The sequence below is a fragment of the Juglans regia genome, chromosome 2, assembly GCF_001411555.2.
Source record: "Juglans regia cultivar Chandler chromosome 2, Walnut 2.0, whole genome shotgun sequence".
Lineage (NCBI taxonomy): Eukaryota > Viridiplantae > Streptophyta > Magnoliopsida > Fagales > Juglandaceae > Juglans > Juglans regia.
In genome coordinates, this window is record NC_049902.1 from 26,325,162 (window position 1) to 26,469,035 (window position 143,874).

A 143,874-nucleotide genomic window follows, 5' to 3' on the forward strand; every position below is an offset into this window, starting at 1 on the left:
AAGGTTATGCGGTCGAGGGATTCTCCTGCTACACCTTTCACCAAGGTTACACATTTAAGGAACTCTCTCATTACACCTCTCACCAGAGTTACGCAGTCGAGGCGCTCTCCCACCACACTCGTCTAGCCAAGATTACATGGTTGAGGGACTCTCCCGCTACACCATTCGCCAAGGTTACACGGTAGAGGACCTTTCCCGTTACACCTCTCACCAGAGTTATGCGGTCGAGACACTTTCCCGCCACACTCTTGTCGTCAAGGTTATGCAGTTAAGGGACTCTCTCGCTACACCTTTCGCCAAGGTTACACGGTCGAGAAATTCTCCCGTTACACCTCTCGTCAGAGCTACGCGGTTGAGGCACTCTCTCGCCATACTCTTCTTGCCAAGGTTACGCCGTCAAGTGACTCTCTCGCTACACCTTTCTCCAAGGTTACACGGTCAAATGACTCTCCCATTACACTTTCGCCATGGTTACACGATCGAGGAACACTCTTGTTACACCTCTCACCAAAGTTACGCAGTCGAGATACTCTCCCGCCACACTCTTTTCACCAAGGTTACACGATCGAAAGACTCTCCCGCTGCACCTTTCGCTAAGGTTACATGGTCGAGGAACTTTCCTGTATACCTCTCGCCAGAGTTACGCAGTCAAGGCACTCTCTCGCCAGACTCTTCTCGCCATGGTTACGCGATCGAAGGACTCTCCCGCTTCACCTTTCGCCAAGGTTACACATTTAAGGAACTCTCTCGTTACACCTCTCGTCAGAGTTACGTGGTCGAAGCGCTCTCCCACCACACTCTTCTAGCCAAGATTACGCAGTCGAGGGACTCTCCCATTACACCTCTCGCCAGAGTTACAGGGTTGAAACACTCTTTCACCACACTCTTCTCGCCAAAGTTATGCGATCAAGGGACTCTCATGCTACACCTTTCGCCAAGGTTACACTGTCGAGGAACTCTCCCGTTACACTTCTCTTTAGAGTTATGCGATCAAGGCATTCTCCTTCTGAGGAACTCTCCCATTACACCTCTCGCCAGAGTTACGCGATCGAGGCACTCTCCCACCACACTCTTCTTGCCAAGGTTACGCGGTCGAAGGACTCTCCCACTACACCTTTTGTCAGGATTAAAAGGTCGGGAAACTCTCTCGTTACACCTCTCACCAGAAATACGCGGTCGAGGTGCTCTCTTGCCACACTCTTCTCGCCAAGGTTATACGGTCAAGGGACTTTCCTGCTACACCTTTCTACAAGGTTACACAATCGAGGAACTCTCCTGTTACATCTCTCGCCAGAGTTACACGATCGAGGCACTCTCTCGCCACACTCTTTTCACCAAGGTTACGGTCGAGAGACTTTTCCGCTACACCTTTTGCCAAGGTTACACGATCGAAAAACTCTCTCGTTACACCTCTCGCCAGAGTTACGTGGTCGAGACACTCTCTCACCACACTCTTCTTGCCAAGGTTACATTGTTGAAGAACTCTCCCACTACACCATTTGCCAAGGTTACACAGTCGAGGAGCTCTCTTGTTACACCTTTCGCCAAAATTACATAGTCGAAGAACTCTCCCGCCCCACTCTTCTTGCCAAGGTTATGTGGTCAAGGGACTCTCCTGCTACACCTTTCGCGAAGGTTACATGGTCGAAAAACTCTCCCATTACACCCCTCGCCAAAGTTACACAGTCAAGGCATTCTCCCGCCTCATTCTTTTAGCCAAGATTACTCGAAGGAAAAACACCCAAAAAAAATAGAGAAGAGAGCCAATCACCATGGAACCAAAAGCACAGTACAACACCAAAACAACGAAACGCATTGTTAATGTCAAAACAGTTCTTCAAAACATACACATTTTTGGGTCCAACATACACACATTTTTCACTAAACGCAAAAAAGTTCAAATTTTTAGGAGCGACGAGGAGGGGGAAAGGCGTCAGGCATGGTGTCCCTCTCAAAAGAATCAAAGACATGGTAAGCAGCAGAGCTGGCTCGTATTGATTTCCAATCTAAGGTGCAAAGATCTGCCTTTGAATGATTAAGCAAGAACTCTCACAACTGTTTAATCTCGAGCTTGAACCCAAGACCCCAGGCTCTATCTTGAACGGTGTAGGCAGCATTGAGTTGAGGAAAAATACGAGCAACCTCCTCACCTTGGGAATGAGCTAACTCGCCGTTCATTTTGGTCACCCTCGATTCAGACCCAGATAGCTATTTTTATGGGACTCCAAGATTTGGTTCAGCAGTAAGTAATGGAATCATATTCTTTAAGCTCTTTCTTCTCCACTGCCAGATCATGTTCTGCCTTGGCTTTCTCGCCCTCAACTATACTTAGTCGGGTTTTTAATCCCGACGTCCTTCTTCTGAGTTCAACAGGCGAGTAGCGTAATTAGCTTTTGCTTTCTTAAATTCCTCAATCTCTTTCTCCATCTGATTGAGGCAAGCAACTAGACTATCCTGTTCAACTCCGTTGGCTTCTGCTTCACATCGGTACCGGTTGGTTTCTTCTAAGGAGCTCTCCACCTCCGATCTAAGCGAGTCAACCTGACCGTGCAAGGAAGCAACTTCATTCTCAAGTTTAAGAGAGCAGGATTCGACCCGGGATAATTCTTCAGCCATCCTTTCCTTCTCAGTTCATACATCTACAACAACACCATGAGCACTACCCATAAAAGATCTCAATGATTGGTTCTCCTCCTCCAACTGCAAGCATTCCTCAACGAATGCAACCACCAATTGGTCAACTCCCTGAGAACCCAACCAAGCCAAAAGCAGCAGGGTAAGGAAAATAAAATCTTCAAAACAAAGGAACTTACCGGTGAAAGGATGTTGTGAAGGTTGCAAACAGTGGAATGAAAAGCCTCTTCTCGGTGTGAACGTGAAGCCCGAGAAGAACCACCTAGGCGAGAAGAAGAACCACTTGGGCGAGAACCCGAAAGACACACCAGCAGCACCTTCCAGGGTAATAATGTCCTGGACAGGCATAGTTAGAGCAATGGAAGGATTAGAAGAGACTTGAGGTGGAGTACTTGTATTCGTTTGAGTAGATGTTCCTACTATCTGATCAGGGGGTACACTGCGTCATCCTCCCTAGCAAGTGATTCCCCAGAAGTGCAGGCAAAAGGGTTATCCATCGAAAAGGTTGGAGAAAGTTCACCGCCCCCTGCGGGAGAGAAACTAAAGGACCAAAAAGGTATCGACACCTAAATTCCACTGGTGGAGGATAGGTTTGGAAAGACAAAGGGCATCTCAAGGGTGATCCCGCCTTAGATAGTTGAGGCAATCAGCAAGCTAGATACAACCGCAGTAGCCCCAGCCGATAGGCCCTCAACATCTTCAACTCGCAAAGACTCCTCAAAGCCATCTAAAGAAGGTGGAAAACTGCTTGTACGAGGCACGTTTAGGAAGGCTAAGTTCAAGATCGCAATGACATTGCCCATATCCAAATGAAGGTCATTTTTTTAGGCCGCCATGTGCAGGGAAGTCTGTGGAGCTACTTTAGAAGGGACATTCGTTGACAAGGCGGATTCGGCCTCTATCACAAACTCTAGATCAACCTCAGCTTGGGCCATGAGCTTGTCAAAAGACTTGGTTCTGGGTACTTGAGGGCAACCCGAGCCCTCTCCACCACTTGCCAAAGGTGGTGGGGCCCCACCTCTTGTGGAACTGGATTAATCTAAAGGTTTACACTCAAACAAGCTTTCTTCTTTTTTTTCCCCCTGTCGCTGATGATGCCTCCTTTTTAAATCGCCCGCTGGCGACAGAGGGCCCAGAAATTCGCGACCAGGAACATGTGCCCTACTAAGCACCATAAAAAATCTATCAATGTTAGAGGAGGTTAAAATAGTATCTAAACAGGTGGAATTGTTGTTCTGGTCTACCCAAGATTGTACCAATTGGATTCGAGCCTCCTCTCAAGCAAAAAGAATGATCTCAAAATTGCGCTCGTCGGGAACCGGGGACCATGAAGCCATAATGGGAAACTCATGATTTGTGGTCTCATCAGCAAGAAATTCCCAACCGATCCCAGACACGAAGAAAATGTTCCTTTGCCAATCCTTGGCATGGAAATATTTGCACTCCAATTAAACTAGTTTGTTGTGAGACCTAAAGCTACAAAGGTTTCCTTCCAAGCGTTTGAAACTGTGCAAAGAAAGAAATTTATGAGCGATGAGGTCAGGGTAATTATCACCCATGGGCTCCAAAACGTGCTGCTAGAGAACGCAATAAGCCATCAGAATCCGCCAGTCATTGGGCACAAGTTGAGCCAGAGCAAGACCCAAGATGTCTAACATGTCACAAACATGTCGAACAAAGGGCAAATGAAGCCCCATCGTGAACATAGCCAAGTACAAAACAACAGAAATTGCCATACCTCTCACGTCGATGGCTCCGCGACGCTAGACTTGCAGACCCAGAACCACCAACTTTGGGATGTTAAAGTTGTCCCTTACGGAGTCCAATTCGCGACGAGAGACAGTAGAGGACCATCGATGGCCTAAAAAATCGAGCGAGGAGCAGCCCCCTCTCCAACAGTAGGGTTAGCCACCGCCTCTTCCAAGCGAGGGGGAGGGTTGCAAGTCGTGAAGACCCATCTCCACGAGAAGAAGACAAAGGTTTACCTTTAGAAGAAGCCATGGATTCACAAGGAAAACCGAGAGACAATGCACGGAAACAGAGTGCTCAGAAAAGGAGAGGGAATGCCTAAGAGAAGAAGTGGGAAAAAGGGATGTCTGGAAATGATAAATAATCGTACCAGTTAGGTGGGATATCGGAAAGGGCGTGAAGGTGAAGCAACGTCCTAACAGTAGGGCATGAAATGACGAAAAATCCAAACAATGAAACGACGCCATAATTACAAGTCCCATCACACTATGTGTGATAAGACTTCGCGGGGTAACTAGAAGGAGCTTAATCCTCTCTCGGGGGCCTGCTAGGCCTTATCATAGGCTTGGGCTATAGCACAGCTCGATAATCTAGTTGATCCAAGGCCTAACCCAATCCAAGCATATTCTGGCTAGCACCTGGGGAACAACCGCCCAAGAACTTCGGGATAAAAGAGCTATCGAGTCATTCAAAGATAAGCTAACCCCCAATATCCCGAAAGTTTGAATTTCAAATAACGGGTGAGATAGTTATCACGTATTAACAGGAAGCGTCGTGAGCTTTATTTATACCATTCAGGTATGACTATGAACCTATTTGAATGGATTGCGGGAGAGATCTCATTACCTTCACTGACTTAGGCATCAAAGGCATTCCCACGAACCCTCAATCCTCTTTTCTCTTTGGTTGCAGGTGGTTGTGTCTTAAAAGCTGTGAAACACGTCTTTAACACAAATTGATGTAGTTTTATGGGATCTATTAGATCTAGTTTACAATAAAAATAACTTTATAATGTGACATATCATATCAAACTACGTTTGTTTGTGAATTTACTTTTGTGTAATATTTTTGTGGCTAGAGTATTTTCATTTTATAAAATATCATATGAAACTATCATCTTTTTATAAAAATATTTTCATTTTAAAACATAATTGTAAAAAATGTGTGTTTTTATTATTACTCAAAAAGAGTTTAATAATCTTTTCTTTACTCTACTTTCTTGCCAAGCTTATGAAAAAGAAAATAATTTCTATAATTCTAGGGTATGCAAAGTTCCCGTAATCCATTTGAAAAATGAGGACAAATTTAAGATGTACATGAAAATATATATTTTTTAACGGCGAGCCTATTTTTAAAAAAAAGAGTGCACAAGATTTACAAACCTTAAACTATATCTAACAACATCCTTTTAAAAATAAATGTCAATGTTAACTTTGGATAGATGGATAGGGAGGGTTTGAATTTAAGTCTTTAAAATTCAAATATTCAATTTGGGACATAAACTAAAAGTTGGATTTGAATTTAAAATTAGATTCAAGCAAGATTTTAATCACTTAAAATTTTGAAAATCTCAAACTATATTTATAAAAAGTGACTTCAGCTTAGTCTGACAAATAAGTTTTAGATCCATCTAAAATCTATCTATACATAGAGTTTTAAAATGTGACGATTTTATTTTTTTTATCCAAACTCATGAATCTAAATGAATTTGCTATAAAAGTTCATGTATATATCTATACACACACAGGAACACATACCCAAGTAGACAATGATTAATTAGGTTAATATTTTAAATAATCACAAGTGTCTTCATCTAGTTACGAGTTGCAACCACCATGGAATGCGATACGTTGATATGGCAGCTTTTGATTACAAAGATGGCAGAATATTAGTAGAAATTATTTCTAAATGCTAGTGTATATGTAACAGGTCTTATCAATTTCACACACAAAATAGTAAACTCTCTTTGAGGGGAGTGCCTCCAAAAGGGGAAATGAGATAGAGAAGTAGAGAGGAAAAATGAAGCTTAGGGTTTTTTCATTACTTTTTCGATGCCTTCCACTTTTACGTTCTGTGTACATATACCCAGGGAAAATGAGAAGGGCCCGTGGCCTACTAATGGACTCACTTGAAGAAACGGATATAAAACAAGTAAATAAAACATCAAAGCAATTGGATAACAGCCCAGGTTACTCCCATGGTCCATTACTCTAACTTTAGCTACTGAACCTTACTTACTAACAGATCATGGGCTCTTAACAATAACCCAGCCCCTTAACTCACGACACCCACTTCAACTTTTAACTTCACTTCAGTTAAACACTCCACTTTGACTTCACCCACGTGCATTCCAGATTAGGGCTCGATCTCTTCTTCCTCAGACTTTCCAACGCCGTGTGAGTTCCCTTCAGCCATGGTGTGTTACATACCTTCCCCCATCAAAAAAACTTGCCCTCAAGGTAGGGAAAATCATCTTTGAGTGTTGAATAAATATCCCAAGTGGCGTCGGTGGCTTCTTGGCCGTGCCATTTCCCTAGCAGCTCCACCTGAGCCCTATTACCCACTTTCACCATGCGACGGCTGAGCACCTCCTCAGGCTTGGGGTGGAGAACACCATGTTCATCGATGGAAGAGAGTGATGGAATGGTCGTGATCTTTGAACCAATCTTCCTCTTGAGCTGGGATACGTGAAAGGTAGGATGAATTCTTGATGATGGCAGTAGATCAAGAGTGTAGGCCACGGCTCCAACCTTCCTTAGTATCTTGTATGGCCCAAAGTACCTCGGAGCTAGCTTGAGATTTCACGGGTGAACTACTGAAGTTTGGCAGTACGGCTGCAACCGAAGGTATTCCCACTACCCTTCTTCAAATTGTTGCTCTCTTCGTCCAAGATCTGCATATTTTTTCATCCTGTTTTAATCATGTTGTAAATTCTGTTTGAGGAGTTTGAGAATTCGGTCTCTGCTACGTAGTGTATGGTCCACTGTTTCCACATGTGAGTTTCCCGGAACATAGTCCATTACACGGGTGGGGGGTAGCCATAGATGGCCTCATAGGGTGAGACCTTAGTCGAGAGATGTTAGGTGGAATTATACCATCATTTAGCACGTGGAACCCATAGTGACCAACCCTTAGGTCGATCTCGAGTAAAACATCGTAGATAGTTTTCCACAGCCTTTTTGACTGCCTCTGACTAGCCATCCGTCTGAGGATGGTATGATGTACTCATGGACATCTGAACTCCTTGTAGGGTGAAAATTTCCTGCCAAAATTGACTTGTAAACGTAAGGTCCCTGTCTGAAACATTTGATTGGGGCAAACCATGTAGTTTAAAAATATTTTTCATGAAGGACTCAGCCATTGTCTTGGCTGTATAGGGGTGTTTTAGGGGCACAAAATGACTATACTTGGTTAAATGATTGACCACCACCCACACACTGTTGTGCCCATGAGAGTTAGGTAGGTCGTCAATAAAATCTATGGTTATGTGGGTCTATGGTTGAGAGGGTATAGGTAATGGCTGCATTAAGACATTTGGCAAAAAGTTATTGGCCTTTACCTGTTAGCACAAGTCACAGGCTCTAATAAACTGTTTGAGGTCCTTCTTCATCCCGGTCCAGTAAAATCCCTTCTCATTCTATGAATAGATTTGTCGTTGCCTTAATGACCCCCCCCCCTGACGGACTGCTACGGAACAACTCCATTAGCTTGTTTTTAAACTCCACATTGTTTGGAATGTAGAGTCTACTCTTGTACAAAAGTAAACCTTCCCTGACTGTGTAATTAGAGCCCAACCTGCCCTCCAAACAACTTTGTAACACGGCTTGTAGGTGTTCATCAGCTTTACATGCCCCTTTCAGCTCCTTAATCCATTCTACATTAGGGAAGGTGATTAGCATTAAGGTCCCTTCTTCTTGCTTCTTCTTTCTTGACAGGGCATCTGCAACCCTGTTTTCAGCCCCACGTTCGTACTCAACTATGAAATCATAGCCTAAGAGCTTGGTAATCCATCGTTGTTGCATCGGAGTGCCAATCCTTTGGTCCAGCAGATGTTTGAGACTTTGCTGGTCCATTTTGACTACCAAAGTCTTTCCTAACAAGTAAGGTCACCACTTAAGGACGGTCGACACTAGTGCAAACAATTCCTTCTCGTAAGTAGACATCAAGAGGGACCTCCCCTTTAGAGCTTGGATGAAAAATGCAATTGATTGTCCCCCTTTGCATTAAAACAGCCCCCACCGCAGTACCCGACGCATCACACTCAATTGTGAAGGGTAGAGTAAAGTCGGGTAGTGCCAACACAAGAGGTTATGTAACAGCTTCCTTAAGCTTGTAAAAAGCCAGTTTAGACTCTTTGGTCCATTGAAATCCATCCCTTTTAAGCATCCCGGTAAGAGGGGCTGCAATACCCCCATAGCCCCGTATAAATTTGCGGTAATAACCTGTTAACCCCAAGAACCCCCTCAAGGCTTTTAGGGATTTTGGCATGGGCCACTCTATCATTGCCTTTAGTTTGTCGGGATCCACTTTAACCCCCGCAGCTGAAATCAAATGGCCCAAGTAGGCCACCTCCTTACATCCAAAGTAGCACTTAGATTCTTTTGCAAACAACTGGTGTTGCTTTAGTGTCTCCAACGTGACCCGTTGGTGATTGACATCCTCCATTTCAGATTTGTTGTACACAAGAATGTTGTCAAAGAAAACAAGTATAAATTTCCTTAGAAAGGGTCGAAATACCTCATTCATGAGACTTTGGAAAGTAAAGGGGGCATTAGTGAGCCCAAAAAGCATCACTAGGAACTCATAGAATCCCTCATGAGTCCTAAAAGTAATCTTAGGCATGTCGTCGGGTTTGACCCGAATTTGGTGGTATTCAGACCTCAAATCCAGCTTGGAAAAAATCACTGACCCTTACAATTCATCCATTAGTTCCTCAACCACAGGAATAGGAAATTTGTCTTTAATGGTGACGTTGTTCAGGCCCCTGTAATCTACACACAGCGGCCACGTTCCATCCGCCTTCCTTACCAATAACACTGGGGAGGAGTAGGGGATTTGGCTTGGTTTAATTACCCCAATTTTTAATAATTCTTGAACAATCTTCTCGATCTCGTCTTTTTGGTAATAAGGGTAACAATATGGTCGTATGGAAATAGGCTTGGTCTCTGGTATTAGGTTGATAGTGTGGTCATGGGTACGGGGAGGTGGAAGGCCTTTAGGTTCAGAAAATACTTCACCAAACTGTTGTAGCAGATTTTTTATAGTGGTTGGAACTTCATTTCTAGCATGTTGTTCCGTGAGATTATCATCTTCCAACAACTGTAAAATTATCCCTTTGTTTTCCAGCTTGTTCAATTTATTCAAGGGACCCTCCTCGATCATCTTGGCTGCTGTTAGGCCCTGCAACTTAACCTCTTGACCCTCATAGGAAAATTGCATAGTAAGCTTTTCAAAGTCCCATAACACCTTCCCAAGCTCTTGAAGCCATTTAATGCCCAACACCAACACTTGTAACTCCAAGAGAAATGCATTTCCTTGGATTACAACCTTCACTCCGCTGCAACTCCCTTCACTAATAATGACTTTCCCATTAGCAACTCTCACTTTCACAGGTTCTTGATTTTTCCATAGTAGGTTGGTTCTTTTTAGTATGGCAGGGTCTAAAAAGTTATGGGTGGAGCCCGTATCAATCAATATGATAACCCATTGAGTTCCAATTCTCCCATTCACTCTCATTGTTCTCAGGTTGTGCATTCCAATTATGGCATGTAGGAACAATTCTGGTTTGGTTAGTGTGGTGCACGGGTCTAAGGTTGGGATGGGATCTTCTTTGGTTTCATAAGGTGCTTCTTCATCATACCCATTACACTCACTGTCCATTGCTATATCCTCCAACATGTACAACTTTGGATTTTGACATTTATGGCCCGATACCCATTTAGAGTCACAATGATAGCATAAACCCTTGTCCCTCCTTTCTTTCATTTGGTTGTGGTTTATTTTGTGGATGGTTAAATTTGGTTTGGGTCTGAAGTTCTCGACTGGGTAGGGATGGGGATTTTTTAAAATTTTTGGGTCTGGTGAATATGTAAGGCTCGATCTTGGGTATTTTTTTGGAGATGTTTGCTTTTTCTTCTTGGATTCTTGCTAAGCTAAAGGCTGAGATAAGTTTGGTGGGGTTAAACATTTTCACAGTTAACCAAATATCATCCCTTAACCCACTCACAAAACAACTGAGTTTGTAGGCATCAGACAGCCCACATAACCTGTTTGATAGTGTTTCAAACTTGGACTGGTAATCCTCCACAATACCCGATTGTCTTAACTTAGTTAGCTCTTCCATGGGGTCGTCATAAGTATTTGAACCAAACCTAATAAGCAAAGCCTTCGTAAAGGCGTCCCAGTTTGGGATTTGGCCACTGTCTTCCATATTTTGGAACCAAATTAATGTTTTACCTTCCATGTGAAAGGAGGCCATCCTTACTCTATTTTGCGAAATGGTGTTGTAAAACATAAAGAAATGATTTGCTTTATAAATCCAACCTGCAGGGTCATCTCCATTAAAAAGTGGGAAGTCGAGCCTCACCATTCTGGGTTGCATCTCACCCATGTGCGTGTTGTGTAGGTTCTGGTGCTGTTGCTGAAAAGGTTGCTGCTGGTGCTAAAAAGTCTGTTGCTGAAAAGGCTGTTGAAAGTTCTGCTGCTGTTGGTGCAGGTGTTGTTGCAGTTGCAGTTGCAGCGTTTCATCCCTTGGTGGAGCTCCATCGGAGGATTCAGTGTTGGGGTTGCTGCTAGGGTTTCTTTTCTGCTTTTCCACAGTGAGGATGGCCAGTTGTTGTACTATGGCCTTATTTTGTCTCTTGAGGGTCGTCATGTCACTATCTACAATAGAGAGCCTAGCATCATTAGACTTTTTCATTTCTTGATATTGAGCATCTGTAGACTTTTTCATTTCTTGGTATTAAGCCTCCGTAGCCTTTTTAAGGGCATTGAGCCCATCTTGTATTTGATTTAGTCTGATTCCTTCTGCCATTCTCTTCACAGGACAAGTCTCTGGATACTACTTGTAATAGGTCTGATCAGTTTCACACACAAAATAGTAAACTCTCTTCGAGGGAAGTGCCTCCAAAAGGGGAAATGAGATAGAGAAGTAGAGAGGAAAAAGGAAACTTAGGGTTTTTTCATTACTTTTTCGATGCCTTCCACTTTTACGTTCTGTGTACATATACCCAGGGAAAATGAAAAGAGCTGGTGGCCTACTAATGGACTCACTTGAAGAAAAGGAAATAAAACAAGTAAATAAAACAGCAAAGCAATTGGATAACAGCCCAGGTTACTCCCACGGCCCATTACTTTAACTTTAGCTACTGAACCTTACTTACTAACAGATCATTGGCTCTTAACAATAACCCAGCCCCTTAACTCACGACACCCACTTCAGCTTTTGACTTCACTTCAGTTAAACACTCCACTTTGACTTCACCCACGTGCATTCCAGATTAGGGCTCGATCTCTTCTTCCTCAGACTCTCCAACGCCGTGTGAGTTCCCTTTAGCCATGGTGTGTTACAGTATATGTTGTTAGTGTATATGTTCTGATACCATGTTAGAATTGTAATGCAATTCTTTGCATTACTCAAGTCTATTCATAAAGGCTACACAATATGGCCTATATATAAGAGGCCAAAGGCTATACAAGATGGTTCTTAAGCAACATGAGATTCTCTACTTAACTATGCATATAAACGGCTAGGTTGGATAGTGAGATGAGATGAGATGGTTTTAAATGAAAGTTGAAAATTGAATAAAATATTATTGAAATATTATTTTTTTAATGTTGTTATTGTTTTGAGATTTGAAATTTTTTAATTGTTTATTATATTTTTGTATGAGAATTTGAAAAAATTATAATGATAAGATGAGATGATCTTTGTATCCAAACGGGACGTTAAATAATTTTTCAAGCGATCCATTATGTTAGATTGTGTGCTAAATAGTTAGCATTGTTACGTGTGCTAAATCGATGGGACAATAAAAAAAGACTTATGTTAACATGACTAGTATTTGGAAAAGGAAAATTATATACACCATACTACCATCCCGCTTTCATCTCATTAAGTAAGATATATCACATTTATCACTATTAGATGATCATTTATTATATGTTTATTTATCATCTAATGGTGATGAATGTGCCACATATTATTTAATAAGATGAAAGTAGAATGAGAGTGTGGTGTATATCATTACGAAAATAAGGTTCAAGTTTAATAACCAACAACTTGGGAGATGGGATGATGGAATTATCCTCGGAAGAAACTACCAAAATAGGACATCCTTTATTGAACCTTTCCTCTTCAACAGGCTCTTTTTTGTTTGTTTTCTCATTCGGCTTGGAAAATTAAAATTTGCAGAAAAATAATCTGTATCGTATAGAACCCTAAAAGTAGTAGAATTTATTATTTTTATAAAAAGAAAAAGAAAAGAATAGGAATAAAATATTAAATCCCACAACTTTACATGCAAAGTTTTCCATTGAGTTGACAACATGTTTCAGAGCATTTAGCTGGGGATTTCTAGAATTTAAAAAGCCATCAACATTACAAACAACCAAGCCCATTTACCATCACATAAGCAAGCTGGACCATCCATTTTCTTGAATGTGTTGCTGGCCTAAAGAGGTACAAGACTCCAAGGAACATTGGATTCAGAAGATCATATTGGCAAGCAATGCATTGATCAGTAGTAGTAGGTCAGCAACTCTTGTCAAAGGAAATAATGAGAGGTATCAGACAAGACATCCATCAAATAATGGTGGGGGGCAATACCCACTCAGCATTGCCATAAGAAGCCCGACTTGAGCAAAAGGGATTTTTACAACAGCTGACTCTCTGCCAGTAACATGATGTAAAGCAATCCCCTCCTGTTCAAGAAAAATTTTTGGTACAATGGTAAAGTTCTTTCTAGCATACAAGAATCAATAGGAACCAAACTAAGGAAGGGTCTAGTCTAACCCCAACCCAACAAACTCATTTTACACAATTGAAGCTCTTGCACGCAACTAGATGGTGTGCTATGCTTTTAGAAAGTCTGCAAGAAAGTGATAGAACCGGGGTTCTGCCCATGGAATCAGGGAAAAAATAAAGGAGAAAATACCTTTCATTAATTCAGCTTTTAGTAGTTAACCATAAAGAGTTCATTAATTCCATTTCCATCCATCCAAGTTACACTTGCATTAACCACTCTATTACCGAGATAAGTGTGAAAACTGCCCTTTTGAAAACAGTTATGGGTAGTGACACAAGTCTCAAGCTGGACACACCATCCGGGTCTTGTAATGTTACAGATGGGTTAAATTACAAATGAGGAATAATATGAAACAAACAGATCCTAACGCTATCAAGGTCAAATATAATAGTTTAAACTACATTCTATGCAAAATATGAACTTCCTATTTACTAAATTTTGTTAGGTTATACTCCCCGAAAGCTGCGTAAAGCAAGGTAGCTTCATCCTAGTGGCTACCCTGCACAACTTCTGTTTGCCTAGTCTGTTGAGTGTCACTACTCAAGTGTTGGTCCTTCCTGCCAGACCTTGGATCTTCGTGCCCAGGAACCTTCCCAAGTCTCTCCTGCAAAAACAAAGTTTTGAAAAATGAGCGAGTGAGCAAATTTAAGCAAGCAGAAGCTTATTTATAACTTTTAGGGGAAGAGAAGAAAGACGAGGGAGGGGGTGGGTGGGTGGGCGTTTGATGTTAATAGTTAGGACTCCATCAGCTTTGGTCAATTGTGTTCTAAATAACGCTCCAGTGATATACAGCATCCAACCGTCCAAACAGTTATGAACTTCTGCCATACTACTTACATACCAAACCTAGAGTCAATTCATTCCTTGTGGCATGGACAGGGACTAGGTCAAGTCTGGTAAGGACATAAGCCCAACACTATAAGAAAAATGAACATTTATGACGAGTTATTTACGACAAAAATGACTATTTGTGACGAGAATAGACTTATTTTGACAGAAAATAATTAGCAAGTGAAAGAAACCCATCAAATTAAACCGTGACCCGACCATCACCTTAAGCAAGGCATTCTCCGCAAGAATCTGCTCATAATCACTCCTGATCCGGCTCACTTCTGATCTGAGATTGGCATTTTCTTCTGTCATCAATTCAGCACGCTGGGCCAGCTCATCACATTCCGCCTGACTCAAAATCATGCACATATAATAATCATGGAATTCATTGGCCAGCAAGTGATCCAGGGTAGCCAGATAGGATAAACAGATATAAGGACCGCTTCCTTACCTGCTTACGCAATCTGGATCGACGAGCAGATTCCCTGTTTGATTGCTTCCTCCTTTGTCTCTTAAGCTCTCTTTCATCCTGAATCCACAAAATGGATAAGATGCGCAGCATAACATACATACAACAGCAAGGCTTTAGAAAAAGAAAATGCTGCAATTTGGAAGAAAAATAGTTGTCGTTCCATTTAGATCCAATTAATGACCAAGGATTAAGCAATAACAAGCAATGAAGAGGAGAAACAAAGCCCACACACACACACACACACAAGAGTATCCCACCCACCCAGCCCTTAGCATGAAAAATCATCACAACATTTGAATCCCGGTTAGCAACTAACTTTTTATTTTGCCCACTAAAAGAAAAGAAGCTTTGCATGATGCAAAAGAAACTAGAACATCAAATTCGCATTATATTCAACAAACTTTCAAAATCAAAGTGCTAACCTAATATTATAACTTCACTAGAAGTTATGAACTTGTAACAATACCGAGTAGGGATGATAAACGGTCTAGTCGGACCGAACGGACCGACCATTTCGGTCCGGACCGGACCGGACCGAGACTTAGACCGGTCTGGTCCGGTCCACATTTTAGAGGACCGAAAAGTTTCGGTCCAGTCCACGGTCCAGGATTTTTCCAGACCGGACCGGACCAAATGAAAAATAAAAAAATATATATATTTTATGTATAATAATTGTACAATTAACAATATAAATTTTTAAATATATTATTAATACTTGTTAATATTCTATAAATTAACAATATTTTATATATATCTTCATCTAACCTATCACTATTAACAATATAAAATTTTAAATATGTTATTTACACTTGTTAATATTCTATGAATTAACTAATATATAATATCAATTAGTTAATTATATAGTAATTATATAAATTAATAATATAATTTTCATCTAATTTATTATCATTGACCATATCAAATATTTTTTTATTGAGTTTGTTACATAATCCACATTAATAAGTCACTTAATTTAATTTAGTATTTTAAATAAAAAATTTTTATTAATTATTTAAAAAAAAAAAGGCTGGACCGACTGAACCGGTCCGGTCCCTTTGGGTGTTCAGTCCGGTCTGGTCCGGAAAAATGATGGACCGAAAATATTCGGTCCATCGCTGGACCGGACCATTTGCAGCCCTAATACCGAGATAACTTTTTCAAAATTTAGCTTGCAACGACCCAAATGAAAAGCATGAACAAGAACCAGAAAGGAAGAAAAGGGATAAAAACTAATGGTTGTTTGCCATAACAACTTGCTGATCAGCGGGTGAAAAAGCTAAAGAGCTTCGGTGTTCACTTAACGGAAACATGGTATCCTTCAATATTATCAACACAGAAACTAGATACACACTTTTTTTGATAGGTAAGAATAAAAGAAACTAGATACACAATTAATGATTATAATACAATTTGTAACATATAAAGCAGACATCCCATGCCGTTAACATTTTCCTCTATAGAAGTCTTATTTATATTTTCTTCTCCAACATTTTCCTCCCATTATGGGATGGCATTATCAGTAGGGCTGGGTTGACTTGGGTTATGCCCAAGACTGTGGTGGACCTCCTAGCATGTTGGAATAGGCAACATCATAGCTCTCAGCTGGCAGCAACATGGAGGATGGTTCCTTTGTGCTTATTGTGGTGTATTTGGTTGGAAAGAAATGAGAGATGCTTCAACAACAAGGAGAGAACAGTGGGGCAAATCTGGAACTTTTTTGTATTTTCTTTGGTTCAATGGTTTTCTGCTATTGTACTAAAGGGAGGGAATGTTCATGAGTTTTTTATTTCTTTTCAGCTTGCTAGAGTGTAATTAGGTGTCTCTTTTGTATACTTCCTGTGTACATGGGCTTTGCCTAGTTGCATTCGATCAATAAAGTTTATTACTTTAAAAAAAAACTTTCCTTCCATTGTTTACCACTACTATAAGACAAGAGGGGAAGATGACTTGTGGGATGAATAGCTTAGGAAATCGGAATGGTCAACATGTGGGGGTAACCAAAATTGCAGAGAGGACAAACTTAGTGAAACAGAAGGAGTATCAATATTAAGAAGCGATAAAAACATAAGAGACAGGACCACTTCACTAAAAAAGCCTTAAATGACATATCTCACTGTGAAGATGATCCAAATGGAAAACTTCCCATGGTTACGTCCATAACATTCACAATCCATCACAAGCATCAATAAAACATGAAATCAAATTTGAAAGACAGAAGAAAACTGCTAACTCTTGACTTGCAGCTTGGTTAAAAATATAGATTATTTATTCCTTATTATTTATACTTTCTCTTATCCCTTTCTATACCAACTGAGGTTTTCTAGCTCATTTTTGTGTTAAATCCAACTAAAAGTTATGCCAATGATTGCACAAAAACATTGCTTTTTAAGAGTTTAAACAGGAGCTTAAGCACACATCTTGAAATTTCAAAAATGAATCTCTTGCTGCAAAATACCTATTGGCCAGCCTGAAAGCCCTTGCTAGGAAAAAAATCTAAAATTATATACATATATATATAGACACACCTACATACAGTATAAATATAGATAATATAGATAAATATATATATATATATATTGATAGGTAAACACAATATATATATGAATTATAAAGCAAAAGAGCAGAGCACCAAAAGTTCATTTAAAAAGTTTGAATCCAGATGTGACGTCAATATTCTAGACTCAGTTTAGTGTGCGAGAGAGAATTAAATAAACCAAATTTACACATTACAATAGTCAAAATTATTTCTTAAATCTTTAACCTGGTGCCAGTTTTGCCACCATTCAAAATGAAAAGTTAAAACTTAAAGATGATAAATATTTTTTTCCACAAGAAAATACATCAATATCTCAATTCAATACAACCTGAAAGTGAGAATGTTGGTAATTCCAACGCTTTAAAGAAGCCTTGCAACAGATACATTAATAATACTCCCCGAAAAGATTAAGAAAATGTTTAGGAAGTGAGATGAGATGAGAATTCTGTGAATAGTAGTGAAATAGTTGAGTTAAGATGTTTTATTGGGTTTTGGGAAATGAGAGAGAAAAAGTTGAATAAAAATATTATAAAGTTAAAATATTGTTATAATATTATTTTTTAATATTATTTTTGGTTTGAAATTTGAAAAGGTGGTATTGCTATTTGTGTTTTGTTTGGAAGTTTGGGAAAATTATAATGATTAAATGAAAAGGTTGAAAATTTGAAATTGAAAATTGTTTGTATTTGAGTGATCTTTGGGAAGGAAATTATGATAAGTCTTGAGATGAGATGAAATGAGATCATCTCACTTCCCAAAAAAGCCCTCAGTTGAATAAGAAAATCCTATAGATTATACGGAAATGACATTAAATGAAAAATAATATTGTAAGCACCACAGATATCATCAGTTCATGGTAGTTAAGTAGTCAACTCACTAAAACCATTCTTTCTTATAGCACTGCCACTGTTTTGTTTAATGCAAGTCAAACCATTATGGAAAATTCACACGACATGAAAATGCCTATCTATATTGAAATCATTACTCAACAGAACCATGGAGACCATAAGAAACAATCTCTTTAATAAACTTGTTTTGATTTTTTTTTTTTTTTTTATAAGTAACTTGTTTTGATTTATTGACAAGGAAAATAAAACTATAAAAATCAATGCACCCTATTAGAATATAAGTCAGATAATTAAATTCACCTCTTCCTGTCAACCTAAGCTTTCGAAACAATTAGTTATTTAATATGGTATTAGAACAAAGGTTTTGAGCCTAAACCTTGACTCCACATTTCACCTCACATTTCAATTAAATATTCCACGTGTTGGGTTCACTTATTAAGGGATATATTGACCCACGCTTGAGAGAGAGTGATAGAATATAATTAAAATGATTAAATCCATCCATTCTCATCATCTTAAGCTTTTGGAATAATTGGTGATTTAACACACCCAAATAAGACAATCAAGCAACTTAAATATTTTCAGCATGCAGAGACTTTTTTCCTTTTAACGAGAAAGATAATATATTCCGTTGTCACCATGTTTCATAGAAAGCACTCCCAACTTCTGGATAGGAAAATTCATATAATTCTCTTACTTTGTCCATAGAGAAGATCCATAAGTTTTTTTACTAATTGAAGATAACCATGATTTAAGCAAGCAAAGTGAAGTATCAAAAATTCATTGATTCGGATTCACCTGTAGCCAAATCTGTGGCTGAACATTGTCCCGTGATCCAGTAACAATTCCTCCTGCAACAGGAGTAGAAGGAGCCTTCCCACGCATTGCAGGTATGGCTGATGAAGTTGGAGCACCCCAATAATCCATTCCGATATTTAGATTTGTCGTGGGACCAGCAACAGATAAGGGAGCAGCACCTGCACCCGACATCGGCACCATAGCCATTGCTTGATTCATAATTGTATGAGGTGTATTTGGTCCTCCATTTTGAGGACCGTGCACGGAATTGCCATTCTGAGATGCTTCAGCTGTAAAAAGACACATGAATTCTTCATTAACACAGATCATTGCAGCTATAGAACAGCAGAAGAAAATATTATTATCGCATCTTTTTCTTTGAAAACTAGAAAATTATTGAACCTTCAAAAGAATCTTGACCACCCCCTGACTTCAGTTGTGAGTCCTACAAAAACCAAAGAAATTAAGATGTAGGACTTTTCCTATAACTGGAAAGAGAGAGAAGAGGAGCACAAAAGACGACCAACTACACAAGATTTCCCCATGTGATGATGACAGACAAACATTAATCTGGACAAATAACAACATGCCAATTTAGGTGACCATCAGTAGAATGCATCTTAAGAAGATCTCTCTAAACTAACCTCAAAGCAAGGTAGTCAAAGAAGACTTGGCTAACTTAGCATACACCTAAAAAATGCACGTTGGCATAAATAAAAAAGATCAAGAACTGAAATAATCAATTTGAAACTATAATTAATCATTATTGTTCTCATTTATGCTTTCAGTTGTGAAAAATAGTGATCAAACAATATAAGGTACTTTTACATTTTCTAAGAAAGAATTATAGTTAACCTCTCCACATAAACCTTCTATGAATTTATTTTCTATCTGTTTTACCACTCCTTTTATCAATATTCACCATTCACAGAGTGTTTCAAAGTGTCTGCACCTCATACTTTGATGCTTAGCCTCGCATAAGTGTAGCATGACACCTTAATTAATGCTTTGCCCCCTTAAAACTAAGAAGACAAACTATAGATGAAACACGAGTAGCAAAATGACTCAAAAATGAAAGTAAAATTGGTATTCCAAAGAACTAGTGAAAATAACTACTAACACAAAGCACCACAAAGCAGTTCACGCATAATACATGTGTTACCACCACCAGGATGGATAATCAGCAATCATTTCTAGCAAGGCTTTGGAGTAGGGGTGCTACCCTCCCCACCCCCTGTCCTCGCTTGGGCAGGGTGGCTATTTTTCCCCCAGCCCGGTCCATACCCACCATCCGGAATTTCCAAGTCCAAAAACAACCAACAATCCAACAAACCAAAAACCATCTAAATCGCACAGATATGTGGCTAGATCTATCAAATCTGATCAAGATCAGAATACATCTTATCTTAATACCAAATCTCAGACCCAAGGCAGCACCGTGGGTCTAAGTATCAGAGATAGAGACCCACGGCACTGCCGTGGGTGTAGGGACTAAACAAGCCACAGCCACGCCCATGGGTCGTTTCATTAGAGGTGACAGCCTTGCGTTGGAGGCGACAATCATTAAATCCAACTCAGTTAAAGCCTTTATATCAACCAATTCCACATAGATCTTTTTACACAGCTGAAGCATCAACTCAACTAGAGCAATTTTTCATCAAGATCTAGTAGTAGTTATATGAGATTACCAAAATAAGGGTAGTTATATGGTTAGATCAGAGACCCACCTAGATCTTTTGATTGTCAGAATACTAGTTTGTTTCTAAAGGCCAAAGCATTTAACACCCCATACACATAGCCAAAGAAACTCTGGCTTACAAAACAATGCCAACAACATCTCGTACATTGGACATAATAAAGCCCAAGATGACTCAAATTTAAGCATTATCGTCAAAAAGGTCAATATCTCTAGCTCAAATAAGGAAAAAGAACAAAGTGAAAAACCAATTCTTCCAGGAAAAAAGATAGAAATCAATAATGTACCAACCACCATCAAGATCTCATAAAAAGAAAATTTTTCAGCATATTAGTGGTAGCAATACAACACAATGAGCAATGTAACATCCAGGAGTGGGTATAGGAGGGTGGTGGTGAACGGAAATTGAGCATTACTTAGTACGGAAAGGTTCTTATAGTTTATAATGATTCATAGGGTTTCCAGATGTAACAGTGACTAGTCCTTTTTTAATACAAGCCTATATAGTTTTCATTTTATTTAGGTCGTTACAAATGGTATCAAAGTCCTAGCAATTAGAGATACGATACTTGAACCATGCCATGTACAACGATTGACCTCATGAGGACTTCGAAGGTTTATGCGGAGGATATTGTAATACTTGGATCAAGTATGCAGGCATGGTGAATAGGATCTCGCATTGCTTGAAAGGGAGAATTTCTTGCAGTTTATAATGTTTCCAAGGATCTCTAACTAAGACATTGATCAGTCTTTTTAGAATACAATCCCAAATATGGTTCCTTTGAGCAACTTCGATGGAGTTTAGGGCTGAGTTTCATGATTTTCTCGTCTCTTTTTCAATATCTAGTTCGGTGTTCCTCTTGTATATTTCCCTATTTACTTGGGATATGCCTCTCACATTTAATAAAAAAATATTTGAATACTTACAAGAAAATATACGTTAAAATGTAGTTTGGGCTTTACTTAAATTTACAAAGAAAGTCCATGCCATGTATTCCCTCCCATTGGGTCAATATTAAAAACCAAAACTTCACTGATGCACTAAGATAGGAGCAATATACTCATGACACAGAAAGTTACATATCAGAAAAAGAGAAATGCAATTAGCATGGTCCATAGCCCACCCAAATCAATAAAAAGTGTAGCAAGTATGCAAAATAAATGAACCAAGTGAAAAAGCACATACACTTTGAGAATTTGCATCACTTCCTTCACTCGAACCTTCACTTGCACTTTCAGCACTGCATGTCCCAAATTATTCCTCATAAGCTAAAGAACTTTGTTTTGTAACAATGTTAAATACAGCAATGACAACTAGATGTTAACATACTCAGCAATATGCACTATCAGAACAGGATCAACTTTTTCAGTAACGACAGGTCCATTAGGCAATATATAAATAAATATATATATATATATATATATGTAAAGGAAAATGAATCATCACCGCAGCTAAAGATTCTCAGGCCCTAAAACCATGAAGACTATAACATATGATCACTGAAAATATAAGAGGTATATAAGTTAACAACAATCATGAATTTTCATGAACTGTATTGGGGATGGAAGTGAAGAGAGAACCCCCAAACCCCCTTCCCTCCTATCCAAAAGTCTCAAAGAGTAAGCATTCAATAATAATTAACTTGGACCCTTAAACATTAGTCAATAGTCAAAATCATCCAACTAACACTAGGCATAGCTTGATTACTAAAAAAATTGTTTAGAACCATCCTATCAATAAGCATAGCTCATTTACCTTTTAGAATGAACCCCATTAGCAGATGCACCTGAGGTTTTAGCATGCTCATTATTCTTCCCTGTTATCATATTCAAACTGCCCAAACTTCCTTTTGATCTTTTGATGGGCAACTTTTCCTTCACCTCAGATGGTTTACCATCTGCTTCCATGTTGCCAGTTGTGTTTCCCTAAGAGTGAATTCAAAGTTACTTATCATGTACTTATACAAACAAAGGCATGCCTTTCCAATATGAAAACATAAAACACAGTAGTGTAGGAAACTCACAGTAGCCTCAAGCATGCCGTTTGGAGGAGGCATAGCAAAAGGACTAAAAGGATAAGGTCCCTGTTATTCACACACAGAACATGAGACTATAGTAAAAATTTGAGACTGCAACTAAACCATTTTGTACAAGAAAATACCGGAGGAATAGATGGGTGAGCATATATGCCACCATGGGGATACATTGCAACATATGGATGTGGAGGGGTACCATAGGGAGGCATTATATGCTGCAATAAAACATTATGTTAAACTTACTAATTCCAGCCAGAAGAACATGAACAGACTTTCTGCAATACTGCCAAGATCAAGAGAAAGTCATAGATGCAAATCATTAAAAGTGAACAAGGAATAACAATGGAGCATATAAACTTTTGAAGTGAGTTAAGCTTAGAATATTGACTTGTCAAACACCAAATGAACATTGAACTAAATGATAATTACGCTCAATAGAGCTTTAAACCTAGAATTTCCACATAGCCTAACTGGTTCATATTCACCTCTAGATTGAAACGTTTTTTGATAATGAACGATATAGGATTATTATGCAAACTTGACATGGAAAAGGCATATGATCGAATTAACTGTAACTTTTTGTTACACATGCTTGAAAGGTGACTTGGAGCGAGATGGTGCTCTTGGATCAAATTTTGTATATCTACCATACATTTCTCCATTTTGGTGAATGGTACTCCACTGGACTTTTTCGGAAGTTCGAGGGGATTGAGGCAATCCCCTATCTCCATTACTGTTTGTTTTCATAATGGAAGCTTTTAGTAAAATGATCACAGGTCTTGTGGAAGGTGAATTCCTATCTGGCTTTATAGTAAGGGATGCAAGAATTGGCACACTTGAGATGACCCACCTCTTATTTGCAAATGACACTCTTATATTCTGTGGTGTTGACCACAATCACATTCAAGCTTTGTGGGCTCTTATAGTTTGCTTTGAAGTAGCATTGGGATTGAAAGTGAATCTTTCCAAGTCAGAATTAGTTCCAATTGGAAATGTTCCACGTGTTTTGAGCTTCGCCAACATTCTGAGGTGAAAAGTCTCTACCTTGCCAATAAAGTATCTCGGTCTTCCCTTGGGTGCTTCCTTTAAGCTGCAATCTCTCTGGGATGGGGTGTTGAAAAAAATGGAGTGGAAACTAGCGAGTTGGAAGGGGATGTATTTGACCAAATGTGGTAGAGTTACGTTGATAAAAAGTATTCTATCCAACCTGGCTACTTACTTCTTTTCTGTATTTCCAATACCATGTAAGGTGGCTTACCGGTTAGAGAAGGCCCAAACCACATGGCCTATACTCCAAAAGGACTAGTCAATGATGCAATTGGAACCCCATTGGAATCTTATAAAAAGCAAGAACTTCTCATTCTCAAGCAATGTGGGATCCATTACACCACCTACCCTTATCCATATCATATGGAGTATCACAATCTACCCCCCTTAAATTCTCGACGTCCTCGTCGGGCCTGTCCATTGTAGGTGACACGGCTCAAGTCCCACATTTCTGGTTGGGATAGACTCTGATACCATTTAGAACGCCCCAATGGAAGGTCCAAACCACATGGCCTATACTCCAAAAGGACTAGTCGATGATGCAATTGGAGCCCCATTGGAACCTTATAAAGAGCAAGAACTTCTCCTTCCCAAGCAATGTGAGATCTCATACACCACCTACCCTTATCTATATCATATGTGGTATCACAAGGGGGATTTAAATGAAGAATTCAAGTTTCATTTCGTGAATTGGGCTACAGTTTGTATCCCAATACGTGAAGGGGTTTGGGAATTCAGAACTTGTTGGTTTTCAACAAGGCTTTATTGGGTAAGTGGTTGTTGAGATACAGGATGAAAGGGGAGCATTGTGGAGAGTTATCATAGATTTAAAATATGGTGGAGTGTGAGGAAGATTGTGAGTAGACCACATGGGGTGGGGCTTTGAAAACACATAAGAAGAGGCTAGACAAACTTCCATCAATACACACGTTTTGCAGTTGGGGATGTTTCCATAATTAAATTCATGAATGATCTATGGCGTGGAGGTCGAATCCTTAAGGAAGCCTACCCAACAATATACAGCATCGCACAAAGACATGAGGCTTCAGTAGCATAGCTCATGGATCTATCTAGTGGCTCTCCTCAATGGAATATCATTTTCCTTAAGAGCTGCCCAAGACTAGGAAATTGACACATTAACAGATTTCTTCAATCTTGTGTATAATTGTAAAGTGAATGGAGGAGCTAATACGATTTTGTGGTCACTTCCAAGAAGGGAAAATTTATTGTACAGTCGTACCATAAGTCCCTTATGAAACATTCTACAAGAACATTCTCATGAAAGAATATATGGAAGACTAAGGCCTCTCTAAAAGCTTCATTTTTTGGACAGCTTCACTAGGGAAGTTTCTCACCTTAGATAATCTAAGGAAATGCCGACTCATTGTGTTGGATTGGTGCCATATGTGCAAGACAAGTGGGGAGTCTGTGGATCACCTATTATTGCATTGTGATGTAGCCATGAGTTTGGGAAATGATATCTTTGCTAGAGCGGGGCATCATTGGGTGATGCCAGAATGGTTGTTGATCTTTTGGTGGTGCATATGGATGGAGAGGAACGGTCAAAGTTTTGAGGATTGTGAACGGACAATGGACAAGAGTAGAACTTTTTTCTTCATACTTTATTCCACTGGTCGATTGTAATAGACTTTAATGCCATGAATGTACATGATTTCCTTGTATCTTTAGACAATCATGCATAGGTGTTGCTCTTGTCTGTGTCCCGTGTGTTTGGATTCACCTTTTTTAATAAAATTCTTATTTACTAACAAAAAAAGATTCTTAGATTGAAACAATGAAAAAATGATAAGTTGGTTGGATGGAAAACTATACTTTTCTGAAGGGGGACGAATTACTTTGATAAAGAGAACGTTGTCTAATCTTCCTACGTATTTTCTTTCACTTTTCCCTTTGCCAGCAGGGGTTGCAAAAAGAATTGAGAAAATTTATCTCAATTTCTTATGGGGAGGTATAGAAGAGGAGAAAAAGTTTCATTTGGTTAGTTGGAACAAGGTTTGTCAACCAATTTCTTGTGGAGGATTGGGGGTGAGAAATTTGAGGATGTTTAATAAAGCACTTATTGGGAAATCGCTTTGGAAATATCATTTAGAGAGAAATGTTTTATGGAAGAATGTTGTTGCTGTAAAATATGGGAGTGGGTGGGGGGATTGGTGTTCTAATGAAGTTAGAGGAGCGTATGGGGTGAGTTTATGGAAGTTCATTAGGAAAGGTTGGGAGGAGTTTTCGAAACATATTACATTTAAGGTGGGGGAAGGGAAGAGGATTATTTTTTGGCATGATATTTGGTGTGGGGAATCAGCTCTCAAATCTGATTTTCCCTCTCTTTTTAGGATTGCAAGGGATCAAAATGCTGTTGTGGCAGATTATTTCCAACATATGAATAATAATATTCTGTGGAATGTTGACTTTATTAGAGAGGTAAATGACTGGGAAGTGAATGATGTTTCTGATTTTTGGGAAGAATTTATAATTCAAAAGTGATGCAGGGAAGAGAGGACAGTTTACTGTGGGACCATGCTGGAAAGTCCATGTTTTTTGTTATTTCTTTTTATAAGGTGATGACTTGTCATTCTGGTTGTGCTTTCCCTTGGAAAATCATTTGGAGAGTGAAGGTTCCCACTAAGGTGACGTTTTTCAGTTGGGTGGTTGCTCTAGAGAAAGTTTTGACCACGGTTAACCTTAGAAAACATGGTATGTGCATTGCTAATTGGTGTGTCATGTGCACGAAGGATGGTGAATCTGTAAATCATCTCTTTCTTCATTGTGAGGTGACAAAGTCTTTATGGTATGAGGTTTTGAGTCGGACAGGTTTATATTGGGTGATGCCAAAGGAAGTTGTAGATCTTCTTGCATGTTGGAGAGATTTTGAGGGAAAAAAATGTGTAGCTACTAGATGGAATATGATTCCTTTGTGTTTAATGTGGTGTATTTGGCTGGGAATTAATGGGAGATGTTTTGAAGACAAAGCATTCTCTTGGAAAACTTCGGAATTTTTTCTTTTCTACTTTGTGTTTGTGGGCTAGAATTTTTGTAAGGGATGATAATAATGTACTGAATCTGTTTTAGTCTTTTTCCTGCTTCTAGAGTGTAGTAGGTATTTCCTTTGTATACTTTCTGTATACTTGGCCTGTGCCTATTCTTGGTAATAAAATCTCTTAAAACTAGGCTCAAAGGTTAATATACCACCCAAATTTAATCTATGTAAAAATTATAAAAACCAGTCTCAAAGGTAATGTTACCATTAAATTATCCCATTCCATATTATAAGCAAAAGGTTCAATAATCATAATCAATGCAAAAATCCTATATTATCCAAGTAGAATGTATATACCTGGACGCCCCACATATAGGGAGGTGCTTGGGGACTTGAAGCCAAGAACCCATGTGGAGGTATAGGAGAATATGCCTGTTGAGGAAAAACATGATCACCTCATCTAAAATACAAACATGATATGAAACATAATTGCCCGAATAAAAGACTTTCACTATAGAACCTGAAATCCCGACCAGTCAGGATTAACCGCACCAGTGCCAGTAGTCGAAGACTGGTCCTGAAAAATAAAATAAAATTGATTGAAAAATGGCAATCATCTATATGAGAGTGAGACTACCCTCAAGCTTATCAATAAATAAAAGTTGGGAATTACTCGAGTACCTGCGTAGTAGTAGAATTTGTAGCAGGAGGTGTCTTTGGCTCCTTCTCTTTTGCCTGTTTATCCGTGTCGCTGCTACCCATGTTTTGGGATCACCACTTCTCCAAAATTCCTCGCACCATACTACAACAAAAGCACCACCTACATCATTAGGCACTATCTTCCTCCAGAAGTTCCCTATGAAACAAAGAAAACCACTGTAAATAAAATAATTAAAATGTTGTGTTTCAGCGCCGAGTAGCTCCCCAAGAAACTAAAAATAACAACTATGTCGTATAAATAGCCTTGACCACAATTGAACGTCAAAACAGAAAAAGAAAAAGAAAATCTAACATTCAAAATTGCACGAATTCTATCTATTCCTACGTATTCTACATGCAAATAATTACCATAACAGAAATTTAGCAATATGAACCATGTAGCAAAAAGAAAATCTCAGTTACCGGATTCAAAACTCGGACCAGCTGAAACCAAATCTGATCCAAAACGATATTGCAACACTTTGGTAGCAAGAAATCCGGAGACGAAGAAAGTGAACACGGAGATCAATTAGTTAAAAGGTTAGGCCAAGATGGTAAATGGATGGCAAGGAATTGGAGAACAAGGAATTAGGGGAGGGATCAGAAATTTAGGGTTCAATGGTCTGGGTATGCGTTTCTTTCGTTTTGTTGAAGGCGAGAGCGAGCGAGGATTCACGGCATGGATCCTGTGTGTCGCCGTACGGTGTCGCGGTGTCCCACTGTCCGTGGGGGATTTTTTCTTCTCATTTCCATTTCTGTGCTTTCTAAATCTCTTTTTCGCCCCTGACTGTCGGTCATCCTTCGGGACGTATCCTGTCGGATTTGGTCCCATTTTGGCATTTTATATAAATTTTAGAATTGAACTATATAGGTGATTTTGAGAATTTAAGAATTAATATGAATCAATTTATTATTAAAATTGAATTTTTTTATTTTTTTTATTTGGGTCAGGTCCAATCTTTTTTTTTTATTTATCTTTTATACACTATATAAATTGAAACTTTATATATATATATAAAGTAAGGTTATATTAATAACTTAAAAATAACGATATTCATATTTAAGATTAAGATTTTATAAGATTAATTTTATATTATATCAAATGTTTTATTAATTTTATTGTATAAGATTAATTGACATGATTAATAAGATTAAAGTCTCTTGTTATATTAATTAGTAATTTAATATATAATATGTATAAATAATATAATATAAAAATTAAAAAATATATATACGATTCGCCGATTTGATTCTGTTCAAATCGATTTTCAAAATATGAAAATTGATAATGAACCAGTTTCGATTCTTAAGAACGGAAACTCGGCTGGGTTGATTACAAACTAGATCAAACCCATCAATTCAGTTTAGTTGGTTCAATAAACTTTTTAGTTTTTTTTATTTATTTATTTTGGGTTATGCCCTTAGTCATCCTCTCATTTTTACATTTTTGCTCATGATGTTGATAACTTGATATCAAGGTGGATAATGTTGATATTTTTTTATGACCCTGTTTAGATAGTGAAAGTGTTTTATTTTATATTATCTCATCTCATTTCATCTTATCATTATAATTTTTTCAAATTTTTACACAAAATATAATAAACAATTCAATTTTTTAAAATCTCAAAATAATAATAATATTAAAAAATAATATTCTAACAATACTTTATTTAACTTTTAACTTTCATCACAACTCATCTCATTTCAACTTACTATCCAAACGACACCTTAAAAGCTTGTTGAAGAACTGGGATGATCTCATATCATCTCAAAACTTCTCATAATTTTCTTATACAATATCACTAAAAAACAAACACTTTTCAATTTCAAATATTCAACTTTGTCATCTAATTATTATAATTTTCTCAAACTTCTAAACAAAATACAAAAAATAATATTACTTTTTAAAGTTTTAAAATAAAAATAATATTAAAATGTATATATTCTAATAATATTTTAACTATCTAATACTTTTATTAAATTTTTTCTCCCTTATTTTCCAAAATCTAATAAAACATAATAATTCAAATAATTTCACAGCTATTTATAGAATTCTCATTTCATCTTAGTTCACAACAACATGTTTTCTTCTTCTAAATTGACATTATCTCCACCAAATTAATACTTTCTTCATCAATGATTACTATTTAAATGATAATAGAATAGTCAATTGAAATGTACATATAAATAAGTACAATTAAAAATAACAAAACTATTCTCATCCAAACTTACTAGTTCACTCATTATTAGTTCCATGGTTTGATCACAAAACTAAGTAATAATTATCCCTCTTTCTACTTTCTGATTTATAATTAGTGCAGTCCTTTAGTAACACGTCTGACACCAACATATTTAGCAACCATGCATATATTTATTAGATTTGGGCCTTGGCCCATCCCAACTTGCCACCCTTGATGTATGGAATTTTCTACTTTCCAACTGACATGTTTGGTCGGCGCACGGGAAGAAGAGTTGAAGAAGAATATACAAGTTCGTCGGGACAGTGCAGTCTAAGTAAAGAAGGAAACGGTGTCGTCTGGAAGTAGAAGAAACTATGCATTTTATCTTTAGTTAAACTTTGCGTTTTAATTAAGTTGTGCATTTTGGTGTCTACTATGTAGCTAGTATTTCCTACAGTCATTTTATCATTTCCCGCTTTCTGTTACAAGTTGTTATTTTGTAAGTGCTGGGGGACGCATGTATAAGGGAAAAGTCAGAGAATGAGTAGAGGTATCTGTGAGCTTGTAACTCAATGAAATTTCTTTGGAGGAAGGGTACCATGAATATCCATTGTATCTCAAGCACAATATGAATTTATGAGAGTTCATTTCCATTCTATCCATCTCTTGTATTATTTAGCATCTCCTTTCTTATTAGTAACCCAAAAGGTTCTTAACAATTGGTATCATTGAACCGATGATCCCATAGTTGACGATACTCATTCCAAGCAACAACAAGAGGCATTGCAGCGGGAGGTTGGTGCCCATGAGGAAGGTATTCTAGAGATGAGGGAACACTTGAATCAGATTACAGACATAGTAAGAACTTTTATGGCAAATCAAAACAATATCCCTAATAGAGAGCTTAAGGTAATGCATGATGCTGAGGGACAAGATATTCCAGAAGAGGCTGCTTCAACCGTGGTGTAAGACTGGAGTTCCCTCATTTTGAGGGTGATAATCCTATGGGTTGGGTGTTCAAGACAACTCAATATTTTGAGTTCTATCAAATATCTCCAGCTCTTCATCTATTAATGGTGTCCTACCATATGGATGGTGAGGTCTTGGTATGGTATCAAGATGACCTTGATTCAGGACAGTTTATGTCGTGGGAAACCTTCATTAAAGCCTTGCTTGTTCAATTCGAACACAGAGCTTAAGATGATCCTATGGAGTCTCTCTCTCGTCTCAAGCAAACAATCACAATATCAGCTTACAAAGCTCAATTTGAGAGCTTATCTAATCACTTGAGAGGGCTATCCAACCACTATAAACTCAGCTGCTCCTAAGCAGTTTGAAGGATGAAATATGCTTGCCCATTTGGATGTTGAATCCGATCAATTTAAGTGCAGCCTTTAGGCTCGCCAAAATTCAGGAGGAGTAGTTGCACAGTACTAAGAGAGGGCTCAAGCAAATCTCAAATAAATTGTCCTCACCTCCACCAATAGCTCTTTCACAGTAAATACCATTTGGAGAAAACAACACTAGAGGTTAGAAAAATTACCAACCAGTAAGGAAAGTTTCTTCAAGTTACACGAATGAAAAGAGAAAAAATGGCCTATCTTACCATTGCGATGAGAAATGGAATCCCTCGCATAATTGCAAAAGCCCTAAAATCTATTTTTTACAAGGTAGTGAGGATTCGGGAGAAGGCCATATAGAGGTGAAGGAACAGACATCACTGAAGAAGAGGAGACCGTGGTGTCTACACCAGCTTTAGGGGAGCCTGAAATCTCGTTGAATGCAATTTCAGGTACTCCTAGCTCTAGCACCATGAGACTCTTAGGAAGAATTGGTGATGAGAACGTAGTCATATTAATTGATTCTGATAGTATACACAATTTTTTAGACCCTTCCATTGCTCACAAAACCAAATTACACATCAATAATAACATGCATCTTTTGGTAAAAAATGCTAATGGGGAGATTATTTACAATGAAGGTCTCTGTGATGAGGTGAATATTAAGGTGCAGGGGCATCATTTTCTGACCTCGTTCTACGTACTTTTCTTGGGGTTGTGATGTTGTATTGAGAGTTAAATAGTTAGAAAGTTTAAGTCCTATGATATGGGACTTTTCATAATTGTTAATAGAATTTTTACATGGCCAAATAAGGGTTTGGTTGCAAGGGTTGGGTTTGCAGCATATCTCATTTGAGGGTCAAAACAAGGCCATTTTAAAATCCATATACAGAGAGAAGAGGTTGTTAATACAATTATTCCACGAGGAGATGAATGAAAAAACGAGCCCATAGATGCAGAAATTAGTAAGTTGTTGAGTGAGTTCAAAGGGGTGTTTGAACAACCCCAGGGGCTGCCACCCCGACATTCTCATGACCATAAAATTGTTTTAAAGAAAGGGACACAACCCATTTCCACTAGACCTTACCGCTATCCTTACTATCAGAAAATGGAGATTGAAAAGATTGTTATTGAATTGTTACAATCAGGGGTGATTTGGCCCAATTCAAATCGCTTTTCATCCCATGTTTAATTGGTGAGAAAGGCATATGGGAGTTGGCATTTATGAGTTTATTACAGGGCCTTAAACCATGAGACTACGAAGAATAAATTTTCAATACACGTCATTGACGAGTTGCTGGATGAAGTACACGGTTCTAGGGTGTTTTCTAAATTGGAATTATGCTCCGGGTACCATCAAATAGGAGTAGTGCATGAGGATATTAAGAAGATAACATTTCGTACTCACGAGGAGTATTACGAATTTCTCATTATCATTTAGACTTATTAATGCCCATTTGACATTTCAAGGGTTGATGAACCAAGTTTTTAGACCATTCTTGAGGAAGTTTATATTGGTTTTCTTCAATGACATTTTAGTCTATAATAAAACACTGCTGGAGCATTTAACTCATTTGAGAAGGGTTCTGGAGATTTTACAACAACTCAAGTTGTTTGCCAAGTTGACTAAATGTAAGTTTGGAATGAAAGAGATTGACTACTTGGGCATATTATCGCTAGTGAGGGAGACAAGGTTGACCCAACCAAGATCTTCTTTATGTTAGATTGGGCGCTACCCGTGAATACAAAGTCGCTTAGAGGTTTCTTGGGCCTTAGAGGGTACTACGTAAAACTTATACGAAATTACGAACTATAGCTGCCCCACTAACAGATTTACAAAAGAAGAATGCTTTTAAATGGAATGATAGTTGCCTTTCATGACCTTAAATTGGCAATTACACAGCCGCATGTCCTCAGGCTACGAGATTTTACACAACCCTTCATGATTGAATATGACGCAAGTAGGAGAGGAGTGGGGGCAGTTTTGATGCAATTAGGCTAGCCTATTGCTTTCATGAGAAAGCTTCTAAAAGGAAGAGCATTATAACTATCAACATATGAGAAAGAGTTGCTAGCTTTAGTAGCGACTATTCACAAATGACGTCCTTATCTTTTAGGACAATCTTTTATTATTAAAATAGATCAATAAGCCCTAACATTTCTATTGGAGTAGCTGGTTGGCACTATTGTCCAACAGAAGTGGATAACTAAATTAATGAGGTACGATTTTATTATTCAATACAAAAAAAAAAAGGGAAGGGAAACAAGGTAGTGGATGCACTCTCAAGGAAATATGAGTTGGAGGGTAAAATAGAGGGGTTGTTAGCTATGATTTCTTTTCCAAATGCAGATTGAGTTGAGGAGCTCAAGTCTACTTGTGACCTATCAGCTGAGATGAAAGATGTTGTAACCAAACTATCTTAAGGGCAAAACAATGAACGTGGCTACCAATTGCAACAAGGGTTGCTTCTTAAGAGGGGGAGGATTGTCATAGTCTTGGATTCACCCTTCAAAGAGAAAGTTCTTCATTATATACATGCTCATCAATTAGTACAACATTTTGGATATTTGAGAATATATCAAATGGCCAAACAAGATTTTTATTGGACATAGATGAAAATGGACATAAAAAAATTGGTGAGGGAATGCAAAATCTGCTAGACTATAAAATATGAAACCATACCACCTGCAGGGCTTTGAAAACCCTTACTTATTCCCAATCAAGTGGACAGATATCTCTATGAATTTCATAGAGGGCCTCAATGTCCCAAGGCTATAGTACCATTTTTATTGTGGTGGACAAATTTATGAAATTTGGGGATTTTATGGCCTAGCTTACCCCTATATAACATCTACTGTGGCACAGGTGTTCTTAAACTCAATATTCAAACTGAATGAGCCACCAAGAAGAATAGTTTTAGATAGGGACCCTATATTCGTCAGTTCATTTTGAAAAACACTTTTCTCATTATAGAGTTTATCTCTAAACTACAACTTTGCCAACCATCCAGAGTCAGAAGGCTCTAAACAAATGTTTATGAGGTTACCTGAGGTGTTATGCAGGCAACAAACCAAGGAAATGATCTCAATGGTTAGCTTCAGCTGAATTGTGGTATAACAACAGCTACCACACCTCAACTAAGTTCATTCCGTTTGAAGCTTTGTATGAGTATCCCCCACCCAAGCTTTTGTCCTATATTTCGGGAACGTCAACAAATGAATCAGTGGACCAATTTCTCTGGAGGAAGGGTATCTCGAATACCCATTATATCTCAAGCACAATATAAATTTATGAGCTCATTTCCCTTCTATGCATTCATTTTACTATTTAGCATATCCTTTTTTATTAGCAATCCAGAACGTTCTTAACAAAGACTCTTCATTTGACCAAGATGGGAAATGAGTAGGTACCAATTTCTTGCCCCAAATTTCATTTCATAGTTATTATTTTTATTTTTATATATTGTGCTAGCTTAGCTACAATGGGTGGTTTTTCTTCGAGTTCTCTTGCAATTCTCATTTATCTTTTTAATTTTATGAAATAAGTTATTTTTTAATTTCGTTTGTTTTCGTAGATGAGATGAGATAAGATCAGTTGAGATTTAAAATTTAAAATTAAATAAAATATTATTAGAATATATTTTTTTAATATTATTTTTATTTTAAAATTTTAAAAAATTAAATTATTTATTTTATTTAAGTGAAAATTTGAAAAAGTTTTATTTTTTAAATAATATGTGAAAACGCAGTTTTATTTTATATTTTCATAACCGATCTTGCACGGCCACAAAACCCAGCAAAAGCCCAGCATTTCTCGTCTCTCCGTCTCTCTGGCCTCAGGAATCAGGATGGCAGCTGAAACAGAGCAAATGCAGGACAAAGAACAAGAAGCGCTGCGCCTCAAAGCACTAGCAGAGACCAAATACAACAACTCCAAACTCAAGTCCGCCCTCAAGTACGCCAAGCGAGCCCAGCGACTCGCCCCCAACCTCGACGGCCTCTCAGAAATGGTCACCTCCTTCAAGATCCTCCGCGTCGCTGCTGCCCGATCCCCCGACACCCTCACGCCCGACTGGTATAAGATACTCCAGGTAGAACCCTTTGCTCACATCAACACCCTCAAGAAACAGTATAAGAAACTCGCCCTAGTCCTTCACCCCGACAAAAACCCTTATGCCGGGTCTGAAGAAGCCTTTAAGCTCGTCAGCGAGGCCTTTCGGTTTTTGTCGGATAGGATTCGTAGGAAAGAGTATGACATGAAGCTCAGGATTAGGATTCAGGAGGAGAACGTTGTGGGTTTGGCGGCTGCGGACACGTTCTGGACGGCATGTTCGATGTGCCGTTTGTTGCACAAGTTTGAGAGGAGGTATTTGGGGCATAATTTGGTGTGTCCCAATTGTAAGAAGAGCTTTGAGGCTGTGGAGGTTGAGACCGATGATGGTAATAAGTCTGGTGGGGAAGACGCCGAGGTTAGGGTTAGGAGTGAGAGACTGAGGAAGAGAAATGTGGGTGTGGTTGAGAGATTTGGGGATTTGGGTTCGAAGCCGAAAATGGGTAGTGGTGTAATGGGCAGTGGAATGAGAGCTGGGGAATTGGAGAGGGAACAAGATGGTGTTGATCGTGATGGTATATGGAGTTGTGGAAGGTTGAGGAGTTGGGGCTTGAAGAGGAGGATGAGAACTGTAGGGGAGGTGTTAGAGAGGTCAATGCCGAAGAGGGCAAAAACTGGGGAGGAGACGATGACATTGGCAGAAATGCAGCAGGAAGCAAGGCGGAAGGTGCAGCAAGAGAGAATGAAGGAAAAGGAGAAGGATGAAAGAGAGAAGAGGAAGGAGAAAGAGAAGGAGAGGCGAAGGGATTTGAAGAAGAGTGGGGATTTACAGATTGAGAAACGGGGAAGTTCAAAGAAGAGTGGAGATTCAGATATTGAGAGGCGTAGGAAGAAGAGCGTGGGTTTGGAAATTGAAAGACGCAGGAGTTCTAGAGGTGGGGATTTGGAGATTATGTCGGTGGAGGATTCTGATTTTTATGATTTTGACAAGGATAGAGTGGAGAGGAGTTTTAAGAAAGGACAAGTATGGGCCATCTATGATGACGATGATGGAATGCCAAGGCATTATGGTTTGATTGATGAAATTGTTTCAGTGATTCCTTTTGAGGTGAAGATGAGTTGGTTGGATCTTCAAAGTAATGGGGATGAGGGGCTGATATGTTTGGAGAAAATGGGATTTCATATTTCCTGTGGGAAATTCAAGGTTGCTTGGAAGAATTCCATTAACTCGCTGAACGTATTTTCGCATATTGTGGATTGTGAACAAGAAGCAAGAGAGGTCTATAGAATTTATCCAAGGAAGGGTTCGGTGTGGGCTCTATATAATGAGGCAGCTGTGGATGCTGAAGGAAGAAATCTCTCTGTTAAAGATAAGCGATGCTATGACATAGTTTTGTTTATGACAAGTTATAGTGAGATGTATGGTTTAAGCATGGCATATCTTGAGAAGGTTGATGGGTTCAAGACAATATTTAAGAGAAGGGAGATTGGGTGTCATGCTATTAGATTGCTTGAAAAACATGATCTCCGGTTGTTTTCACACCAGATTCCTGCCAGGAAACTTTCTAATGATGAGGCTCCAGAGATTTTGAAAGACTGTTGGGAGCTTGATCCTGCTTCTCTTCCTCCAGATTTGCTTGGCATTGGCTGGAAGAGATAATTCTGGTTAGGAAACCTGACTGCTGTGTGTATAGCTTTACATTAATTTATGCGTTTAAATGCAGCATGTTAATGTACATCAAATAACTCTTTGTGAGCTAATTATGATTGTTAGTCACTATTTCTGATTTTTTTAGAAAATGACAGTACTCCTTAAAGACAATATAATCAGTTTCTAATTACATTATCTTGTCTCCGGTATCCCAAGTACCCAAAATCATAATATTAATGTGCATCGGATGGTTTTAATGTTCTATAAATTATCGTCTTCGTTTGTGTTAATGCTCTGTAAAAATTGTTATCATTATCTTGTGGTTTTGATGCGTGCAGCAATAGTCTTCTCAGCTCTTAAGGTCTTGACAAAGAAGTCCTGAAAGCTAAAGTTGGAAGGACGTGTATGCAGCCATACTATGATAAAGTGTTCTGGAAACAGAAACTCTTAAAGCTATTCCAGTCTTCTCAGCTTCCTTATTATTTCTCTCCACCGACATGCACCATATTGACAGATTGAGATCATTTTCCATAGAGCTTCCCTTTGTTGATTATTATCAAACTGACGTTACTAGAGCACTATAGAAGATCTATCGCCCATTAAGGTATTACCCGTTCCAATCTCAGAAGCCTAAAGACAGCTTGTGGTAGCAAATTGACCATGGTTTATCCACTGTTCTTGCACATACAGAACAATTATTTTGTTTCGGTATTATTGGTCAGGTGCTGGCCATAACACATGATGACAACACATGGTGACATGGATCATTCAAAGTGGATTTCATCTGAGTCGAAAGTGTGAGTAGAAAAGATAAACTTGTATGTAATATAGTTGTAAAAGAATCGTAGGTGTCGGTACTCGACAAAAAAAACAGTAAGGGAAGTAGACAATGAATGATTGGATTGTGGAAAATATATAATGACTTGTGTTTTAATCTCACTGCATGTTGAGAATACCGCATTTCTGAGAGTTATATGCATTCTAGTTTCTGTTCTGGCTTTAGTTTGGTGTGTTGCTTGCTGGTAAGCATTATGAGAAAGTATGAAAAATTCAAGTACCTATAGCTGGTACGATGTCGTTTCCTGTTGATCTTCCCGTTCGAGATCAATTTCTAGAGCCCATAACGGTGTGAATCTTGAATCAATCTTATCTCAAAAACAGATCTTGAAACATTGTCTCCAACACTTGAGAGAAGCAAGAATCATTGAATTGCGGCTTCTGAAAGATATCCAGTAGGCTTAAAAAAGATAATAATACCAGACATTATTATGGAAAAGAAGGAAATTCAGAAACATTAGAAAAAATGCTGCTTGTATTAAATAAATCATCCAATCATATTTGGTTTGAGTAGTGATTTGAACAAATCCAAGTATACAGGTTAGACCCTTTATAAAAATGGGCACTGCTATTTTTTTTATGAAAAAATGATATTTGAAGTTTTAAGATGTACAAGTCTTGCATATCCCATTTAAAAAAATTGGATAATTTTGAGACCAGTATATTTTTTCTCAAAATGATTATTACATGGAGATAGGCTGATATCACACTTAAAAGACTGTTAGTTTGTATCTATCACCCTTTATATGGATTTATTTTTTATTTTGTTATAAAAGTTGTATTATCCATAAGTTTTACACCCTACACACCCATTTAAAGACATGTTATTTTACCTTTTATCATATTTTACTTACAAATATTTCTGAAATCATTTTCATTATGTGGATAAAGATATAAAATGATAAATTTTTAAGTGGGTGTGCAAGAATGTGAGGTTTATGTTTAGAATTTTTCTTTTTGTAAAGAGCTGCAAAAGACTTATACATCTAAGAATTTTACCTAACATTATTATTTGAAAAATGCTAGTATGCCGCTTAGTTTTGTCTCTTCATTTTGACCGCTCATATATTTATATTTTTTTTATTTAATAGTTAAAGAAGTGCTCTTAGTGTATTGATATATATTTTTTTATTTTTTAAATGTATTTAAAGATATTTAAAAAAAATATAAAAGGAAGAAGAATAAAAAAATAAAATACCGAATTTATAGGCACGACTGTCGAAGTTGGGCTGCACACAAGTATCACTCTTACTATTTTGGTTTACGTGATATATTGTTGATGATTTTTGGTTTAAATTGTTGTCCTAAAATTTTACTTAAAATATATCATTCCATCCCTTATGATTAGATGTAATTTATTTAATACAATGTAAAGTATGGTCCCTTAAGCGTGAAAAAAAGAGAGTATTTTTCCCTAAAAAAAAAAGAGAAGGCCTTCTCCATCTTAGCTCGAGCTTAGCTTGTTTGACAAGAAGTAGTTTCAGAAAAAATAAAAACTTTTTCTGAAAAAAATTCTCACATTCCATCTTTCAATCTCAAAAAAATATTTCTCATCTAATAATCATTTTTATTGATTATGTGATTTGAATGAAAAACAAAAATTAAAAACAATTTTCATATTGATTTAAATAAATTTCGGAACATTTTTGTCAATAAGATACCCCATAAAGCCAGAAGCGAGCTCTATATCAACCTCAATTCTCGCACACCAAAGACCAAACTACTCTTTCAATTTTCTTCTTTGCTACATACTTGTAAGCGCACCCAATTTCCCCGCGATTTCGTGTGGGCGGAGTTTGAGAAGTCTCAGATCCGGTATCGTTCTTGCCGATGGGTTACGAAGACGATCCGTATGTGTCTCTCTCTCTCTCTATTTGCGAGGGATTTAGGGTTTCTGATGATTCTTTCCTATGAAATTTGGGTTTTGTTTGTTTTTTCAGGTACCGCGACGAGGATGGAGAGCCGTTGATGGACTACGATGATGTACAGTCGGATAGGGAGCTGTCTCCGGAGCCTCGACGGGACCTATTGGATGACGAAGACATCGAGGACGAATGGCAGCGCGGTGGGGGGAGGAGAGAGCGGTCGGAGACGCCGGTATACGACGCGGACCCCTCGTCATTGAACGCGAAACCCCGGAAGCGGCTGATTAAGAAGAGCGACAGCACCACGGCGAAGGAGATCGTGGTTCCTAGCCTGGTCGATGAGGACGAGGACGTTGAGGATTTTGAGAGGAATCGGAAGAGGAGGAAGGAGGGTGGTGGGAGTAGTGGGAAGAAGGAGAGGAGGCATAAGGAGGAGAAGAGAGGGTTTTCTTCGGGGAAGGGTGAGTCCAATAAGTTCTCCAAGAGAGGGTTTTCTTCCGGGAAGGATCGCGATGGTGAGGTCAAGGAGATGTGGGACACCATTGCCGGTGGCGACTCTGAGGTATAATAAATCTCTGGTGTCCAGATCTTTTCAAATTGATGGCCTTCCTTTTACATTTTTAGTTTTTCTGCAACTCTTATGTCCTTGAGCAAGAGAATCTGATTCCTGCTGAATTTAATGTGGGTAATGAGCGTGGGTAATATTTTTATATAAAAAAGGAAAGAAATTAGTGAAGTTTGGGTCGAGTTTTCTGTGTCTGATTAGTTGTGATTCACTAACCGCATGAAAAAAATATAAAGAATAGCGAGTTGATTCTATATTAGTTGATTCTATACATAAGTATCACAACTTATATTTGTGATTCTATATGACTTATTAGTTGTGATTCTTATATGACTTTTCTATATGTGGCGTGGCCTGAGATATGCTTAACTAGTTGATTCTATATGACTTATTTATGCTCTTGGTTCCTACTACATTTTTTTAATTGTTTCTATCTCTTGAATGGATTAGGATGATCAAGAAGGTTTCAGGACTGTGGATGATGATAACTTCATAGATGACACTGGTGTAGATCCTGCTGACGGGTATGGAAGTGGCAATGAGCCTCGTTCTCCTACTGATGCTCCTCAGGTCAGTGTTCTCTCTCTCTCTCTCTCTCTCTCTCTCTCTCTCTCTCTCTCTCTCTCTCTCTCTCTCCCTCTCCCTCTCTCTCTCTCTCTCTATATATATATATATATATATATCATAAAAGTAGTGATGGCGTATGGTGTTGTTTTTGTGCCTGGATATTTTTTTGATGCATTTACTGGTACATCATTTGGATGTTTCTAGGCTGAGGAGGGTGAAGATGATGAAATTAATGAGCTCTTCAAGATGGGGAAGAAAAGAAAGAAGAATGACAGAAGCCCGGCGGACATAGCGTTGCTTGTTGAGAATGTCATGGCCGAGCTTGAGGTTACAGCAGAAGAGGATGCAGACCTTAATAGACAGGGGAAGCCTGCTGTTAATAAACTAAAAAAACTACCTCTTCTGACCGAGGTCCTTTCAAAGTAAGCTCTCTGTCATTAGTTTCTTTGTGATTTCTTTCTTTTCTTAGCATTTGTAATCCTGATATTTTAGATAATTATATTCCATGTCAACTACTATTGGTGCAGGAAGCAGCTTCAACAAGAATTCTTAGATCACGGGGTGCTAAATCTATTGAAGAATTGGCTTGAACCTCTTCCCGACGGAAGCTTGCCAAACATAAATATCCGCGCTGCAATTTTGAAGATTTTGACTGATGTATGCCAGATTTTCATGCAATTTATTCTATGATTTGTATTCATGGTTGTAGTCAGAATATACGTGGCACTTGATGTGTTGTTTCTGTTATGCAGTTTCCCATCGATTTAGAGCAGTATGATAGAAGAGAACAACTGAAGAAGAGTGGTCTTGGAAAGGTTAGGAACCAGCTTGTTAGATAATTTTTGCAGCTTGGATATAGGAGGAACGGCTTTGACTGATGTACTCTATTATTGGGCAGGTCATTATGTTTCTATCAAAATCTGACGAGGAAACCACATCCAATAGAAAACTTGCAAAGGATTTGGTTGATAAATGGGTAATGTAAAATTCTAACATGACATGGTGACGTCAAAGTTTTGATAAATATATGAGATGCTCATCCTGCTTTTTATATTACTCATTTGACAGAGAGTGGTATTAAAAGTGGCAGTTCTCATCAATAAAATCCTTACTTACAGAGAAAAAAAAAGTGATGGTGGATATACTTCTCTCTGTTCAAGAATCATGCCATGGTCATACAAAACACTTCAATGATGATTGAAATTTGATTTGAAATGTTCAAACTATTTATTTTCGGTTGTGATATACTTCTCAATGATCACACAATTGGTTGTTTACAAGGGTTCCTATTTCAAAATTTGATTCCCAAGTCTTTGGTCAGTGATTGATTTTTTAGTTGTGACTTGTACAGAAATTTCCTTTTTTTGTTGCCATTTTCTTTTCTTTTATAATCCTGAAGTTCTCATACATGGGTTCCTATTTTATTTAGTGGCATTGAAATTTTATTTTCCACTCTAAATTCGAGTGCAGAGTCGACCAATATTTAATAAGAGTACAAGATTTGAGGAGATGAGAAATGTCGATGATGAGAGAGTTCCCTACCGAAGGCCACCTCTGAAGAAGTACTTATTGTGACTTGTTCTGCATGTTTCTCCAACTTGTATCTGCCATATGCACAATGTTCTTTGTGTAATTTGTTTTCCATTTTTATTAGGCCGGTTAATAAAGCTGCTGGAATTGAATCTAGAGATGGTGATCTTGACTTGGATGAATTCTCACGGTAAGATGTGATGAGATTCTTTTTTTTTTTATAGGTGAAATAACATGTGGTGACTGTCATTTTTTCATGCTGGTTCCTTTATTTTGTGTGATTCATATTTCCAACACTGTCATATTGGATGCTAAGATTTTAGTTTTTACTACAATCCAGGGAACGCAAGTCTGGCCAATCGTCTTCCAGACAGCATGCTTCAAGACCGGAAGCAACACCCTTAGATTTTGTGGTGCGTCCACAATCTAAGATTGATCCAGATGAAGTTAGAGCACGTGCAAAACAAATTGTACAAGATCAGCGTCGTCTGAAGGTTGGTTTTCTTCTGCTGAAAAGTTAAATATTTTAACTAAGAAAACATTTTTGGGCATGCCTGTATGTTTCAATGGAATGGTGAATATATATGTTTTTCTCTAATTGGTGAGATAGTCCGCTTCAATTTTGGACACAAACGAGTTGGTTTTCTTTGTTTTATTAGATCTGGAAGAGGCAATGCTTTAGCATCCGGGTGTGTTTAGTTATTACTTTTTTCTGCTGAATGACCTATTTCAAGTCTCAATGGTCTACCAATAATGATGAATTTTGGAGAGAGTGAAAATTCATTTTCGGGACAAGCCTCAGTTTTACCTGAACTCCACCTCTACTCTTGTTTTCCTTTTATTGGTTTTGGCCGTTATAGAGTAGAACCTAACTCAACATTACTGCCCAACCTGAACATTTCCTGGGTAGTGACATCTCTTCATAGGTAATCAGATTTGAAAGTCGTATTATAAAAGATCGTCTGATGGCCCAATGCATACCATAATCACGACACTTTATCCTCCAAGTGGGCATAAAATGTTACGGTGTCCTTACATAAGGGTTAAATTGTTAGAAACTTAGAAAGTTCAAGCCTTCCCTGGCATGGTTACCCCAGATGACAGTCTGCTTTATGTGTCTGTGCTGGTGGTGTTGTGTTTGTGCAGTCTATAGCGAATTGTGTTTTTACTGTAATTCTAAACCTGCAAGTACTTGTTAATGGCAGATGAATAAGAAGTTGCAGCAGTTGAAGGCTCCAAAAAAGAAGCAGCTCCAAGCCACTAAGCTTAGTGTGGAGGGTCGTGGCATGCTCAAATATCTGTAATGTTGCAAGTCACTTAATTGTTTGACAAGAAGGGTGCATTATGTGGCCAAATATCATCATGATATACTGCTGGCTCATGCTGCTGAAATATCAATGTGAAAGGAAGTTTTAGTAGCAAGAACTTCTTCAAATGCTGAAGGTCGCACTTTTTTCTTCATCCCCTTATGGCATGAGGTGCAGTCCGGCATACTGGTGCTGAGTGTAGCTTCATTAATAATGGTTTTAAGGAAGTGACATGACTTCCTTTCTGAGCCAAGCTGTAATATTTAGCTTCAACATGTATGCAAAATATTTATACACATATGACATATTCATCATCAAGAAACTGAATTGTTATCATTTTTCAAGAAGACTGGTGATTGATGCGCCATTTGGCTTCAAATGAATGGGACATTTTCTTGTGAATACTGAGAGCAGTTACAATGCAGAATCAACTTCTACCCTTCCCAGTAGACCTTTGAGAGTATTGATATTGGTTTCATCAAATTATCTCTAAAATTTGATAAAAAATACATATTTTCTATAAATTTAAAATCTCGTTAGCCATAATCTCACATTTGATTAATCATTAGATTAGTTAAAATAATAATATAATATTAATTTTTTAATAATAATATTTTTAATTTATTTTTTTTCATATTTTATAATTACATTAATTATATATTAATTAATAATTTAAGTTGATACTTAAATTATTATTTTTCAATTTAAATATATTGTGATTTGAAATTAAGAAATAATAATTTAAATAAATAAAATAATAGTTATAGAGTGTGAATATTTAGTCTTCAAATTTGGAGATAAATTTAAATGTACTATACTTTAAAATTGAAAATTTTAATATATGCTAAATTTAATATAGTGATTTTAAATATAAATTTATCAAATTTAAAAAATGACACTTATTTAATAAGTACAATACCAATGCTAAGATGAAGGAAGGAAAACTAATCATCAGGCAAATGTTGCTGTTAAATACGATGAGAGGACAGATGTATGAATATACTGCCACTTTCTTTTCCATTTGTCTTTTCCAACCTAAAAGGGGTTGAAAAGAGCGACTCGTCATCGCCAGCTGTTGGGATTGGGGAAAACGTAATCAACTTCCAGATCCCAACTTTTACCATTGCAGCTGCTCGGGCGTCAATTGTTTTTCTTTTTCTTTTTTATTTATTTATTTATTTATTTTATTTTCTTAAAAAAACCAACTTTTATATTAGGATAGGAGAATTTGCCAAGGTTAGGTGGCCTGCTCGATGGAATGGATTTGCAAGTTTTTATAACTTTTTTCTATAATTTTAAAAATTCTTTGAATGCGAAATTATTGGGGAATTAAAAAAACACGCTTTAAGAAAAAAGAAAAAAGAAAAAAGAAAATGAAAAGACCCGTGTTAAAATGACTAAGCTCTTTTTTGCGGTGAAGCTACCCGGACCCAAGCTTTGGAATCTTTTGACACCAAAAATATATCATACATGGGATTTGGATTTCCGTTTTGAATCCATCCCCGGCCTCCACCTCTCTCTCTCTCTCTCTCATCGACGAGACCCACAATTCTTGGAGAAATCCAGTCCAGGTTCGTTCGCTTCCGATCTCTGAATTTTATGGCTGAAAAGTAAACGGAGAAAGATGTTTAAAACTACCCATTAATTCTGTTTCATTTCTCCAAAAAAATTGCAGCTCCCTGGACTAACCAACGTCTTGGGCGTTCTCACATTATCATAATTAACGACGCCGCCATTCATGTCGACCTCCAAAGGCAGTCTCAGACATCTTATTAGGTCCGTTACGAACGCCAGGCACTTGAAGAATTTTGATCAGAGGCGATGCTTTCGTACCATCGCGGCTTTCGATACACCATTGCCGCTGGTCCCTAATTCCGTCAATGGACTCAGTGGTCTCAGATTTTCTCTCAGGAGTTTGTTTCATAATAGTCACACTGTCCAAACGAGGCGGTTTCTGGGTTGTGGAGACGGTGAAGAGGGCGGTTTTCTTTCGAAAGTTTACGAGGAGAAGCGCGTCTTGGGGTAATTTTGTTCAAAACCTTCCATTGGGAATCACATTTTGACGACCTCTATTGTTTGTGTGACTGTTTTCCCATTTTATTGGCATGTATAAGTTGCTGTTAAAAATTGTAGCTTCTTGGTATAGGTATATGATAGCTGCCATGGATTTTTACTATTGATCTATTCCTTTCTCTCTGTTTTTTTGCCCCAAGTAACTTTCTCGTTTGTTGGAATATATACACACAAATACAAATATACTAGGGTACATATCAACTCTTGATATCAAGCCACATTTGTGATATTTCTTGGAGATTACACATTACCTATTTCAAGTTTAGGTCAATTTCGAGTTGTCAACCTGCGGTTTTGAGAGTTCTACTTTACCCACCTGAACTCTAATTGCGTTTTCCTTTAGTTCATACGTTCAATAGATTTCCATTAGAGTGAGATTGATATTGTGCTTCTTGCTCCCCATTGCAAGGCTCGTGATTTACAATTGCGCTCTTAATGATATGGGACTGAAATGTGTTTAATATAATGATTTCAGTCTGGATGAAGTGCAATTCTTAAACCGTAGGTTAAACGACTTGAACTGTAGCACCCAAGTCTTACATTGTGAAAAGGACTAATTCACATTGCGTGGCTAAAAGTTATAAATATAGTCATAAGTATTAAGCCTGGCATTGACCACTTATTAGGGGAAACTGGGCTTTATTAGTGATTATAGGGAAACTTCAAATTGACTAAACCTTTTGCGGTTAGTGACTAGCACTTTTCCCGAACCATTTCATGAACTTAAACATTTGTTTATTTTTGCTTCTGAAGCTATTTAAGTTGCATTCAAAGTAACTCATGTGTGGCATTTGAAACTTCTCGATGAGATTAAAATTAGTCAGATACCAGCCAATGAGCTGATATTTATCCTTTCAATTCATCCTTGTGAAAGGATAAATGTATCTATTGAATATTGATGTCTCATGGTTGCATTATGAACCATTTTGATTTCTAATCACAAAGACTCGAGCTGACAGAATTTTTGTTCATTAGGTATTCTCCAGAGCAATTGTTTGATGTAGTTGCAGCCGTTGACTTTTATCATGGTTTTGTCCCCTGGTGTCAGCGATCTGAGATAATTAAACAATATCCCAATGGGTCTTTTGATGCTGAGCTAGAGATTGGTTTCAAATTTCTTGTTGAGAGTTACATTTCCCATGTAGAATTGAGCAGGCCTAAGTTCATAAAGGTGACCAAATTTATTTCAATTATTGGGTGGTTGTTTTACTTAATAGTATTTTCTCCGTTCTTATAATGTAAAATTAATCATATACAGCTAATTATTATAGCTTTTGTATGATCTGAGAGCTTCTAAGAAAGAACATTAGATATATTGACTTTTCTTCTATTGCATAATGTGCATGAACAGGATTGGGCAACCCATGTGGGGGATTAAAAATTAGTTTAAATGAATATGAACTTGACTTGTGGAGATTTGAATCAAATATGGGTGTCATGTTGGTTATCGAATTTAAAATGAAAGTCTATTTTAATGTTGCTTTGTTGTTGTCTGCCCTGTCTGTGAGGCTTTAGTGGTTTATTGGAGCGTTAACTATAATTAGTCCTCTACATTTCATTTTACATTAGTTCTCTATGCTTGATTTTCTTGTGGTTCCTTTGATGAAGTTATTATATATTCTATCTTGTGTTCAGACAACTGCAAAGGATAGCGCCTTGTTTGACCACCTGATAACCATATGGGAGTTCAATCCTGGACCAGCTCCAGGAACTTGCGACCTTCATTTTTTGGTGGATTTTAAGTTCCAGTCACCATTTTACCGGCAGGTGATGATCCTTTAGCTCATGAATAATTTCCATGTGATTGCCACCTCCATATGATTTTTTTAATAAAAGGGACGGTACCCCATGAGTTTTATTAAAATCCCTCACTTATGGCAGAGGAATACCAAGGTAACAATTAACACCTTGGGGGTTGTAAGAAACCCGAAACCAAGGAATGAAAAAGCAATTTATAGAAAGCAGACTTATTCCTATGCAAAACCTGAATATTTACAATGAAGATGAGGAATTCCAGCTCTATCAAATACTAATGCTACTCTAACTTCACATGGTAGGTCATTACGACTATCAAAGATTCAAACCATTCCTTGAGCACCTAGTTTTGCCAAACCACCGGCCGCTTGATTCACTTCCCGGTAAACATGACAGAAACTGATTGAGAAACTACCTTTCAGCTCAACTATTTGCTCCCATATATCATGCAGGTACTGGGGGCAGCTACCATGCCCAAGCAACCAATTTATTGGTACTTTGGAATCTGATTCCACCTCAATATCCAACAGGTTCCTTTGGGCTCATAGCTTCAAACCATCCCATAATTCGTTCAGTGTTGGTGCCCTCACCATAGTGAAGGGCGGACGCCATCAACAGTTGTGCCCTTTCATTCCTCACCACCCCTCCTCCTCTACTCTGTACTGGGTTCCCCAACCAGCACCCATCCAAATTTAATTAAACTCTCCCACCTCCATATGATCATTCATCAAACTTCCCAGTTGTCACTGCTCTCATTTTATGAACACCTTGTCACAGCTGACTGCTAATTAGCATCATTACCAACTCCACCACCACCTTGACACATGACCATGACTTGTGTGATCACCTTGGGTTCTGTAATATCTATCATTAGCTGAGGTGAATTCATTAATTCTTTTTGTAATGATCATTAGCCTTGGTTTTGAATTCATTAATATTCTTTTTGCCAATCTTCTGTATCTCTTGGATGGAAATTTTAACAACTGATTATTCCTTACTTTAAAGCCTTCATACTGAGGCATTTCTTTGTTCTAATTTTCTAATTCTGTTAGTCTGCATTTTGCCATTTTTCTTTTTTCTCTTTCAATAAGTTTTAATTTACTCTAATAGTTGTCAAATAGAAATGCATGTGACAACTTAATTGAGTCGTCTCATCTATTGGTGTGGCACACTGCCAATGTGTCCAACATACTTTGCATGTAGGTGTTCTTTGAAATTGTTGTCTGTTATGAACTCATTAAGTAGAACTCACCTTTGAAAACCGGTTTACAAGGAAATGGTGCCTAGGGGCTTATAAACCACCAACCAATCCCATACTTAGTTGATGTGGGATCGTAACCACCACCACGCTTTGCAGCCGACATCCACGGCGGTCCCGGCGCTCACACGGGCTGGCTGTGCACTAGGTCTTTCCTAGTCCCAGACGAACACTGCCATGCCGGCATCACCCCCCGTGCCACATGATTACAACCATGCCAACATGGACTGCATATGTGGGGTGGCTCTGATACCATTTGTTATGAACCCACTAGATAGAACTTACCCTTGAAAACCGGCTTACAAGGAAAGGATGCCCAGGAGCTTATAAGCCACCAACCAATCTCATACTTAGTCGATGTGTGATTGTAACAATGTCATTGCGAGATAGGGATAGATAGAGAGAGAGAGAGAGAGAGAGAGAGAGAGAGAGAGAGAACGGGTCTAGCAAGACTGCAACGATAGTCTGGTTGAGCTTTGAATTTGATATGTTCTGACATCTTATGGCAGTATATGATCATTATATCAATGTCCTAAGATATTGCAGCTTCGGTGATTACTATATGTCGTGATTATAGTTTTATTTTGCGCTTGTCTACGTGCCTGTCGTTTGTGGCTATTCTGGATTAATCCCTTTTTTAGGAGTCCATTAATTTAGGTTTCATAATGGTTATATGCATTTTCTGTGAACATTCCAGGCATGAGGTTTGGATATTTGAGATTGGAATTTTATATTGTGATGTAGAGTACTTATAAGAAAAAATGTTGTGATGTAGTGTAGCCATAAGCATTCTAACTGTGGCAATGACTATGATTTTCAGGTGGCATCCATGTTCTTCAAAGAGGTGGCCAGTCAACTGGTGCGATCATTCAGCCAGCGCTGCAGTTTGGTATATGGACCAGGGGTCCAAATCCTTGAAAATTCATATGGTCAAAGCACATGACAAATGAATATATAGAGGCTAGCAGCATATAATAGAGAATAGAATTACTGTTATACCAGCCACTGGGTGTTTATTTATTTATTATTTTTGTCTGCTGCCCGGTGGTTCCATTGATCTTTTAATTATTCATTCAATCAAAGCCTTGAATCCCAAGAAGGGATTGTTGTGCATGTTATAAAAAATTATGTATCATTCAACTACTTTCAGTATTTGTTTTTTTTTTTTTTTTTGATATTGTTACAAATGCTTATACGAAGGCTCACTAGTACAGTAGTATCTAACTACAAATAAATAAATAAAAAATTACGTGGTATCTTGTCACGATGTGGCAGCACCTGAATGTGTGATAAAATATCGATAGTCACGCCAGATTACTCTCAAGTCATGAAATATCAAGTGATTCGAAATCGTTACTGTTGAGTATTGATACACTTAATAATCTTTTTATTTAATTATTTTACAATTTTGAACTAAAAGGTGGGTAATTAGTAGAATTTTAAATCTAAATATTTTTTAATGTATTTAATAATCGGTAATATGTAGAAAGGTGACAGGAGGGTGGCAGACTCCTTTGCCTCACTCAATCCTTCAAATTCGAATTGGGCTGTGCTCGTTTTGTACATCCATCCCTTTCTCATGGAAAAAAGAAAATGTAATTCTACTCTTAGTCTGGTTTATTTCTCAACACCACGCATTAGTGATGTAGCAAATCCGATTTTCTAAAAACGGTATAATGACCACCCCCTCTCTCTCTCTCCCTTTCCTGTTGAATCCATCTCCCCCCCCCCCCCCTTTCTCCTCCGCGAATCCCTCTCCCCCTTCCAAAATTAGAGTTCAATCTTCCAAAATCGGAGGTAATTAATTTGTTTTTGGGCTTCTGCATATGGATTACTTTCTCCAAAAGGTGTAAACTTTGAAGGTAACTCCAAAAGATCAACTCTATCCCTAAAAGCGGAAAACAACAAACTCTAAAGCATAAAATCCCAATCCACCCCATACGATCCATCCACGCCGTGAAACAATCCGCAAAGAGAATGACGTGCCTCGAGAGAGATAGAGACTCTTAGACCCTGTGTGTAGATCCGAAGACGAGAGCGACGACGGAGCAGAGTAAAGCCCACCCCAAGGACAGGGAGGTGGGGCTAGGCGCCGGGGCTTCAACTGTTTGGGCTTGAGCGGTACCGACCAATGAGAGAATAACGGCCATGAGAGTCATCAACAACAAAGCCTTGGAGATAGCTGCCATTGGTGAGAATACCAAGTCCAATGAAGAAGGGTTTGTTGTAGTTCATGAAAACGATGTTCTTTAGGTGCTGATATGGTGCGAAATTCACATCTTGCTGCTTTGTTTTTAATGGGAATAAAAATTTCTTTAAAGGATGAACTATTATGCGAAATCATGCGCAACAATGAAAGGAAATTGTTGTTTTTGATTTTTAACTATTGCTTGTTTTTGGCATCTTAAGTCATGCAAGAAAAAGGTCATATGTTATTTGGTTGGGCTTCGGCAGGGAGAGGGAGAGCACAGAAGGAAGCGTAGAGGGAGAACGTGGAAGGAGAAATTCGAATGGAAGATTGGGGAAGAATGTGGAAAATGTGGGAAGTAGTCTAACGAATTGTTAAAAAAAAAAAAAAAAAAAGGCTAGCTCAGCTGGTGTGTGGTGTTGGAGAATTTAATGGCCTAAGAGTAGAATTACTCAAAAAGAAAACTCAAACCTCCAGTCGGCCTATTACACACCACACACCTACTGCTCACCAACCCGGTTCATCGGCACGTCACGGTTTGCCTTTCTTCCTCACTCCCTTCTCTGTGCAACCCCTTCAGATGAAGACCTCACTCTCCCTTCTCTGCTCTGCGCAGCCCCTCCCAGACGAAGACTACCATCGAAGCCCTCAATCCTCACTCACCTAGATGAACACCGAACCCCACCCAATAAAAAAATATGTAACAAGAGATTAAACTTACAGGATGGACTCTTGCTTACAGATACAGAAACTGAATAGGAAGATTCTAAATATGGACTCTTCCTCATATCATAATAGGAAGATTCTAAATAGTATACTCTCATTTTACTTTTATATTGTCCATCAATCTTTAAATTTTTCTTTAAAAATAATACATAAATAGATTGAAAGCGATAAAAGTGTAGTATGTAGTAGGGGTGAAAACCGACCATATTGACGCGGTTTTTGACAAAAACCGCCACCGACCGATGGAGGGGATTTTCATGGGAGAATCAACTAGACCGGCCGATGGGGAGGAAAAATACCGGCCGTATCAATTTTGGTGGTTCTCAGTCCCCCTAGCGGTGAGGTTCGTATGAAAGAGTAGAGAGATAAAGTATTGCAGTCTGAGAGAGGAGAGAGAAAATGAGAGAAATTGAAGAAGAATATGGGAGGAGAAGAAGACGAGCTCAAATCGAAAGGACGCCATTTGGTTTAAATAAAATGACTTCATTTGGTTTAAGACCAAACGGTGTTGTTTCACTTATATTTTTTTTGTATACGTTAGGTTTAAAATGGCGTCGTTTCACTTAACCTTAAGTAGAACGGCGTCGTTTTAACTACGATATATATATAAATAACTATTTAATAGGCCAGTTCGGCGGTTTGAACCAGGTTCAAACCAAAACCAAACCAGATGACGTTAGTTTTAAGGAATTTCTACTATCGGCCGACTGTTTCTCTGCCGATTTTGATCGATTCTATGCCCTGGAGATCGGACTGCATCGATGTCGGCCGGTTTCATTGGTTGTTTTATAGCCCTAGTATGTAGTATTACCCATTATAATTATTAGATTATGGTTAGGGGTGTAAACTCAAACCGGAAAATCGGACCGGACCGGACCGGTTTTGAACCGGTCTGGTCCGGAACCGGTTTTGAACCGGTCCGGTCCGGAACCGGTTTTCAAAATGTAAAAACCGGCCAGTTCCGATCCGGTTCCGGAATTTTTTGGATAGGACCGGACCGGTTGATTAAAAAAAATAAAAAATAATATTTTTATATATAAGTTTTATACAAAATATTTTATATATATTAAATATTAATATATATAAGTTTTATATATAATGTATAATTATAAATTTTTATGTGAAATTTTATATATAACATATATATTCATGTATGAAATAATTTCTTATTATAATTTATAAATTATTACATAAAATGTTAATACTAAATCACTAAAAGTTTATAACTAATACTAATATATAACTTATAACTATACCAATAGTCTAATATTAATACTATTATATAGTCTAATATATTAATAAAAGTATAAAACAGTTTTTTTTTTAAATCAATTTTTTTTTATAAACAAATTTTTAATGACAAATTGTGAAATTTACATTTTAAAAAAATCGGAAAACCGAATCGGACCGGACCGGAAACCGGTAAAACCGGAAGTACCGGTTTAGGAGGGTAACCGGTGCGTAATCGGTTTTGAAAAATACAAAACCAGTACATACCGGTTCGGTCCTAGATTTTATCCAAAATCGGACCGAACCGGACCGGTTACACCCCTAATTATGGTACAAGTTTCTTTTAGGAAAAATGATGGTACCCGTAAATTTTATAACACTCATTTGTGGTGGAGGAATACACTTATTTTACAATGACGATCACCTCTATTTTTTTTAAACAATGAAATTTATTGATAATATCCATCAAAGAAGATCAAGAATACAAGATGGGAGTCCTCCATCTATATAGAGTCCTCCTTTAACTCTAGTGCACTCTTGGCTAAACAATGAGCCACATTATTAACTTCCCTTTTAGCATATTTAACATCCCATCTCTCAAAGAATATAAGATAGTTTTTACATCAGATATGATCATCCCTGCACAATTCCAAGTTGAATCATGCTATGTGATACTGTTAATCACTTGAAGAGAGTCCCCTTGCAACACGATTCTTCTCAAACCCAATTCCCTGCCAAAGATAGTCGCTTATAAAGCTCCATAGGATTCAGCCAGCAATGGATCATAGGAAAAACCTTGTTGCAATCTCTTAATGGCTATTACTTTCCCTTCTCCATCTCGTACTATAATACCAATGCCAACTTTGCCAAGAGATTTACTTAATGATGCATCCCAATTAATTTTAAAGAACCCCCAACAGGAGGCTTCCATCTTTTTATCTCATTTTCCCCACCTTCTCTTGGTTTAACTATCATGGCTTTTACTTCCTTGAAATCCTGCAGTAAGTTTTTTGCTTGCTGCAACACCTGGTTTGGATGAGAGAATTTATCCTTAAATACAAAGATGTTTCTTCTCTGCCACCATTTTCTTGCAATTAACATTACCTCTTCCATCTGCTTCTCATCAAAAGATTCATCCATAGCTATAAAAAAATCTTTAAAACAACCTGTTGAGAGATTACTTTTTTGTATCTTATTAGAACATCAACTCCATACATCTTTAGCTGCTATACCCTCCCACAGAACATGGATGGTATTTTCCTCATTTGCCAAACATATTAAACAATTTGGTGACTTCACTTCTTTTCTTCTGAACAGGTTTGAATTTGTAGGTAATGCCTTTAAGCGAGCTCTCTAGAGAAAGACTTTTTCAGCATTTGGTATGTTTAATCTCCAAACTCTGTACCACACATCTTCCTTGCTACCTAAGTGTGAAGATTGTCCTTTTGCTCTATCTAATATCTCAATTTGTAGACAATATGCACTGATATGCACTTCTAATAGCAAATTGTCCACTTGTTGTGCATCTCCATATAAGCTTATTTGCACTATTTGATAGACTAATAGGGAACTTTTTTATATTAGTAACTTCATCATTGGAAAAAATCCCATCAATTAGATCAACATTCCACTACTTTGTATCTGGGTCAGTTAGAGCTTCAATTGTATCACCTTCATTGAGTATCTATGCAACATTTTGAACTTTGTATGTTGTAGGTCGAGGTAGGGTTGTACACCGATGGGTTCGGCATAGTTTTGGTGCAAAACACCACCGACGTCTGCCATGAGTATATTGAACTGGTCGAAACCGTGGGTTTGGGGAGAGAAAACCGATCATATTGGTCTCGATGTGCATCGGTGCAGTCTTTGGTTTACCATCAGTGTCTTCTATGAAGGAGGAGGAACTGAGGAAGAACGAAGAAGCGTCGTGTCGTCTTCTGCCATGGAAGAAAAAGAAAGTTGCAGAGAGGAAGAAGGCGACGCGAGGAAGAAGAAGAGGGGCAGCGGGTGGGGGTTATTAATTCATTTGTTCTATTATATTTTATTTTTTTAACTTTCAGGCCCTAAAACGATGCAGTTTCACTCATTTAAGTTAACAGCACCATTTTATATACATATATTCAAAAAAATAATATAAATAGATTAGATTGGACGGTTCAGCGGTTTCCCAGGGGTTCAAACCGGCACTGAACTGCCAATATCGGTTTTCCCTCAATTCCTCTAGCCCGCCGATAGGTTCTTTGTCGGTTCCAACCGGTTCCATGCTCCAGCGATCAGTCTAATCGGTTCACAACTGGTTCCGACAGTTTCTGTACACCCCTAGGTCGAGCTATCCACTTGTCCTTCCATATTTGAATATTTTGCCCATTGTCAATCCTCCACATAGATCCTTCTTCCACTAGATGCCTAGCTGCCAAAATACTCCTCCTACCATAAGATGGTCTGGATCCCACTTTAGCTTGGATAAACGAAGTACTTGGATAATATTTTAGTTTATGTACTCTTGTTGCAAGTGAGTCAGGCCTTTGAATTAACCTCCACCCTTGCTTGGCTAGCATTGCCAAGTTGAAACTCTCCAAATCTCCAAATTCTAGTCCTCTAACATTTTTTGCCTTCCCCATTTGTGTGATACCCAATATGATAGAAATAAGGGTAAGTGGTGTATGGGGATCCCACATTGCTTGGGAATGAGAAGTTATTGCTCTTTATAAGGTTCCAATGGGGTTCCAATTGTATCATTGACAAATCCTTTTGAAGTATAGGCCATGTGGTTTAGGTATTCCATTTGGACGTTACAAATGATATCAGATACAAGTTTATAAGTGACGGGTAGTAATTTCTTCTACCCATCCGGGTATGGGTTGTTATATTTGGTATCAGAGCTAGGTTTGAGATTCTGCAGACTATAAACATATGAGATTTAGATATCTGTGGCTTTTAAGAAGTAACTTTAGATTTAAGCTGAAGATCTTGAAATTGACATAAGTTTGACCGAAAGCCAGGTTTGAGATTCTGCATACTATAATAAGGAGTTTGATGGAATTTGAGGTTTTCGACTCGATTGGCTTATTTTGTAGGCTGTAGGACATGACTTGGATATGATTTTAGGTAATATGAGCTAACTCTCCGGACCTCAGGGATCGGGGCGTTTCAATTTGACTCCATGAAATCCAATGGATTCTATTTTCATTTTGTTGTTGACCCCACCAATAATGACACATGATCTTATTTTATTTCCTTGAGAACGACTTTGGGAGGCTTGAATACACCCATGCAATAGGTAGGCAAGGCTTGAACCACTGATTTTAGCAAAATTTCTTTACCTGCTTGTGACAAGAACTTAGTCTTCCAGTTACTTATTTTGCTCTTCACTCTCTCCAGTATACTTCTAAAAGCTTGAGCTCGAGATCTTCTAATGATATCTGGCAGCCCTAAGTACTTTTCATAGGATGAAGATTTAACTCCAGCAATGCTCGAAATTATTTCCTTTGAATCTTCACTAGTATTGGTGCTGAAGTGGATATATATTTTGTCTTTGTTCATTCTTTGTCTTGAAACTCTTTCATATGTGCCAAGTTTTGCAATCAAATGTTTCTACTCTATTGAATTAGCCTTGCAAAATAACAAACTGTCATTTACAAAGAATAAATGATTAATGTAATTTTGGCCTCTAGCTATTGGAATACCAAAGATTAGTCCAACAGCTTCAACTCTATTAAGTTATGAGTAACCTATTTAAAGCTCTAGAACAAATAATGAATAATGAATAGGTAGGGTGAAAGGGGATCACTCTACCTCATTCCTCTTGTTGGCTTAAAGGAACACTGAGGAGAGCCATTAATAAGTAAGGAATAGGATATTGGTTTTATGCATTTCATTATAAGATCAATCCATCTTCCATTGAATCCCATTTGAAAGATCATAGCTTCCAGAAATTCTTATTCAACCCTATCATATGCCTTGCTCATATCTAACTTCATTGCCATATAACTTGATTTTCCAGTTTTCCTACTGGTCATAGAATGCATAGTCTTATAAGCAACCACTACATTGTCCATGATTAACCTTCCATGTATAAATGCACTATGTGTGGGAGATATAATAGTAGGTGAAATTTTCTTCAACCTATTAGTCAACACCTTAAATATAATCTTGTAAATAACATTACACAAATTGATTGGCCTGAAATCTGATATCTTTTTGGGATGCTTTACCTTTGGGATTAATGTAATATATGTTACATTTATGTGACTAAGATCATTGTTAGAATTGAGAAATTTGAGTACAGCTGCACACACATCCCTTCCAACAGTTGCCCAATGGTGTTGATAAAATACTGCAGGGAACCCATTTGGTTCAACTGAACTCAAAGGGTTCATCTGGAATATAACATCTTTCACTTCCAGATCAGTGAATTCCACTATAAGCTGTCAGTTCATTTCCTCAATTCTCTAGTTGCAAAGAGCTAATAAAGTTTTCAATGTTTTTTGGGCTAGTAGAGGTAAATAACTTTTTTTATAAAAATTATTAAAAAGAGCACTAGCCTTTGCTGGAGAAGTGGCTACAAATCCATTCTCTCATTTGGAGATTGTATGTACAAACTTTTTATTAAATGAAAAAAAATATAATTTTAAGAGAAATAGTTTAATAATTTTAAAAAATTTTAAAGATAAAATTATCTAGACTTGTATTACAGTCCCCATTTAAAAACTTTAGCTAACATTTGCTTTACTATCCGAACCGCGCGATCTTTTGGGACGATGTAACCTAAACGACGCGTTTGTAAGAGAAATAACAGAAGCAAATTTCATTTCGAATTCGTCTTTCCCCCGCCCGAGTCATTTGCCCTCTTCTCCCCTCCCTCAAATCTCCTCTTCCGACGGCGTCTGTGGTTTCCTTCACCGGAAAACTCGTCTCTATCTCTCACTCACAAACGCATTGAAACAGTGACGGGCTAACTGACGCGTGGGTCTCAGGCACAGCTTTGGAACTTGGTATTACACTGTAAGTTGGTTGCCCGTGTGCCTGCCTCTCTGTGTGCAAGTTTCTTTTTGATCTATCTCTGTGTGCCAGTTTCTTTTTGATCTATATCTGTGTGCCTGCCTCTCTGTGTTCAAGTTGGTTGCGCGTGGGTCTCTGTATGCAAGTTGCCTGCCTCTCTGTAAGTTGGTTATATTTTTGTTTTTGTTCATAATCTGTTTGACGGAAGTACTGCACCAAAACACAGCTTGTGATTATTTGCATATTTTAACCGTTGTCTAAGCCACAGTGAGTATTGTCTAAGCCATTCATATTACCTGTAGACAATATCTTTCTCTGGCCACCAGAGATGCCTCTTCTCATGGCATTCCAATACTTAATAGAATGTGATGTTTACAGTCTTCACCAATATAGTTGTCCATCCTTTACTGAATGTTGCACATGTCATCAGCTACACTAGAGGAGTGTGTATATATATAAATATTATCCTAATAGCTTGGTGGTTATATTTAAGCTTCTTTTCTATTTGTGTAAATTACATTTGAACTTAATATAATACTGGATTCCATTATGCAGGCAAATAGAGAAGTATACTTGCGTAATTGCATCTATTAAAGCCCATATAAAGCTGGTAAGTTCATTTATGATAATGGCTTTTCCTTACTTCATTTATGCATTTTCTCTATATGTGTGGTCTTTTGAATTCTGTGAGTTACAAAATAAGATAAGAAATGTAGTAGGAAATATTTGATTCATAGCCATTAAGATAAAATGTGAAGCAAGGGCAGTTGTGTTCTTCCAGGAACAAGTAGTAGTTTTTTTCCTTTTTCTGGTATATAAGAATAATCATTCTATTTAATTGCATCTAGGTTTGTGAAGGGATCCGGGAGCTACTTCAACTTCCCACAGATAGGTCTTTACAAGGCCCTGTTTTTTAAAATTTCACTTGAATGTATACCTTGGTTACTCTTATTACATGAACTCATCTTGTGAAGAAAAAACAAAAAGCAAGGAAGTGAAAACAGATATTATTTGTCAATGCGACATATTGCTTCTGTAGTTAACCTCTTCATCTCAAGAGCATATTTGCATTTACACAAGGAAGGGAGAACCATTTTACAAGGGCCTTGTTTCAACACATATAATGAAATGGACGAGATGGGTTTCGAATGGCCTAAAATTTTAGGAATTTTATATTGGTCAGAATTTTATGTTGCCTGAAGTGATTTTATTGAATAATTGTGAGTTGACTAAAACTAAATTCTCAGTTTAAATAGCCTGATGGGCAAAGGGGATGATGGAAGGCCACCGAGGCCTACTACATCGATGTCATTGATCCAGGTATGATACACATTACTGATTTGTATGTCTTGGTGTATGATATTTCCATTTAAATAATCTATTGTTTATTTGTATATTATAGGGATATTACGGTCCCGTAAATCCATACTACCCACCATTTATGATGCCTCCAAATACATATCCAAATCCATATCTGTACCATTGGGGTAACCAGGTAGATTGAATTTAAAAAAAAAAAAAAATCTATGTGCATTTGCAATGAACTAACACATCTATATTGTAGCATCCATCGATGCCACCTCTTGGACCAACTCTACCTTACCATTCGTTGAATAATCCTGAGGAGTTCAGAAAATTTCAAGAGACTAGCCAGGTAGATAGAATTTTTTTTTCTAAATTTTTCTGTGCCTGAACACTGAACTAACACATCTATATAATTGCAGCATCCGTTGATGCTACCTCTTGGACCGACTCTACCCTACCCTTCGTCAATGCCACCTCTTGGACCAACTTTGCCCTACCCTCCATCGAGTAATCCGGAAGAGTTAAAAAGATCTCAAGAGATTAGCCAGGTAAATGGAATTTTTTTAATTTTTTTTTCTACGTGCATTAGAAATACTTTTAACACTGTGCTTGATTACAGCATCTGTCGATGCCACTTGTTGGACCAACTCTACCCTACCCTCCATCAAGTAATCCGGAGGAGTTAAGAAGATTTCAGGAGACTAGCCAGGTAGATAATTTTTTTTTAAAAAAAAAAAAAAGTTCTGTTTTAACTAACACATTTATATAATTGCAGCATCTGTCGGTGCCACCTCTTAGACCAACTCTACCCCACCCTTCGTTGAGTAATCCAGAGAAGTTAAAAAGGTTTCAAGAGACTAGCCAGGTAGATGGTATTTGTTTTGAAATCTTTTTTCTATCTGCATTAGAAATACTCTTAACATTGTGCCTAATTGCAGCATCCATTGATGCCACCTCTTGGACCAACTGTACCCTATTCTTCATCGAGTAATCCGGAAGAGGTCAAAAGACTTCAAGAGACTAACCAGGTAGATGGATTTTTTTTAAAAAAACTTCTCTGTGCATTAGCAATGAACTAACACATCTATATAATTGCAGCATTCGTCGGTGCCACCTCTTGGACCAACTTTGCCTTACCATTCGTCGAGTAATTCGGAAACGTTCAGAGGTTCTGAAGAGACCACACAAAGTGTAAGTGATTCGTCCACCATGCCTAATAGTGCAGAAAGTGAGACGGATGTTGAAGGTACATCACATGCAACTGATCAAAGCTGTCATATTAATAGCGGTATTACACTTTAAACCCAATGATTGCCATACTCAATTTATATGATATAAATACTAATTTCGTTCATTTTGTAGAGGATAAAGAAACATCCAGCATACTTAAAGAGTCAGAGGGGACTAATGATGTATCTGATGAGGATGAACGAGTTGAAATACCAAAATCTGGTATGAATTTTGCCACTGAGAAAGTGCTTATGCCTTATTACAAACGATATGCCAAGCAAACAGATAAAGGAGGTGGCGAAATATTTAGTGACTACGTTGATTGTCAGAACTTTATAGACAAAGTCGGACACTTAAGGCTTGGTAAAGGAGGTGGCAAATCACTCTGTGACTACTTTCATAGAATGAGGGAGATGGATGATGGTTTTGTTTCTATTATGGATATGAATGACGAGTTCAGAGTAAAAAATGTGTTCTGGGCTGACGCACGCAGTCGAGTGGCATATGAGTATTTTGGAGATGTTATTACTCTCGATACGACGTACCTAACAAATAGGTATGGTATGCCTTTTGTTCTCTTTGTGGGTGTAAACCATCATGGCCAATCTATACTGTTAGGGACTGGCTTGATTTCAAGTGAAGACACAAGTACGTTTGTCTGGTTGTTCCGAGCATGGTTAACGTGCATGAATGGTCGGGCTCCCAAAGCCATAATAACAAATTATGACCGAGCAATAAAGAGTGCTATTTCTACTGTATTTCCAGATACTCGTCACAGATATTGTCTTTGGCACATCATGCAAAAGCTTACAGAAAAATTGGGATCCCACACCCAATTCAATGTTGGGTTGAAAACTTCTATTGAGAGTGCTTTATATGATTCACAAACTTGTGGGGAATTTGAGGATAAGTGGAGGCAACTACTTAATATGTACAATCTTGGTTCTAATGCATGGCTGCAAGGGTTGTATAACGAGAAGACTTTTTGGGTACCGGTTTACTTGAAAAATGTATTTTGGGCTGGTATGAGCATTTCAAAACGGTCTGAAAGCATGAATGCTTTTTTCGACGGGTTTGTGCATTCTGGTACAACATTGAAGGAACTTGTTGATCAATTTGACAATGCTCTAAGGAATAAGGTGAAGGTCGAGGCAACGTCTGATTTCAATTCCTTCAACCAAACAATTCCATGCATATCCCCGTTTGGCATTGAGAAACAGTTTCAAATGATGTATACTAATGCAAAGTTTAAGGAGGTCCAAGAAGAGGTGTTGGGGTTGATTTTATGTAACTGCACACTCGTTAGCACTAAAGGTTGTGTTTCCACATTTGATGTTTTGGATCAAATTTCCATTGATGATGACCATGTTAAAAATGTGCATTATTCAGTTTACTACAACGAAGAGGAATGCGAATTTAAATGCATGTGTGCGTTGTTTGAGATGAGGGGAGTTTTCTGTAGGCATGCATTTGCTGTATGTCGTATGAAGAAAATTAATGTGCTGCCGGAAAAATATATTTTGGATCGATGGAGAAAGGATTTAAAGAGGAGATACACATTGGTCAAAAGTAGTTATGATGACTTGCGAGACAATGCAGATGCACAAAGGTATGAGGTTGTGGTGAAAAGATGTTTGAAATTAGCAATGCGTGTATCCCAAAGTGATGAGCATTGCAATGCTTTTTTACGCCTGTTAGATGAATTTGAGCATAAATTTGAAGGCTTAACATTTGAGTCAAGACCCTACCCAACCAATGTTAAAGAAAAAGCAGTCATGGAGAAAGGTAGAAAGATATCAAGCCCCCACGTTCAGGAGAAAAGGAGAACTCCAATGAAAAGGAAGGTTCCGGTTGTAGAAATGGTCGCAACCAAGAGAGAAAAAACAGGTAATAACTTTTTTATTTGCAATTTGTATATATACTAACTGCATGCGTATTCATTTCCAATAATGTCTCTTTTTTTCCTGGAATATAGACTTGCAAGAAAATCTTCGTTGATGAATCTCATTCAAGTGAGCTTCTGCTATCTCAACTTGTGTTAGTGTTGATGGTTTTGTTGTTGGAATCCAACATAGTATTGTCACACAACCAACATTATCGGACAATGAGGAGGTGTGAGGTTGTCATTTACTATTAGTTTCTTCTTTGTTTAATTGTTTTCAAGAAATTATTAATAACTTTCTGATTAATTAATAAATTTAGAAATTGTTGATCTGCTTGTGTTTCAGAAATGTGACTAAATTGCATGTGTGTAATACTGTTGACATTCCAAGCTCAAAGGTGTCATTTCATGGAGAAGCTGAGGCCATTTTAGAATCTGTGTTGTTTTCATCAAATTGTTATTGTGGAGTAGTTGGTAGCAATGTAATTTGCAATTAGTAGCTTCTTGTGCTTTGTAATTTGTTATAGTTGTAGTTGTAATTCTTGTTTAACTTTGCCACTGTATTTTGATACACTTTAGTAGCAGGGTTTTATGTTCTAGCCTATGTTTGCCACCGTATGCCAAACATGATATTCGTGTGATTAGCTTTTGATTTTGATGCTTGATAGGTGTTGGCTGTTGTAATGGTTTGTGTGATTAATCAGGGTCCAGAATGTCATAAATTAGCGTCCAAACACCAAAGAGCATGCTGGAAGCAAACATACCAAAATGACGTTACATCTTGTAGTACTCCTATTTTATTTGTCTTCGGGCATAATATGTAACCTAGCTGTTCTGTGTCAGGAAACTGGATTCCCCCAGCCTACTCTATTATAAAGTGATTACCCTTGGATCATGACAGATCGTGATCATATTGGAAATTTGTTATTTAGCTGCATTTGTTAAGCAGTCCTGAAATTATTCGCCATATTGTGATAACTTTCTTCTATTTGAAAATAGGGCTGCAAATGAACTGAGTTGAGTCAAGTTTGAATAAGGATATGCGAGTTCGATTAGCATGTTTATTCGTTTGAATTCAGCTTGAACTCGAATTTTCTTGTTTGAACTTGGGTTCATTAACCATTAATGGTGTTCGAATTCGTTTCCAATTCGACTAGAAGTAAACAAATGACTCAAGCTCGAACTCGATTTTTTTTTTTTTGTAAAAACGTTGTTTGCATTCAAAGCTCACCTCAATTTATTTTATTTCATTATTACAATTTTTCTAAATTATTACACAAAATATAATAAACAATTCAACTTTTTCAAATTCTAAAATAATTTTCTCAAATTTTTATATAAAATATAATAAATAATTCAATTTTTATTTTATTATTCACAAACTATCTCAATTCATCTTTGAATTTAAACCATTCTTATCTTTTAATTAATAAAAAATTTTTAAATTTTATAAAAAAAACTAACCGTTTAACTATTCAACCAAATAGTTTGATTAAAAAATTATTATGGTACAACTTTTTATAAAATAAATTAACTTATAGTTATAATTAAAAAATAATAATATATAAGATAAATGTAATAAATTAAACTATTTAATATATATAATATATAATATATAATATAATAAATCAAAAGTTCTAGTTGTATGATATATTATTATACTATTATCTTAAACACACTTGAGAAACATAATAAATATATTAAATAATGTAAACTATAAATAAATTAATAGTATATAAAATATAACTAGCATGTAATAAATATATTACATACATATATAACATATGGTATGAGGTCTAAAATGAGCTCAAATGAGTCAACTCGAGTTTATATAAATTTGTTCACGAGTCTAAATTGAATCGAGTCGAATTTATATGAATTTTATTCGTTTAATATTCAAACTTATATTAATATTTACAAATATCTCATTTATTGAATAAGTCGAGTTCAAATCGAGTATATATTAGCTCAACCTGCTATATTCATTTCTAGCCCTACCTATAAATGTTTTGATTTAAAATAAAAGCCACATTGGACGGTGTGGTGTAAGACTTCGAAATAGATTTTTTCTTAAAACAATAAGCCTTGATCCTGGGTCACTGTAGCATAGCTCCCACATTGATAGGTGTGTCTAGGGTGTGTTAATTCTGTATCGCTTGGACACTCTTTTAACAATAATAATTTTTGCTTTTTCAAATATCAATAGGTACCCAATCTCCTTAATTACTTTTTGAGTAAAGATATAGTTTTAAGATGTATAAATTTCATGCACTTATTTTAAAAAAATTTAGAGTTTATTCTTAAAAAAATAATAATGAACTTGCAAACCATAAAATTGCAAATATCATTTATCCTAATTTTTTTTTTTGGAAAGTTAATCATATACAACTTTGTTTGGATGTTGAGATGAGATAGGATGAGCATTATGTAAATATTAATAAAATATTTTGTGAATAGTTGTAAAATGCTTTATTTAAGATGTTTTATAAAATTTTGAGAAAGAATAGAAAAAAAGTTAAATAAAAATATATAAACTTAAAATATTATTAGAATATAATTTTTTAATATAATTTTAATTTAGGATTTGAAAAAATTGAATTTTTTGTGTGATTTATTTGAAAGTTTGAGAAAGTTATAATGATTAAATGAAAAAGTTAAAAATTAAAAAATATTTATATTTAAGCGGTGATTAAATGTTAAGATAAAATAAAATGAGATGAATTAAAATGATCTCAACATCCAAAGATGCCGAAAGTCTGCGTATTTTTTTTTTTTATACATGGAGAAGGGGATTCGATACTTAATTCTCTTAATGAAAAATCTAAGTATTGCCAATTAATCAAAAGATATTGGTGGAAGTCGACAGTAGTATTCCATCTCTATCCGTCTCCCTCTAAGAGCACTCTCATTGGATTAGCTAAATTAAAGTACATTTTTTATGAATGCAAGATAAATTTAGCATTTAGCTATTACATTCACATAAGTTTCTACATTGGAATAGTCATTTTTTCATTATATGACAATAAAATAATATAAGATGAATTTAACTTTGACTATTCACATCAAATCTCCAAATTAGATTATCCATTTATTCATTATATAGTAATGAGTAATTAATAATTTTGAAAATTTTTTAATTTTTTTAATTATGAATTTATTTTATTTTATCATATTTTACTATTCATAATATTATATATTAATTAGTAATTGTATTCTAATTATATTTTTTCAATTGTCATTTAAAATGGAGAGAGAAATAATTAATATTAAAAGGAGAGAGAAAGAAATAATATAAAAGGGATTTGATGAATGAATAGTGTGTTCCAAATTTAAAAATTAGTTTAGATTTTACTGTAGCTATATTCCAAATATTTAGAATATAGCTAATTCAATGTGAGGGATTTTATGACCTAATAGCTAAATTCTCATTGGATTAACTAGCTTTTAGCTAATCCAATGAGAATGCTCTAAGGTCCAGAAATATCACAGACTTCAACACGCTCTTGCTATTTTCTGGAGTTACGTACGTATATTGACGGCAGTGCAAATCAAGTTTCCTAATCTGGTTATTCCCGGTCTCAATTTTCAAGCTTAAAGTCCCAAACGAATACAGACGAAAACTTGCCCTATTGATCCGCAAACTCGGTCTGAGATTTTATTAATTTTTCTAGAAATTAAATATTGGTCAAGAAATATTTATATATGAGAAACAATAGAAAAGAAACGAATCGCGCAGATAACTTGTATTTTAAACATTGTTTATATATGTATATGAAGAAAAAAACATGGGAAAGATAGTTAGATGAATTCTAAATAGCCCCCAATTAATTACTATTTTTTTTTATAGTTATAATTTTTTATAAAAAAGATAGTTATAATTTTTGCCAAGAGCTTGATGGCCTAAATTTTAATGACATATAGCTCTGTTCTCCAAATTAAGTGCAATACGCGGTTAGAATTTTATACTATAGAAAGTGAGTCTCAACGATCTGATGATATATCAAAACAATCGACAACATCCGTTTAAAAATCCTATCTTCGTGCTTGGAATCACTCTATATATATACGAACCAAACATTTCTAGCTAATAAAAAATAGAGAAACACGTTGTCTACTAATAACATTATATATCCTAAACTATTTGAGACGGATGGATATAAATATAATTGCATGTAAAAGAATCTTAATGAATGACAAAATTAATACTAGCTACTTGCTAGCTGCTCATACAACAATTTTGATTTATTCATCATTAAATATCTCTATTACAAAGACTAGGCGAAAGGAAAATTATTCATAATAGAGGAATGCTACCGATCATCCCACGTCATATATTTTATATATTTTAAAATTATTTTATTATTATTATTTTTATTTTATTCTTGTTAATTAATTGAGTTATTTTATATATCATCTATATACCACATAATTATTATAGGAAAAATGAAAAAAATAAAAAATAAAATAAATGTGATATGTGATGTATGAGGATGATAAATATAATTATTTATAATAATATTCTTACTCGTCGTGATCAAACACTAGTTAGTACGTACTTGATCATCATGATCTCTTGGAAACCCTGACCTTCAAGCCAAGTTTCATATGCGGCATGACAGAAAGTAATTGAGAAATAGGATGTCCTTGAACCACTTGAATACGATAATTCCAAAGAATTGCAGGAACAATAGTCTTCATCTGAAAGAAAGCTAGGTCTTGACCCAAGCAGCTCCTAGGTCCTGAATTGAACGCAATGAATTTGTAAGATGGTATGTGCACGATTCCTTCTTTCTCAGAAATCCATCTCTCGGGTTTGAACTCCAAGCAATCATCTTCCCATATCCCTTCCATACTTCCCATTGAATAAAGTGACACCATTATCTTCGTGTTCGCATTAACGCGGTAGCCACTTGGAAGAACGTCTGGTTCAACGGAAAATTGTGATTGAAAGGTACTGATGGGTATAGCCGAAGAGCCTCGCAGATGGTTGCATGTAGATAAACTAGCTAGTTTGCTTTGCTCTTCTATGCTGAAAAGCCTCCACTTTCCATCATCTTTGGCTTGCAAATGTTCTTTGATCTCTTCTCGTATATTTTCTTCTGCTGAAGGGTGTGCGGCAATAAGCCAGAAAAGCCACATGAGACCTGCATTTACAGTGTCTTTCCCAGTTGCAATGAAATTGAATGAAATGTCTCTTAGATATCTGTCAGATCTTCTATAATCATCCATCTGTGCTACTCCTCCTTTCGCTTCTTCTTCTTCTTCTTCTTCTTCTTCTTCTTCTTGTTTTTCCATGCAAGCTGTTAGTAAATCAAAGTCTTCGTCCTTCCCATCTTCAACTTGCTCCATCTGGGATGTTTTGTGTCTAGAAAAATCTCCTTTCTTTGATGAAATGCGCTGGTATAAGAAAGGATCCAAGATCTCCATGGCACTTCTCAGCTTATTCTCTTCTCCTAGGTTAAACAATTTCTGCAACTTCCAAATGCTTTCTGGCACAATATGCCAGTAAAATATGGCCTCCTCTACTTCGCCAAATTCCTTTCTGTAATCAACTTTCGGTAATTCAATGGTAAGGCACTTTAGAACAAAATGTTAGACTTAAATAAAATTCTCTAATGCGGAATAACACTTTAGAAACGAGAATTAAAGGGTTTAATGCCAAGAAATCTTACCTCCAGCCATTGATGCAATTCACTGAAAAAGTTTCGGTTTTCACTGTGTTTGGCTCTTCCAAACTCTTCTCTACTCTATTTAGATGGTGTATTACCGAAGGGAATTGAGTGAGTGAGTTTGGGGACCAAACACATGTATTTATAGCCGAAATTCCCATCAAATTTCGGGTTTTACGTGTCCCACGTGATCCTATTTTCATGGGATCAATTTAAACTGATGGAGGAGTGTTGGACCACTTAAAGGACTCTTAAGATGATAGACTCCCACTCATGAACGTCTTCATGAGCAAGAATCGGTCAAAAAATAATTTAAATGTGTGAGAATCGGTCAACATTCTCCCACTTGGTCCACACTCCTGATCTTAAACCCATCAATAATCTTCATTTAAGTAATAAATACATGAATCATGGCGATAGGTCCTCTAATGACGAGTATTATCTTCCATGTATTACTATGTATTCATTCTTTATAATTTATGTGGGAACAATTTCTTAATGAATAAACCCTATGTTTATTCTTGGTCCAATACAGATAAATTTTCTCAAAAATAAATTAAGGTGCACATTAATATGAGAAAAGATCATCAAAATGATTAAGAATTTCATAAAAATAACATTGTTCATACAATGAAAAACTACATAATGGAACCAAGTCCCATATTCACTATATGATCCTTGAATTTCAACGGTGGCATGCCCTTAGTCAAAGGATCAGCGATCATTAGTTCAGTGCTTACGTGCTCAATGACCACTTTATTTTCTTTAACACGTTCCCTTATGGCTAAATATTTAATGTCGATGTGTTTACTCCGACTCCCACTTTTGTTATTCTTAGCCATAAAAACAGCAGCTGAATTGTCGCAATACATTCTCAATGGCCTAGAGATTGAATCCATAATTCTAAGCCCAGAAATGAAACTCTTAAGCCATACACCATGTGAAGTGGCCTCAAAACAAGAGACGAACTCTTTCTTTAACACGTTCCCTTATGGCTAAATATTTAATGTCGATGTGTTTACTCCGACTCCCACTTTTGTTATTCTTAGCCATAAAAACAGCAGCTGAATTGTCGCAATACATTCTCAATGGCCTAGAGATTGAATCCATAATTCTAAGCCCAGAAATGAAACTCTTAAGCCATACACCATGTGAAGTGGCCTCAAAACAAGAGACGAACTCGGCTTCCATAGTAGAAGTGGCAGTCAAAGTCTGCTTGGCACTCCTCCATGATATAGCTCCACCGGCCATCAAAAATATGTATCCTGATGTTGATTTGCGTGAATCAACACAGCCAGCAAAGTCAGAATCTGAGTAGCCAATTACTTCCAGATTGTCCGTTCGTCTATACATAAGCATGTATTCTTTGGTCCCTTGAAGGTACCTCATTACTTTCTTTGCAGCTCTCCAGTGGTCTAAACCTGGATTACTCTGATATCGTCCTAACATTCCCACAGCAAATGCAATGTCAGGTCTTGTACAGACCTGAGCATACATTAGGCTTCCGACAGCAGAAGCATATGGAATGTTCTTCATTTGTTCTCTTTCAAGGTCGTTCTTTGGGCATTGATTCAAATTGAACCTATCACCCTTCACAATGGGAGCTACACTTGGTGAACAATCCTTCATCCGATATCTCTCCAAAAATTTATTAATATAGGTTTCCTGAGACAGACCCAAGATGCCTCGAAATCTGTCTCTATGGATCTTAATGCCAATGACATAAGATGCCTCACCCATATCCTTCATATCAAAATTTTTAGAGAGGAATTGTTTCACTTCATGCAGCAAACCCTTATCATTGGTTGCTAGCAAAATGTCATCCACATATAAAACAAGAAAACATATTTTACTCCCACTGACCTTCTGGTATATACATTGATCCATAACGTTTTCTACAAAACCGAATGAAGAAATTACATTATGGAATTTCAAATACCATTGGCGAGATGCTTGTTTTAAACCGTATATGGATTTCTTAAGCTTGCAAACCAATTGCTCACCATCACTAGAGGGGAATCCTTCAGGCTGTTTCATGTAAACCTCCTCCTCTAGATCTCCATTGAGAAATGCTGTTTTCACATCCATTTGTTGCAATTCAAAATCAAAATGGGCTACTAATGCCAAAATAACACGCAATGAATCTTTCTTAGATACGGGAGAGAAAGTCTCCGTGTAATCGATTCCTTCTTTCTGAGTGAATCCCTTAGCAACGAGTCTTGCCTTGTATCTCTCAATGTTGCCTAATGAGTCTCTTTTGGTTTTAAAGACCCATTTACATCCAATGGCTTTTACACCATTAGGCAACTCAACAAGATCCCAGACTTCGTTACTCTTCATGGAATTCATCTCTTCCTTCATGGCATTGTACCATAATTCTGATTCTTTGCAACTCATGGCTTGTGAAAATAACTCGGGATCATTTTCGGCTCCAATGTTATAGTCAGATTCTTGCAGATACACAACATAATCACTAGGAATTGCTGATCTTCTTGCTCTAACAGATCTTCTTAATGTTGCACCATCATCTTCCTGAGAAGTAGTATGTGGTTCAACTGGTTGTTCAAAAGTTGTTGGCAACTCTTGAACTACCTGATCTACTAGAGTGTCGTTAGCAACTTGTGGAACTTCAATGATTGGTAGTTCAACACCAGTTGGTACTTGAGGGGTGTTGTAAACAATAACCAATCTATCACTTGAAGTGGAAGGTTGAGATTCTGAATGATCATTCTCAGGAACTATGTTCCTGGTTTGATCGCTCCCACTGATCAAGTCATTCTCAAGAAACTTTGCATTTCTTGATTCCACAATCCTAGTACTGTGAGATGGACAATAAAATCTATAACCTTTAGACCTTTCAGCATATCCAATGAAATACCCACTAATGGTCCTTGGGTCTAGTTTCTTCTCTTGTGGATTATAAATTCTCACCTCAGACGGGCATCCCCAAACGCGCATATGTCGCAAACTCGGTTTCCAACCTTTCCATAATTCAAATGGCGTTTTAGAAACAGCCTTGGTTGGAACTCGGTTTAATATATACACTGCCGTCTTAAGTGTTTCAACCCACAATGATTTAGGAAGATTGGAGCTGCTAAGCATACTCCGCACCATGTCCAATAATGTTCGGTTTCTTCTTTCTGCTACACCATTCTGGTCCGGTGAACCAGGCATGGTGTATTGGGCAACAATCCCATGCTCTTGAAGAAACTTTGCAAATGGCCCAGGTGCTTGTCCATTCTCAGTGTATCTACCATAATATTCTCCACCTCTATCTGATCTCACGATCTTAATTTGTTTACCGCATTGTTTCTCTACTTCAGCCTTAAAGATTTTAAAGGCATCTAATGCTTCGTTCTTGTTATGAAGCATGTAGAGATACATATATCGTGAGTAATCATCTATAAAAGAGATGAAGTATTTCTGACCATATGAGTCCATGTCTGGACTACATATATCAGTATGTATGATCTCTAATATGTCTGAACTCCTATTGGCACCTTTCTTTGACTTGTTGGTCTGCTTTCCCTTTATGCAGTCCACACAAGTCTCAAAATCAGAAAAATCTAGAGTATTAAGTACCCCTTCATTTACTAATCTTTTAATCCTATCTATGGAGATATGGCCTAATCTCCGGTGCCATAATTTAGAGGAATCCTCATTAATAACACATCTTTTAGTGCCAGTGTGAACATGCATTGAATCATAAGTGGTGTTGTTTTGTAAATTAATGCAGTAAAGACCATCAGACAAAGTACCATTCCCAACACAATCAGATTTATAAAATAAACTGAATGATGAATTTGAAAAATTAAAGGAATATTCAAAAGGTACTAGTCTTGAAACTGAAATCAAGTTTCTAGAAAAACTTGGAACATAAAAGGTCTTCTCCAACTTTAAAACAAAACCACTAGATAAAATTAAATAGCAAGTTCCAACAGCTTCCACATGCGAGCCCATCTTGTTTCCTGATAAGATGCTTCGCTCACTTCCCACTGGCTTCCTTAGGTTTTGCAAACCCTGCAAGAATTCGAAATGTGGATTGTTGATCCAGAATCAATCCACCATGTGTTAATATTGACATTAACCATATTAGATTCATAACAAACAAGTGAGGTCGAATTACCTTTGTCTGCAAGCCATTTCTGGAATTTGGCGCATTCCTTCTTCATGTGTCCCTTCTTTTTACAGAAGAAACACTTGGAATCTTTCTTAATACCACCTTGCGGAGGTATTTTGCCTTTTCCCTTCAGTTTGGCTTGATTTTTGCCCTTTCCATGCGTTGCCAGCATTGCACTTTCACCCTGTTCCATCATCAGTCTCCCTTCCTCTTGAACACACATGGTCATGAGTTCATTAATTGACCATTTATCCTTATGTGTGTTGTAAGAGATTTTGAAGGGTCCATATTGATGCGGGAGTGTGTTCAGGATGTAGTGCACTAGGAAGGACTCCGACATTTCAACCTCGAGTTTCTTCAATTGAGCCACATTGTCCCTCATTTGCATGATGTGCTCACGCACACCTTTCACACTGGTGAGTCTTAGGGATGAGAACTTCATAATTAGGGTGCTTGCTAGAGCCTTGTCTGAAGTGACAAATTGTTCATCAATGGCTTTTAGCAAGTCTCGGACCTTTTCATGCTGATCGACAGAACCACGAATACCAGCTGATATTCTAGTCTTAATGAACATCATGCTTAGGCGATTAGATCGCTCCCATCGCTCATAAAGTGCGATGTCTGCTGCATTACTGGTATCAGTTACAGCTGGTGGTTTGTCTTTCCTAATAGCATAATCTATATCCATCCACCCTAAATGAAGAAGAATTCTCTCCTTCCAGACCTTATAGTTATCTCCCTTAAGTTCAGGGATATCATAACGAATATCAGAGAAATTTGTAGGTTGTGAAACTGCATATAGATTACATGTTTATGTTAAAATTGAGGCCTAAATAAATATTCATGTTTTACCAATGTAAATCATGCCTAAAAATTGAATCTAAGGACATAAAATTGCCTGTGGGCTAAATTTTAATACCAGTAGATCCAATTAATCTATATGATAGAATTTTATCAATATTATTACTTAATTCATAATTCTAAAAGGTATATTATGAATTTCATGTGTATTCTATCTTAGACTTTTATGATAAAACTATCAAATTATTTACTTCATTCATAATTCCTGTGGGTAATTTATGAATAACTTGATATTTTATCCTAATTAATAATATAAATATAATAAAAATTCCTGTGGGATAAAATTTATTATATTTATGTATAATTAATTACAATTAATGTCTAATATTCCTTATGTGATCCTAATCAATCATTATAATTTTACTTAATTAAAGATGCTGTGGCTATTCTCTAATTAACATAAAACTATATGGATCACTAGACATTTAAATTGCATAAGACTAGCTTAATATTATGAATTACATAATTTTAACTAATACTCACATGTTATAACTATGCACAAAAGATTCATAATATAAGCATAAATATTGCACAATCTAGATTATAATATTATGCATAACATTTAATCACATGCTCTAAATTATATACTCATCAAAAATTGCATGTAAAAAGCAAAAATTAATCAATTTATGCAAACTAAATATGAGCATAATAAACAAATATCCTCAATGCATATAATTAAAAATAAAAATAAAAAATTATAAGCACAATGGGCATAAACCCAAAAACCCACTATTCAACCCATTTAAAAATGGGAAAAAAAAAAATTTACTTTTTTTTTTTTTTTTGCACCAAGTAAACGACATGTCGTTTTTCTAGAATGAAAAAACGACGTGTCGTTTTGCCCATTTCTTAAAACACAGACAGCCTCTAAACGACATGTCGTTTTACTGAAACTCAAAACGACATGTCGTTTACCTTCAGGCTTGATAAACGACTACCGAATAAAACGACATGTCGTTTTCATCAATTGAAAAACGACGTGTCGTTTTTGTCATTACACTTGAACGGCCTCCGAAGTAAAACGACATGTCGTTTTCATTAAATTGAAAACGACGTGTCGTTTAGCGGTATACGGGAGTAGAGAACCTAATGCTAAACGACATGTCGTTTTCATCAAAGTTGAAAACGACCTGTCGTTTAGCAGAACCGAATGAAACATAAGCTGCCAAAACGACATGTCGTTTTCAACAAGCCTGAAAACGACATGTCGTTCGCGTCGTCTTCTACCTCCAGACGCAGCGCGATTTTCGCGTTTTACAGTGTTTTTTCACGTCAAAAATGATGTTTTTAATCACAGAAAGCTTAGAAAAAATATTTCTATATGATTTCTAAACTTCTTTCAAATTAAAAACGTCCAAAATCAAAACCCAAAAAAAATTTTCAATTCACGGCCAAAAAACAGAGGAACTCGGGTTTTTGTATTTAAACATCAAGACAGAGGATTTTAATGCTCTGATACCAACTGTTAGACTTAAATAAAATTCTCTAATGCGGAATAACACTTTAGAAACGAGAATTAAAGGGTTTAATGCCAAGAAATCTTACCTCCAGCCATTGATGCAATTCACTGAAAAAGTTTCGGTTTTCACTGTGTTTGGCTCTTCCAAACTCTTCTCTACTCTATTTAGATGGTGTATTACCGAAGGGAATTGAGTGAGTGAGTTTGGGGACCAAACACATGTATTTATAGCCGAAATTCCCATCAAATTTCGGGTTTTACGTGTCCCACGTGATCCTATTTTCATGGGATCAATTTAAACTGATGGAGGAGTGTTGGACCACTTAAAGGACTCTTAAGATGATAGACTCCCACTCATGAACGTCTTCATGAGCAAGAATCGGTCAAAAAATAATTTAAATGTGTGAGAATCGGTCAACACAAAACCCATCACCGAATGGCAGATATTATCGAAGGTGAACCACTGAAAAATATCTTGCAAGTCTACCGCAGTTTCTTGTCTCGACACATGCTCAAGAACAGGGAACATGTCTTGCGATACCTTTTGCCGCATAGATCTCTCTTGAAACAGCTGGAACTTCCTATGTTTAATAATCGAGTGAATCAACTTTCTGTAGAATTTCCACTACTCCGAGTCAGAATTGAGAACCACATCTCCAAAAGGCTCAAAAAGCTTCTTGAACTCAGATCCTTTAGTGTAGTTGGTGAAGTTTTGTGCCGTTATATAGCACACGTTCATTAGATCACAAGTGATCAAAAAGTCCATGTTAGCAAACCATGGCCTTTTGAACTCAAAAGTCCCACCATTTTGTTTCAAAACCTGATTGCATATTAATAGATATCCGATAACTTAAAGAAGCCCAGGCAGTATACCAATAAGAGGCCAGTTCGTGATTGGAGTAATTGTTCTCTTCCAACTCCAGATCAGACAAAGAGGAAGAAAACAAAGAAACGCCACAAATATCTGAACAAGAGCGTCGACATCAATAAGCATGGTGCCCATTATTAGAATATTGGCTGGAGCTGTATCGATCTTATAAGCTTTTGATGAATATTCGTAGGTGAAATATAAAGCAGGCTAGGTACGTCACCTGGGTTTCATAAAGTATGCACTCGGGATGATGTTTTTGGTTTCCGAACTTCCTATTTTTATAGTGCATTTGTCCTGGCCTGGCCCCATGGGTTTTCATATCATAGCATCGGGATTATGGCCGGCATCGCGTGTTGTTTAACCATTTTGGGTTGATTACTACGACAGGCACAGCTTTTATCTTGAGGAATAGTGGTGTAGGATGTAGGGGTCAGTCACTATTTAATTTTCGTATCTATAATTTTTTTTTTGGGCGATAGGAATATTTTTTTTTTTTTTTAGAATATAGAATAGTAATAGTAAATAACAGCTGAGGATTACGCGGCCACTCTTTACGTACAAGGGCAAACAAACAATTCAACATTCAAACCAATTAATGATCATCGATTGAAGAGTTTTCCACATTACGTCATTCAGTAATCATATGTATTATATAATTAATTACTTCGACTTATCTCAATTTATTCTTTTATATCGTTATAATTTTTTTAAGGGTGTTGCTGCTCATTTTGGTGACTTTGTACTTTCAAACTTACCACTAGTACAAATTATATTTTTTATTTATTTATTTTTTAAACATTGTTTAAATATTTTTTAAAAAATAAAAAATACACTACTTCATTAATAGTCAGTTCTTTAACCATTAAGAAAAAATAAAATAAAATACCTAAACAATACTTTGAAAGGTTAAACTCGAGACCAAGTATCATTTTCTATGAACATAGGTTGAAAAAAACCCTACCCCTTTTCTCTAAAGTTCCCAAAACTCCAGATCCATTGAAAGGGGGTGGGAGCTCCGACTCCTCCCCCCCTCCCTCTTCCTTTTCTTCTCTGTCCATTTTATTTCTGTGTAGTATTTTTTTGTTTTGTTTTTGTGTTTCTTAGGCCGAATAAGGGAAGATCGCCGTTCAAGTCTTTCTAGCCATCACATTTCTACACATGCCCCGCCAGCATGACGCCCAGCCGCCGATCTTCAAGACCTCCAAATCCAGCGTCCATCGGAGTGGAGCGTAGCCCGCACGCTTGGGACAAAGTTCCGGATATCGTTGGTGTGTGGCCTTCACGCGCCACCGAGGAGCCCTGTTAGACCCCCACGTCGAGTTGCCTCTAGGGAAGCAGCACATGCCCTAGTCATGATGGGGGAAGACACCTTGGCTAGGCCTCAACCATGCCTTGGCTCGTGGGAGACCACTCACGGGGCGCCCAGCATGCGGGCTAGCGAGGTTAGTGGGCAACTGCCCAAGAGCGCAGCCATGCGCGTGGCACAGCACGCACGCGCAAGTCAGCCCGCGCGTACAGCCATGCGTGCGGCACAGCACGCACTCGCAACTCAGCCCGCGCTTGCAGCCATGCACGTGGCACAGCCCATGCGCCTGGCATAGGGCGCAGTAGCGCGCCGCGCGCCCACGCACATTCCAGTGCGCAGGCTCGTGCGCACGCTAATTGGCCGCAAGGCCCTGCTCGCGCCCAAGTGCAGCAAGGCCGTGCGCACATCCTTGTGCTGCATGGCCAGACCAGCCAGCGCGCGCGCATGCACAGACCACCAGCATGCCGCACGCCAGCACCTGCCCAAGCCCACCATCCTGCCTCACGTCAGCGAGGTTAGTGGCATGCCCCCAGGCATGCCATCCAGTGCACGACTCCAGTCCGTGCCTTGCGGAGCAGGCCAGTGGCATGCCCACCAGGCATGCCATCCAGCGCATGGCTCCAGCCCATGCCTTGCAGCCAACGCCTAGGCCACCAGCCTAGGCCATGCCACGCACCACCATGGCTAACCTTCAGCAAGCCATGCCGCACCACTTGACCATGGACCAGCCCGAGACTACCATCCACCACCTTAGCCCATCATGGGCCATGCATGCCACGGCTAGACTTGGTCCATGACCACTATCATATTGTTTTCTTTATTTATTTTATTTTATTTATTTATTTTATTGAAGGGACCTATTGGAGGTTTCCAAATTATTTTTCTTATAACTAGAACCTTATGCAATTGCTTTAGGATCTTTTGGCAAAACTCTTAGTGAGAGAATACTTGTTTGAGAGATCATTTTTTGGTGCTTATGCACTTGGGCAATTTGGGTGCAATTCGTGAATCCCAAATTGATTTATCAATATATGAGGTTTATTCATTTCTTGTGCAATTCGTGAATCAAGATTTGATAATGTTTGTTGTTCATTTGTTTATTCAAGTGCAATAGTGTTCTACACTTTGTTCTTGAAAGCTCATCATTGTTCTTGAGGTTCTTCACCATTGTTGTTCTTCCAATCCTTTTGGCCCTAGATTTCGACCAACATAAGTGTTAGTCAACTTTCCATAAGTTGATTGACTCTCTCTTGTTGCCCTAGCCGAACATCATCTTTTGTCAAGCCAAGTCCAATTCGGCAAACACTTGCCATATTGAGACTTGCCTAGCCGCCCACTCTTCTTACCAAAATTAGTGTTCCTACATTTTGGGAACCCTAATTGACCACACTCTTACCATAGTCGGCCATATACACTTACCATTTGAGTTCCAAGAAATTAGGAAACTTTCTTAATTTCACTCAACTACCCAATTCGGCTAACCCTAGCCGCCCAACACATCATCCACATTCCAAACCCTAGCCGCCCATCTTACTTTCCCAAACCCTAAACACTAGTTCCAAGTGGCGCCAACCCTAGCTCCACACTAGTGTCGTGCGGCCCTACCATCTTCCTAGCCATACACTTCCTTGACCAAATCCCATCATCCCAACACTTATACTAGCCTAAACACTTAACCTCACTATCTCCTATTGGCCCTTTTGACCATCATTGAATGTGGACCAAGCAAGAGAGGAACAATGACTCGGTCACTTCAAGACTTCCATTGGATTGGCGAACCAAGTGTATGGGGACTAGATCGAGGTCCTTAACAAGCCCTCTCCTGATGCCACGCTCGGTTTCTGTGGAACCTCTGACTTCGGAACTTCCAAGTCTGATCGTCGGCTTTCCTCCCAGCGTGAACAGTTTCTGCACGAGCCAATGCCGACCCATTGTACACTGTTCATCCGTTTTTATTTTTTCTGTTTCTTTCTTGTTTCCGTTTAAGTGTTTTGTAGTTGTTTTGTTTCTGTTTTTGGTGTTGTTTTTGTTGACCCGAGTGAGGTTTGGGCCTTTGGATTGGACGTAATCCGGGGCAAGAGTCTTTCGAGAGTGGTGGGCGATGCTATGACCGGTGATTGTACGGCCGGGCTGTTGTGGTTCGTACGTAAGCTGGGTGCTCGTTCCACCACGGCTCGAGATGATGATACTTGCGGTGGGCGTGACGTCTGGGGTCTCACCAGTGCTTGTGGTCTTGTAGTTGTTAATGTGTTTATTTGTAGTTGTTTGTTAGTTTAGTTTTTAATAAAATAGGAATAGGCTATTGGATTTGATGTCCATAGCAGTGTCCCGTATTCTTCTTCCCTGGGAGGATAGAGAGGTCCTTTAAGTTCTATTTCACAGAGCGCTTTCTCTGTTATGAGAGAATTTGGTTAGAAGTTAAGACAATATCCGCCACAAAGAAATTTATATGTGGGGAAGCTCCAGAGCTGATGCGTAAGTTGGCTTATAGACTGGATTTTATATGTATTGGATTTTCTTGTATTGATAAGTCACATTTGTAACTTAAGTTTATTAATGAAATGAGTATGTTTCATTCAAAAAAAAAAAAGTATCATTTTCTATATATATATATATATACACATACATGAGAATTAATTTGTATAAATCTTAAAGAATCTAAATTGAAGTCTCCCTTTTAAAAAAATGGGAAAATATAAAATTTACTTTAAAAAATTATTGGTGGCTCTTGCACCATCCTATATCTAATTGTAAGGAAGTGGCTAGAGCGCCACCCTTCACGCTATTTACATGAAAATAGAAATTTAAATTTTAAACTTTTTATAAATAAAATCTTGTCAACGATAGGGAAAGTGTGATTTACACACCAACTACATGTATAGTTACAGTTCCTTGTTAGGTAGGGAAAACATAATTCAATTCCTGGGGGATCAAGCTAGCTAGCTAGCTAGTTAGGCGCTGGGCAATTTCTCATGTGATCCGCATAACCTTTTTCTTTTATAAAATATCTGCCGGAATGCTGCGATCAAAGTTATACCCGGATAAGGAAAAAAAAAAAAAAAAAACAGCAAAACACTAGGATTATTAATCTGAATTTCGATCTAGAAATCCGAGTATAACCAAACAAAAATCTAAATTTTAAATTTGAGCCAAAACTCGGATGAATTCAAATTTTTTAAAATCAAGATTCCGGATTTTGGGTTTTGGGAGGGGCAATCATTTTTATTTATTTATTTTTTAATTTGGGGGGGTGAAGTTGAATCTAAGACCTCCATTTTGAAGGTTTGAATGTTATGCCATGAGGCCATATACCTTTGGCATACTATCATTTTCATTTTTGACTGACTTTTCATGTACATAAAGAAGGTGTAAAATAGTACCATAGGTAGGCCTGTGCAAAAGAACATCATGACCCGACACGCCCGATAAGTCCGATGCGACCCGTCCGTTAAATTCGGATTCAACTAAACAGCGGGTTGCTATTTATCGGGCGAAACAGCAACCCGTCCGCTTCATCCACTTCATCTTTGTTTCAAACCTTACCCCCATTCATCTCTCTCTCCCACAACCCAGAAGAGTTTTGTATGGGAACTTACCAGCTATGACCAAAACCAACAATAAAACCAGAACCAAACAAAACTAATTAAGCAGCACGTACCCTTCTTGAAGGATACAATTCAAACACCGTACGGATTTATAAAGTATACAAGTCTTTAGAGTTTTGATTAGGGCATTTTATATCGAACAAAATTATATATAACATAATAACATTTTAGAAGCCTCAGTTTTGGATTTACAGAAATGTTTGTTTATCTAGTTTTTAGGATTGGTGCCTCAAGGACATATTTTAGACAGAGAAGAGTTCTGTTGGTTGTAAGTTTGTTTGTAAACATACTACTTTTTTTATTGGTAAATAAAATATTGTTGATGAGGCAAAAACCCATGTATATTAACAAGAGCATCTCCTGAGTGTGCTAGTTTAGTAATTTGTAAACACACTACTTACTATTGGACAACAGTTAAAGAAAAGTCAAATGCAATTACCACGTGACAATGCTTTCACAGCAGCAATATGCTTGGTTTTGCAATAGGTGAATTTGCAAATAGATATATTTCTATTCCATAAATGATATCTAGATGGTGATGCCATAACCCACTTTGAAAGTGTAAAGATTTATTCAAGAGTTCTTTTATATAGAACTCAAATAAAGAAATATGATAGCAAATATTCACGAACAGAACCAAACAAGATCCAACAAAATACAGAACCCCCTTTACAGAACCAAAAACATCAAGAAATAGAGTAATAATGAGAACAATAATCAAAGAAATAAAGAATAAAAGAAATAAAGAATCAACACAACTGCTTTACGTGGTTCGACCATAATGGTCTACATCCACGGCAGGAATGACCTCAAAGCTTTATTGATGATCAATGTCCTTCACAGAGAAGCCTCAGAATCACATGTATATACAAAGCCCTCACTCTCTCTCAAAAAATCACAGTGATTTTCCTCTCCAAGTGAAAACTCTAACAAACCCTAGATCCCCCCCCTCTCTGTTCTCCAAGAAACATATCGAAGCCTCTCAAAACAACAGAATGCCCAAAATGAGAATGAGTTAGGGTTTACAACACGGTAGCTATAAATATATAGGATAAAACAGATGTCTACAGGTGTATTGATCCAGTGGCATCAAATCCATACTACGACAGCTTCAAGCACAGGCATCTCACGTGAAAGCAGCTTCAGCCTTATTAACTTCAAGGGTCCTGATTTTGCCATTTGTCTCTCATCCATTCATTCATGTAAGTGAAACATATAAGACAAAAAATAAAAGGCAACAGATAAATATATTGACACGTTATTATAAATCTCCACCTTGGCAAAACATTTAGTTGCCAAGTGTTCACCAACCCTCATCATTGGCTAATTCCTGTATTGTCCCCCTAATGGGGACAGAGTCTAGACTTCCATACCAACCAAGTTCAGACAATGTCTGAACTTAAAACAAGGGAGAGATTTAGTCATCATACCTAAGGGGTTATCCTTAGTTGAGACCTTCTCCACACATACGATTTTTGATTCTATAACATCCCTAACAAAATGAAGCCTTATATCAATATGTTTGGACCTTTCATGGAAAACTTGATTTTTAGCGGTGTAATGTACTTTGGTTATCACAGTGTACTGTGATATTGCCATTGTAAATGTTTAACTCACTTGCAATACCTTTTAACCATATGGCCTCTTTTACAGCTTCAGTCAATACAATATATTCAGCCTTTGTGGTAGACAAAGCTACAATAGATTGTAAGTGTGATTTCCAGCTGATAGCTCCCCAAAAACCAATAAACACATACCTAGTTAAGGACTTCCTTGTGTCTACATTTCCTGCGAAATCAGAGTCTACAAAACCAGTTAGCTCATACCCCTTTTCAACATTATTTTTAAAATTGAGACCTAAATTAGTAGAGCTTGCCTGGTACCTTAGTACCCATTTAATGGCCTGCCACTGGGTTTTTCCTAGATTTCCCATAAATGTACTAAGAACACTCACAACATATGTTAAATCAGGTCTAGAACAAACCATTGCATGCATTATACTTCCCACCATGCTAGTAAAGGGAATTTATTGCATAAAACTAATATCAGGTTCTGTTTTAAGAGCCATATCTAAAGACAATTTAAAATGCTGACCTAAAGGGGTGTTGACAGGTTTTACATGTTCCATACCAAATCTCTTAGGAATTTTAGAAATGTAATTTTTCTGAGATAAGTGTAGCACTCTTGCATTCCTACCCCTTTCAATTTCCATTCCTAAAATTTTCTTAGCAGGACCCAGCTCCTTAATTTCAAACTCTGATTTTAACATGCATTTAACTTGTTCAATTAAATCAGTGTCTTTACAAGCAACCAACATGTCATCAACATACAAAAGGCGATAAACATAAATTCCTTTTTCTTTCTTGTAATAGACACAACTATCATAGCAACTCCTTTTAAAATTGTTACTAATCATGTGTGTATCAAACCTTTTATACCACTACCTAGGTGATTGTTTAAGACCATATAAAGATTTTTTAAAAAGACACACTTGATTATTTTTTATTTCATTTGTAAAACCTTCAGGAGGTTGCATGTAAATTTCTTCCTCAAGTTCTCCATGCAAAAAAGTAGTTTTAACATCCAATTGTTTTAGATGCAGATTTTCAAAAGCTGTGTAAACTAGCAGTAGTCTAATTGAGCTGTGTTTAACCACAGGAGAAAAGATTTCATTAAAGTCAATTCCTTCTCTTTGTGTAAAGCCTTTGGCTACTATCCTAGCCTTATACCCGATCCCTTCTATCCCTGGTATACTTTTCTTTTTCTTATAGATCCATTTTGATCCAACTAGTTTTATTCCTTGAGGTTTAGTCACTAGAACCCAAGTTTTATTCTTATTAAGAGATTCCATCTCCTCATGCATGGCTAAAATCCATTTAGAGGAGTCTTTGCTAATCATAGCCTCTTTATAGGACCTAGGTTCTTGATTAACAACCTCATCAGCTACAGTTATAGCAAACATGGTAAGTCTAGCTTGACCATACCTTATAGGTGGTTTAATAACTCTCTTTTGCCTATCTCTAACCAGGTTATAGGAGCTAACTCCATCTTGATCCATGTTCCTTGAGGTTTCTCCCTCAGAGTTACTACCTTCTCCAACTTCAGGTTCAGGTTGGGTGTTAACCTGCTCCACCTCAACCTACAACCCCTTTAAGGTGTTGTCAACTTCTAGGTTTGGTATATCTCCCCGTACCCGAGCAATTTGTGACTCATTAAAGGTCACATCATTGCTTATAATGCACCTGTACCTATCAAGTCCATCTACCCAAAGTTTGTACCCCTTAACCCCTTCAAGATACACTATAAAAATGAACTAAAATGCCCTAGGTTCCAGTTTATCAGTTTTTGAATGTGCATAAGCAACACACCCAAAAACTCTTAGATGGTCATATGAGGGGTTTCTAGACCATAATTCTTGAGGGGTTTTAAACCCTATTGCAGATGAGGGACACTTATTTATGAGGTGTACACCAGTAGTGGCAACTTCTGCCCAAAAGGTTTTGGGCAGTCTAGAATTGGACAACATGCACCTTACCCTTTCTAAGATGGTCCTATTTATTCTTTTAGCTAACTCATTCTGTTGAGGGGTTTCCCTCACTGTCTTATGCCTAAGGATTCCCTCTTTTCTACAGTACATGTTGAACTCATTAGACAAGAACTCTAAACCATTGTCAGTTCTTAGAACCTTGAGTTTTCTACCTACTTGGTTCTCCACTAAAGACTTCCACTCCTTGAATTTTTCAAAAGTGTCGCTTTTATTTTTTAAGATATAAATCCAGACATTTCTAGAGTAATCATCTACAAGAGATAGGAAGTAACTCCCTCTATTATGAGAACTTACTCTTGCTGGTCCCCAAAGGTCAGAATGGACATAGTCTAAAGTTTGTTTGGTGTTATGAGTTAAAACTAACCCTCTTGGCCTTTCCATAAATGCAATCTTCACAGAAGGGTAAATTGCTTAAGTTCTGGTCACTCAGCAGCCCCTGTTTTTGCAACTCTAAAAGCCCCCTCTGACTTACATGTCTAAGTCTCCTATGCCATAGCACGGATTGGTTCTCTACAGTGTTCTGTGTAGGGGATGCTTTCCCAACCACAGTTTTTCCAAGTAGTGTGTACAAACCATTTTTAATTACCCATTTCATAATAACTAGAGAATCTTTTGTAACCCTAAGAACCCCTGCCTCAGACTTGAAGGTATATATTGATAAATCAAGAATGCCAAGAGAAATTTCTCTTTAACTCAGGTATAAATCTGACTTCCCTTAAAACACTTTTAGTACCCTCATGCATTTTCAGTCTAACTGACCCTATACCCATGATTTTGTAGGACTTATTATTTTCTAGAATTACATGTCCCCCATTTGACTCAGAGAATGTTTCAAACCATTCTTTGATTGGACACATGAAAAGAACAACCAAAATACATTATCCATTCTGTTTTTGAGTCTACTTCACTCACAGTGAGAACCTCAGCACTCTCATATCCCTCTAACACCACAGAGGCATCCCCTGCCTCTTTAGGTTTGTTCTCAAAATTGTTTTTCCTTTCAGAGCAATCTTTCTTCAAATGCTCTTCCTTGTGACAATGAAAACATTTAAAATGTTTTCCTTTTGATTTAGACATAAATTTCTTAACATCATTTTTGCCCCTCTTCTCTCTCTTTTATGTTCTGCCCCTAACAGACAAGCCTTCCCCATGATTTTGTTTAGACTCCCCTCTATTTTGTAGTTCCCTAGTGTGAAGTATAGATTGTACTTCATCTAATGTAAGTGAGTCTCTACCAAACATTATAGTCTCTTTTAGGCTTTGGTATGATGAGTCCAAGGAAACCATCAAGAGGATGGCTTGATCCTCATCCTCCACCTTAATGTCTATGTTTACTAAATCTAAAATGATTTTGTTAAACTCATCAAGGTGCTGTTCTATTGGGGTTCCAGGAATCATTTTAAAGCTGTACAATTTGGTTTTTTTTTTTTTTTTTATGAAGTCTATTGGCTAAAGATTTGGTCATGTGAAGATTCTCTAGCTTCAGCCATATACCCGCAGCAGTGTCCTCACTGGCCACCTCTCTCAAGACTTTATCTCCAAGAGAGAGGATTAGGACACTGTGAGCTTTCTGAAGAATGTCCTTCTAGACAGTCTCCTTGTCTTCCTCTTTTAAAGAAGATCCCTTTTTTTTTTCACCAAGGAGGGCATCTTGCAGTCCATGTTGGACTAGCAATGCCCTCATCTCAATCCTCCATAGCCCAAAATCATTTTCACCCTTGAATTTTTCAATATCAAATCTCATGGCCCCCATCGACCTAGGCTCTAGATACCACTTGTAAAGATTTATTTGAGTTATGTATAAAAGAACTCTTGAATAAATCTTTACAGAAAGTTACTCCAGGTCATGTAAAATGTAGCCAATAACAACTTGAAGAAAATTTCCGCAGCATTGAGTTCTGGTACATTCAAAATCCACAAACATGTGGAATTGTTGGGACTTGGCGATAAGGGGACAAAACCAAAACTTTTCAGAAGGCAAACTAATGTAAATTTTAGGAAAATAAGGGAAGAGTTTAAATTCTAGGTACTTGTCTAGAGAATCCATTAACTAGCTAGGCACTTGTCATTAACCATTTTATTTTGCTGGTATTTGTATTGTTGGGTTCTAGGCACTTAATGATTTAATCTTAGATAATGCATGCTCATGCCGAATTATTATATTTTCTCATGTTTTTATATGATAATTGTATGTCAGTTCATATCATGGATTGCTTCAGAAGTGACACTTCTACAAATTTAAGAGATGATGAGGTTACTACTCCTTTAGCTTCAAACATTAACTTGTCTAGTAGTAGTAACACCATACTCCCTCCCAAAAAGAAGGCAAGTAAGGACCCCTCAGTGGTGTGGGAACACTTACAAAAATAGATGGATGTTCTTTAAGTGACCCAAAAGTGGGGTATAATTACTGCCACAAGAGTTACGCTTGTCACCCCAAAAAACATGGTACATCATGTATGCTGCATCATGTTGGTGTTTATAGGAAAAATCCGAATAGAATTAGACCCATGGATCAACAAAAGACACATAAATTTGATCCAGAAGATGTATGAATGGCAATTGCAGAGATGATAATTTGAGATAAGTTTACGTTTAGGGTGGTGGAAGCATAAAAATTTAGGAATGTATGTAAATCACTAGAACCAAGATTCCAAGTGTCAACTCGAACTACTACAACGAGAGATTGTATTAAACTATTTAAAAAAGAGAAGGAGAAGTTGAGGAAAATATTTATGGTAGTTGGGCAGGTTAATTTAACTACTGACACTTGGACGTCCAATCTGAACTTCAATTATGTGTCTTACTGCACACTTTATTGACTATGAATGGAAATTATACAAAAAAATGATAAGTTTTTGTTTGATTCCTAATCACAAAGGGGACACTATTGGAAAGCATGTAGAGTTATGTCTACTGGATTGGAGAATTGACAAGATTTATACTTTTACAGTTGACATTGCTTTCTCAAACAATGTTGCCATCAATTACTTAAAAAAGTTTGTGGGAGGTCATTTGTTGGAGGGAAAGTATATTGACATAAGGTGTTGCACCCATATTATGAACCTTATTGTGAATGATGAGCTAAAAGATTGTGATGATTCAATCACAAGGGTGCACAATGCGGTTAAGTATGTTAGATCATCTCTTGCAAGAATGGAAAAATTCTAAAAAGTGTATAGAAAATGAGAAAATTAGCTGTTTAAAATTGGTATGCCTTGATGTTCCCACCAGGTAGAACTTCACTTATCTCATGCTAGAAGTTACAGAAACATTTCAAAAGCCATTGTTACGATTGGAGAATGATGATGGTTATTTTTCTCGCTATTGTCGTAGTGTGAGCTTGAGCCCCCAAGCTTTAGTGATTGGGTGAGAGTTAAAATAATGGTTAAATTCTTGAAGATTTTTTATGATGCTACTATGAGACTTTCTGGCTCTTTGTATGTCACATCTAATGCATATTTTCAAGAGTTTTGTGGCTTCCAATTGCATTTATAAAAAATGCGTTAAAGTAATGATCCAGTGTTGAGAGGTATGGCTACGAGCATAAAGAGTAAGTATGACAAATATTGAGGAGCAATTGAAAAGACTAAATTGATGATATTCATTGTTGTAGTTCTTGATCCAAGATGCAAATTTATTCTTTTACATTTTTGGTTCAAAAAAATATATGGTGGTAATTTAGTTGAAGAAATGATTGCAAAAGTGAAACAATTGATTATTGGCATGCACGGGGATTATAGTATTATGTATGGGAGTTCAAGTGGAGTTTCAAACTCTGAGCCTCATTCCTTAATTGATCCTAGTATGATTAATTCTGTTTCTCAGCAAAATTTTTGGGTTGAGTATGAGCAAGAAATTATTGAATGTAATTTGAGGAAAAAATCAGAGATTGATCAATACTTGGAACATGGTTCTGAGGCCCGAGTTTCAAATTTTGATATTTTGGATTGGTGGAAGATCAATGAAATAAAGTATCATATTTTGGCGAGAGTTGCATGAGGTGTGATGACCATTCCTGTTTCTACTATTTCTTTTGAGTCAGCCTTCGGTGCAGGGGGTTGTGTGCTTGACTCATTTTGTTGTTCATTATCTCCAAGAACAGTTGAGACATTTGTTTGTATTCAGAATTGGTTAAAAGATTCAATACCTATTGATCTTTGGGCCTCCTTGGACAATGTTGAAAGTTTTGAGGCAGAATTCGGTAATCAAAATATTTCTTACTTGCATATTTATTAAACCTTTTCATAATATTTATTTTTATATCATTTAATAATATTTCTTTAAGAGTTTGATCCCAAATTAAACTTTATTTATGTTGATGAGAAGTGACTCAAGGCTTATGGTCTACTCATTCTATATTTGTTGTTAAAGATTCCTATTTAAGGACTGTTTGTTGACATTGAAAAGCCATGTAGGGTTCCTTTGATGGGTCCTAATATTTCTAACAATAATAAATGAATTTCTTATGTTATGGAGGTTTATTGTTCAATCATTTGGGACTCATTTGTGTTAAATTATGAAGTTTTGTGAGGTTGAGTCTGTCACTTTTTTGGGTTGTACTCCTTTATTGTACTCCAGTTATCTCATGCTAAACTAATGGGAGAATGAAAATTTTACGGTTTAATACCCAAAGTGCTCATCAAAGTTATGCATATCAAATAAAGATGTAGATAAACTATGAACTTTGAGTGTCTGGAAGAGATTTGGTTTTCAGTTTTCTTTTTCTCTCTATTTTAGATTGAATTGCGTTTTCCTTTTAACAAGTTTATTTTATTTTTATTTTTTGGTTATTTGCATATATATCCTAGTCGATTCATTAGCCAGGCTATCCCGTTTTTAGGGATTGATAGTAGATCATGTACAACTAGGATAAAGATGTAACTCCAACCATTGTTTGGATAATAACGATTTTATCCCCAACATTCTCGAGCCACCAGTCATTTCCATTGGTCTTAAAAAAAAAAAAAAACAACAACAACAACCGGTAATTTTTACCTAGTTTATAATTTTTTGGATAAACTTGTGGACCAAGTCGGGTTGGGCCGAAAGTTTGTTGGCGGGCCAATTGTGTAGGCCTAACCATAGGGATGAGAATAGGGCACTGAAAGTCTATGAGTCCTTGGATCACAAGGGAGAGGGACGAACAAGACAAGGGTAAGGAGGTGTGAGAGGAGTTGGTGGTCCCGTCAATAATGCGATCCCAGGCCGCTCTGTTGCCACGTGGCTTCATTTCCACTGTCTCTAATATAAATTTCTGCTCATAAAACATATATGAGTAGGTATAGCAGCTAGCAGGTATAGCATTGCTAAAGTGTGTAGCTATGTATTAATATGTCCTTCTCCGAACTCTAATCGGAGTCTGACTGTTTGTTTCTCTACGTTTCTTACAGATCAAGTTGTACATCGGCTTATGACGTTTGTTTTGTGTAGATAGGATGTTGTGGAGACAAATTAAAATGCCTTTGAAACGCTAGTACTACCATATATATCAAAAGATTAGAAACTTTACATGCGGCAAAAGAATGAAGAATCTGATACTAATAAAAGTTTTAAGCAACATGACTCAATTAGCCAAAATCCTAATTGCAAAGAAGATAATTAATATTAGAGAATATGCAAAGAAGAGTATCATCAATCATGTGGTGGGTCATTGTTTCAGTCTTTGGTCGTATCGAGCACAATGTAATGTAACTACATAAATATAACTACATAAATATGATCACCAAAGCCCAAGTCCAAACCTGTAAAAAAAAAATACTGAAAAGATAAAAAAAAAACCTTAAATACAATAGTTTAAAAACTAAATAACATGTATGATGTAGCCATAAGTTATAATAGTCTCATTTATAATTGAATATCAACATTGACTTAGCCTTGAAATATAACTACATAAATATTAAACCCGAATTTTACTGAAATCTCAATGGTCCATTGGTCATGCCTGAATTGAAGATAGAAAGTTGCAATCAATAAATGAAAAAAATTGATAATAAAAAATTGAACACGGTAAAAGTAGAATTTGATTATTACCAAGAAATGGGGTTCTCTCAACTCCATCCCAACTCTCAAGAGGCGTTCGTCTTAGACTCTCAGTCGGCAATTATGTTAGGGTTCATAATTATATCTATAAAATCATAAAAAGTAGAAGTTAGAAACATTAAAAACAATTTAATAATCATTTAAAAGCATATAAACTTACCCGATTCAAGCCTATAGCTCTCGGCATCAATGCCAACAGCATCTAGTCCAATGAGCATTTCACTTATCCAATTCTATGTGCAAACGAAGGCCTCCACGATTGACGGTGACAATGAACTCCGATAAGCATCCAACACGTGACCTCCAGTGCTAAATGCCTACTTTGAGGCAACCGTAGTGATAGGAATGACTAGTACATCTCGAGCTACAAGGGAAATGATTGGATACTTGGTGGAATTAACCTTCCACCAAGTTAATAACTGAAATACATCACTAGGTGCCTCGACAGCTTCCACAAAATATCGTTCAACCTCAGATGTACACTGTATAATATTCCTTGTTGACATGAGTTGATAATATTGCTGCATAATACGATGGCCTTTAACCCCTACAGATGAGTCAGTATCACTTGAGGAAGCTGTCGACCCCGTCGGCCTCGAGCTACCAGCTGCGGATGAAGGCTAACAACTATTGTTGTAGTTATTATATAGGTCATCAATATCACTTTTTAGCATTCTAATAAACTCTACAACCTTCACTGCCCTGAGGACGGAATTTACCTAAAATTCTAAAACGACCAACTTATATCGGGGGTCAAGGATCACAGTCACAAATAGTAATCTATTTATCTTCTCAATATTCTCCAAATATTTATCATATTTGGTCTTCATCCTCGTAGCCATAGCAGATAACAATCCACCAAATCAGTACAACTATTTCCCAAGTGGAAGTGAAGCTCCTAGAGCTCGCTGAAGAATGAGTTTGCAGTCGTATATTTGGATCCAGATAGCCGCATGGTTATGTCATAAAAAATTCTTAAAAATTCAACAAAGTACCTCACATTGGTCTAATCATGTGCGTTCGGTGCACCAAGCCCCTCTCCTGTTGGCTCCAACAAAGTTTACCTCAGGCCCCCATCCTCGACCTCCATTGGCTCGAATGCTTTTTGGTACTTCTGTACCACATCCAACATCATGTATGTAGAGTTCCATTGAGTCGGAATGTCCAAGCACAACATAATAGAATGTTCAATCTTAAGATCTTCTATTATTGCCTTAAACTTGGCAAGCTTTTGAGGGGAATCCCTCACATATCGTAAATTGCTACAGACTCGGGCAATAGAATCATCAACCTCTTTTAACCCCTCAACAACTATGAGGTTGATGATATGAGCACAACATCGAACGTGAATAAACTTGTGGGCCCAAATGACATCATCTCTCACCATCGTATTCTGCTTAAACTAATCAATTGTTGTTTCACTGGCATTGGCATTGTCAACTGTAATACACAGCATTTTTCGAATTCTCCAATCCTTTAAACAATCATCCATCTTCACCCCAATGGATGCACCTTTATGATCCACAATGTCTTTAAAGCCAATAATTTTTTTATGAAAAATCCACTCACTGTCAATATAGTGTGCTATGATACACATGTAGCAGACGTTCTGTATGGACGTCCATGTGTCAGTCGTAAATGACACTCTCTGGCTAGTGGTAATAAACATCTTCCTCATCTTCGCCTTGTCTTTCGCATGCATTTTCATACAATATTGCATCATCGTATACCGTGATGAAATGAGAAGTCGTGGCTCAACAAAGTTTAGAAACTTTCGAAAGCCTTTTTTCTTGACTGTGGTAAAGGGCATCTCATTAGTAATTATCATCTTTGCAAGCATGTCCCTCAACATCTTCTCATTGTATTGAGGGATGACCAGTTTCTTAGTCTGTGTACCATTAGTGGCTGTAAAAGTTTGGTAACTGAGGTTGGTCTGATCAGTGGCCACCAATCCCTTCGCTATCTTATATTATTGGCAACTATTTAGAAGTGCTATTAACACACTGGTGCCTTACTTCTTCGAATGACATCCACAAAGTTGCCCACAATAATGACATCTTGCTACCGGGTTCGCAATATCATTAGGAATTTTGATGAAATGCTCCTATGTCCATGACCTATTTTTAGAAGGCCGTGGTGGTTGATCTTGCTCCATGGGCATCTTCTCCTCCTCGTTGTACATATCCTCATCCTCTATATCAACTGGGAGTGGGAGTCGACTACTCACACAAGATGTAGCTGCTCTAGATGTAACTGCTCTAGATGTAGCTACCCTAGAAGTGGCTCTTGGGGTGGAAGTACCCATTGGCGTAGGAGTTGTAGCATTGGCATCCGCCACATCCCTTTGTGGACGATCATCTCGACTGGATCTAGGATCCATATCACAATCAAAGAAGCTGAAAAAATAAATTAGAAGCAAAACATTAGTTTAAAAAATAACTAGGCTATATTAAACATTTAAATTAACACAAACGTATATGTGGTCTTCCAATATAGATTTCACTGGAAAATTTATAAAAGAGTAATGCATAGCCCTAGTGCAATAAAAAGAATGCGTTGCATGCTCTCAAAAGTCATAATCAAGTAAATTATTTTGCCAAAATGTTTGGTTTCGGGGGTCAACTACAGGAATTAAGAAATAAAGTCTTTATTTCTTAATTCTTATTCATGTAAATTTACTTGAAAGACAATATATAAGAATTTCTTTAGATAGCAGATTAGAGAAATAATGATATTGAAAGCTCTTATTACCTCTAAACCCAACTAGGACTTTACTTTATACGTAGGGTTTAAGCTAAATGGCTCTTCGGCTGGAAGGATGGGTGGATTCTACCACTATGTGGCTACATACAAGAGTTTGTTTCAAGAATTATCTGGTCATTATCGATGTGCATTTTTTCTTTGACATAATAACAGGGCAATACTATAGTCATTTGTGTTTTTCTCTTCCTTCTCTTACTTGAAATGTAACAACGGTTGTTTATGTATCAGCGTGCAATTCCACATATCCTTGAAAAATATGGGGGGGATTTCTATTCAAAAACTATTGACACCCTTAGGGTTGCTGCATACACATGTTATGATAGAATTAAGGAAATTTCTTGCATTATTTGCCCAAACAAACCAGAGGGATCCATGTTTGTGATGGTAAGGACATCAAATGTCAGGCATATTTGTGGTACAAACTGTGCTCTATCTTCTTTCATGGCTAGTTCTTGTTGGCGCTACCATCTCTCTATTTTCACTCGCTTCAATTGGTGACTAAACTAGTCCTATAATGCAACTGCAAGTTGACTAACACGAAAAAGGTTGCAAGTACTAGCTATTGATGTTATTTCTTACTTATATATAAAAAAGTACTAGCTATTGATGTAAAGAGCCAAGAAAAAGTCCATGCCCTATCTAGAGTCCTTCTGAATAATTTTATAAAGTTGAGTTCCACATAGTAAGGAACTAAAATGGGATTTGACACTCAATGCTTTTTCGTCATAGATCTCTTCCCACCCAATGTTGAACTTATTGGGTAATCATGGTCTCCCCCACTTTAATTTCTAATGTCCTTGTTGAGGCCACCTTGCATTAAGTACACAGTGCCACATGGTTTACTAATGTAGGACCATTACCACTTGTAACAATTTAAGGAAACATCCAAGCCACTTCTAGGTTATAATTTGAGCTCCTTGGAATCATAAGGAAGTCTCTTATGTGATCCTTAAATGCAGATAGCTCATTTCTTGATTCAAATAGCCCATTTACAAATTTACACATTGATTTTTGAAGGAGTAACATCTCTTACACATTTTATCAAACACATTGCATGCATAGAACACAACTTACAAACACATCATACATTTCATCAAACACATTTCCTCACGACAAATTTACAAAACCAATTCACAAGAATCACAAAAAAATACCAATTCACAAGAGACATGTACATAAAATTAAATTGCTTGATTTAATTTTAGGGCTCGAAACCCCTCACTCTCACCGTAGGCTGAAGCTGAACGGAGGCTGAAACTCGGACTAAAGTCACACGGAGGAGCAAAGAGGAAAGGCGGCAACAGAGACGTGAGACGTGAGACGCTTCGCTGGTTCAGACGTGAGATGCGAAAGAGAAGGGAGAAGGGAGAAGGAAGAAGGGAAGGGGGGTCCTGCGTTTTGGACCCCTCATGTGATGAAACAATGGGGAATGACATCGTTTATTTTTTTTTAAGAAAAACCCAGATGTAAAACTACGAAGGAAGAAGGGAAGGGGGTTCCTGTGTTTTGGACCCCCCGTGTGATGAAACAATGTGGAATGGCGTCGTGATGAATGGTTGGGCTCCCAAAGCCATAATAACAAATCAAGATCGGACAGTGAAGATTGCTATGTCTATTGTATTTCCAAATACTCTCCACAGATATTGTCTCTAGTGTGATGGGGGAAAAATCATTAACTTGGGCCCAGAATGGTAGGGAGTGTTCATTGCGGGAGTTGGGCTGACAATGAGGCCCAGCTTGGTCACATAAGCCCGGCCAAGAAAAGTAAAAGCCCAGATTGGAACTTGGACAAACAGATCGGGTCGGGGCAGGAGATCTAGAGTAAGACTAGGGAAAGAGGAAAGAAGATTGTGACATGCATCACCAGACGGAGGGGACGTAGAGCAAAGGCCACGTCACATTTAATGTGGCCCAGAGTAGAGGCCACGTCGCATTTATTGTGGCCCAGAATAGAGACCACGTCTCATTTAATGCAGCCCAGAATAGAGGCCACGTTGTACTAAATGCATCCCAAGGTGCAAGGTGTGCAGCATTGAATGTAGCCCAGGACCAGAGTAATGAACAGAGAAGGCCCGGGGCCATTGCTACTAGTGAGAGAGCAACGTGAAAGCTGCTCGGTAATGAAATACAAAGGGCGAATCGCCCCACACTATCCAAAGCACCACCATGGAGAAACCCAGCACGGTAACTATAAATAAGGGTCAACCCAACGACAAGTAAGGATATATAGCAAAAATACTATCATCCTGGTTTTGGCTTCCCTCCTTAATTTTTCCCCTCTAGATACTGACTTAAGCATCAGAGGATTGACGGACCTCGAGGTCCCCTTTCTCCGTTTTGATTGTGCAGGATCGCGCTTGGATACAAGGGGTGTGGAGTTGCCCAGCCTGCGAAACACGACATCAACAGTGGCGCCGTCTGTGGGATCTTGGTTGTCTCATAACTAGCGTGTCTTTTATATTTGGGCAAAAACCTGCTCCCAGCATTCACAACGTGAAAGAATGCAGTCCGAAGCGGTCGAAGCAAGGTTTAACCAGCAAAACGAGGCGATACAGAAGCTCATGGCTGATATGGAGACTCTTCGGCAGGAGAACATTGCGTTACGAGGAAATGTCGAAAAGACAGAAGTAGATTAGCAGAGCCATCATTCAAGGGACCACCCCCAACCTAACCCAGTCACCGCAGAGGAAGAACAATGTAAAATAAACCTACAAATCCAAATGGAAGTGGCAAAGTAGATAGGTCAATCCACCACGGTAGATCAGCTGCTCACTAATGTTGAACTACCATATATCAACGAGATCCTGGTGGTGCCAATACCACCAAGGTTTAAGGTTCCTCAGATGGAAGCGTATGACGGGACCAAGGACCCGTTGGAGCATTTAGAGACCTTCAAAGCCCACATGATTCTCTACGATTTCCCCGGCTAGATAGCGTGCAAGGCATTCCATCTCACCTTAAAGGGGGCAACACGAATGTGGTTTGTTTCCTTGAAACTCGGAATTGTAGATAGCTTCAATGAACTAGCACGTCAGTTTTTAACATAGTTTATGGCCTGTCGGACGAGGAGGAGGCCGATCGCCTATCTGCTAACTATTAAGCAGAGGGATGATGAGTGCCTTAAGTCATACCTCTCTCGCTTTAACAGGGAACGAATGACAACAGACGACCAAGATGAAAAGATCACATTGGCGGCATTATTAGGGGGAGTCTGGCCTCTCTATCCGTTCATGGCGAGAATCGCTCGCAAGACGTCGTCAACTTTGAGGGAGTTTATGGACTGGGCAAATGGTTACATAAATGGGGAAGACACACTACAAGCACTGACAGCGCCTAGGAAGTTGGATCTGGAAAGAGCAGACAAGAAAGCTACAGAGCGGCATTGAGAGCTTGAACGAGGGGCCCGCCAGAGCTCACAAAGTCAAAGGCAAGGGGAAGCATGGCCCACGCTTGCACTCTAGCTTGGCGATAGAAGTGGGAGAAGACCTGAGTCGACAAGAGGAATGAGGACAGGGCCCGGTCTAACCCAAATACTGTTCCTTTCACAGGAGCAGTGGGCACAACACTCAAGACTGTTATACTAAATGGGGAAGATCTGATGATCTGGGGACCCGAACTGAATGACGCGGTGATAAAAGAAGTGATTCACAACCAGGATACTGCCCTTACTCCTGGAGAAATCGAGATCGGAGCCCCGTGCAAAGAAGTCGAGACCGAAGTCCCATTCGGGAAAGACGAGATCCAAACCGAAAGAGCTGCAGCCAAGTCAGTGGGAGCCAGGACCATGCCCGGAGGACTAATGTAAGTCCCGAAAGGAGAAAAACTACGAACCCCTTGAAAGGGGGCCAGCATCGGGGAAATTCAAGAAGGAAAGAATCCCCCATAGGGGAGATCAACACCATAGCTAGGGGGCATGCAGGGGGAGTGACTTCCTTAGCTCAGAAGGCCCATGGGAGGAAGGCTAGGTACGGAGAAGTGTTCTCCACCCAACGGCCACACAACAGAGACCCTTCTAAGGAACATTTGATAACGTTCGGTGAAGAGGATGGGGAGGGGTTATTTCGACCTCATGACGACGTGTTGGTAGTGATAACATAGATAGCCAACTACTAGGAGGATATTGATCGACAATGGCAGTTCTGCAGACGTTCTCTTTTGGGAAGCTTTCAGCAGAATGAGAATTTCTCTCGACCGGTTAAGACCTGTGCCAACTCCCCTAAAGGCTTCACAAGGGATACCATCCAGCTAGCTGGTGCGATCGCTCTGTCCGTACTAGTAGGAACGGATCCCAAGACCACATCTCTCATAGTAGACTTCCTAGTGGTCAAGGCCCCTTCCTCGTACAACGTGATACTTGGAAGACCGTCATTGAACCAAATGAAGGCTGTCACCTCCACGTACCACTTAAAAGTGAAATTCCCAACCGCGTGTGGGGTAGGAGAGATGTGAGGTGAGCAGGAGACTGCGAGGGACTGCTACACCAGGGAGATGAAGTCAAAGGCGGTAACCATACAGACTCTAGAATCGAGTCCCGAGCAGGCTGTCGAATCAGCGCCACCCGCTCGGACAGATAAAGAGCCGGAAGAGGGAAACAAAGAGAAACGAATACAGACGAGACTCAAAGAGGTGGCCTAGCCGCCATCTTCGGTGGTGACCAAGCTGGACTGCGAAGTGAGGGATGGAGAGGCGTTAAGACAAGCAGAGCCTGACGAACCCTTAGTCTTGGTGCCGATGGATTCTGGAGACCCGGAGCGGACTGTATGAATGGGATCCAGAATGCCCGAAGAATTGAGCCAGTCCATGAAACAACTGCTCCTGAAGCATCGCGATGTCTTTGCTTGGTGCAATGAGGAAATGCTAGGTATCGAAGGGTCAGTGATAGAGCACCAGCTGAGCGTAAATCTAGATGCAAAGAGGGTCAAGCAGAAGCGACGCAGTTTCAATGCGGAGAAATACGCGGCTATAGTTGAGGAAGTGGAACACCTCCTCGCTGTGGGTTTCATTCGAGAAGTTTACTATCCCGAATGGCTCTCTAATGTTGTACTGGTCAAGAAGGCAAGTGGGAAGTGGAGGATGTGTGTTGATTTCACCAATTTGAATAAAGCATGTCCGAAGGACAGTTTTCCTCTCCCAAGGATTGACTTGATAGTAGATTCGAAGGTCAGGCACTCGTTACTTAGCTTTATGGATGCATACTCTGGTTACAATCAGATATGAATGAGCCTTGGCGACGAATAGAAAACAACATTCATCACCGAAAGAGGAATTTATTGCTATACGGCAATGCCATTCGGCCTAAAAAATGCGGGAGCAACATACCCACGCCTGGTCAACCGAATGTTCAAGAACCAGATCAGGAGGAATATGGAGGTCTATGTAGACGATCTGTTGGTTAAGAGCAAGAGGGCCGAACAACATCTCGACGATCTCTGCAAGACCTTTACGGTGCTGAGAAAGTACAAAATGAAACTCAACCCGCATAAATGCGCCTTTGGGGTGGAATCAGGTAAGTTCCTGGGCTTCATGGTTTCGGACCGTGGAATCGAGGCCAATCCAGAAAAGATCAAGGCTTCCATGGATATGCCTCCACCGAGGAACATCAATGAAGTTTAGAAGCTAACGGGGAGGGTAGCTGCCTTGGGCAGTTTCATCGCCAGATCAACCGATCGGTGCCTTTCTTTCTTCAATGTCCTTCGAAAGGCGCGGGAATGGGACAGAGACTGCAGTAGAGCCTTTGACGAACTGAAGGGGTACCTGGCTCATCCACTGCTGCTCTGCCAAACCACCCTAGGAGAAAGCTTGACTGTGTATCTGGCAGTGTCACCCAATGTTGTGTCCTCTGTGTTAACCCGAACAGAGGCAAGGGGTTCAATGCCCAGTTTACTACATTAGCATAGCTTTTTGAGGTGCAGAAGCCAGGTATCCTCGAACAGAAATGCTGGCTTTTGTGTTAGTAATCACCGCCAGGCGGTTGAGGCCCTACTTTCAAGCTCACCCAATGAAGGTCCAAACTGATGTCCCCCTGAGGAAGATATTGCAGAAACCCAATATCTCAGGCCAAATGACTAGCTGGGCGATTGAGCTAAGTGAGTTCGAAATTGAATTCCTCTCCCGGACGTCAATAAAAGGACAGGTACTAGCAGACTTTGTAGCCGAATTCTTGAATTTCCCTGAAGAAGTGATCGTTACACCCCAGGGCAAGTCGTGGCAGGTCTATGTCAACGGTTCGTCTTGCCGAACGGGTGGTAGGGCGGGAGTGCACATAGTGACAGACTTGGGTGAGAGATTCGATTACGCACTCAAACTCGGATTCAAGGTCACCAACAACGAAGCAGAATATGAGGCGCTCTTGTCGGGACTAACGATTGCCAGGTCCCTTGGCGCCACAGAAGTTGAAGTTAAAGCCGACTAGCAGATAATGGTGGGGCAGGTGACCGGACAGTTCCTCATGAAGAGAGAAAATCCAAAAAGATATCTTCAACAAGTTGGAGAGGAGCGGGATCACTTCCAGTATTCTGCCATCCATCATATCCCTAGAGGAGATAACCAGGAAGTGGATGGGCTAGTTAAGGCAGCTTCAGGGCAAGAAGAGGTCCCACTTCCAGACTATGTGGTCACCTGGACTATTGATGGTGGGAATTAGGGTGTTAGCTATCGAGGTCCAACAGCCCCCGGAATGGGTTGCAGATATTTTGAATTTTCTTCAAGAGGGAATTCTGCCAAATGATCGGGTGGAAGCCCAAAAGGTTAGAAACTGGGCAGCCAGATTCACGCTGGTAGAGGGAATTCTGTATAAAAGAGGCTACGTCGAGCCTCTGTTAAGGTGCATCTCCTCTGAGTAGGCTTAGTACGTGTTGGCTGAAATCCATGAAGGGGTGTGTGGCAATCACGAGAGCAGAAGGGCATTGGCGTTGCGAATGGCTTGGGCGGGATACTACTAGCCTAATGCCCACAAGGACATCGACGAGTTTGCCCGAAAATGCCTTAAATGCCAGGAAAACTCCCCCATACCCCATTGTCCTCCCGCAAAACTTACTTCTGTCACAGCCCCGTGGCCTTTCGTCCAATGGGGGTTGGATCTTATCGATCCCCTCCCAGCGGGCAAAGGAGGGGTGAAATTTTTCATAGTAGCAGTAGATTACTTTACCAAGTGGGTAGAGGCGAAAGCCTTAGCCACAATCACAGCTCGAGCAATAACAAATTTGCTTTTGAACTCCATAATCTGTCATTTCGGTATTCCCCAAAGTTTCATCTCCGACAATGGGCAACAATTTGATTGTTCGCACTATCGAGAATGGTGCTCGGAGCTCAAGATCAAGGTCAAGTACTCCTATTCAGGACACCCGCAAGCCAACGGTCAGGTAGAAGCAACCAACAAGATGCTGCTCAACATCTTAAAGAAGAAACTAGGACCACAGAAAGGGGAATGGCCTGATGAACTCCCGAGCACTTTGTGGGCCTATCAGACATCAGAGAGAACCACAACTGGAGAAACAAATTTCTCTCTAGTCTATGGAATGAAAGCTGTGATACCAGCAGAAGTCGCCATACCCACGTACAGGGTGCAACAATATGACCCGGATCGGAATAGCGAGCGGCTGAGGGAGAGTCTAGATTTCCTTGAAGAAAGAAGGGAGGATGTTGTACGCTGAGCGGCAGCCAACAAACGAAGAGTTGAGTCGTATTATAACAAAGGAGTCCGACCTTGTAACTTCAAAGTAGGTGATATGGTCTTAAAGCAGTAGGGAGTCACAACCCAAGATGGGGGCAAACTGGGTCCTAAGTGGGAAGGATCGTACCTGGTAACGGAGACTGGAAGACCTGGCTCATACCGGCTGAAGGACCATGAAGGGAACGAGCTACTACACCAGTGGAATGCGGAGCACTTAAGGAAGTATTTTGTATAAAAATGATCTGAGCCAAGCTCAAACGAATGTAAAACTATTACTAGTTAAAGGTTTAATGAACTAATTTCTAAATGTTGTGTTACTATGTCCCTTCGAAACAGCCCAAGTCACTTAAGCCCGATCTAGAGACCGGTCACGAAATATAAAGCACAGGAACTGAGCCATGAGCTCTGACCTACTAATAGCTATTCTCAACGCAGTCTAAGTGACTTGCCGAGCTTCATGTAAAGAAAAAGGAGGAAACGCATTGGTAAGGGAGTATGGCCCTCTGGCTCTGCCAACCTATAAGTGCCAACCCACGAAGTATAAAGCACAAGAACCGAGCCTTGAGCTTTGACCTGCTAACATCTATTCTCAACGCAGTCTAAGTGACTTGCTGAGCTAAAGGAGGAAACACATTGGTGAGGGAGCAAGGCCCTCGGGCTCTGCCAACCTATAAGTGCCAACCCACGAAGTATAAAGCACAGGAACCGAGCCATGAGCTTTGACCTGCTAACAGCTATTCTCAACGCAGTCTAAGTGACTTGCTGAGCTTCATGCAAAGGAAAAGGAGGAAACACGTTGGTGAGGAGCAGGGCCCTCAGGCTCTACCAACCTATAAGTGCCAACCCACGAAGTATAAAGCACAGGAACCGAGCCATGAGCTCTGACCTGCTAACAGCTATGTTCAATGCAGTCTAAAGGACTTGCCGAGCTTCGTGCAAAGGAAAAAAAGGAAACGCGTTGGTAAGGGAGTAGGGCCCTTGGGCTTTGCCAGCCTATAAGTGCCAACCCACGAAGTATAAAAGCACAGAAACCGAGCCATGAGCTTTGACCTGCTAACAGCTATTCTCAATGCAGTCTAAGTGACTTGCCGAGTTTCGTGCAAAGGAAAAAAAAGAAATGCGTTGGTGAGGGAAGCATCGGGATCGAGCCATGAGCTCCGACCTTTTGACAACAATCACCAAGGAAAAAGCTAAAGCGAGACAAGATATAGAAAGCCCACAGAGAAGAAAGTAGACAAAGTCCTTTATAAATATATATATCCCGGACAGAGTTACAAGTGGAGCTACAAGGGAATTCTTACATCATAAAAAAATGGGAAGAGGAGACGAAAAGGGGCCCAACTACAAAGCTATTACAAAAATAAATACAGCAACACTAAGAAGATGGACGCCCAGTAGATTCGGCAAAGTACGTCCCCTCTTCTACAGGCGAAGAGCCGGGTGGCACCCAACTAAGAGTCTCCTGGTGGCAAACTGGGATTCAAGGTTGAACTGGGAGGAGGTAGCAGCGTGGGTAACAGAAGATCGATGGGCAGGCAACAACTAAGGTGTAGCCCTCACCCCCCCCCCCTGATGTTTGTTCCCGCCCTCCTCAGCCACGACTGTTATGCCACCGCTTGGACCGAACATAATCCAGAACCTGTGGGATGCAAGTTCTAGTTCAAATGCTCAAGGAGATCGACCCCCGTAAGCAAGAGGGCTAGAACAAGTGAGGCGTCATAAGCAAAAGGGCAAGAACAAGAGATGTGTGGAGTCTGCCGTGTTCCCAACAACTGAACCCCTACTGGCAGCATGTTGAACACCAGAATCGAACGCGTCCACAAAGCCAATAAAGGAAAGAGAAAGCAGAGCCGATTATATCTTGGCAGAAGAGGAAGGCCCCCCCCCCCCCTTTTTAATAGCTGCAAATGACTCAAGGTACACCCAGGGCCCTATGGCACCTAAGAGCCCCTTGGCTCCCACGTGTCCTCAGGGACTCCAAGGCTTGGGAAATCTTAGCCGACATGAAAACGATATAAAGAGGGTGACTGATGAAGAAGTTAAGTACGAAACTTGAGTCACGAATGTGATAAAGGCACATGGTGCGGTTGACTGAAGCTGGATGACACTTGAGCCAAATAGGGAAGAAAGAAGTGTCGGTGAAGAGCAACCCCAGAAGAGTCACGAGGTCGACAGTAGGTTTAGCCGCCCACGTGAGTAAAGATTATGGCGTGCGGCTCGATGGACACTAGAACGAAGGTGGTAGCTACACAACAGAGTCACAGGCGGGGTTCAAAATTAAAGGACCACCGAAAGCGAAGTAGTGTCACCCGTCTGAACCCGCACGGGAACCCCATGGAAAGTTAAGTCGAAATGAGAAAATGCTCACTAAGCAAGTCACTACACCATGGTACCCCTGTGGTGCGCCGCTCAGCGAAAGGCAGGCCAGAATAAAAAATCTCTAGAGCGCCTTACTTTACACTCAGTAGGCAGAGCCCCGTTGAGGACCTCTGCTAAGGAACGCGGCACGGTAATTGCCCTGCGGGGTACTTACCCTAGCAGGGGAACCTGGCGCACTCTCCAGTCTGGTAAAACGTAACAACAAGGGACTACAGGGTATGCTAAAAAAACTAAAGGGAGAGTGCGGGACAAAATACGAGAATCGAAGCTATTATTCTAGGAAAGTTTATACATTGGTGTTTACAAAAAGAGCGTGCAACAAAAAAATATATATATAAATACAACAACAAGATGACTAAGGAGGAGGACTATTGAAAGCCAGAGGCATCTCCTTCACGCCCCAAGTCAGCATCTTCTCATAAGTTTTCACATTCGGCGTGACTTCCCGAAGGTTCAGAGTGCGGAGGTTGGTTTCGGGGTTCTGAAGGAGCAGTCCTCGGAGGCGCTCAAGGCCATCCTGATACCCATTGATCCGGGCCTGATTGCCTCCTAAGCTGCAATTCTAGCTAGGCCGTGCGGTCTTGGACAAAATTCAGAGAGGCCTCCATGCGGGAGACAAAGGCGCGGGCTAAAGCCTTGGCCACATCCACAGATTTGAGCAGTCCCATGTAACGGTGGAACATGCGAACCCAAATTTCAGTGGCCTGCTTCTTTTCAGCCTCCAGCATCCCAAGTGTCCCTTCGCTTTGACTAAGCGCCACTTGAGTGAACTCTAGCTCATACTTTAGCTCAGCCACACGCCTCTGCTCATCCTCCAACGCGTTAGCAACATCGATGTTCCTCTCCAAAGCCACCCGAGCGGACTCCAACTCGCTCCCCAGCCTTTGGATCTCTACACGGGCCCTCTCCCCCTTGGCCGAGAGAAGGCCGAATTGGGTACGAAGAACCTCCAGTTCCTTCTGCGTAGACTCCAAGTCAGCAACCGTGGAGGTCAGTCTGACTTGGAGTCTGTCCGTTTTGATGCCCTTCAGCTGGAGTTCCTTGCGCTTGAGATCAAGCTCCAGACTCATGAACTTCATCAGCTTGGCCATATCCTTGTTCAGCTTCCTCTGCTCGCGGATCTTCTCAAGATGGAACTCGTTGCTCTCCCGCAGGGACTCGTTCTCCACCTCCAGGTACTGCTTCTCACTTAGCATCTTCTCTCCACGAAGGTTCAACAGTTTGTTCAACGCCCTCTGGGTCTTGTGGTCGTCTTCCAGAGCCTTTTGCTCTCAGGAGACCAAGTTGGCAAACTCCTCAGTGGCCTGAGGGTTTAACATCAATCTATCTTGTAAAAAAAAAAAAAAAAGAAGAAGGAAAGAAACAGAAGGAGAAGAAAAGCGGCCGTACGGAAGAACACTCACATGGGCAAAACGTGGCTGGAATTTCTGGTGGTATGATTCAAAAAATGTTGTTCGGGCCTTGACATGGCCGGACCCAGAACCTAGTGATGCCCCTGGCTCAGAAGAAGAAGGGGGCTCGACGGGCACCAGAGGCAGAATGACCTCTTGGTGTGCTGGCGATGGAGTTGTTTCCCCCTCGCTCAGAAAGGAAACCTCTATGTGAGGATCTTACGAGGGGACCGAGCTCTCATCATGAGCCTCGCCCGTGCAGAGGGGGCTGCCGCTTTGGGAGGGATCATCCTCCACCTCCAACTGGTCGACGTCTTGTTGCAAAGCGGAGGGCACAACTTCTGGCACTTGCGAGGGAGTGGTGTGAGAGCTGGGAGAGTCTCCGACTCTGACCGAGCTCTCACCAAGCACCTCTCCCGTGCAGAGGGGGCTGCCGCTCGAGGAGGGATCATCCTTCACCTCCACCTGGTCGACGTCTTGTTGCGGAGCGCAGGGCACAACTTTTGGAATCTGTGACTCCTGGGTGAAACAAACAACCTAGCGTGAGGAAAGGAAACAAAGGGAAACAAGCAGAACAAACGTTCGATGAACATCAATAGAAACAAAGAAGGAAGAGCCAGTACCTGTGTGAACTCTTCCGAAGGAGAGTTTGTTCTGAAGCCATCGAGGGGCTTGGCTCGGCAAGCGGGGCCGGTACCTATTATAGACACTGGGGCCCCGGATCGGCTGGGAGCCGCAATTCCCCGAATAGCTTGGTCCTTCAACCTCCAATCTGGGAATAGTCCCATCAGGGTCTTGCTCCATAACTTCAGGGAATTCGGGCTCCCTGGTAGGCAAAACGCCTTCTTCAGAGAGAAGGACGGTTGAGATGGGGATCGGGAAGCCTCCAAAATGGGCCGAGTCAATGTGCACGGGAGCAGGGGCAGGAGAATAAGGCAGACCACCCTCGAAGGATGCATCGAACTCGACAAGCATCTCCCCAAAGGAGGTTGTTTACTTGCGCAGGAGTTCCTTCTCTTCGAGGAGAGCCTCCTCGAAGGAGGCAAAGGCGCCCGACACCTGCACTAACCCACAAGGTTCGGGGCCCTCAAAAGCAGAAGCAAAGATAGAGGCAACAGCTGCTTCGGCATCCTCTTCTTCTGTAGGACCTGTTTGGAAAAAGCAAATGTGATTATTCGTAGCTCAAACAAAAAAATTAATATATATATGTTTGAAAATTTACAATGACCTACCTCCGGAAGGGCTGACATCCTGGACGGGTCAATTGGCACTCTCCACAATTCTGACTGAGTCGCCTTTGTGAGCAGCCCGACCAAACTCTCCCCTGGATGCCACTCGCCGAGAGCTTCTCCCCTTTCGCCAGGCAACTTCGAGTTTAGAAGGAAGGGGTAGAACAACGGGGGGTTCTTCGACAGGAATGGGCTGTGGGGGAGTGGACGCCTTCGGATTAGTGTGTTGCCGTTTGGGGCATTCCCCTTCGGGAGAGGAAGGAGTGGGACGTTTCCCCCTGGTCGAGGAAAGTGGACCTGACAGGAAGTCCCGGCCCAATACGTGGTTGCGAGGCGGGAGGACAAGGTAACGACGGATGTAGTTGTTGTTCAGAAGCACATCCGTCTTAGACAGGTCGGGATGGGCCAAAACCTAGGACATGATGGAAGTAACCCGGAGTTCCTCCCTCTCCGATAAAGTGATGGCCAGCGATTTGGTGGTTGGGACCTTGCCCCACACTGACCGAACAAGGAATTCACCATATTCCCTCTCCCCCTCGGGACACTCCCAACCAGTGCCCCTTACAAAGAACAACCGCCAGTGCCACTCCTTTACTGAAGAATAACGCCTCTCCAAGGACGTAAAACTCCTCTCGGCGGTATAAGACTGGAAACTGCAGCAGTTCTCGTCAAGTCGATTAATTCGGTACACGCTCAGAAATTCGCGAGCGGTTAGGTTAGGGTAATCTTCCAAACCGGACAAAACGAGTCGAAAGGCCACACAACTGGCCAAGAGTAAACACCAGGCATTGTGATTAAGTTGTGTAGGGGCAAGTTTCAGATAGTCCAGGACATTGCCGATAGGGCTACAGAACGAAAAACGAAGCCCGATTGAGAACATGTGGGGGTAGAGCGCCACTATAGGCACCAGACCTTGGCGGTCCACCATGGTGATGCGAGATGATGGAACCCCGACCGAGGTCTAGGTCATGGATGAAACCCATCGATGCCCTGCGAAGTAGTTGAAGCGAGATTCGTCGACAGCCTGCTTAGTCATGGCAAAAGGTGAAGAAGAGAAATCGAAAGGGTGGTCGGGAATATACGACGAAGGTATCAAAGAAGGAGAAAGGTAAGAGACGAAGCATAAGTATAAAAGAGGGGTGGTGTAATAAAACAACCTTCGAATTAAAGTGACGTCATAGAATTCAGAGAGGTGCCTCGATAACAGGAAGATGGCACGGCATTATTACAGCACGTGCGCGAGAAACGAACTGACGCTAGGTTAAAAGAAATGAATTTTTTGAATTTCCAGCTCACAAGTGTGCTTAAAATTCATGGGGTACTGTGATGGAGGAAAAAATCATTAACTTGGGCCCAGGATGGCAGAGAGTGTTCATTGCGAGAGTTGGGTCGACAGTGGGGCCCAGTCCGGTAACATAAGCCCGGGCAAGGAAAGTAAAAGTCCAGATTGGAACTTGGACGAACAGATCGGCTCGGGGCAGGAGATCTAGAGGAAGACAAGGGAAAAATGAAAGAAGACTGTGACATGCATCACCAGACGAAGGGGACGCGGAGCAGAGGCCATGTCGCATTTAATGCGGCCTAGAACAGAGATCATGTCGCATTTAATGCGGCCCAGAACAGAGGCCACGTCGCATTAAATGCATCCCAGGGTGCAGGATGTGCGGCATTAAATGCAGCCCAGGACCAGAGTAATGAGCAGAGAAGGCCCGGGGACATCGCTGCTCGGTGAGAGAACAACGTGAAAGCTGCTCGGTAATGAAATACAAAGGGTGAATCACCCCACACTACCCAAAGCACCACCATGGGGAAATACAGCACGGTAACTATAAATAAGGGTTAACCCAACGACAAATAAGGATATATAGAAAAAATACTATAATCCTGGTTCTGACTTCCCTCCTTAATTTTTCCCTCTAGATATTGACTTAAGCATCGGAAGATTAACGAACCTCGAGGTTCCCTCTCTCCGTTTTGACCGTGCAGTATTGCTCTTGGATACCGGGGGTGTGGAGTTGCCTAGCCCGCGAAACACGACATCAACATTTGGCACATCATGCAAAAGCTTAAAGAAAAATTGGGATCCCACACCCAATTCAACACTGGGTTGAAGACTTCTATTGAGAGTGCTCTACATGATTCACAAACTTGTGAGGAATTTGACGACAAGTGGAGGCAACTACTTAATATGTACAATCTTGGTTCTAATGCATGGCTACAAGGGTTGTACAACGAGAAGACTGTTTGGGTACCAATTTACTTGGAAAATGTATTTTGGGCTGGTATGAGCATTACAAAACGGTCTGAAAGCATGAATGCTTTTTTCGACGGGTTTGTGCATTTTGGTACAACATTGAAGGAACTTGTTGATCAATTTTCTAAGGAATAAGGTGAAGGTTGAGGCAACGACTGATTTCAATTCCTTCAAGAAAACAATTCCATGCATATCCCCGTTTGGCATTGAGAAACAGTTTCAAATGATGTATACAAATGCAAAATCTAAGGAGGTCCAAGAAGAGGTGTTTGGGTTGATTCTATGTAATTGCATACTTGTCAGCACTAAAGGTTGTGTTTCCACATTTGCTGTTTTGGATATAATTTCCATTGTAACGACCATTTAAAAAATGTGCATTATTTAGTTGACTACAACGAAGAGGAATGCAAATTTAAATGCATGTGTGTGTTGTTTGAGATGAGGGTAATTTTCTGTAGGCACGCATTTGTTTTTTGTCGTATGAAGAAAATTAATGTGGTGCCGGAAAAATACATTTTGGATCGATGGAGTAATGATTTAAAGAGGAGATACACACTGGTCAAAAGTATCTATGAGGTTGTGGTGAAAATATGTTTAAAATTAGCAACACGTGTGTCCCAAAGTGATGAGCATTACAATGCTTTTTTACACCAGTTAGATGAATTTGAGAATTAATTTGAAGGCTGAACATTTGAGTCAAGACCCTATTCAACCAATGTTAAAGAAAAAGTGGTCGTGGAGAAAGGTAAAAAGATATCAAGCCCCATATTGTCCGTGGGAAAGAGACAACCACAACGAAAAGGAAGCTTCTGGTTGTAGAAAAGATCGCAACCAAGAGAGAAAAAACAGGTCGTAGTAATTTTTTTTATTTGCAATTGTATATATACTGAACTCATTTCTAATAAATGTCTTTTCTTTTTTCTTTTTTTTACTGGAATTAGACTAGCAGAAAAATCTTCGTTGTTGAATCCCATTCAAGTGAGCTTCTGCTATCTCAACTTGTGTTAGTGTTGATGGTTTTGTTGTTGGAGTCCAACATAGTATTGTCACACAACCAACATTATCGGACAATGAGGAGGTGTGAGGTTGTCATTTACCATTAATTTCTTTGTTTAATTGTTGTCAAGAAATTATTAATAAAATTTTCTGATTAATTAGTAAATTTAGAAATTGTTGATCTGCTTTGGTTTCAGAAATGACTAAAATGCACGTGTAATACTGTCGACATTCCAAGCTCAAAGGTGTTATTTCATGGAGCAGTTGAGGCCATTTTAGAATCCGAGTTGTTTTCATCAAATTGTTATTGTGGCGTAGTTGGTAGCAATGTAATTCTTGTTTAACTTTGCCACTATATTTTGATACTCTTTAGTGGCATGCAGGGTTTTATGTTGTAGCCTGTGTTTGCTGTATGCCAAAACATGATATTTGTGTGATTAGATTTTGATTTTGATGCTTGATAGTTGATATTCGTGGAAAAATTTGAATCTTATCTTTTTTATTAATAATTTAAAAAAAAAAAATTTATAAAAAATTCTAACGGTTTAACTATTCACATACATATATAATATATAGTATGAGCTCAAATGAGTCAAGTGTATATGAATTTTGTTCAGAGTTTAAATTGAGTCGAGCCAAATTTATATGAGTTTTGTTTATTTAATATTTGAACTTATATTAATGTTTAAGATTATCTCATTTATTGAATGAGTCGAATTCAAATTGAGTATATAAAAGCTGAGCTCGAGCTACTATGTTTATTTGTAGCCCTATCTAAAAATGTTTTGATTTAAAAATCAAAAACTAAAAATAAAATAAAAGCAACGTTGGACGGATTTTTCGTTGAGCCAATAAGCCTTGATCGTGGGTCACTCTAGCATAGCTCCCACATTGATAGGTGTGTCTACGATGCGTTAACTTGCATCGCTTGGAGACTCATTTAACAATAATCGTTTTTGCCTTTTCAAATATCAATAGGTACCCATTCTCCTTAATTACTTTTTGGGTGTAGATATGTTTTAAGATATAAAAATTTCGTGTAGTTATTTTAAAAAAAAGTTAAAGTTTATTATAAAAAGAGTAATTTATTTAGGTGGTCTTTAGATTTATCCACTTTTTATAAAGAAAATGTATGAAACTTACACACTATAAGACTGCTAATATCATTTCTTTTAATTATTTTTTTAGCAAGTCAATCATTTAAAATTTTATTTAGATGTTAAGATAGGATAGAATGATGAATATCATGTGAATATTAATAAAATATTTTGTGAATAATAGTAAGATATTTGAGATAAGATGTTTTATGAAATTTTGAGAAAGAAGAAAAACAAATTGAATAAAAATATATAAAGTTAAAATACTATTAGAATATAATTTTTATTTTAGAATTTAAAAAAATTGAATTATTTTTATGTTTTATTTAGAAATTTAAGAAAGTTATAATGATTAGATGAAAAATTTAAAATTTTAAAAATTTGAAAATAGAAAATATTTATATTTAAGTAATATTTAAATATTAAAATAAAATAAAATAAATTGAATTGGAATGATGTAAACATCCAAACATGAGGGAAGTGATCTTTGCGTATTTTTTAGACAAGTCATGATGTCACCACATAGAGACGTATGTTGTGTGTAGCAGCCGCTTGTGCATCCCACTTTCGGTTCCCGCTTGACATGGATTGTCAATTTTGCTTCTTTTTTTTATTCTAAATAGCCCCCAATTAATTACTAATTTTTTTTATATAGTTATAATTTTAAATAGTCCGGTTCTCCAAATGAAGTGTGATACGAGAGAAAGTCACGCGTCTCTACGATATATAAAAAAATCGACAACATTCGTTTAAAAAATCTACTTTCGTGGAATCACTCTATATATATACGACCCAAACATTTTTAATATAAAAATAGAGAAACACGTTGTCTACTTACAACATTAATATATATCCTAAACTATTTGTGACGGATGGATATAAATATAATTGCATGAAAACAATTTTGATTTATTCATAATTAATCTCTATCACAAAGACTTGGAGAAGGGAAAATTATTCATAATAAATGGATGCTACCATTTTCTCATGTCACACATTTTATACATTTTAAAATTATTTTTTATTTTATTCTTGTTAAACTAATTGAATTATTCTACTTATCATCTATACATCACATAATTATTATGAAAAAAAAAATTAAAATAAATATGATATGTGATGTATGAGGATGATAAACAAAATTATTTATAATAATATTCCTCTCATGGTCCAACACTAGTACGTACGTACGTACTTAATCATCATGATCTCTTGGAAACCCTGACCTTCAAGCCATGTTTCATATGAAGCGTGACAGAGAGACATGGAGAAATAGGATGTCCTTCAACCACTTGAATACGGTAATTACAAAGAATTGCAGGAACAATAGTCTTCATCTGAAAGAAAGTTAGGTCTTGACCCAAGCAGCTCCTAGGTCCTGTATTGAATGCAATGAACTTGTAAGATGGTATGCGCACTATTCCTCCTCTCTCAGAAATCCATCTCTCGGGTTTGAACTCCAAGCAATCTTCTCCCCATATTCCTTCCATACTTCTCATTGAATAAAGTGACACCAATATCTTCGTGTTCGCATTAACGCGGTGGCCGCTCGGAAGAACGTCTGGTTCAACAGAAAATCTGTTATTGAAAGGTATTGATGGATATAGCCGAAGAGCCTCGCAGATGGCTGCATGGAGATAAACTAGTTTGCTTTGCTCTTCTATGCTGAAATGCCTCCACTTTCCATCATCTTTGGCCTGCAAATTTTCTTCGATCTCTTCTAGTATCTTTTCTTCTACTGAAGGGTGTGTGGCAATAAGCCAGAAAAGCCACGTGAGACCTGCGTTTATAGTGTCTTTCCCAGCTGCTATGAAATTGAATGCAATGTCTCTCAAATATCTGTCAGATCTTCTATAATCATCCGTCTGTGCTACTTCTTCTTTCGCTTCTTGTTCTTGTTCTGTCATGCAAGCTGTTAGTATATCAAAGTCCTCGTCCTTCCCATCCTCAACTTGCTCCATTTGGGATGTTATGCGTCTCAGAAATTCTCCTTTCTTTAATGAAATGCACTGGTACAAGAAAGGATCCAAGATCTCCATGGCTTTTCTCAGCTTATTCTCTTCTCCTATGTTAAGCCATTTCTGCAACTTCCAAATGCTTCCCGGCAAAATATGCCGGTAAAATATGGCCTCTTCTACTTCGTCAAATGCCATTCTGTAATCATCTTTTGGTAATTCAATGGTAAGGCTCTTTGGATCAAAACCCATTACCAAAAGACAGATATTATCGAAAGTGAGCCGTTGAAAAACATCTTGCAAGTCTACCACAGTTCCTTGTCTCGACACATGTTCAAGAACAGGGATCAGGCCTTGCGATACCTTTTGACGTATAGATCTCTCTTGAAACAATTGGAACTTCCCGTGTTTAAAAATCGAGTGAATCAACTTTTTGTAAGATTTCCATGACTCCGAGTTAGAGTTAAGAACCCCATCTCCAAAAGGCTCAGCAACCTTCTTGAACTCAGGTCCTTTAGTGTAGTTGGTGAAGTTTTGTGTCAATATATAGCGCACGTTCATGGGATCACAAGTGACCAAAAAGTCCATGTTGGCTAACCATGGCCCTTTGAACTCAAAAGTCCCACCATTTTGTTTCAGAATCTGGGTTGTATATTCATGGATATCCGATAACTTAGAAAGAAGCTCAGGCAGCATTCCAACAAGAGGCCAGTTCGTGACCAGAGTAATTGTTCTCTTCCAACTCCAAATCAGGCAAAGAGGGAGAAAACAAAGATACGCCACAAGTATCTGAACAAGAATGTCGACATCAATTAGCATGGCGCCCATGATTAGAATATTGGCCGGAGCTGTATCGATCTTATAAGCTTTTGATGAATGTTATGTAGGTGAAATATAAAGCAGGCTAGGTACGTCACCTGGGTTTCGTAAATTTTGAACTTGGGGATGATGTTTTTGGTTTCCGAACTACCTCTTTTTATAGTGCATGTGTCCTGGCCTGTGCGCCGGTTTTCATATCATAGCATCGGGTGTATGACCGGCATCGCGTGTTGTTTAACCTTTTTCGGTTGATTACTACGACAGGCGCAGCTTTATCTCGAGGAATTGTGGTGGTGTAGGGGTATAGGGGTCCGTCACTATTTAATTTCCATATCTATAATTTTCTTTTATACGAGGTATCGAGGTAGTAATCTCCTTTTTTGTTTTTTTTTTTTTTTAAGTAGGATATAGAATAGTGAATAATAACAGGCCATTATTTAAGTAGGATATGTGATACTCTTCAATCGATGATCATTAATTGGTTTGAATCTTGAATTGTTTGTTTGCCCTTACTTGTACGTAAATAATGGCCTGCGTATTCCTATGCTATTATTCACTATTCTATATCTTATTTAAAAAAAAAAAAAAGTTTACTACATCGATACCCCCGTATAATAAAAAATTATAGATATGAAAATTAAATAGTGACGGACCCTACACCCCTACACCACCACTATTCCTCAAGATAAAGGCTTAGTTTATTTTGGAAAAACGTCTCATCTCATCTCATTTCATCTAATCATTACAATTTTCTTAATTTCTAATACAAAATAAAATAAACAATTCAACTTTTTCAAATTTCAAAATAAAAATAATATTAAAAAATATACTCTAACAACTGAAAAAAGATTATATATTGGGCTATCGAAACTCATTTCAATTTATCTTAATTTATCTTATTTTTTTATTATATATTTTTTTAATTTCTATATAAAATATAATAAACAAAATATTAAAAATAATATTTTAATAATATTTTATTTAACTAATCTAAAATCATTTCAATTCATTTTTAGATCCAAACAGTCAAATTTTGAATACTTCCATTATGTTTTTAATATACAGTAATGTTATAGTGATAGTCTTTTGGTGTCTAGCTTGGTTTGGTTTTACAAATTTAATGATATAAAAATTGAAAGTTAAATAAAATATTATTAAAATATAATTTTTTAATATAATTTTTATTTTAAAATTTTAAAAAATTGAATTTTTTATTATATTATTAGATAAGATGTCTACCAAACCATTTCTTTCAAAGGGATAAATACTATTTATAATCCGACACCACATATTTTATATATTTAAAAAAAAAATTATTTATTTATTATTTTATTTTATTTTTATTAAAATAATTAAATTATTTTACTTATTATTCATATACCATATATTTGTTATAAGAAAAAAAAAGTTAAAAAATATGTGATGTCTGGTTTGTGAAATGTTAAGTAGAATTATTTTTTTTTTCAAGGTGTTGCTGCTCATTTTGGTGACTTTGTCCTTTCAAACTAACCACTAGTACTACAAATTGTATTTTTTATTTACTTATTTTTCAAACGTTGTTTAAACATCTTTAAATATTTTTTAAAAATAAAAAATACATCGCTTTGTTAATAGTCACTTCTTTAGAATTTAACCATTAAAAATAAATAAATAAAATAAAATACCTAACTAATACTTTGAAAGGACAAACTCATGTGACCAAGTTTCATTATATATATATATATATATATATATATATATACATATACACATACATACATGAGAATTAATTTGTATAAATATTAAAGCATCTAAATTGCAGTCTCCTTTATAAAAAATGGGAAAATATAAAATTTACTTAAAAAATTATTGGTGGCTCTTGCACCACCCTATATCGGCCTCGTTTATTTTTTGAGATGAGTTAAGATAAAAGTTGAATAAAATATTATTATAATATATATTTTTTAATATTATTTTTATTTTAAGATTTGAAAAAAATTAAATTAAAATTTGAAAAAGTTGAATGGTCTATTATATTTTATGTAAAAATTTAAAAAAATTATAATAATTAAATAAAATAAAATGAGATAAATTGATATAAATTGTGAAAAGAAATTAGGCCTGGATGTTAATTGTAAAGCAAGTGGCTAGAGCGCCACCCTTCACGCTATTTACATGAAAATAGAAATTTAAATTTTAAGTTTATAAATAAAATCTGTCGGCGATAGTGAAAGTGTGATTTACACACCAACTACATGTATAGTTACAGTTCCTTGTTAGGTAGGGAAAATATAATTCAATTCCTGGGGGATCAAGCTAGCTAGATAGCCGCTGTGTAATTTCTCATGTGATCCCCAGAACCTTTTTCTTTTATAAGATATCTGCCGGAATGCTGCGATCAAAGTTATACCCGGATAAGGAAAATAAAAACAACAAAACACTAGGATTGCGGTCTAGAAATTTAGATATATCCAGACCAAAATCTAAATTTTAAAGTCGAGCCAGAATCTGGATCGAGTTAAACCGAGTCAGATTCGAATTAAAACCTGAATGAATTCGAATTTTTTAAAATTAGGATTCTGAATTTCGGATTTTGGGAGGAACAATCAATTTTATTTATTTATTTTTTAATTTGGAGATGAAGTCATCCCAATACCTCTATTTTAAAAGTTTGGTTGTTATGCCATGAGATCATATGCCTTTGGCATACACTCATTTTCATTTTTGAGTGACTTTTCATGTATAGAAAGAATCTGTAAAATAGTACCACAAGTAGGCCTATGCAAAGGAACGTCATGACCCGACTCGCCCAATAAATCCGATGTGACCCGTCAGTTAAATTTGGATTCAACAAAACATTGTTTATCACGCGAAACAGTAGCCTATCCGCTTCTTCCACTTCATCTTTGTTTCAAGAGCACTACGTAACCTCCCAACCTCCGTATATTATATATTTATAAAATTTTTTAAATTTTAAAATTTTTTTTTTGGGTTTATTTTTTTAAAATTAATTTAATTCTTCTATTTATTATTCATATATTAAATATTTGATAAAAGAAAAAAATAATAAAAATTAAAAAAAATATAATACGTAGAAATTGTGCAAATAATAAAAAGTTATGTAGATTTTTTCTTCTTTCAAACCCTACCACCATTCATCTCTCTCTCCTACAGTCCGCCCGCTTCATCTCCGTTGCAACGCTTCATCTCCCCTTGATCGCTCCTGCAATAAAGTAGAAACCAATTCTCTCTCTCTATCTCTCTCCTCGATCGCACCCCCAAGAAACTAGTGTCGACTTCTCCAACTTGTCTAGGTCTGTATTCCCATATTGTTTTTTGCTACCTCTCTCTTCTGGGTCTGTGCTCTCTAAGACTAGCTTAGAGATTTGTGTTGTTATTCTTGCTTCGAGCGATTCGAGCGAGCTCAAATTTGGGTTTGTGCCGTGTATGATCAGCCCCACCGATTCGAGCGAGCTCTCCAATTCCTTCCCGGTGACTTGTTCTCTCTCTTAGAGTTTTTATTCTTGCTTAAGTTGTTGGAAAGATTAACTATAAGAAACTTCCTAGGGTTCCAATTTGTTTGACCACAAGGCTTGTCTCAAGTTTTGTTGGGCTGCTAAGAAAATATTAGGAAAACAAAACTCGGAAGAGTTTTGTGTGGGAACTTCGTAGCTATGACCAAACCCAACAATAAAAATAGAACCAGACGAAACTAATTAAGCAGCACGTACCCTTCTTGAAGGATACAATTCAAACACCGTACGTATTTATAAAGTATACAAATCTTTAGAGTTTTGATTAGGGCATTTTATATCGAACAAAATTATATAGAACATAATAACATTTTAGAAGCCTCACTTTTGGATTTATAGAAATGTTTATATATCTAGTTTTTAGGATTGGTGCCTCAAAGACATTTTAGACAGAGAAGAGTTCTGTTGATTGTAAGCTTGTATGTAAACATACTACTTTTTTATTGGTAAATAAAATATTGTAGATCAGGCAAAAGCCCATGTATATTAACAAGAGCATCTCCTGAGTGGGAACACTCCTACAAATTTAAGAGACAATGAGATTACTTTTCCTTTAGCTTCAAACATTAACTTGTCTAATAGTAGTAACACCATCCTCCCTCCCAAAAGGAAGGCAAGTAAGAATCACTCAGCGGTGTGGGAACACTTCACAAAAATAGATGGATGTTTATTAAGTGACACAAAAGTAGAGTGTAATTACTGCCACAAGACTTACGCTTGTCAACCCAAAAAACATAGTACATCAAGTATGCTGCATCATGTTGGTGTTTGTAGGAAAAATCCTAATAGAATTAGACCCATGGATCAACAAACTACACATATATTTGATCCAAAAGATGTATGAATGGAAATTGCAAAGATGATAATTTGTGATGAGGTTACGTTTAGAGTGGTGGAAGCCCGATGATTTAGGAATGTATGTAAATCACTAGAACCAAGATTCCAAGTGTCATCTCGAACCACTACAGCTAGAGATTGTATTAAACTATTTTAAAAAGAGAAGGAGAAATTGAAGAAAGTATTTAAGGCAGTTGGGCAGGTTAGTTTAACTACTGACACTTGGACGTCCAATCAGAACTTCAATTATATGTGTCTTATTGCACACTTTATTGATTGGAGTTCTTCTAGGTACAGACGATTTGGTGGACGAATTCGCGTACGAAGCTAATGTGGCCTGCTGTTGTCAGTGCTTTTTTATTTAAGAAAAAAAATGCAAAGAGATGAGAAGAAGAACGCCATCGGCTTCCCAGATCCATTTTCTTCTCCCCTTCGTCTCCCCTCCCCCAAAACCCATCTTTCTTTTGTTTTCTTTAATTTCTTTTTTTCCATTCTCTTTTCATGCCTTGAATAAAATAGACAACACTCATGATCCACTGCTCCCCTATAAGAAACCATAGTATATATACATAATTTTCTGAAATAAAACTCTCCCTCTCTCAATTCATTATCCTCAGATTATTCTTGCTTTAAGAAGCAAAATCCTAGAACTAGAAGCAGGAAGCTTGAGTACAAGATCGCAGAAGCAAAGAAATACAACATCATCCCAATTTCCTAGAAAAAAGAAGAAGCTATTGTTGCTCTAAGATCCAAGAAAAACCAAACAAAAACCCAAAAGAGATCCATGGATTCAATCCCAGAATTAATGGAGAGTTCCAACTCTGACAACACTAGCATCAATGATTCTATTACCATCAATAACAGCTTAACTGCCACAAGCTCTTCTTCAACAGCTTCTGCTCCTAGTAGGCACTACAAAACCAGGAGCGCCAGGATTGGAACACCTTCGGCCAATACCTGAAGAACTACCGTCATCCACTTTCCCTCCCAAGATGCAGCGATGCCCATGTTCTTGAATTCCTCCGATAGAGCATAAATTAATTGGCAGTACTTGTTTTTTCCCAAAATCAACTAGTTTTGGGTTGATTTATGATTGTATTGAGAATGAAAAAAAAATATGAACCCAAGTACAGACTCATCAGGAATGGACTTGAGAATCCTTGAGGCGAAGTCAAGGCTTTAGATGCTGCAAGGCGGAAAGAGGAAATGAGTTTTCACTTTGTGGGTCCCATGCCTGACTGGTGCACAATGGGTGCACAGAGTCGCTTGCGTTTAGAATTATTCTATTGACTGTGAATAGAAATTATACAAAAAAAAAAAATTATAAATTTTTGTTTGATTCCTAATCACAAAGGGGACACTATTGGAAAGCATGTAAAGTCATGTCTACAGGATTGGGGAATTCACAAGATTTTTACTATTTTAGTTGACAATGCTTCCTCAAACAATGTTGCCATCGATTCCTTACAAAAATTTGTGGGAGGTCATTTGTTGGAGGGGAAGTATATTTACATAAGGTGTTGCGTCTATATTATGAACCTTATTATGAATGATGGGCTAAAAGATTGTGATGATTCAATCATAAAGGTGCGCAATGCGGTTAAGTATGTTAGATCATCTCCTGCAAGAATGGAAAAATTAAAAAAAGAAAAGTGTATAAAGAAGGAGAAAATCATCTGTTCAAAATTGTTGTGCCTTGATGTCCCATAAGATGGAACTCCACTTATCTCATGCTAGAAGTTTTAAAAACATTTCAAAATTCATTTTTGCGATTGGAGAATGATGATGGTTATTTTTCTCACTATTGTCATAGCTTGAGCCCCCCAAGCTCTAGTGATTGGGTGAGACTTAAAATAATGGTTAAGTTTTTAAAGATTTTTATGATGCTACTGTGAGACTTTCTAGCTCTTTGTATGTCACATCTAATGCATATTGCTAAGAGCTTTGTGGCATCCAATCACATTCATAAAAAATGAGTCAAAGTAATGATCTAGTGTTGAGAGGTATGGCTTCGAGCATGAAGAATAAGTATGAAAAATATTGAGGATTAATTGAAAAGACTAACTTGATGATATTCATTTTTGTAGTTCTTGATCCAAGATGCAAATTTAGTTTTTTGCATCTTTGGTTCAAAAAAATATATGGTGCTAATTTAGTTGAAGAAATGATTTCAAAAGTGAAATAATTGATGATTGACATGACGTGGAGTATAGTAATATGTATGGGAGTTCAAGTGAAGTTTCATACTTTGAGCCTCCTTTCTCAGTTGATCCTAATACGATTGATTCTGATTCTCAGCAAAGTTTTTGGGTTGAGTATGAGCAAGAAATTATTGAATGTGATTTGAGGAACAAATCAGAGACTGATCAATACTTGGGATATGGTTGTGAGGCCCGAGTTTCAAATTTTGATATTTTGGATTGGTGGAAGATCAATGAAATAAAGTATCATATTTTGGCAAGAGTTGCACGAGATGTGGTGGTCATTCCTGTTTCTACTGTTTCTTCTGAGTCAGCCTTCAGTGCAAGGGGTCGTGTGATTGACTCATTTCATTGTTCATTATCTCCGAGAACAGTTGAGACACTCATTTGTACTCAGAATTGGTTAAAAGATCCAATACCTATTGATCTTCATGCCTCCTTGGACAATATTAAAAGTTTTGAGACAGAATCGGGTAATGAACATATTTCTTACTTCCATATTTATTAAAATTTTTCATAATAATTATTTTTATATCATTTAATAATCTTTTTCTTTCAGAATTTGATTCAAAATCGAACTTTATTTATGTTGATGAGGAGTGACTCAAGGCTTATGGTCTGTACATTCTATACTTGTTGTTAAAGATACTTGTTTGAAGATTGTTTGTTGACACTGAAAAGCCATGTGGGGTTCCTTTGATGAGTCCTAATATTTCTAACAATAATGAATGAATTTCTTATGTTATGGAGGTTTATTGTCCAATCATTTGGGACCCATTTGTGTTAAATTATGATGTTTTGTGAGGCTGAGTCTATCACTTTTCTAGGTTGTACTCCTTTATTGTACTCCACTTATCTCAAGCTAAACTAATGGGAGAATGAAAATTTTAAGGTCTATTTCCCAAAGTGCTCATCAAAGTTATGCATATCAAATAAAGATGCAGATAAGATTATGAACTTTGAGTGTCTGGAAGAGATATGGTTTTTAGTTTTCTTTTTCTCTCTATTTTAGATTGAATTGCATTTTCCTTTTAACAAGTTTTTTTCTTTTTCTTTTTTTGGTTATTGTGGGATAATGGAGGCTATTTGCATATATATCCTAGTCGATTCATTAACCAGGCTACCCCGTTTTTAGGGATTGATATTAGATCATGTATAGCTAGGATAAAGATTTAACCCTAACCATTGTTAGGATAATAAAGATTTTATCCCCAACATTCTTGAACCACCAGTAATTTCCATTGGACTTAAAAACAAAACAAAAACAACAACAACCAATACTTTTTACCTGGTTTAGATTTTTTTTTGGATCAGCCTGCTGGCCAAGTCGGGTCGGGCCAAAATTTTATTGGGCAGGCCAATGTGCAGGCCTAGCCACAGGTACAAGAATAGGGCACTCAAAGTCTATGAGTCCTTGGATCACTAGATCACTAGGGAGAGGGACAGACAAGACAAGGGTCAGGAGGTGTGAGAGGAGTAGGAGGTCCCATCAATAGCGAGATCCCAGGCCGCTCTCTTATCACGTGGCTTCATTTCCATCATCTCTTATATAAATTTATGCTCATAAAGCATATATGAGTAGGTATAGCAGATAGCAGGTATAGCGTTGCTAAAGTGTGTAGCTACGTCTCAATCTGCCCTTCTGATTTGGACCATTTAGAAAATCGCCCATCTGTCTTGTCTACATCTCAGTTCAAAACTATAGACATTTGTTTTCTCTGTAATAAAGAAAATAAAAAATAAAAAGTAAATAATAAAAAAACTAGGTATCGGGTTGTAAACTCGGGTTCTAGGTTTAAAATCCAGTACTCTGATTGGGCGTATCTGGGTTCCGGATTGGGCCAAGAAAAACCCCAGCCCAGATGAACAATCCTACAAAACACTTATTATCAAGATTTGGCCTTTTAGAATTTATATTTGAATAAATGTAGATCAACGAAAAGAGAGTGATATATAGTTATAGAATAACACGATTTCAATCAGTTTAGTTAATATTTAATACTATTTCAAAAACTCATAACTATAGTGGATGAGTTAATATTGGTCTGGCCCAAACTAGAGGCCCAAGCCCCATGAAGGATAGCTACTCAAAAGAGTCGTATAACTTAACACAGACCCTAGCCGCCCTGTTATTAGGGAGGGATAAACATCACATTATCAATATGGATAACGTGGTGATTAGATAATTTCAATAGATGAGGTATAAACCTTCTAATGGCTCATCATTGTGCAAAGTTAATCAGTTTTTGGTACTCATTCAATATTCTCCATGCCTATATATATATGGGCAACATGTAACCTTTGAATGATCTGATTGAACACTCTTGAATTAGTATCTCTCACTTATTGCTGATTTAAGCATCGGAGGTGTCACATGCAAACTTTTGAATACTGTTTCAGTGGTCATTTCAGTTAAGGCATTGGAATGAAATATTTCGGTACTAATACCGATTTGGGATAGTCTATATATAATAAATTAATTATATATATAAATTATATTTCAAAATAACATCAATACAAGTCTTAAAAAGTTAAAACACATATTTATAAAACTCAATATATAATACTTCTAAGTTCTCAATCCATCTATTTTAAAAAATACTTGCTCGTCTTCACCATGAAAAGGAAAATAGGGATCTGATTTTCATTATTCGAGAAAATATGATTAAAAAAATTTAGAAAATAGTATTCAAATGTAAGAATTAGAGTGAAAATTATGAAAAACTCAAAATTTTTACATTAATTATAAAAAAAAAAAGGCCGATACACCGAAAACCGGCCGGTATTGATCGAATTGCACCTGTACGGCCGGTATCTGGCCCTGTATGAAATACACACATTTCCTGTACTGGTCACTACCCCGGTACACTAAATACTGGCCGTATCGGCAGGTACGGTATGAAATTTAAAACTTTGGTCACAGGCACACCGTGACACGCCTTTGTAGTGGTGTCGTCTGTGGGATTCTGTAATCTTTGATTTCAGTTTCTCATTGGAATTCAACGTGTTTCCCTCATCCTGACCGTGACACCTTCTCAAGCAACTTGTGAACCGGAAGCGACGCCTACAGACATAGAAACACGATTAGCAGTAACTGAAGAAAAGCTTAAGATGGCGTTAGACACCATGGAAAACCTAAGGAAAGAGAACGAGAAACTCAAGCACTGCAACATTGAGCTCGGTGATGCTACCATGCTCAGCCATAGTGAACAGGGAGAACGAGAAGCACATAGCAATGGGGGAGTGAACACGGAGGATATGGGAAAGAAGAAGTTGCATGAGGAGCTACGTAGTCTTGCTGGCAAGTAAGAGAAGATGGCAAAGAAGATGGGAGGACCTTCCTTGATGGAACAACTAATGAGCCGCACGGATTTGCCTTATAGTGACTCACTAAAAAATGAGTAGCACAAAGGCTATCCCAAGTGCATGAGAGTGTCGCGTAATAATTAGGAATAAATTCTTAGATCGTCTCTTCAGGTAAAGTGCTTAAAAATCAAACTCGTGTAAAATGGTGAAAATATTTACAATGAGAAAATAAAAATAAAAGTGATGATATGTACAATAAATGAAGAAATGCAATGAAAAAAAAAATTTACTGGTCGTGAACTAGATTCATGTTTGTTGGATTTATGAGTAAAGTGATGAAAAGTAAGAAATTTAGAATGCAAGACAATAAATTAAAACTGCTGGAATTAATAAACTGAAACTTAAAGGAGCAAGAAAAATAAATGACATTAATTTAAATTGCAGAAATTAAAGGTGCAAGAAAATTAAATGACATAAATTTAAATTGCAGAAATTAAAAGTGCGGGAAAAATAAATGACAGTAATTTAAATGCTGGAATTAAAACTGGGAGAATAATAAATGATAGTAATTTAAATGAGCTGAAATTAAAATGAAAGCTTAGAGATTGGAATAATTTATCATAACTTCAAACTGAAATAAAATAAAATTAAAATTAAAAATGGAGGCTACAGGGGAAGGAGGAAAGCTCAACAATAACAGTTGGTCCGGTAGGCTCTCAATTGTGTTATGGTACTCCCTCACTTCACCTAAGTACTACAAGAATGCGGGTATTTCCCACGGATGATTTTTGTGGCAAAAATCAGACATTTTGTGAGAAAAGCTCTATTCCCACAAAATTTTGTTGTGAAAAGCTCGTGGGATAAAACTCGTAGGAAAAAGTGTTATATCCCATGAAAGGTTTAAGTCGTGGCCAATAAATACATTTTCCCACGAGACATCTCGAGGCAAAATCCGAGTGGCTCGCCGCAATTAGCAAGTTTGACTTAATCGATTTTCGTGAAAAATGTTCAATTTCCATGCGTTCTTTTTGTGGGTATTAGTATTACCCACGTGATCATGTGGTGGGGAAAACACTTTCTCCCACCAGCTTGGTTCATCCATAGACGTATGACCAAACTTGTCCCCACCGAGGCTTCCGTAGGAAATACCATATTTTCCATGATTACATCCCGTAGGTAATAGTTTTTTATAGAGCTGAAATAGTTTTTTCCCACAAACTAGTTGATTCGTCGATAATAATTTATTACCATGAATTTATCCTGTAGGATATAATTTGTTCCATTTCCTACCTATTTATCTTTTTACCCCAGACACTTTTGTGGGTACGATAGTTAATGTCCATGAATAAATGTTGTAGGAAATCATTTTGATGGTTAAGTTTAGCTACTATTTTTTACCAACAAACAGTAGCTTGTGGGAAAAAAGTGTTTTTTTTTTAACTATTATCGTGCGTAAATAATAGCCTAGATTTGTGACATTTCTCACAAATTGTTAGCCAATCAATACTTTTTCTATATTCTTATATCAATGCATTCAAGCTTTGCATTTTCACTAAAGACCACCTATATATACACGATAAAATCAATTTTGCAAATAATATTCTAGACAACAATAATCTATGCAAACACTCAAATTATGTGATCACTTAAGTATCAAATTCAATCTGTTATGTAACATACTGCAATAAACACTCATTGGACTATAACATAATTATATATCAATATGTTATAACAAATTCCAATCAGGACTATTGTTCAATTAAGGCCATGGAAATACATGATTAATGTTTGTTGAGTGGGAATGACAAGAAGGTCATCAATATGCATATATGATACTACAACTTGACTCCAAATTAAACACAACTTTATTGAATTTGTGATGTACTTCAGCAACTTTTGATCTGCCCAGATGACCACCAAATATCCTCTTCATCCACACATGAGAGGGCTGATAGAGACTTGAAAATAAAGCACAAAGATGTTAGCCCATGAAAGCAAGGTGTGCCTCAGCAATAATAGGCTTCCATACTGTTATTGTTGCTTAAAATGTATGTATCCACATATTTCTTGGCATAAATCTCCAAATTATACTACTGGTCATTTACAGCCACAGACAAACTCACGATGAGGGGGTCAAGATCCTCCAGCAAACTTAAAATCAAATAACAAGTATATGACTGAAAGGTTTTAAAGCAATATTTAATATTGTGTCAACCAAATCTGCATGGTGTTGAAGAAAAATTGTCTTTTAGGCCCTGAAAAGTGTTGGCAAGCTCAAGCCCTATATAAAATAATGGGGAATAGCTTTGTACAGTTGATTCCACTACCAAAAAATATGGCTTAATATCAATATTCTCAATTGTAACTTTTTAGACCATGTGTTTAAACAAAGATAGTATACTATCAAGTCAAAGTTCCCATAAGTCCAACCATCACTCTAGTATTTTTTAACTCATAAATAAGCATGGACCACAATTTGCACCTTAACAGATCCTTTAGATTTGATGCAAAACCAATCCTTAGCAAACACTTGGTTGTTTACACTTTATATATAATATGTGGCATCGGAGTTTAATGCTAGCTATGCCAGTTATATAACCAACATCAATCTGTTTTATTAATTTGCAAAAGGTGTTGGTATAAATCAGTCATTACCAACTTATTTATATTATAAACAAACTATTTTTAAAATCACCTAGATGCATTACAGCCCAACTATATAATATGAACCGCAACTAGGGAAATTTTAGCTCAAAGTAATATTGGGAATACCGGTAACTTACTCCTATCCAATTACTTCTGTTGGTGGTTGTCAATTCTCTCCATCTGGTACCACATAGTGTAGTTCCATCAAGCTGCTTTTCTCCTTGCTGGAACCCTTGCCGAAAACAGCTACCTACATGCATCTTGGTGTATCTCTACAACAAAAAAATCTATAAGTTTGACCCAGCTGGACTCAGGTAAAAACTTAAATCAACTTTCACAAATCAGGTGAGAAATTGTATAGGAGAATATAACTCACATCATCACAAACACCATTACTTGCACTATACCAGCACCAAACTATTGCAAAAGACTTCCATGGTGATACCAAGTTATATATTCCCAACAAAATATATGATATACAACCACCTACCACTTTTCCCTCAATATAACACCCCTACACTTCCCACAGGGAACATCAAAATTTATTTACATTTGACACACTGTCATGTGCACAGGGGGAATTCAAAACACAATAGCCCCATTCCAAAAAACTTTCCTAGTCTAGAGATGCCTAAGCATCTTCATGAGTCTCTTCTTGAGACTCCCTACTTGACTCCAACTGTGATGTTATCATGTTCAATCGTTTGTCATGCGTAGAAAATTGTTCTTTCAGAGCAACCATATCAGCCAAAAGTGACTCTAGTTTAGTCTTATAAATGTCTGCAAAAGTCTTGTTTCTTTCTTTATCCTCCGCCAATCGCACAAATGCCTTATTTTTTTGCAGCAAAGGAAAGGGCTCAGGAATCATAGAGTGCCCCATCCCTTGTGCATATCCAAATTTGAACCCTAAGACCTCTTTGAAAACAGATGCAACAGTAGCATCAACATCCTCCTCAGACTCTATCTCATTCAACTTCTCTACCATAAGATTATGAATATCATCAAGAAGAATTGAACATTTTTTGTTAGTCACACATAGTCCATTAAAAATTGGGCTGAAACTAAAATAGATAATTTTTTTTTTTACAAACTCACATAATTGTGTTCACTTGCTGCATTTATGAATTTTCCCTTCTGCCTAGACCAGTGTGTTTCTTTATAAAAAGCAATCATATTCAATGCCTCCTCACTCTTCACAGAAAATGTATGTAAAATGTAACTATCAAACTCCACTTTGATTAAAGCACTTATATTATACTGCACACTACATATCTTACATTCTCTTCCATAATTCTAACAAATGATTTTCCCCCACCGGTATGTTTCACTTTTTGTCTTTTCCTATTAGTAATATTTCTTTGAGACTGCTCCTGAAACATTGTGAAACAAGATAAATAAAGTCATGCACCAACACTTTTGAAATCGAACACTTATACAACAAATAATGCTTGGATATGGGCTATTATAACAGTAAAAAAATCTGGTTCAGAAAATCTGGATAGCAGCTTCGAAGCATAGTCTAACACACCAACCAAATCATAACTTCCAAAGATTAAAGCAAAGATAAGTGGTAATTAGTATTATGATTACATAATACACAACTGTGTCTCTTACTTTAGGTCCCAAGATGACAACTCCTTTTGTTTTATCTTTAGACTCCAGTGAAATGGTCATGTAAACTTACATATTAATCATTTTGGGTATACTTGAATAATCCAAGTCAAACTACAAAACACTCCAAGTACCTTGTGGGGCCTTATGCCTTGTTGCTTATTAGCTTCTTCGAACATTTGGGAACAAATAAACCATGAAAACATAACCATGTCTTGGTTCTTATGTACTATGAGACAATATTAAATCAACTTACATATTTAAACAACATGGAGTTGATATTTTTTATTAAATCAATATGCTCTTGTACATGGTTGTTCCATGCCATTAATAGAACATCAGAGTTATCATCAAAGACAAATCAATTAAATAAAAGCTCTCACCATGGCATGACCATAATAATTTCAAAATCAATACTAGTCACAAATACCTTGAATGGGCTAGCTTTCACATAACCATTCCCTTTCTCTACCAGGGACATCCCATCGGATAGTGCCTCCTCATGTGATGCATATTTAAGGTAGTGCTTGTGCAATTTGTAGTGGTATGCATTGTATTTATCAGCGAGAGCCGTTACCACAGCTTGACGGTGGTTTTCTTTCGTCCAATCCAACACAAAATCTATCTATAAAACCAAAATCTGAATCACATATGGTTTGCCACAATAAAAAATAAAATTCTGTAGTGAATAAAGTTCAACATATGGGTATATTTTATAAACCCCTAATCTAACACGATTGATGAGCTCGTGCTTCTCCTTGTCGTCTATAGTGCTCCAACTTGCATGCCACATTTCTACATGTACTTTCACTACCCAGCTGACTCGACTACTGAAGACAGCGGCATTATCGAATGATGGACCCATGTGCCTATCCTTTATAACTAAAGGAATCTTACCCAACTTACGTAACTTTTCAAATGTTGTACCATTCACAGTCCCTCGACCTCCTTTTTTTATGGGTGTAACTATAATAAGAAATTAGTAATTGAGTTATGGATATGCACAAGAAGAATATTATCCCCTAAAAAATAAATTGACAAGCTAAAAACAATATGACATCATGTATTTAACTACCACACCTGTGATTATATCCCCCTGATTTTCGTCATTTTGTACATCGTTCGACTCTTGTTGGCCCACTTCAGGTACTGCTTGAGGTGACTCATCAGCTTAGGGATCCTCAGCCTCATCTATTAGGCACCTTGTCAGAGGTAGTGCAGTTGGAGCTTCATCAATAGGGCTTGATACTATCAGTAGACGCCGGGGTCGAAGTCGATGTCGGGGATAGAGTAGTCCCCTTCGTCCTCGAGTTATAGATGTCATCATTGTTGTAATATCATAAACTTCTCAAGTTAATAATCAAACAAAACAAGCACATATTGATCTATGTATTACAAATAAAACATAGTATGCCTTACACAACAACTTATTGATCTATGTAATGAAACGGCAAGAGGAATACGATATGATACTTCCTCAGGTTAGAGTTTTAAGATGAATATGATTTAACACTTTAATATGCAATGTACAAATATTAAGGTAACCAGGGAATACAAGAACATATATTTGAATAAATCAGAATCCAAACAAAAGTATTACAAAATCTGGTCTGATCAAAGTTAATGATATAATAAAATAAAACCCTTGCACTGTGAGTAAAGTCAACTGGTGAACACTATTATGAAAGTGAGATAGCTGAAAGATTTATTTCAAACAAGATACAAATTATAGTTTTGACGTTGAACATCACATGAGCCTTATTCAAGCTAAAGCAAACAAACAAGCTAAAAATATCTGGGCTACTACTGTCTCCAACAACAACAATATTCCAAATATTTCACTGACTGTCAAACCCACAACAACAGTCCCTGAGATCTTTTACCCAATGGTAAACATTCACATGTTTTCACACTTGTCACATTCCTCACGAAAGTATTGATTTTTATAAGGTTAAAACACACATTAATACCATGGATTAAAGGCTCTGAAATATGCAAGGAAATAAGATGAGGTTGAGTAAAAAAAAATCTACCTTTTCCTTCATTCGAAACTGCCTCTGCTCACACTGGATGAAGAACAAATTAGATGATCCACTTCAACTCCAGAAAGGGATGGGTTGTGCATACACTCCCCTGTGGTACTCTTAACACTTTTAGCAACCCTATGGAGTATCTAAAGAACCCTCAGCCGATTGTTTCTTTAGCCTACTTACCCTTTGTGCAGGACATCACAAGTAAGTTGAGATAACCATGAGCTATTGATGTAATCACTGTACCATCAGAGATCCCACCACTTCACAACTCCCCATTCTTAAAATCTCACATTTTACTTCTTTGGGGACTTGTACGTGTGACTTGTGGATTCATATGGAGATGTTTCTAAGATTGTTTGGAGATATTTGGTTCTAGTGGTTCATGGACTTATAATTGCACTGAATTTCTTATGAAGCTTTTTTTTTTTGTTCTAAAACCTTATGCTCATGGAGTTTTTTGGACATATCTTTAAGTTATAAATGCACATAAATTGTTATTCTTATATTTTAAACTTTTTCTGGTTCATGTTGTACCATATAATATTTGCACTTAATAAAAGCATGTTGCTTTATATACATACATATATATATATATTTATATAATAGATTGCATGTGAATAGATTTGGTCTTTATAATTGTGGGAGTTTTTCATTTGCATGTACAAGCTGAAGAGGACCCATTTGGACTATTGCTTATGATATTGCCAGCGCATATCATCATTGTTTGGGCATGATAACAAAGCAAAAGAGGAATAATACTAGTAGATTCAACACTGTAACCAAGAGCTACTGATGTAATCACTGTACCATCAGAGATCCCGCCAGTTCACATTTCCCTATTCTTAAAATCTTGCCTTTTACTTCTGTGGAGACTTGTACGTGAGACTTGTGGATTCATGTGGAGATGTTTCTAAGATTGTTTGGAGAGATTTGATTCTGGTGGTTCATGGATTTATAATTGCACCAAATTTTTTTTGAAACTTTTTCTGTTCTAAAACCTTATGGTCATGGAGTTTTTTGGACATATCTTTAAGTTATAAATGCATGGACAAAAAATGTTTCTCTACGGCTTGGATGAGAAGCGTAAAAATGGGCTGTGCTATCATTGCGATGAAAAATGGAACCCCAAACATAATTGCAAAAACCCTAAGGTATACCTTCTATAAGGAGTTAAGGAGTTGGAGGTAACAGAGGAAGGTGAAGAGGAAATTGCTATGGTTGTTGAATTACCTATTGAAGGGGACTTAAAATAGAAAGGGATTGTGGTTGAACCAGAGATTTACTTAAATGCAATTACGAGAACCGCTAGTTCTAAGACTATGTGACTCATGGGGTGGATGGGGAGCACACAAGAGGTTCTTTTGGTCGACTCTGGGTCAACGCACAGTTTTGTGGACTTCTCTATTGCTCAAATAGCCAAGCTGGTAAAAAACTTGCTGTCAAAGTTGCTAACGGGCAAATGGTACAAGGCCTAGGCTTCTGCAGCAACGCCAAACTCAAGGTGCAAGGTATATCATTTCACCTCTTTTTATATTTTACCCCTTGGTGGTTGCGATGTAGTTCTCGGGGTGGATTGGTTGGAGAGACACTTGGGCCTATTGTTTAGGATTTCCATGAACTGTCTATGAAGTTTGTGTATTTTAGGAAGAAGTGAAGCTGGTTGGACTGAAGTTAGAAGGCCTAACCATGGAAAAGGGGGGGAAAGGCCATACTTACATCCATGCAAAGGGGAAAAGGGTTGTTTTTGCAGCTGGTTACTAAAACTAGTGTGGGGAAGGCCTCGGGAGAAGGAGAGAAAGTGCAAAATCTGATTCATAGTTTGCACATGTATTTGACATTCCGAAAGTACTACCACCCTCAAGGCCCCAAGACCATAGAATACCCCCTTAAGGAAGGAACCCAACCCATTACCGCTAGACCTTATTGTTACCCCCACTTCCAAAAGTCTGAAATTGAAAAGATGGTGATTGAGTTACTAGAATCTGGTGTAATAAGGCCAGCACAAGTCCGTTCTCGTCACCAGTGCTTTTAGTCCGCAAGGCGGATGGAAGTTGGCGTATATGCGTCGATTATTGAGCACTTAACCAAGAAACCATAAATGATAAGTTTCCTATACCCGTTATTAATGAACTCTTGGATGAGTTGCACGGGTCGGTGGTTTTTTCGAAACTGGATTTGAGATCCGGTTACCACCTAATCTGGGTGGTACCTAGAGATGTGGCAAAAACAGCATTTAGAACTCACGAGAGACACTATGAGTTCCTCATGATGCCCTTTGGTTTGACTAATGCCCCATCAAACTTTCAAGGGCTGGTGAATGAGATGTTTCGACCTTATTTGCGAAAGTTTGTTTTAGTTTTTTTGATGACATCCTAGTGTACAGCAGCTGCTGGATAGACCATTTAATGCACTTACGTGTGGTGCTGGAAGTACTACAAAGAAACCAATTGTACGCTAAATTTTTAAAGTGTCAATTTGGGGCCAATGAAGTAGACTATTGGGGGCACATACTTAGTGAAAAAAGGGTGATGGCTGACCCATAGAAGGTGGTTGCTATGCTGAACTGGCCTGTACCAGTGAATGTCAAATCCTTAAGAGGATTCTTGGGGTTGACGGGGTACTACCGGAAATTTATAAATGGGTATGGAACGATTGTTGCACCATTAATGGATTTGCTTAAAAACCATGCTTTTGTATGGGGTGAGGCTGCTTTCAAAGCCTTTAAGGAGCTTAAATTGGCTGTGACACAACCATCGGTACTTAGGTTGCCAGGTTTCAACCAACCCTTCACGATTAAGGGCGATGCAAGTGGAAGAGGGATGTGGGCAATTTTAATGCAGGCTGGGCAACCACTTGTTTATATGAGCAAGGTTTTGAAAAGTAAGAAACTCCTCCTCTCAACATATGAGAAGGAGCTCGTCGCATTAGTGACGGCGGTAAGAAAATGGAGACCCTATCTCTTAGGCTAGTCGTTTGTAATTAAAATGGACCAGTAGGCTTTGAAATTTTTGTTGGACTGTGTGGGAATCGTGACTCAGCAAAAATGGGTAATCAAATTAATGGGTTATGATTTTGTTATTACTTATAAAAAATGAAAAGAAAATGTGGTGGCGGATGGATTTTCGAGGAAGGAGGAAGAGTGTGAAGTGGAGGGTGGATCCTTAGCAATGATAACATTTACAACACCCGAATGGCTAAAGGAACTTAAGGCAAGCTACGAGGAGTCAGTTGAGCTTAAGGAGGTCCTTAGACAACTCAAGGAGGGCACTGTTCTGGATAAAAAGTATCAAGTACAGCAAGGCTTGTTATTAAAGAAGGGCAGCATTGTCATTGCAGCGGACTCATCTTTTAAGGGGAAGGTTTTGCTGTACATACATGATAATCCTATGGGGGGTCACTCGGGTTAGTTGAAAACTTATCAAAGGGCAAAGCGGGATTTTAACTAGAAGGGCATGAAGAAAGACATAAAAAAAGTGGTGAGGGAGTGTGTGACATGTCAAGCAGTGAAGTATGAAACATCACCACCAACAAGGTTGTTGCAACCCTTACCCATACCCCAAGAAGCCTGAACCAACATTTCTAGGGACTTCATAGAGGGACTGCCCATGTCCACTGGGTTTAATGTGATCCTAGTTGTTGTTGATAGGCTCACAAAGTTTGGGCATTCCATACCTTTGTCACACCCCTATATAGTAGCTGGGGTGGCAAGCTTGTTTTTGAATCATGTGTTCAAATTACACAGCTTACCCTGCACTATTGTGACAGATTGGGACCTAGTATTTGTGAGCTCCTTTTGGCAGTCTTTCTTCTCATTACAGGGATCAACACTCAACCTCAGCTCCGCCTATCACTCCCAATCCGATGGGCAAACGGAGGCCCTAAACAAATGCCTAGAGGGCTACCTACGGGTGCTATGAAGGAACTAAACCTCAAAAGTGGTCACAATGGCCACCCTTTGCAGAATGGTGGTACAACACCTCCTACCACACAGCCACGAAATTGACACCTTTCCAAGCTTTCTATGGCTACCCACCACCTTTACTGCTACCTTACATACCAAGAACTTCGACAAACCAGGAAGTAGACCAAACATTACAAAATTGAGACAACATTATTAAGATATTGAAGGAAAACTTAGAAGGGTCCAGATATAGAATGAAAACAAAATCTGATAAACACAGAACAAAGAGAGTATTCAAAGAGGGAGACTGGTTATACCTGAGACTGCAGCCATTCAGACAAAAGTCTGTTGCACAATGCCGAAATATGAAGCTTGCTCCTCCGTATTTTGGGACATTTCAAGTGAAGAAAATTGGGCAGGTTGCTTATCGTCTCAAGCTACCACCCTCTTTTAGGATCCACCCCACATTCCATGTGTCTTGTCTCAAGACGAAGGTAGGAAGCTTGGGTCTGCCATTAGCCACCTTGCCACCCATAGATTCCTAGGGAGAAGTCATCCCTGAGCCGGAATCAGTGATGGATCGCAGCATGAAAAGAGAGGGAAACCGTGCAATCACAGAGATTTTAATGAAATGGAGGGGATTGGGGTCTGAAGAAAATTCATGGTAGAAGTTGTGGAAACTTCAACAGCTTTACCCACACCTTGTGGGGAAGGTGCTGTGAAGAAATGAGAGATTGTTAGGGTGCCGCGTGAAGAAAGGGGAAACTAGGGTTGATTCGAAGACAGGAAGTGCGGAAGTGAAGTGCAAGTGTTTGAAGTAATCTGAAGTGAAGTGAAATGGAGATGGAATGGCGCTGTTTGAAGCAAACTCGAGCAGCAGGAATAAAACATTGGACGCAGCGTTTTGGCATATATAAGCCAAAATGGTGCGTCTCGTTTAATTAGGGTTCTATGTTAAGTTGTTAAAACAAACCGTTTTGGCATGTATAAAGCCAAAACGGTGCAATTGAATTAGTAGGTCTTTTGTTGTTTTTAATACTTTTATTTCAATTTAAGAGTTTTTGTCTTCAGTTGTAAACGCTGCGTTTTGGCTATACATGCCAAAATGGTGCGTTCTGCCTTTCATTGGGGTTGGGTGACTTTAGCTTAATTTGGAGAGTTTGTTGGGGAATTAGTATTTAGGGTGAGGGAGAGGGCAGTGCAGGGCATTCTGGAATCTTGTCAGTATACTCCATAGCAGTGAGTTGTAGCAGGAGTAAGGAACACCTTGAATGGTTCCAACGTAGACCTTCTATCCATGAATGAATGAATTCTCCACATTGATTGTCTCTGCTCCATTTCATGCATCCGTTGTGCAATCTGTTCCTTGGTGCATCGCAGCAGCCATTCTGTTCTACCCATTCCTTTTACGTTACCGTAAGTCACAGTGGACATTACAAAGGTCCTAACAGGGTGGCTTGACTCAGTGCATGCATACTCCGAAAATTTGCTCTGTTTTATGGAAGAAAAACAGAGGAGGAGGAGTTGGCCGTGGTGGTGCGCAGGAGGTGGCGCTGCTGATGGCTTACTGGTCGTGGCGATGGAGTGGTGTTCCTGGCTTCGTGTGGATGCAGTGCATGGAGGTGGTTGGTGCAGAGGAGTCTTCACGTGGAGGCAGTGTGGGTGATGGCCGTGGTGCTGCCGCTGGACGTGGAGGAGGCAAGGTGGAGGTGCAGCGTGTGGGTTAAGTTGCAGCAGGTGGAGGGTGGTTTCGCATGAAGGAGGCGCTTGGCTGGGCACGGCGCTGTGGAGGACTATGCTGCAACGTGGTGTGTGCGTGGACTGCTCTCGGTGTTGCTGTGGAGGTGCAGCGCTTAGTGAAGGCTGAGCAGAGGTTGTTAGACTTAAATAAAATTCTCTAATGCGGAATAACACTTTAGAAACGAGAATTAAAGGGTTTAATGTCAAGAAATCTTACCTCCAGCCATTGATGCAATTCACTGAAAAAGTTTTGATTTTCACTGTGTTTGGCTCTTCCAAACTCTTCTCTACTCTATTTAGATGGTGTATTACCGAAGGGAATTGAGTGAGTGAGTTTGGGGACCAAACACATGTATTTATAGCCGAAATTCCCATTAAATTTCGGGTTTACGTGTCCCACGTGATCCTATTTTCATGGGATCAATTTAAACTGATGGAGGAGTGTTGGACCACTTAAAGGACTCTTAAGGTGATAGACTCCCACTCATGAACGTCTTCATGAGCAAGAATCGGTCAATATAGTTTAAATAAGTGAGAATCGGTCAACATTCTCCCACTTGGTCCACACTCCTGATCTTAAACCCATCAATAATCTTCATTTAAGTAATAAATACATGAATCATGGCGATAGGTCCTCTAATGACGAGTATTATCTTCCATGTATTACTATGTATTCATTCTTTATAATTTATGTGGGAACAATTTCTTAATGAATAAACCCTATGTTTATTCTTGGTCCAATACAGATAAATTTTCTCAAAAATAAATTAAGGTGCACATTAATATGAGAAAAGATCATCAAAATGATTAAGAATTTCATTAAAAAAATAACATTGTTCATACAATGAAAAACTACATAATGGAACCAAGTCCCATATTCACTATATGATCCTTGAATTTCAACGGTGGCATGCCCTTAGTCAAAGGATCAGCGATCATTAGTTCAGTGCTTACGTGCTCAATGACCACTTTATTTTCTTTAACACGTTCCCTTATGGCTAAATATTTAATGTCGATGTGTTTACTCCGACTCCCACTTTTGTTATTCTTAGCCATAAAAACAGCAGCTGAATTGTCGCAATACATTCTCAATGGCCTAGAAATTGAATCCATAATTCTAAGCCCAGAAATGAAACTCTTAAGTCATACACCATGTGAAGTGGCCTCAAAACAAGAGACGAACTCGGCTTCCATAGTAGAAGTGGCAGTCAAAGTCTGCTTGGCACTCCTCCATGATATAGCTCCACCGGCCATCAAAAATATGTATCCTGATGTTGATTTGCGTGAATCAACACAGCCAGCAAAGTCAGAATCTGAGTAGCCAATTACTTCCAGATTGTCCGTTCGTCTATACATAAGCATGTATTCTTTGGTCCCTTGAAGGTAACTCATTACTTTCTTTGCAGCTCTCCAGTGGTCTAAACCTGGATTACTCTGATATCGTCCTAACATTCCCACAGCAAATGCAATGTCAGGTCTTGTACAGACCTGAGCATACATTAGGCTTCCGACAGCAGAAGCATATGGAATGTTCTTCATTTGTTCTCTTTCAAGGTCGTTCTTTGGGCATTGATTCAAATTGAACCTATCACCCTTCACAATGAGAGCTACACTTGGTGAACAATTCTTCATCCGATATCTCTCTAAAAATTTATTAATATAGGTTTCCTGAGACAGACTCAAGATGCCTCGAAATCTGTCTCTATGGATCTTAATGCCAATGACATAAGATGACTCACCCATATCCTTCATATCAAAATTTTTAGAGAGGAATTGTTTCACTTCATGCAGCAAACCCTTATCATTGGTTGCTAGCAAAATGTCATCCACATATAAAACAAGAAAACATATTTTACTCCCACTGACCTTCTGGTATATACATTGATCCATAACGTTTTCTACAAAACCGAATGAAGAAATTACATTATGGAATTTCAAATACCATTGGCGAGATGCTTGTTTTAAACCGTATATGGATTTCTTGAGCTTGCAAACCAATTGCTCACCATCACTAGAGGGGAATCCTTCAGGCTGTTTCATGTAAACCTCCTCCTCTAGATCTCCATTGAGAAATGCTGTTTTCACATCCATTTGTTGCAATTCAAAGTCAAAATGGGCTACTAATGCCAAAATAACACGCAAGGAATCTTTCTTAGATACGGGAGAGAAAGTCTCCGTGTAATCGATTCCTTCTTTCTGAGTGAATCCCTTAGCAACGAGTCTTGCCTTATATCTCTCAATGTTGCCTAATGAGTCTCTTTTGGTTTTAAAGACCCATTTACATCCAATGGCTTTTACACCATTAGGCAACTCAACAAGATCCCAGACTTCGTTACTCTTCATGGAATTCAACTCTTCCTTCATGGCATTGTACCATAATTCTGATTCTTTGCAACTCATGGCTTGTGAAAATAACTCGGGATCATTTTCGGCTCCAATGTTATAGTCAGATTCTTGCAGATACACAACATAATCACTAGGAATTGCTGATTTTCTTGCTCTAACAGATCTTCTTAATGTTGCACCATCATCTTCCTGAGAAGTAGTATGTGGTTCAACTGGTTGTTCAAAAGTTGTTGGCAACTCTTGAACTACCTGATCTACTAGAGTGTCGTCAGCAACTTGTGGAACATCAATGATTGGTAGTTCAACACCAGTTGGTACTTGAGGGGTGTTGTAAACAATAACCAATCTATCACTTGAAGTGGAAGGTTGAGATTCTGAATGATCATTCTCAGAAACTATGTTCCTGGTTTGATCGCTCCCACTGATCAAGTCATTCTCAAGAAACTTTGCATTTCTTGATTCCACAATCCTAGTACTGTGAGATGGACAATAAAATCTATAACCTTTAGACCTTTCAGCATATCCAATGAAATACCCACTAATGGTCCTTGGGTCTAGTTTCTTCTCTTGTGGATTATAAATTCTCACCTCAGACGGGCATCCCCAAACGCGCATATGTCGCAAACTCGGTTTCCAACCTTTCCATAATTCAAATGGCGTTTTAGAAACAGCCTTGGTTGGAACTCGGTTTAATATATACACTGCCGTCTTAAGTGTTTCAACCCACAATGATTTAGGAAGATTGGAGCTGCTAAGCATACTCCGCACCATGTCCAATAATGTTCGGTTTCTTCTTTCTGCTACACCATTCTGGTCCGGTGAACCAGGCATGATGTATTGGGCAACAATCCCATGCTCTTGAAGAAACTTTGCAAATAGCCCAAGTGCTTGTCCATTCTCAGTGTATCTACCATAATATTCTCCACCTCTATCTGATCTCACGATCTTAATTTGTTTACCGCATTGTTTCTCTACTTCAGCCTTAAAGATTTTAAAGGCATCTAATGCTTCGTTCTTGTTATGAAGCATGTAGAGATACATATATCGTGAGTAATCATCTATAAAAGAGATGAAGTATTTCTGACCATATGAGTCCATGTTTGGACTACATATATCAGTATGTATGATCTCTAATATGTCTGAACTCCTATTGGCACCTTTCTTTGACTTGTTGGTCTGCTTTCCCTTTATGCAGTCCACACAAGTCTCAAAATCAGTAAAATCCAGAGTATTAAGTACCCCTTCATTTACTAATCTTTTAATCCTATCTATGGAGATATGGCCTAATCTCCGGTGCCATAATTTAGAGGAATCCTCATTAATAACACATCTTTTAGTGCCAGTGTGAACATGCATTGAATCATAAGTGGTATTGTTTTGTAAATTAATGCAGTAAAGACCATCAGACAAAGTACCATTCCCAACACAATCAGATTTATAAAATAAACTGAATGATGAATTTGAAAAATTAAAGGAATATTCAAAAGGTACTAGTCTTGAAACTGAAATCAAGTTTCTAGAAAAACTTGGAACATAAAAGGTCTTTTCCAACTTTAAAACAAAACCACTAGATAAAATTAAATAGCAAGTTCCAACAGCTTCCACATGCGAGCCCATCTTGTTTCCTGATAAGATGCTTCGCTCACTTCCCACTGGCTTCCTTAGGTTTTGCAAACCCTGCAAGGAATTCGAAATGTGGATTGTTGATCCAGAATCAATCCACCATGTGTTAATATTGACATTAACCATATTAGATTCATAACAAACAAGTGAGGTCGAATTACCTTTGTCTGCAAGCCATTTCTGGAATTTGGCGCATTCCTTCTTCATGTGTCCCTTCTTTTTACAGAAGAAACACTTGGAATCTTTCTTAATACCACCTTGGGGAGGTATTTTGCCTTTTCCCTTCAGTTTGGCTTGATATTTGCCCTTTCCATGCGTTGCCAGCATTGCACTTTCACCCTGTTCCATCATCAGTCTCCCTTCCTCTTGAACACACATGGTCATGAGTTCATTAATTGACCATTTATCCTTATGTGTGTTGTAAGAGATTTTGAAGGGTCCATATTGATGCGGGAGTGTGTTCAGGATGTAGTGCACTAGGAAGGACTCCGACATTTCAACCTCGAGTTTCTTCAATTGAGCCACATTGTCCCTCATTTGCATGATGTGCTCACGCACACCTTTCACACTGGTGAGTCTTAGGGATGAGAACTTCATAATTAGGGTGCTTGCTAGAGCCTTGTCTGAAGTGACAAATTGTTTATCAATGGCTTTTAGCAAGTCTCGGACCTTTTCATGCTGATCGACAGAACCACGAATGCCAGTTGATATTCTAGTCTTAATGAACATCATGCTTAGGCGATTAGATCGCTCCCATCGCTCATAAAGTGCGATGTCTGCTGCATTACTGGTATCAGTTACAGCTGGTGGTTCGTCTTTCCTAATAGCATAATCTATGTCCATCCACCCTAAATGTAGAAGAATTCTCTCCTTCCAGACCTTATAGTTATCTCCCTTAAGTTCAGGGATATCATAACGAATATCAGAGAAATTTGTAGGTTGTGAAACTGCATATAGATTACATGTTTATGTTAAAATTGATACCTAAATAAATATTCATGTTTTACCAATGTAAATCATGCCTAAAAATTGAATCTAATGACATAAAATTGCCTGTGGGCTAAATTTTTAATACCAGTAGATCCAATTAATCTTTATGATAGAATTTTATCAATATTATTACTTAATTCATAATTCTAAAGGGTATATTATGAATTTCATGTGTATTCTATCTTAGACTTTTATGATAAAACTATCAAATTATTTACTTCATTCATAATTCCTGTGGGTAATTTATGAATAACTTGATATTTTATCCTAATTAATAATATAAATATAATAAAAATTCCTGTGGGATAAAATTTATTATATTTATGTATAATTAATTACAATTAATGTCTAATATTCCTTATGTGATCCTAATCAATCATTATAATTTTACTTAATTAAAGATGCTGTGGCTATTCTCTAATTAACATAAAACTATATGGATCACTAGACATTTAAATTGCATAAGACTAGCTTAATATTATGAATTACATAATTTTAACTAATACTCACATGTTATAACTATGCACAAAAGATTCATAATATAAGCATAAATATTGCACAATCTAGATTATAATATTATGCATAACATTTAATCTCATGCTCTAAACTATATACTCATAAAAAATTGCATGTAAAAAGCAAAAATTAATCAATTTATGCAAACTAAATATGAGCATAATAAACAAATATCCTCAATGCATATAATTAAAAATAAAAATAAAAAATTATAAGCACAATGGGCATAAACCCAAAAACCCACTATTCAACCCATTTAAAAATGGGAAATTTTTTTTTTTTTTTTTGCACCAAGTAAACGACATGTCGTTTTTCTAGAATGAAAAAACGACGTGTCGTTTTGCCCATTTCTTAAAACACAGACAGCCTCTAAACGACATGTCGTTTTACTGAAACTCAAAACGACATGTCGTTTACCTTCAGGCTTGATAAACGACTACCGAATAAAACGACATGTCGTTTTCATCAATTGAAAAACGACGTGTCGTTTTTGTCATTACACTTGAACGGCCTCCGAAGTAAAACGACATGTCGTTTTCATTAAATTGAAAACGACGTGTCGTTTAGCGGTATACGGGAGTAGAGAACCTAATGCTAAACGACATGTCGTTTTCATCAAAGTTGAAAACGACCTGTCGTTTAGCAGAACCGAATGAAACATAAGCTGCTGAAAACGACATGTCGTTTTCAACAAGCCTGAAAACGACATGTCGTTCGCGTCGTCTTCAACCTCCAGACGCAGCGCGATTTTCGCGTTTTACAGTGTTTTTTCACGTCAAAAAACAAGTTTTTAATCCCAGAAAGCTTAGAAAAAATATTTCTTTATGATTTCTAAACTTCTTTCAAATTAAAAACGTCCAAAAATCAAAACCCAAAAAAAATTTTCAATTCACGGCCAAAAACAGAGGAACTCGGGTTTTTGAATTTAAACATCAAGACAGAGGATTTTAATGCTCTGATACCAACTGTTAGACTTAAATAAAATTATCTAATGCGGAATAACACTTTATAAACGAGAATTAAAGGGTTTAATACCAAGAAATCTTACCTCCAGCCATTGATGCAATTCACTGAAAAAGTTTCGGTTTTCACTGTGTTTGGCTCTTCCAAACTCTTCTCTACTCTATTTAGATGGTGTATTACCGAAGGGAATTGAGTGAGTGAGTTTGGGGACCAAACACATGTATTTATAGCCGAAATTCCCATCAAATTTTGGGTTTACGTGTCCCACGTGATCCTATTTTCATGGGATCAATTTAAACTGATGGAGGAGTGTTGGACCACTTAAAGGACTCTTAAGGTGATAGACTCCCACTCATGAACGTCTTCATGAGCAAGAATCGGTCAATATAGTTTAAATATGTGAGAATCGGTCAACAGAGGTGGCTTTGGCCGTGCGTGGGTGCTGCTGCTTGGTGAAGGAGCAGTGCAGCGTTGGGCAGTAGATTGGGGGCTCACGGTTGTGCATGGTTGTTTTGAGTGGCAGCTGACTCACGGTGGCAGATGGTGGTGCTTGCATGGAGGCTTGACAAAAATTAAAAACAAAAATAAATAAATAAGTAAAAACAAAAATAAAACTAGAGAAAGAAAATAAATAAATAATTAAAGAAACAAAAATAAAACTAGACAAAGAGAATAAATAAATAATCAAAGAAAAAAAAAATAAAACTAGACAAAAATGAAGAATAAAATATTAAAAGTGTGTTGTGCATGTGAAGAAACATTACACAATTAAATCACAAGTATTAAAATCAAGCATAAATTATGCTATGAATCAATTTAAATCACAATTTGGATTTATGCCTCTTAACCTTTTTTTTAATCTAAAACCAATAATAAAATAATGAAATAAATAAAAATATGTTGATTCTAAATGTGTAAAATATGCAATAATGCAGCTCAATCAATAGCGCGGAAGTAATGGCCGTGCTGCTCCATTGAGGTTTAAAGTGCCACAGATACAGATGTATGATGGGTCTAAGGACCCAGCAGATCACTTTGAGAACTTCAAGGCGCATATCACATTCTATGGTTTCCAGGAGAAATCGCTTGCCAATCTTATCCCCTAACTCTGAGGGGAATGGCGAGATGATGGTTTGGAACACTCAGGTTGTGATCGATCAATAGCTTTGAAGAAATAGTCAGAAAATTCTTAACACAATTTATGCCAAGTAGGATGCATAGGCGCCCAACGATGTACCTCCTTACCTTCAAACAGAAGAAAGAGGAGAGCTTAAAGACATACCTCTCCCGCTTTAATAAAGAAAGGTTGACGATATATGTCCAAGACAAGAAGATTACTCTAGTCGTCCTGTTAGGCAAGATCTGGCCACACAGCCCATTCATGGTTGAGAAGACCCCCTTTATCTTGAGAGAATTCATGAATAAGGCAGATGACTTCGATAATGCCAAAGATAAATTACAGGCTCTTGTAGAGAATTCATGAATTGAGCACCATTAGAGAACTTGGGACAGTTCTTTGACTTGTGCTTTATAACACCATAGTAAAAGCAAACTATTGGAAGCCTCCGGCCCTTTACCAATGGCCTAGTAATGTCCATTTCTACTCTTACCCGAAGGTACTTACCCCGTCCACAACCCTTACCATCAACATCCATCATAATCACCTTGCTTAATATCCATCCAATTTGTTCACCCACATCTTTTGTCATCACTTCTAATGACAAATCATGACATTGAACCCAGGATAATTCAATGTGGAAATCAATTTCTTTTGGAGGGGTACTGCCATCAAAATCTTGAAGACAGATTAGAAACTTATCAAAACTCCAAGGCCTGCCCATTTTCACTCTCTCTTTATCTCCATCCAATTGGAATTCAAGAAGATAAAGATTATCTCTGATTTCTTTGAACTTGATCCAACTATTTGGTTTCCACACTTTTGACATAGTCGATCGAGAAGCTTCCCTATTAACAAGTTTTTTATCAACCACGTAAGCCATTAAACATTTCCTCGACCTTGTGCCTCAGCCAGTACTTCCTCAGACAGTAATAACTTTGTACTCTCTTTCTCAATGAGAAAGAATCATTCCCACAGCCTACTCAATTCATCTCACTCTTTAAAGAAAGAGATGACCCATATGAAAAAATTTATTATAATTCGATGACCATCTCTCTGGATGGTTTTTTGTTTTATTTTGATTATAGTTTCTGTTTTTATATTTATTTCTAGTTTTTGTTTCCAAATTTTATAAATCGCTATACCAGAATGCTTATCCAATTTTTTTTAGATACCCGAATATGGATCCTGGGTGAACAATGCTAGAAAGTGGTATATGTATGGAAAGAATTAAGAAGTAAACAGATCATGCAAATATCATTTTTCAAAAATAAATATTATTACTTACAAACCGACCTGAACTGTTTTTTGATCCGTTCTACAAACCGATCCGAACCGCGCGATCTTTTGGGACGGTATGTAACCTAAACGATGCGTTTTTAAGAGAAATAAAAGAAGCAAATTTCATTTCGAATTAATCTTTCGCCCGCCCGAGTCATTTGCCCTCTTCTCTCCTCCCCCAAGGGCCAAATCTCCTCTTCCGACTTCGTCTGTGGTTTCCTTCACCGGAAAACTCGTCTCTATCTCTCACTCACAAACGCATTGAAACAGTGACGGGCTAACTGACGCGTGGGTCTCAGGCACATCTTTGGAACTTGGTATTACACTGTAAGTTGGTTGCCCGTGTGCCTGCCTATCTGTGTGCAAGTTTCTTTTTTGATCTATCTCTGTGTGCCAGTTTCTTTTTTATCTATATCTGTGTGCCTGCCTCTCTGTGTGCAAGTTGGTTGCGCGTGGGTCTCTGTATGCAAGTTTCCTGCCTCTCTGTAAGTTGGTTATATTTTTGTTTTTGTCCATAATCTGTTCGACGGAAGTACTGCACCAAACACAGCTTGAGATTATTTGCATATTTAAACCGTTGTGAAGGGATCCGGGAGCTTCTTCAACTTCCCACAGATAGGTCTTTACAAGGCCCTGTTTTTTCAAATTTCACTTGAATGTATACCTTGGTTACTCTTAATACATGAACTCATCTTGTGAAGGAAAAACAGAAAGCAAGGGAGTGAAAACAGATATTATTTGTCAATGCGACATATTGCTTCTGTAGTTAACCTCTTTTCCTCCAAAATCTCAAGAGCATATTTGCATTAACACAGGGAAGTACCATTTTACAAGGGCCTTGTTTCAACACATATAATGAAATGGACGAGATGGGTTTTGAATGGCCTGAAATTTTATGAATTTTATATTGGTCAGAGTTTTATGTTGCCTGAAGTGATTTTATTGAATAATTGTGAGTTGACTAAAACTAAATTCTCAGTTTAAATAGCCTGATGGGCAAAGGGGATGATGGAAAGCCACCCAGGCCTACTACATCGACGTCATTCATCCAGGTGTGATACACATTAGTCATTTGTAAGTCTTGGTGTATGATATTTACATTTAAATAATCTATTGTTTATTTGTGTATTATAGGGATATTACGGTCCCGTAAATCCATACTACCCGCCATTTATGATGCCTCCAAATATATATTCAAATCCATATCCGTAACCTTGGGGTAGCCAGGTAGATGGAATTTAAAAAAAAAAAAAAAATTCTATGTGCATTTGCAATGAACTAACACATCTATATTGTAGCATTTAT

The 143,874-nt window shown here is 38.0% G+C and overlaps 9 protein-coding genes and 1 pseudogene across 22 annotated transcripts in view; 6 read left to right on the forward strand and 4 right to left on the reverse strand.

The window, feature by feature from the left end:
- Positions 1-13,523: 13,523 nt before the first annotated feature.
- On the reverse strand, positions 13,524-28,173 carry LOC109002129 (bZIP transcription factor 16-like). Of its 3 annotated transcripts, none has more exons than XM_018979748.2 (13): positions 27,791-28,173; positions 27,350-27,524; positions 27,189-27,245; positions 27,026-27,100; positions 22,752-22,841; positions 22,615-22,674; positions 22,347-22,516; positions 21,777-21,831; positions 19,297-19,339; positions 18,895-19,184; positions 14,692-14,769; positions 14,463-14,588; positions 13,524-14,013 (listed from the first exon to the last, which is right to left on the reverse strand). In XM_018979748.2, the coding sequence occupies exons 2-13, from the start codon at positions 27,428-27,430 to the stop codon at positions 13,897-13,899; spliced, it is 1,242 nt and encodes a 413-aa protein (XP_018835293.2). In that variant the 5' UTR covers positions 27,431-27,524; positions 27,791-28,173; the 3' UTR covers positions 13,524-13,896. The 3 variants fall into 3 exon arrangements, with proteins under 3 accessions (XP_018835293.2, XP_018835295.2, XP_018835294.2); XM_018979750.2 differs by having other exon boundaries at positions 13,597-14,013; positions 27,350-27,470; positions 27,791-28,161; XM_018979749.2 differs by having other exon boundaries at positions 13,597-14,013; positions 27,350-27,544; positions 27,791-28,161.
- Positions 28,174-34,672: 6,499 nt separating this feature from the next.
- LOC109002128 lies at positions 34,673-37,591 on the forward strand. 2 transcript variants are annotated; one of them, XR_001997974.2, is made up of 3 exons: positions 34,673-36,603; positions 36,928-37,193; positions 37,312-37,591. XR_001997974.2 is itself a non-coding variant. In XM_018979747.2 (2 exons), exon 1 carries the CDS (start codon positions 34,736-34,738, stop codon positions 36,596-36,598), a length of 1,863 nt encoding a protein of 620 aa, XP_018835292.1. In that variant the 5' UTR covers positions 34,673-34,735; the 3' UTR covers positions 36,599-36,603; positions 36,928-37,591. The 2 variants fall into 2 exon arrangements, 1 of the variants encoding a protein (XP_018835292.1); XM_018979747.2 differs by having other exon boundaries at positions 36,928-37,591.
- Positions 37,592-39,052: 1,461 nt separating this feature from the next.
- LOC109002127 (protein IWS1 homolog 1-like) lies at positions 39,053-43,662 on the forward strand. The gene is made up of 11 exons (XM_018979746.2): positions 39,053-39,276; positions 39,367-39,853; positions 40,307-40,426; positions 40,628-40,845; positions 40,951-41,080; positions 41,176-41,238; positions 41,322-41,399; positions 41,894-41,985; positions 42,078-42,143; positions 42,294-42,447; positions 43,159-43,662. Exons 1-11 carry the CDS (start codon positions 39,257-39,259, stop codon positions 43,255-43,257), a joined length of 1,527 nt encoding a protein of 508 aa, XP_018835291.2. The 5' UTR covers positions 39,053-39,256; the 3' UTR covers positions 43,258-43,662.
- Positions 43,663-44,689: 1,027 nt separating this feature from the next.
- On the forward strand, positions 44,690-49,504 carry LOC109002126 (coenzyme Q-binding protein COQ10 homolog, mitochondrial-like). The gene is made up of 5 exons (XM_018979745.2): positions 44,690-44,831; positions 44,936-45,282; positions 46,309-46,504; positions 46,969-47,100; positions 49,167-49,504. Exons 2-5 carry the CDS (start codon positions 44,999-45,001, stop codon positions 49,287-49,289), a joined length of 735 nt encoding a protein of 244 aa, XP_018835290.1. The 5' UTR covers positions 44,690-44,831; positions 44,936-44,998; the 3' UTR covers positions 49,290-49,504.
- Positions 49,505-57,251: 7,747 nt separating this feature from the next.
- On the forward strand, positions 57,252-62,835 carry LOC109002118 (protein FAR1-RELATED SEQUENCE 6-like). 5 transcript variants are annotated; one of them, XM_018979725.2, is made up of 15 exons: positions 57,252-57,494; positions 57,609-57,651; positions 58,047-58,101; positions 58,340-58,383; positions 58,739-58,811; positions 58,894-58,986; positions 59,056-59,145; positions 59,216-59,344; positions 59,416-59,505; positions 59,572-59,661; positions 59,735-59,824; positions 59,895-60,084; positions 60,159-61,913; positions 62,002-62,145; positions 62,255-62,835. In XM_018979725.2, exons 5-14 carry the CDS (start codon positions 58,752-58,754, stop codon positions 62,022-62,024), a joined length of 2,610 nt encoding a protein of 869 aa, XP_018835270.2. In that variant the 5' UTR covers positions 57,252-57,494; positions 57,609-57,651; positions 58,047-58,101; positions 58,340-58,383; positions 58,739-58,751; the 3' UTR covers positions 62,025-62,145; positions 62,255-62,835. The 5 variants fall into 5 exon arrangements, with proteins under 5 accessions (XP_018835270.2, XP_018835266.2, XP_018835269.2 ...); XM_018979721.2 differs by lacking the exon at positions 57,609-57,651; XM_018979724.2 differs by lacking the exon at positions 57,609-57,651 and having other exon boundaries at positions 62,002-62,138.
- Positions 62,836-66,471: 3,636 nt separating this feature from the next.
- LOC109002117 lies at positions 66,472-75,023 on the reverse strand (annotated as a pseudogene).
- A 23,549-nt stretch (positions 75,024-98,572) lies between these two features.
- Positions 98,573-99,806, forward strand: LOC118347692. The gene is made up of 3 exons (XM_035687720.1): positions 98,573-98,786; positions 98,842-98,977; positions 99,401-99,806. Exons 1-3 carry the CDS (start codon positions 98,573-98,575, stop codon positions 99,804-99,806), a joined length of 756 nt encoding a protein of 251 aa, XP_035543613.1.
- A 10,499-nt stretch (positions 99,807-110,305) lies between these two features.
- Positions 110,306-112,057, reverse strand: LOC109002120 (alkane hydroxylase MAH1-like). The gene has a single exon (XM_018979734.2). The coding sequence runs from the start codon at positions 111,953-111,955 to the stop codon at positions 110,375-110,377; it is 1,581 nt and encodes a 526-aa protein (XP_018835279.1). The 5' UTR covers positions 111,956-112,057; the 3' UTR covers positions 110,306-110,374.
- Positions 112,058-123,560: 11,503 nt separating this feature from the next.
- LOC109002123 lies at positions 123,561-132,513 on the reverse strand. Of its 4 annotated transcripts, none has more exons than XM_035687335.1 (7): positions 132,311-132,513; positions 127,140-127,364; positions 126,957-127,025; positions 126,490-126,684; positions 125,726-125,818; positions 124,586-124,720; positions 123,561-123,750 (listed from the first exon to the last, which is right to left on the reverse strand). In XM_035687335.1, the coding sequence occupies exons 3-7, from the start codon at positions 126,987-126,989 to the stop codon at positions 123,619-123,621; spliced, it is 588 nt and encodes a 195-aa protein (XP_035543228.1). In that variant the 5' UTR covers positions 126,990-127,025; positions 127,140-127,364; positions 132,311-132,513; the 3' UTR covers positions 123,561-123,618. The 4 variants fall into 4 exon arrangements, with proteins under 4 accessions (XP_035543228.1, XP_018835287.2, XP_035543229.1 ...); XM_018979742.2 differs by having other exon boundaries at positions 127,140-127,403; XM_035687336.1 differs by having other exon boundaries at positions 123,561-123,760; positions 127,140-127,403.
- A 10,123-nt stretch (positions 132,514-142,636) lies between these two features.
- Positions 142,637-143,874, forward strand: part of LOC109002122 (protein FAR-RED ELONGATED HYPOCOTYL 3-like) — a 5,004-nt gene continuing 3,766 nt past the window's right edge. For 2 of the 4 annotated variants that reach the window (XM_035687334.1, XM_035687333.1), the window contains exons 1-4: positions 142,637-142,896; positions 143,549-143,621; positions 143,704-143,796; positions 143,868-143,874. The exon at positions 143,868-143,874 is cut by the window's right edge and continues 83 nt beyond it. The gene's annotated coding sequence lies outside the window, so the exon portion shown is untranslated. Of the gene's footprint in view, positions 142,897-143,548; positions 143,644-143,703; positions 143,797-143,867 lie in introns of all 4 variants that reach the window. The other 2 variants (XM_018979736.2, XM_018979739.2) reach the window with 2 other exon arrangements.

What these genes read in the sequence shown, in the direction of transcription:
- LOC109002123 (XM_035687335.1), bottom strand. Translation starts at nt 126,989, where the DNA reads ATGGTACAACATTTGAAAAGTTACGTAAGTTGG. An exon ending in TGAAAAGTTACGTAAGTTGG is followed by an intron (nt 126,685 to 126,956) that starts GTAAGATTCCTT and finishes TTGGTTTTATAG; the next exon opens with ATAGATTTTGTGTTGGATTG. An exon ending in TGAAAGCTAGCCCATTCAAG is followed by an intron (nt 125,819 to 126,489) that starts GTATTTGTGACT and finishes ACAATGTTTCAG; the next exon opens with GAGCAGTCTCAAAGAAATAT.
- LOC109002129 (XM_018979748.2), bottom strand. Translation starts at nt 27,430, where the DNA reads ATGGGTAGCAGCGACACGGATAAACAGGCAAAAGAGAAGGAGCCAAAG. An exon ending in CTGACTGGTCGGGATTTCAG is followed by an intron (nt 27,101 to 27,188) that starts GTTCTATAGTGA and finishes TTTCCTCAACAG; the next exon opens with GCATATTCTCCTATACCTCC. An exon ending in CCTATATGTGGGGCGTCCAG is followed by an intron (nt 22,842 to 27,025) that starts GTATATACATTC and finishes GTTTTATTGCAG; the next exon opens with CATATAATGCCTCCCTATGG.
- LOC109002120 (XM_018979734.2), bottom strand. Translation starts at nt 111,955, where the DNA reads ATGGGCGCCATGCTAATTGATGTCGACATTCTTGTTCAGATACTTGTG.
- LOC109002126 (XM_018979745.2), top strand. Translation starts at nt 44,999, where the DNA reads ATGTCGACCTCCAAAGGCAGTCTCAGACATCTTATTAGGTCCGTTACG. An exon ending in GCAGGCCTAAGTTCATAAAG is followed by an intron (nt 46,505 to 46,968) that starts GTGACCAAATTT and finishes TCTTGTGTTCAG; the next exon opens with ACAACTGCAAAGGATAGCGC. An exon ending in AGTCACCATTTTACCGGCAG is followed by an intron (nt 47,101 to 49,166) that starts GTGATGATCCTT and finishes TATGATTTTCAG; the next exon opens with GTGGCATCCATGTTCTTCAA.
- LOC109002128 (XM_018979747.2), top strand. Translation starts at nt 34,736, where the DNA reads ATGGCAGCTGAAACAGAGCAAATGCAGGACAAAGAACAAGAAGCGCTG.
- LOC109002127 (XM_018979746.2), top strand. Translation starts at nt 39,257, where the DNA reads ATGGGTTACGAAGACGATCC. An exon ending in TTGCCGGTGGCGACTCTGAG is followed by an intron (nt 39,854 to 40,306) that starts GTATAATAAATC and finishes TGAATGGATTAG; the next exon opens with GATGATCAAGAAGGTTTCAG. An exon ending in CTCCTACTGATGCTCCTCAG is followed by an intron (nt 40,427 to 40,627) that starts GTCAGTGTTCTC and finishes GGATGTTTCTAG; the next exon opens with GCTGAGGAGGGTGAAGATGA.
- LOC109002118 (XM_018979725.2), top strand. Translation starts at nt 58,752, where the DNA reads ATGGGCAAAGGGGATGATGGAAGGCCACCGAGGCCTACTACATCGATG. An exon ending in AATTTCAAGAGACTAGCCAG is followed by an intron (nt 59,146 to 59,215) that starts GTAGATAGAATT and finishes ATATAATTGCAG; the next exon opens with CATCCGTTGATGCTACCTCT. An exon ending in AACCAAGAGAGAAAAAACAG is followed by an intron (nt 61,914 to 62,001) that starts GTAATAACTTTT and finishes CCTGGAATATAG; the next exon opens with ACTTGCAAGAAAATCTTCGT.
- LOC118347692 (XM_035687720.1), top strand. Translation starts at nt 98,573, where the DNA reads ATGGTGGGGCAGGTGACCGGACAGTTCCTCATGAAGAGAGAAAATCCA. An exon ending in GGTCACCTGGACTATTGATG is followed by an intron (nt 98,787 to 98,841) that starts GTGGGAATTAGG and finishes AATGGGTTGCAG; the next exon opens with ATATTTTGAATTTTCTTCAA. An exon ending in TACGTCGAGCCTCTGTTAAG is followed by an intron (nt 98,978 to 99,400) that starts GTGCATCTCCTC and finishes TATTCCCCAAAG; the next exon opens with TTTCATCTCCGACAATGGGC.